Source organism: Plecotus auritus (assembly GCF_963455305.1).
Source record: "Plecotus auritus genome assembly, chromosome: 7".
Classification (NCBI taxonomy): Eukaryota; Metazoa; Chordata; class Mammalia; order Chiroptera; family Vespertilionidae; genus Plecotus; species Plecotus auritus.
Window position 1 is genome coordinate 2,505,774 of NC_137774.1, and position 139,920 is coordinate 2,645,693.

The 139,920-nt window shown below is 63.2% G+C and overlaps 1 protein-coding gene across 5 annotated transcripts; it reads right to left on the reverse strand.

Annotated features, from left to right (window-relative positions):
* Positions 1 to 42,222: 42,222 nt before the first annotated feature.
* Positions 42,223 to 121,581, reverse strand: SEPTIN9 (septin 9). 5 transcript variants are annotated; one of them, XM_080677727.1, is made up of 11 exons: positions 121,341 to 121,581; positions 102,213 to 102,848; positions 48,681 to 48,872; positions 47,567 to 47,698; positions 47,129 to 47,210; positions 46,733 to 46,870; positions 46,313 to 46,430; positions 46,030 to 46,125; positions 45,727 to 45,823; positions 44,224 to 44,275; positions 42,223 to 44,026 (listed from the first exon to the last, which is right to left on the reverse strand). In XM_080677727.1, the coding sequence occupies exons 1-11, from the start codon at positions 121,393 to 121,395 to the stop codon at positions 43,897 to 43,899; spliced, it is 1,728 nt and encodes a 575-aa protein (XP_080533853.1). In that variant the 5' UTR covers positions 121,396 to 121,581; the 3' UTR covers positions 42,223 to 43,896. The 5 variants fall into 5 exon arrangements, with proteins under 5 accessions (XP_080533853.1, XP_080533856.1, XP_080533855.1 ...); XM_080677730.1 differs by lacking the exons at positions 102,213 to 102,848; positions 121,341 to 121,581 and adding an exon at positions 67,446 to 67,585; XM_080677729.1 differs by lacking the exons at positions 102,213 to 102,848; positions 121,341 to 121,581 and adding an exon at positions 66,664 to 66,700.
* Positions 121,582 to 139,920: the final 18,339 nt, after the last annotated feature.

Here is a 139,920-nt window from a genome sequence, read left to right on the forward strand (position 1 = left end):
CCACCCCTGCAGCCTGCAGAGCCCCCCCCCTCACCCACCCCTGCAGCCTGCAGAGCCCCCCCCCACTCACCCTGCAGCCTGCAGAGCCCCCCCCCACTCACCCACCCTGCAGCCTGCAGAGCCCCCCCCTTCATCCACCCCTGCAGCCTGCAGAGCCCCCCCCCCTCACCCACCCTGCAGCCCCCCCACCCGTTCTCACGGCGACCCCGCAGGCGGTCCTGTCCTGGCCCCCTTCTGCAGAGGAGAAGCCGGAGGCCCAGGCCTCACCTGAGCAGACGGTGGCCCTCCCACAAGGCCAGGCTGCCGCCCCGGGAGCACCGGGGTCCTCGTGCCATGGAGGCCTCCCTCGGGTCACTCCACGCCCACGGCCTGTGCCCTGCCTCCTGCTCTCCTGGCACTGGGCCCCCACGGAGGCCTTCAGCCACCAGCGCCCGGCTGCAGTCCCGCCCATGGGAAGGCGGGTTCCCTGCACTGTGTCCACTGGCTCCCCTCCTGGCACCGACCTGGGCCCAGTCCCTGGTGAGTTGGGGCGGGGCAGCTGCCTCTTCCGGCCACTGGGCTCCCAGCCTCTCCCGTGGCCCGCACCCGAGCCCGCACCCTGCCCTGGAGCAGTGCCTGCCCCGTGCAGGCCTCCCCGGCTGGGTCCTTGGCCCGGTGCTGGGTGCTGGGTGCTGGGTGCTGGGTGCTGGGCGCTGGGCGAGGGGCTCGCCTCCTGGGCACCCGCTGAGGCACAGACCCGCCCCTGCAGGCTATTTCAGTTACAGGCCAGGCGGCCCCGCTGCTGCGGAGCTGAGAGCCCAGCCAGGGCTGGGAAGCTCGGCCTCCCCCCCCCCCCCCCCGCCCCTGCTCCCCAGGCCCCGGTGCAAGCTGCCACGGCCTCACCAGCTCATGTGAAGTGAGGCCATCTCTCCACGGAACATGCCCTGACCGGCGGCACCGGGCAGGAGCCGGGGTCCCGGTTGGCCCACCTGGCGGCCCGCTGCCCTCGAACCCACCCGCCTGGGCACCTGGCTCAGAAGCTCCCCCAGCCCCCTGCCTGGCTGCCGGCTCCTCCCACGGAGCCCCACGGTCACCCCGCCTCCGTGAGTCCTGACCACCACCCAGCTGACCCTGTCTCAGCCGCACCTGAACCTGGGCAGCTGGCGGGGGGGGGGGGGGCTTTAGGAAACAGACGCGAGGTTACATGCGGCGGGGGGACGAGCCTGCGGAGCGAGGCCGGTTCTGCGCAGCCCGGGGTGCCCACGCGGCTCCTGGCCCGGGCCCGGCACTCAGACGGCTGAGCCCAGAGTCTCTGCTCCTGGCCTTGGTGGGCAGTGAGGTGGCCCAGTCCCAGCCGGAGTCCCCGGGGCCACAGCTCAGGGCGGACACTTCCAGGGATTGGAAACTGTCCGAGGGGGCACAGTCCCAGCCGGAGTCCCCGGGGCCACAGCTCAGGGTGGACACTCCAGGGACTGGAAACTGTCCGAGGGGGCCCAGTCCCAGCCCGGAGTCCCCGGGGCCACAGCTCAGGGTGGACACTCCAGGGACTGGAAACTGTCCGAGGTGGCCCAGTCCCAGCCGGAGCCCCCGGGGCCACAGCTCAGGGCGGACACTCCAGGGACTGGAAACTGTCCGAGGGGGCACAGTCCCAGCCGGAGCCCCCGGGGCCACAGCTCAGGGCGGACACTCCAGGGACTGGAAACTGTCCGAGGGGGCCCAGTCCCAGCCGGAGCCCCCGGGGCCACAGCTCAGGGCGGACACTCCAGGGACTGGAAACTGTCCGAGGGGGCACAGTCCCAGCCGGAGCCCCCGGGGCCACAGCTCAGGGCGGACACTCCAGGGACTGGAAACTGTCCGAGGGGGCACAGTCCCAGCCCGGAGCCCCCGGGGCCACAGCTCAGGGCGGACACTCCAGGGACTGGAAACTGTCCGAGGGGGCACAGTCCCCTCTCGGGAACCTAATGGATGGACCACCCAGGCTTCTGCCCCCACTAGCCTGTTACCCAGACCCCAGTCCTCACTGACCCCAAAGCACTGTACACACACAGACACAGACACACACACACACAGACACACACACACACACACACACACAAACACAGACACACACAGACACACAGAGACACAGACACACACACAGACACACACAGACATACACACACAGACACACACAGAGAGACACACACACAGACACACAGACACACACACAGACACACACACACAGACACACACACACAGACACACACAGACACACAGAGACACAGACACACACACAGACATACACACACAGACACACACACAGAGACACACACACAGACACACAGAGACACAGACACACACACACAGACACACACAGACACACAGAGACACAGACACACACACACACAGACACACACAGACATACACACACAGACACACACACACAGAGACACACAGAGACACAGACACACACACACAGACACACACAGACACACACAGACACAGAGACACACACACACAGTCACACAGTCACACACACAGACACACAGACACACAGAGACACAGACACACACACACAGACACACACACACACACAGAGACACAGACACACACACAGACACACACACACACAGACACACACAGACACACACACGGCCCACCACTGGGCCCAGCTTCCTAGAATGGGGTGCCCAGGTTTGCTGGCGGCCCTGGACCCCACACTGGGGAAGCTGATGGCCTGGCCACACGCTGACTCCACAGGCTGGGACAGGTCATGCCCTCCCTGATCACTTCCCCCCAAGCCCCCGTCCCTCAGCCCAGCCCCTCCTGACACCCATGTGCTCCCCAAGACCAGGCTGAATGATGAATGGGCAGGGAGGAGAAGGAAGGGAGGGGAGGGAGGAGGGAGGGAGGGGGGGAAGGAGGGAGGCTCTCTCGTTCATCTCCTGCTCCTCTGCCCGCTCGCTCACTCTCTCCCCTTCATCTCAGGAATCTCCCAGCCCCCCCTCCCTCTGCGGGTTCCCCTCCATTACGTCTTCCTCACATCTCCGGGATGAAACACAGTCCTCTGGGCCACCCACTTCCTTCCCCGCCGTTTACGGCCATCGCATTAAACAACGGCAATTGCAGGGCCAGCATCCCTTCGCCGGTCTCCACAGTCACGGCTCATCTTAGCGCCTGGACGCCCAGCCCAAGGTCGCAGGCCCTCCCCACTCAGATCCATCTCTCCCGGGGCGTTCTGACAAATCCCGCCCGGGGCGCTTTGTTGTGAGTCTTCATTTGAAATATGGTGTGAGCAGTGGCCGCCCTCCCCAGCCTCTCACCTCTGCATATTAAATCCTGACCAGAGCCCCTGATTCCACCCGGGAGGGCAGGGGAGGGGAGGGGAGGGGAGGGGAGGGGGAAGGGGAGGAGAGGGGAGGGGAGGGAAGGGAAGGGAAGGGAAGGGAAGGGAAGGGAAGGGAAGGGAAGGGAAGGGAAGGGAAGGCTCGGGCTCCTCCTGCCTGGCTGTGTCAGGAGAACCCCAGCCCCTCCCCTCCCCTCCCCCTCGCACAGCCCACCCTGGCGGCTCCCCGTGGCAGCCCCCTGTCCTTTGTTCTCTGCCGCCCGCTGCTCCCCGGACCTGGCTGAGGAGCATTTGTCTCTGCTCCAGAATTATTTATTCTTTTTTAAAAATACATTTTTATTGACTTCAGAGAGGAAGGGAGAGGGGGAGGGGGAGGGGGAGGGAGAGAGAAACATCAATGATGAGAGAGAACCTAGGATCAGCTGCCTCCTGCTCGCCCCACACGGGGGATCGAGCCCACAACCCGGGCCTGTGCCCTGACCAGAAACAGAACCATGGCCTCCTGGTTCCTAGGTCGATGCTCACCCACTGAGTCACACCGGCTGGACCTGAATCATTGATTCTTACAACTTGATTCAATCAAAAGTATTGTCTGGTCCCCCAAGCAGGGCGAATGGGCGAATGGGGTGGCGGAAGGCTCTGGAAGGGGCACAGCCAGAAGGCAGAGAGGGGTTGGGGGGCTCACTCCCCTCCAGACCCTGCCACACCTTCGGGGAGGTGGCTACCCCTACACTTCATTCCTCCGCACGGCCCCCCGGCCCCCGAGGAGGTGGGCCTCTGGACCAGGGGCCTGGCAGCTGTAACTGGAAGGTGAGAATGCAGCTGAGCTCTGGCTTGGGGCGGGACCTCAATGCAATGTCGTTAGAACAGACAGAAGAGGACAGACACGGAGAAGGGGCCACAGGAAGGCCCAGGGGGACAGGGAGCGCCAGGGAACGCGGCCCCAGCAGAGACCAGCAGCCTGGCACGGACGCCCGCCCCCCCCCGCCCCCCGCTGGTGAGCAGGGCTCTGCTGGCTGCTGCCTCTCCCCAGGGGCCTCTGCACCCCGAGGCTGAGCCCGTCCTCGCTTTGAGCACACGGACGGGGTTCACGCCGTAACCGGGGAGGGGCCGGCAGAGGCTGGGGTCTCAGAGACTCCCGCTCAGACCTGGCGTCCCCGGAAGAGCCACGCGGGCGGGGCCCACTGTGTGCACCCCTCGTTACATCGGCTGCTGCCCCAGAAACGAACTCGGCCCGTGACATCCGTTCTTTCCGGGGGGGGGTGGGGGCGGTTTGGATTTCCTAAACGGCGATTTTAATGGAAGCGCTAAAGCAGCCACGGAGCAAGTGACCAGTGACAATCAGCCTGGACAGACGGGTCCGCGCTGCGGGGTTACACAGACCGCAAGCAGGAGCGGGCAGAGGCTGCAGCCTCAGGAGCCACAGTGCGGGGGGGGGGGGGGGGGGGGGGAGGAGCTGCGGGGGGGGAGGAGCTGCGGGGGCTGGAGAAGGAACTGGGAATGAACTCGGCCTGCACACGTGACTGCTGGGCCCCCGCACGGAACTGGCCTGTGCAAGTGACCACCCACTCCAGGCCACCTTCTGCCCAGGTGGCCGCCCGCGGCGCCCACCTCCGTCTGCCCAGGTGACCACCCGCGGCGCCCACCTCCGTCTGCCCAGGTGACCACCCGCGGCGCCCACCTCCGTCTGCCCAGGTGACCACCCGCGGCGCCCACCTCCGTCTGCCCAGGTGACCACCCCGCGGCGCCCACCTCCGTCTGCCCAGGTGGCCACCCACTGCGCCCACCTCCGTCTGCCCAGGTGACCACCCTCTGCGCCCACCTCCGTCTGCCCAGGTGACCACCCACGGCGCCCACCTCTGTCTGCCCAGGTGACCAGCCGCTGCACCCACCTCCGTCTGCCCAGGTGACCAGCCGCTGCACCCACCTCCGTCTGCCCAGGTGACCACCCGTGGCGCCCACCTCCGTCTGAGCAGGTGGCCACCCGCGGCGCCCACCTCCGTCTGCCCAGGTGACCACCCACGGCGCCCACCTCCGTCTGCCCAGGTGACCAGCCGCTGCACCCACCTCCGTCTGCCCAGGTGACCACCCGTGGCGCCCACCTCCGTCTGCCCAGGTGACCACCCGCGGCGCCCACCTCCGTCTGCCCAGGTGACCACCCTCTGCGCCCACCTCCGTCTGCCCAGGTGACCACCCGTGGCGCCCACCTCCGTCTGCCCAGGTGACCACCCGCGGCGCCCACCTCCGTCTGCCCAGGTGACCACCCGCGGCGCCCACCTCCGTCTGCCCAGGTGACCACCCGTGGCGCCCACCTCCGTCTGCCCAGGTGACCACCCGTGGCGCCCACCTCCGTCTGCCCAGGTGACCACCCGCGGCGCCCACCTCCGTCTGCCCAGGTGACCACCCACGGCGCCCACCTCCGTCTGCCCAGGTGACCAGCCGCTGCACCCACCTCCGTCTGCCCAGGTGACCACCCGTGGCGCCCACCTCCGTCTGCCCAGGTGACCACCCGCGGCGCCCACCTCCGTCTGCCCAGGTGACCACCCGCGGCGCCCACCTCCGTCTGCCCAGGTGACCACCCGCGGCGCCCACCTCCGTCTGCCCAGGTGACCACCCGCGGCGCCCACCTCCGTCTGCCCAGGTGACCACCCGCGGCGCCCACCTCGGTTCTGTCTGCCCAGGTGACCACCCGCGGCGCCCACCTCGGTTCTGTCTGCCCAGGTGACCACCCGCGGCGCCCACCTCGGTTCTGTCTGCCCAGGTGACCACCCGCGGCGCCCACCTCGGTTCTGTCTGCCCAGGTGACCACCCGCGGCGCCCACCTCGGTTCTGTCTGCCCAGGTGACCACCCGCGGCGCCCACCTCGGTTCTGTCTGCCCAGGTGACCACCCGCGGCACCCACCTCGGTTCTGTCTGCCCAGGTGACCACCCGCGGCGCCCACCTCGGTTCTGTCTGCCCAGGTGACCACCCGCGGCGCCCACCTCGGTTCTGTCGGCCCACGTGACTGCAGGAAGCGCTCCCACTCCCCACGGGACCCAGGGCTGGGTCGCAGCATCGCCTCCGTGGCCGCGTTTGAAAACATGGCGCAGAAGACAGGGTGCTGCCACAGAGACAGGGTCCCCTCTCATGAGCTCAGCCTCAGGTTCGCAGACCCCGTGTGGAGCTGGCGGCTTTGCTAAACCTGCTTCTCACGGAGTCGAAGGTGAAGGCGGCGGAGGGGCGGCGGGGCAAGTGCCTCGCCCCTGTGACCTCTGCCACCTCCTCGCCCTCTGTCGCTGCTTGAGGCTCAAGTTCCTTTTCTTTTTTCTCTTAATTCTAGAAGCTCCCGCAGAGCAGGGGGTGTGGGGAGGGTAAAAGGATCATAGTGACGTGTGTGAAGGGCGGGACCTGCTTTCTGCCCGGTCTCTGTCTCTGTCCTGGGACACCAGGTCCTCGGATTCGGTGTGGAGCTGGAGGAGGACACAGGAGGTCGGATGGGACAGGCCCCACCACGGGCGGGGCAGCTCTGCATCTGTCCTTCAAGGCCACACAGGCACCATGTCCAGGAAGCCCTCCAGATTTCCCCTTGGAGGCGACACTCCCACCTGACCACCCCAGCCTGCTGCACGCCCCTCAGACAATTCGGTCGCCTGGGGCACCCCCCCCGTTTTGGAAGGGACTGCCCTTGCCTGCCTGTGCGTCGTCCCTGCCACCAACGCCGTGCCCTTCACACACCAGGTGGCCAATCGACATCGCCAGGTGGGCTGCAAAGTGTCCCGGGACCGAGGTGAGCGAAGGCAGGGTCACGGGCATGTGACAGTCCTCACAGAGACGACCTTTGACCTCTCCGTTGTCTCTGCCTTCAACACCCGGGAAAGAGTCACAGCTTTCCCGGTAAAGGAGGGTCCCGGGAGAGCACAGAGGGGGCCAGGAGAGTGACAATTCCACGGACACATCTGTGCGGGCTCTCTGTGGACACTGTGTGGAGAAAGCCACCCACGTGCCCACATGATGGACCCAGCCCTCAGGCCTCCAAGCTGCAGGGCATCCCTCACCCCACCACACACACACACACACACACACACACACACACACACACACACACACACGGCTCTGCCCACCTGGACTTTTTAAGGACTAGGCCAGGGGTAGGCAAACTTTTTGACTCGAGGGCCACAATGGGTTCTTAAACTGGACCGGAGGGCCGGAACAAAAGCATGGATGGAGTGTTTGTGTGAACTCATATAAATTCAAAGTAAAGGAGCGGAGGGGAGAGCAAGAGAACCCTCCGCTCTTTTGGCTCCGCGGGCCGTAGTTTGCCCACGGCTGGACTAGGCACTTGATAGCTTTGCTGTTGAATGAGCAAACGCTATGAAGGCAGATTTGCTGGCTGTGTGTGATGGCCAGGACCATGCCAAGCATTTTACATGCCTTGTCCCGCTTGATCCTCCCGAGAAACGTGGTCATCACTGTTCTGCTGGTGAGGAAATGAAGCCGAAAGCGTTGACAAACCTGCCCGAGGTCACCAAGGTGGTAGACGGTAGAGCAAAGACCCTTATCTCAGTCACGATAGCGCCAGAGCCTTAGCCCAGGGCCCACCTTCTTGTCCACAACACTATCCTGACTCCCGCAAGGACAGATGGAGGAATGATGGGTGGATGGATGATGGATAGATGGATAGAGAAATGGATGGATCGATGGAGAAATGGTTGGACTAATGGGTGGATGGACAGATGCTAGATAGATAGATGATGGATGGGTGGAGAAATGGTTGGACTAATGAGTGGATGGACAGATGCTAGATAGATAGATGATGGATGGATGGAGAAATAGTTGGAGAAATGGTTGGATTACTGGATAGATGGGCAGATGATGGATGGATAGATGGGTGGATGGAGGGATGGTGGATGAATGGATAGAGAAATAGTTGGAGAAATGGTTGGACTAATGGGTGGATGGACAGATGATAAATAGATGATTGATGGATGATGGAAGGATGGATGGATAGAGAAATAGTTGGATGGAGAAATGGTTGGATTAATGGCTAGATGGGCAGATGATGGATGGATAGATGAGTGATGGATGATGGAAGGATGGATGGATGGATAGAGAAACAGTTGGATGGAGAAATGGTTGGATTAATGGCTAGATGGACAGATGATGGATGGATAGATGGGTGGATGGAGGGATGATGGATGGATGGATAGAGAAGTAGTTGGATGGAGAAATGGGTGGACTAATGGGTGGGTGGACAGATGATAGATAAATAGATGATTGATGGATGATGGAAGGATGGATGGATGGAGAAATAGTTGGAGAAATGGGTGGGTGGACAGATGATAGATGATTGATGGATGATGGAAGGATGGATGGATGGATGGAGAAATAGTTGGAGAAATGGGTGGACTAATGGGTGGGTGGACAGATGATTGATGGATGATGGAAGGATGGATGGATGGATGGAGAAATAGTTGGAGAAATGGGTGGACTAATGGGTGGGTGGACAGATGAGTGGTGAATAGCTGAGGCTTCATCTCCTTCCATGGCCGTGCTCATGGCCACCTGGGCTGACCTGGCGTCACACCCATCAATCCGAAGCAGCAAACGGGCTCCAGCTTCAAGCAGAGACGAACTTCCGTGAAAGGCCGTTTGTTGGTCCCGAACCATGGCCTCCTATGAGGCTGCGTTACAGCCGAGGCGTGACGAGGGCCCCGGTTCCCGGAAGATTCACGGCCCGTGCACGCTCCTCTCTCCACCACAGCACGTCTGCAGAGGACGCTTCCCTTCCTGTCGGACCTGAGAATGCACGAGCATTCCAGCAGCATTTCCCGGGGGGAGACGAGGGCCCGAAGCAAACCCAGCCGCGTCGCCTCCACTCTGTCTTTATTAACACCCGTGCCGGGACGCGGGGCTCAACTCGCCCGGCCGGAGAGGCACGAACAGCCTACGGCACGCAGGCGGCTCTCGGCTCCTCATCCATCTTCCGATCGCCCGCGTGTCAAGCGTCGTGTTAGACGCAGAATAAAGCTCGTGGCGGGGACCCTGGTGCAGCTGCCATCAACGTTCTGCCCCCCCCCGCCCCCCCGCCCCCCGTGCCACTTTGCCTGCTCGGGGAGGACGCTGTGGCTCGAGATTGCAGGCCTTCTCGGTTCCATTCTCTGCTCTGTCCACGGAAAAGAGGGTTCCGCGTTGGAAAATGCTCCCACGAGGGCACCGGATCCTGGCTCCTGGGCTCCGGCTGCAGGCAGGGACGGCCCTTCTCGCCACCGAGGGGCGGGCAGGTGAGAGCCAGGCGGACGCTGATGCTGATCCAGGCAAGAAAGGTCCCTCCCTGGTCTTGGGACCAGGAGGCTCGGAGGGAGGGAGGGAGGGAGGCTCAGAGGGAGGGAGGGAAGGAGGAAGGGAGGGAGGGAGGGAGGGAGGGAGGCTCAGAAGGAAGGAGGGAGGGAGGCTCAGAGGGAGGGAGGAGGGAGGCTCAGAGGGAGGGAGGGAGGGAGGGAGAGAGGCTCAGAGGGAGAGAGGGAGGGAGGGAGGGAGGCTTGGAGGGAGGAGGGAGGCTCAGAGGGAGGGAGGGAGGGAGGGAGAGAGGCTCAGAGGGAGGGAGGCTTGGAGGGAGGAGGGAGGCTCAGAGGGAGGGAGGGAGGGAGAGAGGCTCAGAGGGAGAGAGGGAGGGAGGGAGGGAGGGAGGCTTGGAGGGAGGAGGGAGGCTCAGAGGGAGGGAGGGAGGAGGGAGGGAGGGAGGCTCGGAGGGAGGGAGGGAGGGAGGGAGGGAGGCTTGGAGGGAGGAGGGAGGCTCAGAGGGAGGGAGGGAGGGAGGGAGAGAGGCTCAGAGGGAGAGAGGGAGGGAGGGAGGGAGGCTTGGAGGGAGGAGGGAGGCTCAGAGGGAGAGAGGGAGGGAGGGAGGGAGGGAGAGAGGCTCAGAGGGAGAGAGGGAGGGAGGGAGGGAGGGAGGGAGGGAGGCTCAGAGGGAGAGAGGGAGGGAGGGAGGGAGGGAGGGAGGAGGGAGGCTCAGAGGGAGGGAGGGAGGGAGGCTTGGAGGGAGGGAGGCTCGGAGGGAGGGAGGGAGAGAGGGAGGGAGGGAGGGAGGCTCGGAGGGAGGGAGGGAGAGAGGCTCAGAGGGAGAGAGGGAGGGAGGGAGGGAGGGAGGCTTGGAGGGAGGAGGGAGGCTCAGAGGGAGGGAGGCTCAGAGGGAGAGAGGGAGAGAGGGAGGGAGGGAGGGAGGTTCGGAGGGAGGGAGGGAGAGAGGCTCAGAGGGAGAGAGGGAGGGAGGGAGGGAGGGAGGCTTGGAGGGAGGAGGGAGGCTCAGAGGGAGGGAGGCTCAGAGGGAGAGAGGGAGGGAGGGAGGGAGGCTCGGAGGGAGGAGGGAGGCTCAGAGGGAGGGAGGGAGGCTCAGAGGGAGGGAGGGAGAGAGGGAGGGAGGCTCAGAGGGAGGGAGGCTCAGAGGGAGAGAGGGAGGGAGGGAGGGAGGGAGGCTCGGAGGGAGGGAGGGACTCAGGAGAGAATTCCAAGGGAGAATCAGCAGGCCTGGCGCCCGATGAGACGGAGAAGAAAGGCAGGTGTTGGGGTGTGCAGTGCACTCTAGGAAGGGGGAGCCCACAAGGGTAGAGAGAAAGTGGGGCGGGAGGCACTAACGGCTGGAAGGTGGGGGGCAGGGAGGGGGTCACAGCAGGAGCCACCCATTGGCACTGCTCCGGGCCTGGGCGCCGTTCACGGCGGGGCGGCCCAGGCAGGTCAGCAGGGCAGGGGGGCCCCGTGAGGCCTGGGGACTCAGCATTCACCTGGGAATCCTGGTAGGAACCCGCCCTCCCCCCCCACCCCTTCAAAGCAGGCCTCGGCAGAGGGGGCCAGCGCCAGGCACTCCACCGTTTGTTTGTTTGTTTTTATTGATGTCAGAGAGGAAGGGAGAGGGAGAGAGAGAGAAACATCCATGATGAGGGAGAATCACTGATTGAGCCTCCTGCACGCCCCACAGTGGGGACTGAGCCCGCAACCCGGACATGTGCCCCGACCGGAGAATTCAACTGCGACCTTCTGCTTCGTAGGTGGACGCTCAACCACGGAGCCACGCCGGCGGGGCAGCAGCGTTGATCTTACAGGTCTGCTAAGAGGATTCACGTGTAGCACATGCTGAGCCATCCACCCATGTTTGCGGCCCTGTCATCACCATCACCGCTGTCATCACCGGCACCATCGTCACCACCTCCTTGTCCCACCTGAGCCTGGCAGCTGCAGCCACAGCCCACACCTCCCCTCCCCGCGTGCGAAGGTCACATCTCCCCAAATTGCTTGTTTCTTTTGAAGGCGCCTTAACCAAAGCCTCGCGCCCCGGAGCCCGCCCAATGTCAGCCACCACAGTGACTCCCCCAGGGCTGAATCTTAAAGGGCGTTACCGACGGAGGGCGCACAGGTCAATGACCGGCACGCGCCGGGACTGGAGGGTAATTACGGGTAATTTTGTCTGTTTACTCGGCACTAGTTGTAAGTGTCCCTAATCCTGGGTCCCGGGGGGCTTGGCTCCGAAGGCAGAGCCGGGGGTGGGAGGGGAGGGGGCGCTGGGCACAGGCCCTGGGGCCTCTCCGGACTCCACCTGGCTGACTGGCTTCAGACCCACAGGCGTCCACCATCCCAGATCGCACCTGCCCGGCATGTACTGTGGGAGGCACCCACCTGCCTCTCCCCACTGGGCGCTGACAGTGGGGTGCAGATGCCGGTGCTGGGGGAACACCAAGCAGATGTCCTTCAAAGTCTGCAGCACCCCAGAGAGCCGTGTCCACTCCGTCAGGAGGGAGGGAGGGGCTGAGTCTACATTCGCCTGCGTCCTGGCTGTGTGACTCTGGACATGTGACTTAACTCTGCTGAGTTGAGAGAATTACTGAGTTCAAGTATCTAAGTCCACTCAGCAAAGGCCTGGAGCTCAGAGAGTGCTACCTGGTGCCATTACTAAGTCCTGTATCTGTCATCCATCCTTCCATCCATCCATGCATGCATCCATCCATCCTTCTATCCATCCATCCATCCATGCATCCATCCATCCATCCTTCTATCCATCCATCCATCCATCCAACCTTCCATCCATCCATCCATCCATCATCTATCCACCCATCCATCTATCCATCCATCATCCATCCATCCATCCATCCATCCATCCTTCCATCCATCCATCCATCCATCCTTCCATCCATCCTTCCATCCATCCATCCATCCATCCATCCATCCATCCTTCTATCCATCCATCCATGCATCCATCAATCCATCCATCATCTATCCATCCATCCTTCCATCCATCCTTCTAACCATCCATCCATCCATCCATCCATCCATCCATCCATCCATTCATCCATCCTTCCATCCATCCATCCATCCACCCACCTATCCATCCACACACCTATCCACCTATCTATCCATCCACCTATCCATCCATCCACCTATTCATCCATCCACCTATCCACCTATCCATCTATCCATCCACCCATCTATCTATCCATCCATCCATCTATCCATCCATCCATCCATCCATCCATCCATCCATCCATCCATCCATCCACCTATCCATCCATCCATCTATCTATCTATCTATCTATCTATCTATCTATCTATCTATCCATCCATCCATCCATCCATCCATCCATTCATCCATCTATCCACCTATCCATCCACCTATCCACCTATCCACCTATCCATCTATCTATCTATCTATCTATCTATCTATCTATCCATCTATCTATCTATCTATCGACTCCAGTGTGCCCACTGTTTTCTCATGGTGAATTCCTATGAGAATAAAAATTCCCTGGCGCTCTGGGCAGCCCTGGTGCTACCCTGGGCCCTGCCCTCCCTGTGGCTGGTCCCCCCTCCCCTAGGCCTCACCACCTTTGACCAAAGCCCAGCTCTCCCATGCAGCTGACACATGGATGATGCAAGTGTGGGTGGCTCACGTGTGCGTGTTTACAGGGCCTATCTGCCCATGGCATGGGCTGCCCACTAATCTATACTTATAAAAGGGTAATATGCTAATTAGACCGGACATCTTCCTGACATCCTTCCGGACAAAGCCATGTTGGTGGGGGCCAAGGCAGAGGTGGTTAGGGGCGACCAGGCTGGCAGGGGAGCAGTTAGGTGCATCAGGCAGGCAGGCAGGCAGAGTAGTTAGGAGTCAGCAGTCCTGGATTGCGAGAGGGATGTCTGACTGCCAGTTTAGGCCGGATCCCGCAGGGTTTCCAGAGGAGCCCTCAGCGAGCACCTTCGCTCTCCCACGACAGCGCCCTCCCACCCGGGGAGCGCGGCCTGGCTGGTGAAGGATGACTGACGACGGGCCCTTTGTTGTGCTATCAGCTGCGGTTATCTTAATTCTCGCGCACTCCCGTACGCCTGACACCGTAAATGCTGTTTCCCAGAGCCGGCGCTGTCAGCTGTCAAGCAGGGTGCTGGCTGTTCTACATCATGACGATATTCCATTTCAGCTCCTGGTCTTCCGCAGAACCTTCCAGACGGTTCCTCCATGGCTCTCTGAGAAAGCTGAGGCCGAGAGAGGAAGGAGGAGGTGCTGTTCTCTCAGATCAAAGTCACTAGTGACTCGGAAGCTGAAGAGAGAGAGAGAGAGAGAGAGAGAGAGAGAGAGAGAGAGAGAGAGAGAGAGAGGAAGAAGGAGGGGGAGGGGGAAGGGGAGGAGGAGGAGGAGGAAGAGGGGGAGGGGGAGGAGGAGGAAGAGGAGGAGGGGGAGGAGGAGGAAGAGGAAGAGGAAGAGGAGGGGGAGGAGGAAGAGGAGGAGGAGGGGGAAGAGGAGGGGGAGGAAGAAGAGGAGGGAGGAAGAGGGAGGGGGAGGGAGAGGGGGAGGGGGAGGGGGAGGAAGGGGAGGGGGAGGAAGGGGAGGGGAGGAAGGGAGGGAAGGAGGGAAAACGTGCTGATTCAGTGCCGGCGGGGACGGTTCTGGGCTGGCCAGATGGAATCACCTAGCAGCTGTCTCTCCGGCTACCCGAGTGCTCTCAGGGAGAAGGCACATGAGCAGAGCGGCCAGGGGCCTGGGTAATGGTGCGCTCCTTTGGAATAACATTTTTAAATATATATATATTTATTGATTGCAGAGAGGAAGGGAGAGGGAGAGGGAGAGAAACATCCATGATGAGAGAATCATGGATCAGCTGCCTCCTGCACGCCCCCCACTGGGGATCGAGCCCGCAACCCAGGCCTGTGCCCTCGACTGGAACTGAACTGTGACCTCCTGGTTCATGGGTGGACACTCAGCCCCTGAGCCCCAAGCAGGGCAGAGCTGTGCGTTTTGGGTGGGAATCCCACAGAAGGGAGGTGCGGATTTTGTTAGCTCGGCCCGGCCCCGGCGCTGAGACCCTAGAATCTAGAACTTGACTCCACTGGGGACTCGCTGGCTGAGATTCATGTGAATCTTACGTAAAACTCAGAACAATCGCTGGCGGTGGGCGCAGACCGGGTGATGGGCAGTCTCACTGTTCTCCCCTGCGCATCCCTCCCGGCCTTCGGGGGCACGGGCTCCGCGCGGAGGGACAGTCACAGGAACATTCCCGCCGCTGCCACCCTCTCCCTCCCGGCGCCTCTGCTCTGGGCGGGAGGTGCAGCCCCGCCCCCCCCCCCCCCCCCCCCGAGCCTGCGCTGATGTGCTTAAACCACACACTCTCCCGGCTCCGCGGCCTCAGCATCTGAGGAGCCACGTCTCACAGCAGAGCCGCAGCCGCAAATATTCTCTAGTGAGCACCCCGTCGGCACTACCCATGCCCCCCGTGCCCCCCACCTGCCCACGCCCTCCGTGCCCCCCACCTGCCCACGCCCTCCGTGCCCCCCACCTGCCCACGCCCTCTGTGCAGGCAGGGTTATTTACTGCGGGAAAGCCCGGCCTCGGCAGCCGCCACAGTCAGCGCGTCTCAGCATTGCTGCTGCCTGATCTCCCCCTGCACACCCACACCCACACCCACACCACACACACATTGGTGCGTATACCTATGCATACATACATGTGTGTGCGCACATGCATATAGCACATACACACATGCGCACACACATACCATGCTTATGAAGCTGGGATCAGGAAAGTCCTGAGAAAACCACTCTCAAACACACACCCAGCTGATCCATGGCCCTCTCCCTCTCCCTTCCTCTCTGACATCAATAAACATACCTGGTGCTCGCTTCGGCAGCACATATACTAACATGGGAACGACACAGAGAAGATTAGCATGGCCCCTGCACAAGGATGACACGCAAATTCATGAAGGGTTGCATTAAAAAAATAAAACATAGTTTTAAAAATAAATGTGGTGCTTTGGGGGACACAGAAGCCCCCACACCCCTGAGGACCAGCTTAGCGTGGCTGCCCGGGGAGGGGCCAGCGTACTTCTCAGCCGACAGGGCAGCGTGGGTCCCAGCCTCCCTTCTCGCTCAGTGCCCGCATGTCAATGTCAATGCCAATGCCAATTAACATTCAAATAAGAAGCGCAGCTACTCCCACAGCCCATCCCCCACCAGCCTCGTCCCCACCTGCCCTGCAGCGGCCGCAGGAGGCCCAGCGCCATGGACCCCACCGAAGGGTACTAGCCAGCCGGGCTGCGAAGCTGAATAGCAGCCCTGCCCGTGAGCCGCACCCCCACCCCCACCCCCCGCCCACTCCCCAGGGCCTCCCTGCTCTGCATGCCCCCCCGCCCCCCACCGGCAGGGACCCAGCACGCCACTGCGGGCTTTTCACCGAGAACAGGGCCCTGCTGGCTGGGGGAGTGACTCCTGTCTGTTTCATTAAAAAAAAAAAAAAGGCATTGAATTAAGAAAACCAAACAGTTTATATAGTGAAGCCCAAGTGAATAGATATTAAATTGTGTTCTGTATGAAATATTCATCATTCAGTAGGATTTTCAAATCAAACATCAAACCTCTAGCAAATTAAATTTGAATAATTAATTCTATTATCAGCGGAGAGAGGTTGCGGGTGGGGGCGGAGGGAAATGCATCAGAAATGCTGTTTTCGTCAAAGGGGCCCAGGCCTGATCACCTCCACGTCCCAGGTGGGGAGCGGGGGGGGGGGGGGGCAGATGCGGGGGGCAGGAGTGAAAGGATTTGACCTTGGCCCAGCCGGCGTGGCTCAGGGGTTGAGCGTCAACCTATGAACCAGGAGGTCACTGGTTCAATTCCGGGTCAGGGCACAGGCCCGGGTTGCGGGCTCGATCCCCAGTGGGGGGCAGCTGATCAATGATTCTCTCTCATCACTGATGTTTCTCTCTCTCTCTCTTCCTCTCTGAAATAAATAAAAAATATTAAAAGAAAAAGGAAAAGGAAGGCTTGGACCTTGACCGCCCGCTGACACATGTCTGAGCCGGGTCAACCCCAGTGGGAACGGAGCACCAGCCCAGGCAGCTTCCTGCCCGGTGAGCACCCTGTCACCCAGAGGGATGAGCCGGGAGGGGCCACGTCCTGAGGACACGGGGGCTTGGCAGCGGGGCCCTCCCAGACCACCCTGTCTCCTGCGGCTGCTCCCGATGGGCAGCCTTTAGGGCGGAACTAATCCTTCCTGAGCTCTGCAGGCCCTTCCAGCGGCCGATGGAGCCCGAGGGGACGAACCTCAAATTTGTAGCCGAAGGAGGGAGCCCAGGAGGCCTGCGGCCCGAGCCCAGGCAGGTGCCCACGTGGACAGTCCTGCGGGACCGGGCCCCGCCCGCGACCTCCGTGTCAGGACTGCACGGCGACGTCACCCCAGGACCTGGGGGGCGCCCTGGACTACGTCCTGGTCTCATCGCTGGGGGGACCGAGTTCGTGACAAACGCGGAGGCCTGTGAACTGGTGCCAGGCCATTCGGGGATCAGTCACAGACACTCTCTCCCCAGCGGGTAACCCAGGGGCTCGAACAAGCCGGGCTGCGCCGGCCTCTCCCGGCTGGGCCCAGGGGTGGGGCCACCTCCTGCAGGAAGACCACCGAGCCTGTGGGAGTGCTGAGGTGGGAGTCCGTGGTTCACAGGTGGCTGTGGAACGGGAGGGGCCCCAGAGGTGTCCGGGGCCGAGGCCAGGGGGCCCGGATGAGCGAGGATTGGGGGGAGTGAATGAGGTCAGACAGAAGGAGGAGCCGCTGACAGGCCCTTGAAGAAGGAGGGGGCACCTGGGAGGCTGCAGGCCTGCTGCCTGAGGTCGGGGAGCACGGGAATCGGGGTCCTTCACTGGCTCTCAGCATAACCCTGGGGTCAGGGGTTACTCCCATTTGGCAGATGGGGAACCCGAGGCCGGGGACGCTGGAGAGGGGCGGCCTCCTGGCCGGGCGTGCGCCTCCCAGCCCAGCCCAACAGGACCAGCCTTCCTCGGCCCCCGCGCTAAGGGCCGGCCGTGGGGGGACACTTTCTAGATCAGGGGTGGGCAAGCTTTTTGACTCGAGGGCCACAATGGGTTCTTAAACTGGACCGGAGGGCCGGAACAAAAGCATGGATGGAGTGTTTGTGTGAACTCATATAAATTCAAAGTAAACATCATTACATAAAAGGGTACGGTCTTTTTTTTATTTCAATAGTTTTATTCATTTCAAACATTTTAACAAGAAGAATGTAAACACTAATTATTATCATTTGAAACTTCAAAAAATGGAGGAATCATAGCACAATAACATACCTTATATTGAAGATGGCAAAGGCAAAATAAAATTGCCTAACAAAGGAACGGTACAAAAGCCTTTCAAATTAAACTTAAATATAAGAAAATAATTTAAAACTAAAACAAATAGAAAAGAACAAAATGTGTAAACAGTAAATTAAACATTTTCTTTAGTGCAACTTCCAAATTATGCCCGGGACGTAGATGTAGATGGCAATGTAGACTGGGTTGAAAGGTTTTTGGTCTTTAAAACATCAACTTCAGTGGGAACAGTGTTGTTGGTCTCCTTTGTAGCTAATGCTCTGATCCTGTGCTCTCCAGGGGCGTGTCTCCCTACATCACCACCATAACGTGTCTATGCATTCCCAGGGTGATGTCGGGGACGCGTCCGCGGGCATTCCAAGGAGCCTCTGGAAGATGGAGAGGTTGTTCCTTCTACTGAATGGGGGATATAAATCCGGATATAAATCCGCCCACTCAGAAGAAGGAGCTGCGGCCGTGTTTCCCGACGTTGCCATGTTAACACTGCTGCTGGTGAAGGAGCGGAGGGGAGAGCAAGAGAACCCTCCGCTCTTTCTGCTCCGCGGGCCGGATAGAACAGCCGAACGGGCCGGATCTGGCCCGCGGGCCGTAGTTTGCCCACAGCTGGTCTAGAGCAAACCCGGCCCCACCCCCCACCCCAACGGCACCTCGAGGTGAAGGCCACCCTCCCAAGCCTGAAGTCTCCTGCACTGCCATGTCACCCACCGAGAGGCCGCTGCGTTCTAGAAATCAGACCCAGGAAGGGAAATCTCAAATTGAACAGGAGGCCGCAGAAGGCCCTGCCCCCCCCCCCCCCCCCCCGCCGCGTCCAAAGCCCCCAAACCCGGCGGAGCCTGGAAGCTTCCTGTGCTGCTGGGCGGGCTGGGAAGCCCACCTGGTGCGGGGCGAGCTGAGTGCCCGGGGCTGCTATGAGCTTGTCAGCCCCGTCAGCGGTGAGCGCAGCGCGGGCCCAGCTCACTCAGACCCCCCCCCCACCCCGCCGTGGGGCTGTGCAAAGTGGGGAAGAAACCTGGACCTCAAGTTGCTCTTACAAAACAGCATCTCCAGCAGCTGAGCCATTAACCCGCACACACACACACACACACACACACACACACACGTGAGCACACACACATGCACACACACGTGAGCACACACACATGCACACACCACACAAGGCTTCCATTTCCTTGGACAGAAGAGAGAAATGCTCGGGTTAAGTCCCCGCGTGTGAGGCGCACATGGGGGGACCGAGAGAGGCTGAGCCCTCCCCCCTGCCCCCCCAGACCCAGAGCCCCCTCGAGGGCGGAGGCAGAGGGGCCGGTGTGCGCAGAGAAGAGGCACTCTCCAGTGGGGACAGCCGAGGACCGAGGCCCACTCTCCCGGGGACGATCTGTGGTGGCAAAGGTCACGAACAGGAAATAAAACAAGCCCCCTGCCCGTTTCTCCGCAGAATCGCTCTCCCCGCTTTCCCTGAGGCCGCGGGTGGGGGGGGGGGCTTCCAGGCCAACGCTCACTCCTCCGCCAGTTTCATAACCTGCCCCTCCCCCCCCACCAGGAGAGAGTTTTCCTAGAACCATGTTGAGACCTTTCATTGACACCCCCCCCCCGCCCCCACCAAGCAAAGGAAATTAATCCCAGGCCGTGTTTATATCCAACATCTAAGGCCGGTGGGAACCAGGCCTCCGCTCGAGGACAGAAGGATGGGGAACTGGGAGCCCCACCTCTGTGGTCTCCCACGGGGCACAGGAAGGGAGGGGGCGCGCGGGCCCGGGTTCTGGGCACAGGGGGCCCTGGGCTCCCATGGGGAGAGGAGGGGAGACAATGTCGCCTTTGGAAAGCCACCACTACCCGGAAGAGTTCTAGTTTGACATGATTACCGGCTCCTGTTGCACCTGCCCAGGGTGCGGCCCAGACGCTGGCGCCCCATGGGTGACGGTCCCCTGGTTTACGTGTCACCCTTGGACCTCTTCCTTCCCCGTCACCCTGAGACTCGTTCCCTCCTGTTGAGGAAACAGGCTCGGAGCAGCTCAACTGTGCATTCGCTCCGGGCCAGGCAGGCCTGGGTCCGAGACACAGCCCCCCCCCCACCCCCCTGAATTAAACCAACCAGGCGCCAGACCACGTGACCTCTGCCCCAAGTCCAGGCTCACAGATCCACCGTGTCCTCAACACTTCCACTCAGGTGCCTGAGGGCTGTTTCGTGTTATGTTTTTATTTTAAATATGTTTTTACTGATTTTAGAGCGAGTAGAAGGGAGGGAGGGGGAGAGAAAGAGAGAGAGAGAAACATTGATGTGAGAGAGCTGCATCGATTGATTGCCACCTGCCTGTGCTCCAACCGGGCCTGGGGATTGAACCTGCAACCCAGGTACATGCCCTTGACTGGGAATTGAACCCTCGACCCTTCAGTCCATGGGCCCACGCTCTAACCACTGAGCAACACCAGTCAGAGCCTAACAAACTCTTTTTGCGCAAACCCGCTCCCAGGGACCCAAGCTAAGACACCCCTTCCAATGTCATGAAAATTAAAATGAGACTGGGGGTCATACGTGTCAAGCACTATTCCATGTATCGTCACCCTCCAAGTATTCCAAGGAGGGACATCATCGCACACATTTACGAGAAAACTGAGGCCAGAGGTGCCATGGTAAGGGGCAGCACCACCGGCTGGATGCACGGTTGTCCCTCTGCATCCACGGGGGATCGGCTTGTGGGGCACCCCACGAACACCAAAATCCACAGGTGCTCAAGTCCCTTACATAAGCGGACATCGTATTTGCCTATGACGTACGCACATCCTCCCCTGTACTATATATACATCAGCTCCCGGCTCCATATAACCCCTGGCACCCTGTAACATGTACATGCTGGGTAAAGAGTCGTGACGCTGTGTTATTGAGGGACTTGGGACGAGAAAAACGTCTGGACCTAGTCATTACAGGCCCGATCCCCACCGCACATGCCAGCAACAATGTAACAGTTTTAAAGAATGTTTTTCACCTGCTGTTGGTTGGATTTGCAGGTGCGGAACCTGGGGTTTCCAAACGCCCCACACACCTTTATCAGTGTCTCTAAGACTCTAGCCACGCCCCCCCAAAAGTCTCTATCCTGTTCCCTACAGAGCAGGGCAGCTTCGAATGCCACCTGCTTATCAGACACACAGTTTCACATCCCACTTATCAGACACACTGTTTCACATCCCACTTATCAGACACACTGTTTCACGTCCCACTTATCAGACACATTGTTTCAGATGACAAACAGGTGCGCTTATTAGCTTCCAACCAACACGTTTCTCAAACCTGGAAGGGTTAGGGTTACCGCTTTTCACGATGAGACTTACAGTTGCCCTATCCGAGTGGTCGGCAAACTCATTAGTCAACAGAGCCAAATATCCACAGGACAACGATTGAAATTTCTTTTGAGAGCCAAACTTTTTAAACTTCTTCTAACGCCACTTCTTCAAAAATAGACTCGCCCAGGCCGTGATATTTTGTGGAAGAGCCACACTCAAGGGGCCAAAGAGCCGCATGTGGCTTTCATGCTGCAGTTTGCCGACCACTGCCCTATCCCATCCCCGGAGAATGTGCTCCATGAGAAGGAAAAAATAAAAAAATCACCCACCGTATTTTAACTGATCGCTTGCTTGTGACGATTGGGCGAGATTTATTCTCTCATTAATCACCACCCTCCCTTCATTCGTGTTAAACAGAAAATTGATTAGGAAAGATCCCCATCACGGTTAAAAGAAAATAATTAGCTGCTACTCGGCGCTGCCCCGCGACAGGAAGGCGTGACTGGACTGGGAACATTAAAAGCCCATTCGTCTGCGCCGGCTGGGGCTCCTGCCGGGGGGTGTCAGGGCACCATCAGTCAAAGGCAGGGGAGGGACCCCGAGTGAGGGCTGCCGGGTGCGAAAGAGCCCCTTCCCGTGGGTGTCCGAATGTCTCAGGTGTCATTCCGAAAAGCAGGCAACACCCCACCTGCATCCAGGGCGCAGGCGCACGCACATGCTCTCCACCAGTCTCCGCAGTGACCTCCGTGGCCCGAGGACCCCCTCCTGGCGCCCGCGCCCCAGCAGCGTGCTTGTGGCCAGGGCCCGGCCGGGGGCAGGACAGCGCACAGCTGCCACAGACAGAGAACCTGGAGGGGGCGGGCGGGCGGGGACAGCTGGGGGCTGGGCGGCCAGCCGTGGCTCCCCAGCCCCGGGCTGCTTTTGGTGCGCGGCCAGCGCGTGACTGGTTCTCTGGGACGAGCCGTGGTACCCACGTCCAGGGCATCTCCTCCCCGACATATCCGGGAGGCCTCCCAGCCGGACGGGGAAGGTGGCCAGCAGGAGCCAGGGCCGCTCGGTGTCCCGGCTGGAGACAGCGCTTCCGACCGCGGCCCAACTCCTCTGCTCCACCAGCCGCCAGCCGGCCCTGGGAGCAGGGTGGCCCGGGACCCACGGGTCTCCTTTCCTATCCGTGAAGCAGGGGTGCAGCCCAGGGGGCCCCCAGCCCCATCTGAACGTGATGCGGCAGCTTGACTGGGCAGCGGCGTGTGCTGGGCCCAACTCCCCACGGCACACGCCTGTGCGGTGCCAGGCTGCGCGGCCCCCGGCTCAGAACCGTCTGAACGCGCTGCTCTCAGCCCCATCGGCTGCAGCCGCCATGCGCGGGAGACCCGCCAGCCACCTCGCAGGAGTCCTCCAGCCACAAACCCAGCAGTCAAGGTCAGGGTGCGGGCGGGGAGGGGAGGAGCTATGAGAACATCCTGCAGCCCACATCAGAGAAGGTCAAGTGAAGGTGAGGGCGGGTTTTTTTTTGTGTTTTTTTGTTGTTGTTTAAAAAATGTTTTTATTGATTTCAGAGAGGAAGGGAGAGAGAGATAGAAACATCAATGCTGAGAGAGAATCATGGATCGGCTGCCTCCTGCACGCCCCCCACTGGGGATGGAGCCCACACCCCGGGCCTGTGCCCTTGACTGGAATCGAACCTGGGACCCTTCCGTCCCCAGGCCGACGCTCTATCCCCTGAGCCACACCAGCCAGGGCGAGGGCGGGGTTTTAACAGCCCGCAGGGACCACAGGGTTTCCTGGGAGCGGCTATGGGAATCCAGTCCATTTCCCGCTGCTCGCTGGGGGCTGCAGGACAGAACCTGTGCTTCTGAGACACAGTAGAGTGGTTCTGGGTCTTTCCCGTCCCATTCCCGTCGGGGCAGAGTCCTGAGGGCGTGTCAGCTGTTTGAGAACTCACGGACTTTGGGGCGATGCTTCGAATACAGGTTTGTCCTAGATCCTGGGGAGCCATCTGCGCAAACATCCCTGTGAGAACTCGGGGTGCATCGGATGGTGTCTGGGCCCCAGAGAGCGGCCGGAAAGAGCGATTTTCTTGGTCCCTACCTGGGGAGGAGGAATGCTCTGGAGGCCCAGAGATGGAGATGCTGAGCGGGAGAGATTAAGGACCGCTCAGGGGCACGCAGAGGGTGGCTGCTGCGGGGGAGGGCGACCCTGGGTCCCATCACCTGCCTCTGAGACGAAGGCCCGACCTCTCCCCGGGACCACGGGTCCCTTCCCCTCACGGACACGCTCCACGCCCCTGTGAGACGGCTGGATCCCACGGATGGAACTTTCTAGATTAGGTCCTTCAGGAAGCCTGGGAAGGGGGCGGGCGGGGGAGGGGCGGGGCCGGAGACAGGAGCCTCTCTGAGCATCTTCATTCCCTCTCCCCGCCCCCCCCCCCCCGTGGGTGGCATTTGCAGAGCGTTTCCTCAGGGCCCCCTAATCCCCTCGGAGTAGGAGGGCCGCGCTCCTCCATCTGTGGTTGCCTTAACCTCCCTCTTCCTTATGAGGTGGTATTGGCTACAGATTAACCCAGGGAGGTGCGAAGGGTCTTGTGATGGAAAGAAGACTAATTTCATCTCTGGCTGCCGCTCCGGAGCGCGGGCCACTGTAATTAACTCCCCACCGGCGGGCGGCCTCCCGCAGGGCGGGGATTAGGGTTATGAGTCTATAGATCCCCGTTATCTGCCGCGCGGCGCCGCCGAGGCCGGGACCAGCTGGACCGGAGCCCGCGCCGTTTACTTAAGGATTTAATTAAAAGCCCTAAATGGAGAGGTTCTCTGAATTAACATTTAACATGTGACTTATCGCGGGTTTAATGTTGTCTTAGTGCCGACCTGGGAGGGCCGCGCACGCTGCTGGCGCTCAGACCGCATTCCGTCGGGGGGCTCGGGGGCCGCTCATTAATCTAAGCAACGAGCCGCCGGTTCCGACTTCCGATGGAGATTATTTACGGAGGCGATTTGCGAGGAATAAAGAGGCACAGAGGCGAGTGCTTAATTGAATTGGAAAACGTCTCCTTGGGTCTCGTGCCCGGGATGCATCGCTGAGTCGGCGCTGAGACACCACGGGACGGGGCGAGCGCTTGGCCCGCGAATAACGGAGCGAGTGTCGGAAGGGACCACAGGCAGGTCCGGCTGGCCGATCGCTTCCCTGGAGAGAAATGACTAAAAGCACCCCTGTGCCTGCGTGGCACACGGCCCCTGTTGCCCAAGGCCAGGGGTCCTCAAACTTTTTAAACAGGGGGCCAGTTCACTGTCCCTCAGACCGTTAAAGGGCCGGACTATAGTTTAAAAAAAAACTATGAACAAATTCCTATGCGCACTGCGGGCCCGGGACGAGTCGGCTGCTAGCAGGACAGGCAGTGGCACCCAGCGGGCCGGATACATGTCCTCGGCGGGCCGCATGTGGCCCGTGGGCCATAGTTTGAGGACCCCTGCCAAGGCAAAGGCGTGGAGGGGTCTAGGCTGGCCGGAACTTGCCTGCTGACAAGCACCCCCCCAAGTCCCTGAGCAGCCCCCCCCCCCACATGCCACTGGCCGCACAGGTGTCCCTGATGGATCCGCTGGAATAAGCAAAGCTGAGCCCTGCCCTCCTGTCCCCACCTTGTGGCTCAGCGCAAGCCACACCTCTGCTCCGAGGACCGTGGGACTGGGACTCAGCATTAAAGGGAAGGGACCCTGCCCCGCGGCGTGGCTCAGGGGCTGAGCCTCCACCTAGGAACCAGGGGGTCACGGGTCGATTCCTGCTCAGGGCACACGCCAGGGTTGCGGGCTCGATCCCCAGTGGGGGGCGTGCAGGAGGCAGCCGGTCCGTGATTCTCTCTCACGATTGATGTCTCTCTCTCCCCCTCTCCCTTCCTCCCTGAAATCAATAAAAATGTATTTTTTAAAAAACAACAAACAGGGACTCTGTCCTAGCTGTGCCCTGTTTTAGAAATCTAAAATTTTTTTTTTTAAAAGTAGGGACCACAACACCAAAGCCACGATCCACGAAAGACACCATCGCTTCGCGTGGCTTCTGGAAACGCACCGCCGCCCTGCGCTGGGCCGGTGGGGAGAGCGAGGAGCCGGCCGGGCTGGGGAGGTGGTTGCAAAAGAGACGCCGGGTGCAGAACGGTTCACGCAACAGACACGTGACTTTTCAAGTCCAACCGTGGAAACGGCCCACCTGGCAGACGGACTGAGGACTTCACGGACGCCGCGTGGGAGGGGCCAGCGGAGGGCAGTGCGCACACGGCAGGGCCAGCATTGCCGTCCAGCATCGCGCCGTCAGGGAATGCCGTTAACACCCGGGAGAGGGCTCCGCGCGCCTACGAGAAGGGCCGAACCCAGAGGAGGACCCCAGCCATCCTGGGAGCGCAGGCGCCTGCTGGCTGGGGGGGAGGAGGGGGGGCGGGCGGGGGGGGCAGGAATGTACCTGCCCTTTGGGTCCCCGAGGGGCTCTGCGGAGGGCGCGCCCTGCAGGGCGGGTCCCCCAGTTCCTCCTGTGACAGCCCGGTCCAGGGCCTCAAAGGAGGCTTTGCACAAACTCCTGCTTTCCTGTGCTTATCTCATGGCCAACCTTCGAAGTGCCGGACACCGCCAGCCGCCCCGGGTAAGTCATCCTGCCTGGGACCCCGAGTGTCGCACAGCAGCTCAGCTCCAACCCCCTGGCGACCGGTTCTCCATCAGCACCGCCCGCACCAGGCCGGGCACAGAGACACAGGAACTCACCTCCGCTCTGCCCGCCCCGCGCTGCCTTCGCTGGGAACCGGGAATCCTGTGCTGCCACTGCACAGCCTGAAAGAGACGCGGGAAACCACTGACGCCCCAGGAAGCGCCGCCGTGGCGCCCACAACCCACACTACCGCCGCGTGCACCTCTGAAAGCCGCGTGCACCGCATCGATGTGCAGTGGGGAAAGCGCCCCATTAGGGTGCCGGCTGGAAGCAGAACACAATAGGGTCTCGGGTTATAAAACAAGGGGGGGGGGACACAAAGCAGAAACATTTACACTTTGTCTTCAGAAGAAAAGCACGGGTGACGTGCTCCCTTCTTTGCCTGCTCTGTCGTTGCCAGCGTTCTAACGAGCGTGCGCTGGCTGGTGCTGTGCCGTTAAAAGCTCACCGTTTAAAGGAAGCTAAATTCTCTCTCTTCCATGTCAGGGCAGTGGCGCTCTAACAGTGACACCCCTGCAGGAAGGGCCCACAGCACCGTCTCCCCTAATTTATCACCAAGAACTGCCCGAAAATCAGCCCGCAAAGGACACTCCGAGCTTCCTGGCGGGCGTGGGAGAGGGCAGGGGCCACTGGGAGACCCCAGCACAGCTCTTTGTCACCACGCCAGCGGCACAGAAGCAGCATGTTAAGGGCACAGACCCCTCTCTGACCACAGAACGACAGTTGAGCACCTTCCCCCCCAACCCTCCCCCCAAATTGACTATGGAATCTTCCAGAACCCAGCTGGCCCTTCAAGATGCTCCAGAACATATCTTAGATCTGACACCAGAGTTCAGCAGGCACAGGGAACATATCAGGGTGTCCCAGTTAATGTGCATCCATGGGGACCAGCCCCCTGCCCTGGGGTGGAGGGGGAGGCATGCCTGGCCATGAGGCGGGACTGGCGGGACCACCCAGGTCAGAAAGAGTCAGCCTTTGGCCAGCTCACCCCCTCCCAGATCCGGGCCTGCGAGTGTGGAAATCCACCTGCTGTGTGCCCACCACCCTCGCCGCCGGGCACACCCCCACCATGCACACCCTCACCGTGCACACCCTGACCGTGCACACCCCACCGTACACACCCCCACCGTGCACACCCCACCGTGCACACCCTCACCATACACAACCTCACCGTACACACCTCACCGTACACACCTCACCGTACACACCCCCACCGTGCACACCTCACCGTGCACACCCCCACCGTGCACACCTCACCGTGCACACCTCACCGTGCACACCTCACCGTACACACCCCCACCGTGCACACCTCACCGTGCACACCCCCACCGTGCACACCTCACCGTGCACACCTCACCGTGCACACCTCACCGTGCACACCCTCACCGTGCACACCCCACCGTGCACACCCCACCGTGCACACCCTCACCGTGCACACCCTCACCGTGCACACCTCACCGTGCACACCTCACCGTGCACACCCTCACCGTGCACACCCTCACCGTGCACACCTCACCGTGCACACCCTCAGCGTGCACACCTCACCGTGCACACCTCACCGTGCACACCCTCACCGTGCACACCCTCACCGTGCACACCCTCACCGTGCACACCTCACCGTGCACACCCTCAGCGTGCACACCTCACCGTGCACACCCCCACTGTGCACACCTCACCGTACACACCTCACCGTGCACACCTCACCGTGCACACCTCACCGTGCACACCCTCACTGGACAAACCTCACTGTACACACCCAGAGCATGGAGAGCAGGCAGGTGGGGGATGACAGCTGAGGCCCCAGCGGGAGGGCCAGGGTCCATCCCAAGACTGTTTCCCAGCTCCATTCATTCAACACCTCATCCTGGGCACCTACAAATAGTGGCGGGGTGCGGGCAGGGGCACCTCCTATATGTGGCGGGGTGCGGGCAGGGGCACCTACGGATAGTGGTGGGGTGCGGGCAGGGGCACCTCCTATATGTGGCGGGGTGCGGGCAGGGGCACCTCCTATATGTGGCGGGGTGCGGGCAGGGGCACCTCCTATATGTGGCGGGGTGCGGGCAGGGGCACCTCCTATATGTGGCGGGGTGCAGGCAGGGGCGGGGCAGGCCCTGGTGGCTGCCTTTCTGTGACGGTGGTTCTCACACTGGACAGGCCTCAGTGTCACCTGAGGGCGGAGCCCACCTCCAGGTCCTGACTCAGCAAGGCAGGGGTGGGGCCCCCAAACTCACATCGGCAACAAGTCCCCAGACAACGCGCTGCTTCGGCTGCTGTCGGGGCCCCACTTTGGGAACCACTAAGGCAGCGGCGGGAGGCAGCCAGATGAGCCCATGGGCGCCTGGTCCCTGAGAAAACGGGCACAGCGCGGGCACCGATGCCAGGGCACCACCTGGCGCCCTTGGGTCAGGGGCACAGCGCCCGCAGGGGACCGGCCCTCCTCAGGGAAGCTCTCAGCCAGAGGGGGGCTGGGTGAGCTGGAGTCCGCTCGGCCAGTCCTTGGCAGCCAGCTGCCCACTGGCCCGCAGGTTCTGCGGGTTCGCTGGGCTCCAGGGCTCGGGATTCGCGGGGAGTGGATCCGCCCTAAGTGGCTGTGGGTAGAGAGAGGCAGGTGTGTGCGGTGGGGGAGGGGCGGGACCCGCGAGGATTAGTAAATAATTCACACGTCTCCTTCCACCCCACAATGCGTATCACCACCCCGGCTTCTCCATCCGTTTTCACAGGAGGCGGAAGGTGAACTAGCACCATTTTTAATTAAGACATTAAGCCGCCCTTCCTAAACAGGAGGGCGGGAGGGGAGTCCAAGCACCGCCACAATGTTCCTCACCGCAGATCCCACGACCAAAATAGCCTCCTTGTTGCTCCGGCAACCAGCACCCCCGCCCCCCCTTGCACACGGCTGCACGCTTCTATCGCCTCCTTCCAGGCCCAGCTCATCAACAGGCCGCGCCACAACGCTCATCGCCAGCGACCCACCAGCTGCGCCCCGATAGCAAGCGGCCACCAAACACGATTTCACGCCCCGGGGCGGCGGATCGACGGTGCCCTCGCTCGCTCGCAGGCAATGCCCCATCCGGATCCAGAAGTACCGTTGGTCTTGTCTCTCCCCGGCCTCGGCCTCGGGCGGCCATAGGCCAGCCTGCTGCCCGGTCTGTTAGCACCGGCTCAGTCCTGCCCCAGGGGGGTCAGGTCAGCAGACCCGTCAGCTCCCGGCCTCGCCGCCCTCCCCTCTCGGCAAAGGGCTGAGGCTGGAGGCCCGGATGTGGGCCTTCGTGAATTAACTACCCTCCGAGCACGTGCAGGTGCAGATGGAGAGGGTCTTTATGCCCAAAGCTCCCCTCCAGTTGTGGGGGGGGGGGGGCAGGAAAGGGTGTCTCCCCGCCTGGCTAATCTGGGAGGGGAGCTGTTAGCTCAACCCCTGGGCCCCGAGAGCTACTTCCCTTCGAGAGGTTTCTTTTCTTCAAATGTGTTTTTCTTGATTTCAGAGGAAGGGAGAGGGAGAGAGAGAAACATCAATGATAAGAGACAATCACATACTGGCTGCCTCTGGCCCGCCCCCTACTGGGGATCGAGTCCACAACCCGGGCATGGGCCCCGAAGGGGAATCGAACCCTGACCTCCTGGTTCCTAGGTCGACGCTCAACCCCTGAGCCACGCGGGCCGGGCCCTGCTGGTTCTCCCGTTGGGGTTGGCCCAGGTGGGAGGGCCGGCGGTTGGGGCAGGGGGTGTGCGTATGGGGTGTGTGTGTGGCGGGGGGGTGGGGTCGTTGCAGCCGGGAGGTGAATAGGAGGTGGGGTGGCCCATCTGTGTCCCCCTCGGCTCTTGGCTCTGTTCAGGCCGGTTCCTAAGACCCTCCCGCTGCCTGGGGTCCCCCCCAAACCCTCGTTCCTGAGCTGGAGGAGGAAACGCAGGACAAAAACCTGCCCTGTTCGCCCGTTCACGGAGGCTCCCCTCCGTTTTCATGGCATGCTGTGCGGGACGGCTAGCCTTTAACGGGGACACACAGCCTTCAGTCTGCCCCTACCCAGTTCCAGCCCCTCCCGCCCGAGAGGGGTCCCCGCACCCCGGCCCGGCAACCGCCGTCCCTCCGGCTCCGGGGACTGCCCGGCTCTGGCTACTGGGAATAAATGGAACGAAAGAACACGCACCCTTTGCTCTGACTTCGCGTTTCTGAGCTGCGCCCGTGAGCAGCGAGCAGCGGGGCTCGGTCCTTGCTCACGGCTGCACAGTGCCCGCCGTGCGCAGGCCATGCTGGCCTCCCTCCCGCCGCGGGCAGACCGTGGGCTGCTGCGAACAAGCTGGGCCACGGTCCGTGTGAGCACACGTGTTCGATCCTTCGGCTGTTTCTCGGGGTGCAATTCCCCGTCGTTCTCTCCTCGGAGGAGTCTCCGTCCCTGAAGGCAGGGGGTCCCGGCTGGGCCTCCACTTCCTGGACCTTCATTCCGTGTCCACAGACAGGAGGGCAAAGGGCTGCGTGGCTGTTCCCAACCTCGGCCGTCAACGCAACACCTGGCCACCTGCTCCGAACGCAGGTGCCCGGCCCTGGCCCTGGCCCCGGCCCCAGCCCCAGCCCCGGCCCCGGCCCCGGCCCCGGCCTCGGCCTCGGCCTCGGCCCCAGGCCCAGGCCCGGCCCCGGCCCCAGCCTCAGCCTCAGCCTCAGCCTCAGCCTCAGCCTCAGCCTCAGCCCCAGCCCCGCTGGGAGGAGGCTGGGAACCGCCCCGGGTCTCAACCCCCCAGGCCCACGGGTCCTGCCCCTGCACTCAGGGGGTGAGGCCCGGACCAGCTGGCGAGACTTGCCACCTTCGGAGATGCCAACACTAACCGTGGCCACGCCCTCGGGATGCCACGGCCGCCCCGGGCCTGGGGAGGGCATGTGGGCTCCGAGCTGGTGAAACCTGGAAAGAACCACCAACTCCCACGCAAACAGCCAGAGGAGAGGCGATCACCACCGGCCGAGACGCCACGATCCTCCCGGATCTTTGAAGCTCCCTTCCACCCCAGGCCCACTCCTGCATCACACTCCCTCCTGCGCCCGCGCCCCCACAGGACCCCCTCCCACGCGGCTCCCATCCCCCTGACCTTTCGGAAGCCCCGCTGCTGCCCTGGGGCGGTAATTGGACAAGCCCCGAGATAAGGAGATTTATGGCCACGCGTGACCTACCTGAGCACAGCCATAAAGGGCGCCGGCGTCGGAAAGGGGGTGCGGACGGCCACGCCGCCGTCTATCAGCCGTTATCTCGCCAGCCAGGCCCCACGCAGCCCGGCCCCATGCAGCCCCTGCAACCCGGTGAGGCTCCACTGGGCTGGTCCCAGAGCCACTCAGGGTTCCGAAAGCAAAGGTCACCCTCCTGCCCCAGGTTCGCCCATCTCCACCTCAGTTACACTGTGCTTGCGGGGGGGGGGGGGGGGGAGGAGGGGTCACGGAGCTTCTTCCGGTCCCCCGGTCCCCTGAGATTTATACCAGGCCTACTATGCGCCACGAGCTGCTCCAGGAGGAGGCGCACAGGGAGGTGGCCAGGAGAACCCTGCCCATGTGGGCCCATAGCCCCCTGGGCCAGGCAGACCCCGAGGGGCCAGCCCACGGGAGCAGGGTGACCTCCTGCCCACCCCCCACCTGCTGGTGCCGCCTCCTGACTGGTCCCTCCCCTCACTCTCCTCTCAGGAGAGATCCCCCAAACACACACGGCCCCAACACACACATCCCCAACACACACATCCCAACACACATGGCCCCAACACACACATCCCCAACACACACGGCCCCAACACACACAGCCCAACACACACAGCCCAACACACACGGCCCCAACACACACATCCCCAACACACGCGGCCCCAACACACGCGGCCCCAACACACGCGGCCCCAACACACACATCCCCAACACACACAACCCCAACACACACAACCCCAACACACACATCCCCAACACACACGGCCCCAACACACGCGGCCCCAACACACACATCCCCAACACACACATACCCAACACACACATCCCCAACACACACGGCCCCAACACACACGGCCCCAACACACACATCCCCAACACACACATCCCCAACACACACGGCCCCAAGACACACATCCCCAACACACACAACCCCAACACACACAACCCCAACACACACATCCCCAACACACACGGCCCCAACACACGCGGCCCCAACACACACAACCCCAACACACACATACCCAACACACACATCCCCAACACACACGGCCCCAACACACACGGCCCCAACACACACATCCCCAACACACACATCCCCAACACACACATCCCCAACACACACATCCCCAACACACACATCCCCAACACACACAGCCTAACACACACAGCCCCAACACACACGGCCCCAACACACACAACCCCAACACACACAGCTCAAACACGGCCAGTCCCGCACGGAGCCCCTGTGCCACCCCCACGTTCACACAGCGTCCTTCACAGCAGCCACACGTGTTGCTGATGAACACAGTGGGCCCATCCACACCACGAGTTACTCAGCCTCGCAGGGACTCTGTGTGAGTGTGTGTGAATCTGTGTGTGTGTGTGTGTGTGCGTGAATGAGTATGTATATGTGTGTGGGGGTGTGAGTGTGCATGTGTGTATATGTGAGTATGCATGTGTATGTGTGCAAGTGTGAATGAGTATGTGAGTGGTGTATATATGAGTACGTGTGTATATGTTGAGTGTATGTGCGTGTACAAGTGTGCGTGTGCATGTACAAGTGTGCGTGTGGCACTGCGGAATGCTGCCAAGGCAATTTGGTTTCCAAGGAAACAGCGTGAGGTGCGTGGCAGTGCCCCCCAGCGAGTGAGAAGTGCCTGTGGTGGAGCCCAGCCCGGGAGCCCGGCCTCTCACTGCCCACCTGCCCGAGGCCAGCACCAGGGCAGCCCGCACCATGGCTGGGAGCGCTCCCTGAGGGACAGGCCTGGGGGGCCTGGGGGGCCTGGGCTGCAGGGACACCCCCCTCTCCCACTGCCCCCCACCCCCCACCCCGGCTCCCTGGAAAGCCTGCAGCTCACCCTCTGAGCCCACCCTCTCCCGCCCTCCCGGCAGGGAGCCGCCGCCCCGGGCCCACTCCACTGCTAATTACTTTCCACGCGAACATGTTATTACGTCTTCCACTCGAAATAATCAATTTGGAACCTCCGCTCTGATGAGTTAATGGGCACTTGGTGGAGCCATTGGAGGCTCTGTAAGGAGGGTTCTATTTTTAACAGCGGCGGCATCGGTACACAAAGGACACGCTCTGCTCTGCTCTGCTCTCCCCTCCCTCTTCCTCTCCCCCTTCCCCCCCTCCAGCTCTGCTCCTCGGTTGATGCTGTGGCCCATGGACTGTGCTAGCCAATTAACCGGTCAACGCCTTTCCAGAACCTTCCCTAGCGTCCTCAGCCTGGCTGCCGGTCAGAATCAATGGCAGATCTTGGAAAAGGCAGGGCCTAGACCCCACCCACAGAATAGCCGGGGGTGGGGGGGTGGGGGGGTGTGCAGGGTGCAGGGCAGATTCTCAGCGAGCGGAGCCCTGGTCAGCCGGGGCCTCTGGACGCACCGCTGGCCCAACCCCCTGCGCCTGACCCTGGCCGGCCGTCTCCATTCCTGCAGGGACTCCAGGCCCCACGCGGCCGAGGAGAGGGCAGGGAGGGACAGGCCACCGGAGGTGGCGCGGGGTGACAGGTCGGGGAAAGCTAGGGTGCGTTCCAGGTGGCGGTCAGCGGGGATGAGGATGCTGACGGGGACCAGAGGGCGGACAGGTGCTCAGCCTGGGGCTCCCAGGTGCAGGCGGCAGCCAGGAGGGAGGAGGAGAGGCTGCGGGGGGGTGGGGGTGGCGCTCATACGGACACGTGTGGAGGGTCAGGGCCAGAGCGCTGTCTCCTCGGGGCTCACTCCACCGCAGGTCTTTGAGAAAGGCAGGGCCTGGCCCCCACCCACAGAGCCACCCTGAGGGGGCGGGTGCAGGGCCGTCCTGAGCGCCTGATTGGCTGATGCAGTTGTCCATCAGCAATCCAAGGAGCCAATGGGACGTCGGTGGCCCGGTGTGGCTTCCTGGGCTGAGGTCTCCTCCCGCACAGACGGCACCCACACACCCAGACACCGTCCCGGTGACCTGACCGTGTTTTCTGGGGAGGAGCGAGCGCGGGAGTGCCCTGGCCCTGCTCCCATTCCCGAAGGGTTGAGCCCGCGGCTCCCAGAGGCCCTCCTAGCTGCTAGGGGTGTCGGCGACATCCCCACTTTCCGGGCTGAGGCCGGCGGAGGCAGGTGGGGACCTCACGCCGCCCTCGGGTGTGGCCACCACGGCTCCGCTGGCTCCGTTGGCTCCGGTGGCGGCAGCCCCGGGAAGCAGCAGGTCCCGCGCCCGGCCTCGCACACCTGTGTCCTCGGGGGTTTCCATTTCAGAACTCGGGGAGCCCGTCCTGGAAACTCCACTGACCGGACTTGGGGTCAGGCGGGACCCTGCCTCGGCCGGGAGGCCCGTGACCTTGGGCAGATCCCTGGGCCTGGGCTTGGGCGAGGCGGGTGGCGTGGTCTGTCTCAGCTCCGAGCTCCGTCCGTCACTCACTCTCACCTTCTCCCGGAGTCCCACCTGCAGTTCAAGCCCCTGCTCCTACACATGCCCTGCTTTCCGGAGGGCATCCATTACGCCGCTCCCTTCCATCTCAATCTCCTGGCTCTCCGGAAAGAACTTTTAGCCCAGCCAGTGGCTCAGGGCTTGAGCGTGGACCTACGAACCGGGAGGTCACGGTTCGATTCCCAGTCAGGGCACAGGCCCGGGTTGGGGGCTGGATCCCCAGCAGGGGGCGTGCAGGAGGCAGCCGATCCATGATTCTCATCATGGATGTTTCTGTCTCACTCTCCCTTCCTCTCTGAAACCAGTAAGAATACACTTAAATAAGAATCGTTTACCCTCATTGTACGGCAGGTGATTATTGGCTGCACTTGGTCAAGGAAGAAATCCCAGCCGTAAGTAATACGGTGGATTATAAAAACAATAACAGCCCTCGCCAGATTGGCTCAGTGAATAGAGCATCAGCCTGTGGACTCAAGGGTCCCGGGTTCGATTCCGGCCAAGGGCATGTACCTTGGTTGTGGGCACATCCCCAGTAGGGGGTGTGCAGGAGGCAGCGGATCGATGTTTTTCTCTCATGGATGTTTCTGGCTCTCTATCCCTCGCCCTTCCTCTCTGTAAAAAAATCAATAATATATATATATATATTTTTTTTTTTTTTTAAAAATAATAACAGGCACCAGCCCTCCCGTGGCACAGCACTGGTCGCGGCCTCTTCTTTTTTTTTTTTTTTTTTTAATGCCACTCTGTGCCAAAGGCCTTCGGAGAAGGAGTTAATTACTATCCCTTGCTGTGGACTAATTCTCATTTCAACATGTGGCTGTCACTTCCCTGTCCTCAGAGCTGATTTACAACAGGCTTTAATTAAATTCTCCGCGCATTATTCCGCACTCTCCGAAGACACCACCGGAGGGGCCCGGGGTATTTAAAATGTCACCTGCTGAGACGCATCACCACTTCTTAAATAAATATGACAGTGATCAAACTTGGACTAATTACAGTGACTTAGTCATTTGTTTGTATGTTTTAATATTTAATTGCTTCCATGTTCATCCAATTAGCGAGCAACAGCAACTAGAAATTAACTTTGTATCAGCCCAGCCGACAGGCGCCCCGAAGACTCCGTGCGCGCGCGGGGAGCTGCCCAGCCCGAGACCGACGCAGACACGTGCTCGGCTCGGTGCGCCGCCGCCGCCGGTGGATGCAATTAAGGGAGGACCCTCCTGGCTCCCGCCCCACTTCCCAGCCTGCACCGGGCTCCAGGAGCATATCACGTAGGGATGTGGGTCCACACTGCCCCCCCGTGGCCACTCGGCGCAACTGCCCCAGTTCCTTTGGGGCTTGGGATTCCCTGCGAGGAGATGAGGGTTTGGGGACAGGTAAGCTTGTGACTTCAAGTTCCCAGGCGGGCCAGCTGCATTTTCCTCCTCCCCGGAGGCTCTGTCTTCATGCTCCTTCAGCTTCGCGCGGGGAAAGGGGGGGGGGGGTCTGCTCCTCGTTCGACATTCTAGCGCCTTCTGTCAAGCTCCCTGGGACAAAGGTAGCACCTGAGACCCTGTCACCTGCTTGCCACTTACATCACGAATTCCCGCAGCTGGTTGCACCATCAGCTATGGAACGGGAGGCACACGTGCACACGGCCCATAAGGAACGGTATTCTGAGCAAACGCATTGCCCAGACCCAGAGACGGCCCCCTCGGGCCCCGAAAGCCAGCCCCTCCCTCCGGTGTTATCTCGAAAGTTCCTCCTTGCTTTTCTTTCCCGTCCCCTCGCTCCAACATGTCGACTGACAGTTCAGTACGTGCTTTTCTCCAAACCCTAACCTCGGCATCTCAGAACCTCTGCGGGGTATTAAATATACAAAAGGGGTGCAGAGTTCAGCTTTTTCTGGAACTCTTCCGCGGCTCCGCATGGAGTAGGCATGCTCCGCCCCCAGCCTAACCCCCGCAGCCTCACGGGATGCGGGCTTGCAACGTTCAACTTTCCAAAAATAAAATAATCTTTCCTGTGCTTACACCCTGTCTCCCCAGCTCAGCCGTAAGCTCCCCAAGGGGCGGGCCCAGACACTAGCAGAGAAACAGCCCTGGCCAGCCTGCTCCTGAAGGCCCGCGAGTGGCCCTCAGAGAAGGCCTGGCTCCCAGGAGTGGGGGGCGGGGGGCCAGCCTGGTGTTGGGTAAGGAAACGCCTTCGTCCCCTGAGCCAACAACGCCCTGTGCACCAGGCACTGGCTGGACAACCGGCACAACACAGCGCGGAGTCCCTGTCCTTGGTGCTGGAGCCCGGGAGGAAGCTGACCAGGGGGGAGGTGTGTGCGGGGAGGGCACCCCAGGAGGGCAGCACACGCGGGGCGGCTGGGCCCGGCAGCAGCTGGCCCGGCGCCGCATGAGCTGATCGCTGCGGCGAGAAGGGGCCGTTCCATCCAGCAAAGAACAGGAGGCCTTTGGGGAACGATTTCCTGGGGGCCCAGCGCTTATGCAATGAACCCCACCCGGCACGAGGGAGTCTAATTGGCCCCCGCAGGTGCTCCCCTGGCAGGGGGCAGGGGGCAGTTCAGCGCCCGCGCTCAGGGCTCCAGCGGGGTCTCCGAGGCACTCACGGGCTGTCACAGACACGCTCTCCAGATCTGAGGTTTTTACCTTAAATTCACACCGAGTCCTCTTCCCCGTCCTCGCAAGCACATTCCCCTTGACAGGTGCGGCCTTAGAGGGAGCGACAGCTTTACCTCCGGTGGCTGAAAGCTGCTGGGGACCAGGAGGGAGAGGCGACCCACCCACCCTCCAGGTGACCCGCACAGCTGTACTGCATTATGGGAAATTGCTGGTTTGAAGCTCAAGGTCACGGAAGGGCTCCAGGAGCATAGAGATTGGAAACTGGCCTTCGGAGGCTGCCCAGGGGCGCCCGGCTTTTTCTGGAAGGCAGTCGCGTGTGGCTCGATGGCCCGGGCACTTAAAAGGAAGCTCAGTTTCCCTGTCTGCAAAATGGGAACAATTCCGGACTCGACAGCGTTGCGGGAGGATTGGCTGGGATAACCAGGCGGTGCCTGCTTCTGCATGGAAGTCCCCCCTGAATCAGCTCCCTGAAGCCCCCCACAGCCAGTGTGGTCTCCATCGCTTTTCACACGCCAGCGGCTCTGACTCGGGGCCTGGCGTCTGCAGAAACCTCCCGACGGGCTTCCTCGGAGGAAGACAAATGTCCGTCCATAGAGGGCGGGGACACGGTGTCTTCCAGACAATTGCGGGGCGTCCCGGACCCGCCTCCTTCCGAAACAGGTGTCAGGGTCCTCGGCCCTCGGGGTTCTTTCCAGAGACCTGTCCCCGCGAGTGTCCGGCACTTAGGAAGAAAAAAGGAAAAGCAGTGAGCAAGATGGCCGCTCAGGAAGAGAGGAAGCGGCCTGGCCGACTGGCTCAGTGGTTAGAGCACCGGCCAGAGGAAGCAAGGGTCTGGGGTCCTCACACTTTCATGCGCTCCGCAGCTGACCGGAGGCGCTGGGGGTGGGGGGGAGGGTAAATACGCCTTCGGAGCACTCAGACAAAGCTAGCGAAGCTGCATCGTTTTTAAGAGAGAGAGAGAGAGAGAGAGAGAGAGAGAGAACAAAGAATGACGAGAAACTCCCTAAATTACAAGTGTGGGTTACAATAATTGCTAAATTACAGAGCTCCAACTTTATTAGACACACGCCCCCTCCGCTTCCCCGGGTTCTCGGAGGCTGTGCTGAGCTGACAAAAGCAACACGCTCTGTGGAAAGCCTGGCAGGGAGCTGAGTGGGCACGGAGCCCCCCTTGTGGGTGAGGCTGGGAGCCGAGAGCTGGCGGGTCCCCCTGGACAGCCAGAGCCGCGGGTGATTGGGTGGCAGGGATGGCAGCATTTTCCAAACGTGGGCTGTGCCGAGTAACTGACGTCCTGAGCGGGTTTGCGCTGGATTCGGTGGAGGCCCTTCACCAGGCTTCTGTTCTTCCTTATTTTCACCATTCGCAGCTGCAACACCTCCAGCTCCAAGAGCACGTGCCTCGCCCTTGAGAATTGCCTCTCACCTCTGCACACTGGGGGTCTCCTGTTCTGTAGTTCTCACCCTCCACACGCCGGTTCACACCCTCAGTGCCTCCTGACAGGCCAGCTGTGCTCAGGCGTGTACCACCTTCCTTTTGCATATACACACACATGACGTTTTTCATGCTGGCCTCTTCTCTCCGAGCACCTGACCCACCGGCGGTGGTGAAGTGAATCAAAGCCCAGACCCAACCCACCTGCATGTCTCAGCTACTCAGCCCCTCCCGTGCATGGCCCAATGGAGGAGGGAGCATGTTTTTCCAAGAGAAATGTATTTATATGACACACCACTGTTTTCCTACACACAATATTTGAAGTGAATAAAATCATTGTAAGACATGCAAAGCAGGAAAATGGGACCCATAGTCAAGAGAAAAATCATCACTAGAAGCAGACCCACAGATGGCTGAGACATCGGAATTATGAGACAAGGACTGTAAGTCTAATAAAGGCATTAAAGGATCTAGTGGGGAAGGCAGGCAGCACGTGTGAACGGGCCTGGACAGCAGAATGCGGCAGAAGGGGCCGCACAGCGCTCAGCTGCTTCGATGTCAGCTCTGCCCTCAACCTTCTGGTTAGTTTTTGTTCCTTTTGGTTCCAGGGCAGAGGAGCAGGATGAGGCTAAAGCAGAATCTTTTTCTTCCTTTTAGCTTTAGGATGTTGGTGATGATGCTGGTGGTGATGATGGTGGTGGTGATGGGGATGATGATGGTGGTGGTGGTGGGGATGGTGATGATGATGGGGATGGGGGATGGTGATGATGCTGGTGGTGATGATGGTAGTGGTGATGGGGATGATGATGGTGGTGGTGGTGGGGATGACAGTGGTGATGGGGATGATGATGGTGATGGGGATGGTGATGATGATGGGGATGGGGGATGGTGGTGGTGGTGGTGGTGGTGATGGTGATGATGATGGTGGTAATGATAGTGGTAATGACAGTGATGGTGGTGGTGGTGGGGATGATGATGGTGATGGGGATGATGATGGTGGTGATGGTGATGGTGATGATGATGGTGGTAATGATAGTGGTAATGACGGTGGTGATGGTGGTGGGGATGGTGATGATGATGGTGGTGGTGGGGATGGTGATGATGATGGTGATGGTGATGATGGTGGTGATGGGGATGATGGTGATGGGGATGATGATGATGATGGTGGTAGTGATGGTGATGATGATAGTGGTGGTGGTGATGGGGATGATGGTGGTGGTGGGGATGGTGATGATGATGGTGATGGTGATGATGGTGGTGATGGGGATGATGGTGATGGGGATGATGATGATGATGGTGGTAGTGATGGTGATGATGATAGTGGTGGTGGTGATGGGGATGATGGTGGTGGTGGGGATGGTGATGATGATGGTGATGGTGATGATGGTGGTGATGGGGATGATGGTGATGGGGATGATGATGATGATGGTGGTAGTGATGGTGATGATGATAGTGGTGGTGGTGATGGGGATGATGGTGGTGGTGGGGATGGTGATGATGATGGTGATGGTGATGATGGTGGTGATGGGGATGATGGTGATGATGGTGGTAGTGATGGTGATGATGATAGTGGTGGTGGTGATGGGGATGATGGTGGTGGTGGGGATGGTGATGATGATGGTGATGGTGATGATGGTGGTGATGGGGATGATGGTGATGATGGTGGAACTGTCATTACTCACCAGATGTGACTGTAAGTGCTTCACGGGAGCCCAGTCATTTACTCACAACAGCCCCGTGCGTTAGGTAGTTTACCATCACTTTACATGTGGAGAAACTGAGGCAGGGAACTACGTAAGTCACCCAGCTGATAAGTGGAAGGCCCGGATTCACTGCCCTTTGATGAACTGACTCACTATGAGCAAATGAAACTGGATTCACTGCCCTTTGATGATCTTGGCAAATGAACCTGGTCAACGGGGGAGGGGGGGCCGCGAGCAGGGAGGGCATGCACTCCCTAGAGAGCATCGGCCTTTAGGAAAATCAAGGCCAGGTGAGAAGACTCAGGGGCCTGGAGCCGAGGTGCCCTGCCCTCCTCGCGCCTCCTCCGTGAGCGTAAGTGCCGAGGTTTGCGCATGCTCCGGGCGCTGGTCTCCAGCCACGCCGACGCGGAAGGCCGCTCTGCTTTTCATTACCGGCTTTCGCAACGTTGGGCGGCACAACCCTGGCTGTGATCCCTGCCAGCGTGGCAGCAGAGGGCACATCGCATGGCTTGTCTGGGGACAGTTGCAATGTTGGCATCCTCTGCCCTCATCCCCCAGGGCCCGTCCCCAAACTCAGGGCCGGGCTGTGAGGGCCCCGTGCATCCCCCATACTGTGTGCCTTGGGGTCATGCACGTGTATCGGAGTCTCACGTGTGCACACCCCACTCTGACACCCAACACAGCCCTTCCTGGGACAGACTCTGATGAAGTTACTCATGGGGAGATGGAGAGGCTCGGGGGGGGGGGGGGGGGATGGGGAGAGGCAACGTGCAGCGGCTCCCTCGCATGACAACTCTCCAGTAATTTAGTTTTTGAGTCAAGATGGTTCCCGGCCCGCGTGTGGGCAGCCTTACTTACTTACACTCTTTTTTTTTAAAATATATTTTATTGATTTTTTACAGAGAGGAAGGGAGAGGGATAGAGAGTTAGAAACATCGATGAAAGAGAAACATCGACCAGCTGCCTCCTGCACACCTCCTACTGGGGATGTGCCCGCAACCAAGGTACATGCCCTTGACGGGAATCGAACCTGGGACCCTTCAGTCTGCAGGCTGACACTCTATCCACTGAGCCAAACTGGTTTTGGCTACTTACTTATACTCTTGATTCGCATTCATCACAGCACCTTCTCCAGCCAGGAGGGAAGACGCCTTTCCCGAGGGGCTCGGTTCCCCAGCAACTTCTCTGAGGCCCTAGAGAAGTCGCTGTTGGGCAGCTGGACAAGGCTCCCAACCCCAGGAGGGCTGCCCGGGGGCCAGAGGCCTGGTGTCCCCTGAAGCCAGCCTGACTGCCAGCAAACAAGGCCTGGCAGCGGGCAGGGGAGTCGGGCTTGGGCCAGCCGAGGGACCAGGGGCAGGAATGGGGCAGAGCCCGTGGCTCTATTTCCTCTGGCTGTTTGGACCCTGCGGCCCAGCCGGGAGCCCCAGGCCCAGGGACCAGTCTGCCCAGCGCAGGTGCAGAGAAAGGCAGTGGGGCAGCCCCTGGATGCCATCTCCCGGGAGCCCAGTTCTCCCGGAACACGACATTGGCACAAAGTCATTGCCGAACGCCGGCCAGTTCCCGGGCTTCACGTTGGAAGAACAACTTCTTTCTGAGGACGCACGAGCAAACACCTCCCGCTCCTCCCTGTGAGGCCTTTCAAAGGCTCCTTAACCTTAAATAGGGTTGCTGGGCGCTCTTTTTTTTTTTTTTTTAATGTATTTTTAGTGATTTCAGAGAGGGAGAGGGAGAGGGAGAGAGACACGTCAATAGTGAGAGAATCACTGATCAGCTGCCCCACACTGGGCATGGAGCCTGCAACCTGGGCATGTGCCCTGACCTCGGGTTCCTAGGTGGACCCTGAACCAATGGGTCCACCCCGCCGGCTGGCCGGGCTGCTGCTCGCTCTTCCGTCACCCCCACAAACGAGCGCTTCTAAGTCCCCGAAGGAGCCAAGAGCTCCCGGCACCGCGCACGCGCACTGCTCCCCGCACCGCACCCTGAGCCCGCGCCCCGCCGGTCGGGGAAGGACCGCACCCCGGAGCCTCCCAGGTTTGCATTTGGAACATTTATTTCAGGAAATACATTTCCAACACTTTATTTATACAAAAAGACACGGATTCTCAGGAGGCACCTAGCAAAGGCCACTGTGGAGCACATCCCAGTGAAGGAAGGGCTGGACTCTGGGCCGGAGGAGGGAAGCGGAGGCGTCCGGGCGGGGCTGCGGCGCCCCCAGCGGCTGGAGGCCGGCGGGGCGCGCCCGGGGAGGCGCCCCACGTCCAGCTCTGACACTGGAAACGGACACGTCCTTCAACATCGTGGTTTTGGCAAAAACATGGCAAGTCGGCAAGTAAACTGTTTCACCGAGGGGGTCCTTCCTCTGGTGGGTGGGGAGCAAACGCGCGCAGGCGCACACACCAGGGCACGCGGGCAGCCGGGGTCTGTCTGCACCCCACTTCCCCCGCTGCACCCCTGGGGTCTGCAGGCGGCCCCGCACCCATCCAGAGGCAGGAAGCAGCCCGCTGCGCATGTATGGGCAGTCCCTGCTGGTCCCCTTGTGGAGAGAGGTTGGGGGAGCCTGGGGGTCACTGGGCCGTGATGATGGGAAATCCTGGCCTTTCCCCTTGGGGGGGGGGGGTCTTTACAATGGGCCCTGGAGTCCCGGCCCCAGGCACACTCAGGGCAACAGAAAGTCAAGGTCTCCCACCTCCCAGCCAGCAAGGGCTTGGCCAGGAGGGCTGAGCCGGCATCTGGGGTGGCCTAGGCCTTCACGTAACCAGAGCATCTGGGCCACATAGCTGTCCAGACAGACAGACAGACAGGCCTAAGCACACTTGCTCAGTCACACAGGCCGGGGGGGGGGGGGGGCGGGGGGGGGGACCAAGGCCACTCGGGCCACTGAACAGCCAGCCACGGCCCAGAGGCCCCTTCCTCGGGCACCGGCCAGCACTTCCTCACTCAACTCCCCACCAGACTCACTTGCTTGACCTTCCTAAAATTGGGGGGAGGGGTGTGTGTGCATCTTTTCTTCCTTTGAATCCTCAATCAAACCCCAGCCAGAGGGGGACGACAGGGGCACCACAGGGCGACGAGGACACACCTCCCTCTCCAACCGGTCTCCGTTCCCGTCCGAGGGGACGGCGGGCGCGCGGGCTCGAGTGGGCGCGGAGTAAAGGCACTTCCTGCTCCAGAACGGGCTCGCAGGTGGGCGGGCGGGCGGCAGCCAACAGGCTCGCCACGTCTAAGCAATTGGCAACTTGCATCTCATGGAATTAACTAGTCTCCCCGTAGGGGCACAGGGGTTAGGGGGGCTCTCTGAGTTATGTGGTCTGAGTTATGGCCCACGCCATGTAAGAGGGGGGAGGCAGGAAGGGGCTCCAGGTCCCCCAGCGGGCTCCATCCCTCCTGGGCCCACCCCCGGCATGCTCCAGGGGCTGAGACAGTGGGGGGCATGGGGGTGGGGGGGGACCAAGAGCAAGAGCAGGAGGCCTGGGGTCCAGCCTCCCTGGACCTCAGGGACAGCCAGGGCGCCGGCCTCCACTCGCGGCCCCCACGGGTGGGCCAGGAACAAGCATACTCGGGGCACCGGCTGTCTGTCCTGGCGTTGTGGGGAGAGGCGGAGAGTGATGCCGAATGGAGGGAGGGATATAAAATGAACGGGGCGAGGGGTGGGCTGGGGCTGGAGACGGGGGGTCGGGGAGGGGCTGGGGGGCTGGGTCGGCGGCGTCTACATCTCCTGGGCCCCCGGCTCCTGGTCCTCCACGCCGTTGGCCATGTTGCTCTCGTGCAGGCGCTTCACGCGGTAGGCCTCGAAGTGGATGCTGCTGGTGATGTCCTTGATGTTCTGCATGTGCGTCCTGGCGCAGGGAGAGGCCAGGTGGCAGGGGCAGGGGCAGGTGCTGAGCCTGGCCGCCCCCCCCCCTCACGCCCCGGCCTGGACTCCCGTCGCCGCCCTCCCCACCCCCAACCCCAATGCTCGGCTGCCCCAGCGGGTGATGAGCCCCCTCGCCCACCGCCCACACCCCGATTTGGGTTCCCCCACCCCAGGTCTCACCTGATGAGGAGGTCCCGCAGGTAAGCAAACTCACAGTGCATGATGTTCTCAACTGAGGAGGGAAGACGGAGGGGCTTTAACGCTGCTCGAAGCCCCTCCCCCAGCCCTGCCCCGTCCCTCCCCCAGCAGCTCGGGTGCCCAGAGGAACCCCGGGCGGGTGGGCAGGGGAGAGAGGGAGTCACTGCTCCACAGGTGAGCCCTGGCACCTCACAGGCACCTGGCGCTGCGGATACCGGGGTGACAGGACTGGCCAGGCTCCTGCTCCCCAGAAGGTTCTGGAAGAGCAAGAAGATGGCATAGGAACCAGGCTAAGAAACAGCAAGACGGAGACTCTCTGACCCTCCGTTTCCTCCTCCGGAAAACGGGGAGCAAAACACCGCCCACCTCTCAGGGACGTGAGAGGATGAAGTGAGCTGTCTGGGTGCCTCACGCCCGCCTTCCTCCTGAAAACACTCTGGGCGCTTTTCAAGGGAGGACGGGTAAATGCCCCGATGGCGGGGTGGGGGGGGGGGCGGGGAACAGGCTCAGTAGGGGGGCGCACAAGAATGAGGCACAGCACTTCACCCGCTGGCCCAGGGCGAGCACAGCGCGGGTGTTCCCAGGGGGCTCCGGAAGCTGCTGGGTCGCAGGCACCGCCACCCCAACACCCCCCAGTCCCGGAGCTGCTTCCCGAGGACCCTCCGTGTGAGCTGGCACCACAGGGGCACAGCGACAGGAAACCAGCCTTGCTCTGCAAGCCTCCCCTCCAGCTGCCTGCGGGGCCGAGCTGACCACCAGGGGGCAGCAGAGGCTGTCAATCACCGCGCTGCCTCCCGGCCCCTCCCATGTCCCCACTGCCCTGGTCTTATCTCAAAGGTCCCCCCACCCCCCCAACAAACATGCCTCCATAAAAAGGTCCCTAAACAGCAAGATCTCAGGAAGAGAGGAGGTGAAAGAGGAGGGGCCAGGGCAGGGCAGAGGCTGCCTGAGAGGGACAGGGAGGTGAGCGGCCCTCGGGTCACCTCCAGGGTCAAGACCCCTGGACAAGGGAGGAGCTGAAGGCGATCCAGGCCGCAGGGCAGACGTGGAAAACACCCAGCCTGCACCCCACCGCCAGCACCTCCGTGGGCACCCCAGAAAGGCCACGCGCCTCTGCACCCTTCTGCCAGCCTCTCTCCGGCAGCTGCCAGGGCGGGAGGCCACGTGCATCCCAGAGACGGGCAGGGTGTCGGCCTCTGCGAGGGGCAGACACGGCCACAGGGCGGGCGCCGCAGGGCTGAGTGACGACCCCTGTGCAGGGACCCCTCAATGCCCAGCCTTTCCTCGCTGGTGCTTCCCGTCCGGGGGAGGTCCCGGGAGGCCCGGCTCTAGCAGCTCACGGCTGCTTGCCCCCCTTGTCTCCCCAGGGAGCCCCTCTGGTGGCCGGCCTGGGGGCAACGCAAGGGCTGAGGTTCCGAGAGCCCAGCTCCGGCCCGGTTGGCCGCTCTGTTTTGCTGCTTGTCCAGGGGCCCCAGTGGCAGTTACCTTCGATGGTGCCCCATTTGGTTTTCCTGCCGAGGATCCTCTTCCCGTTCACTTGGTACTCGTGGTCACTGCCCACCACGGCGAACGGGATCATCTCCTGGGGGAGCGGCAGGGCACGGTCACACGTGGGCCCCGAAAGAGCCGCCCTGAGCCGGGGCCACCAGCCCAGAGAGGGCGTTCTCAGGGCTCAAGGCCATCCCCCCCTCCCCCCCCCCCCGTTTTCCTTAGACCTGGATGGGCAGGGGCCCGCCCACACCACCCCCCCCCCCCCCCGCAGGCGCAGCGTCCAGGGCCGTCACTCACTCGGAACTTCTCGTTCACCAGCCGGTCCTCCGCATCCTCGTCAAACTCCTTCTGGGGGTACACGTCGATGCCATTGGACAGCAGGTCGGCGGTGATCTGGGGGTTCAGGGGGGAGAGGTGTGGGCACAATCCATGGGGCAAGCTGGCCCTGCCCCACAGTATCTGCCTTTGCCATGACCTCGGAGTGGAGGAGGAGCAGCTGTAGGCCTGCCTGCCAGGAGACCTGTGGCTGCCCGAGGGGGAGGACGGGGGGGTGGGGGGAGGACGGGGAGTGGAGCCCTACCCGCTGTTTGAAGTAGACTCTCTCCTCCAGGGTCAGCGTGTCGGCCTTGGCGATGACCGGCACGATGTTGACCACTTTGCTCAGGCGCTTCATGAACTCGATGTCCAGGGGCCTGAGGCTGCAAGGGAACAAGGTGGATGGGAGTGTGGTCAATGGACCTGGGACAGGAGTGAGGGAGGGCCACCCGCCTCCGGCCTGGATGGAGCTCGGGGAGCGTCCCAGCCCCAGGCCCAGCCCCAGGCCCAGCCCCAGCCTCAGGCCCAGCCCCAGGCCCAGCCCCAGCCCCAGCCTCAGGCCCAGGCCCAGCCCCAGCCCCAGCCCCAGGCCCAGCCCCAGCCCCAGCCCCAGGCCCAGCCCCAGCCCCAGGCCCAGCCCCAGCCCCAGGCCCAGCCCCAGGCCCAGCCCCAGCCCCACACGTACGAGTGGCCGGTGGCCGGGATGAAGTACAGGCAGCAGTGCACGCGTGTGTCAGGGATGCGCTTCTTGCGGTTGATGTTCACCTCCTCCTGCAGGTACTTCTCGTACTGGTCGTTGATGAACTTCATGATGGGCTGCCAGCTGCGGGGGGGCAAAGGGGTGTCAGCCTCAGGCTCCTCTCGCCCCAGCTCGGGGCAGCTCCCACGGCAGGTCACCCACTCCCAGGGCCCAGCCTGGTCCCCGGTACACGTGACTTTCTGAGCAGGGACCACAGCCTCACCTTAGACTTGACCTCAGGGCGGGTGGGGGAAGGGCAGAACCTGGGACCCCCCCCCCCCCCGGGGTTTAGCAGCAGCCTGGAGGAGCCCCACCCCCGCAGGCCCTGCCCGCCCCCCTCACCAGTTCTCATTGTTGATGTGGTCCCCGAAGCCCGGCGTGTCGATGACCGTCAGCTTCATGCGGACGCCCTTCTCCTCGATGTCTGTGAGGATACAGCACCGAGCTCAGCGGCTGCTGGGCTGGCCAGCCCCCCCCCCAAAACGAGGCCTACGTGGGGCACCCCAGGGTGACCCGTGATGACACCCCAGGCTATACCGGCGACACGAGAGCCTGCAGATGTCCAGCAGGCCCTGGGCATTCATCCACCTGGAGGCCCCGCCCACGGTCTCTGGTGGAAACCGTACCTCTGAGTCGGGCCTGACTGGGACCACGGGGTCCCGAGAGCCCGCCCTCACCCCGACCCAGAGTTAACGAGACGGAGGAACTGCGCAGGTGCCAGTGCAGGGGCCGGGGCCTGGCTTCAGGGGGGAGGGAGACGTGACCGGCCCCGCCGCTAACCGTGCGTGATGGACTTGATCTCGATGGTCTTGGGGATGCGCTCCTCTGAGCTGGGCGGCTGCACTGACTTCCGGCTGATTTTGGATTTGAAGAGGGTGTTGATCAAGGTGGACTTCCCCAAGCCGCTCTGCCCTGCGGGGAGAATGGGCCGCCGGCCGGCATCCGGTCAGGGGGTTCGCAGGCACCCCGCGACTCCGCAATGTCTAGGCATCACCCCAGCACCCCTCCGTGGGGGCTCTGGTCAGGGAGAGCCAGGCGGCAGTCAAGCGCCCCCAGCGCGTGGTTGGACCCCCGCCTCTGACCACCCACCCCTGCGGGTCCCGCGCTCCCTCCCGAGAAGGGCGGAGACGCAGAGCACGTGAGGCTCAGGGGAAAAGCTCCCCGAGCCCCCAGCCCAGGACCCAGAGGGCCGCCTCCCGGAGGAGGGAGGTCTGTGAACCGGCCACGGCCAGCCGCCCACGCTGCCGGGCTCCGGGTCATCTAGGGCCGTGGTCAGCAAACTGCGGCTCGTGAGCCACATGTGGCTCTTTGACCCCTTGGGTGTGGCTCTTCCACAAAATACCACGGCCTGGGCGAGTCTATTTTGAAGAAGTGGCGTTAGAAGAAGTTTAAGTTTAAAAAATTTGGCTCTCCAAAGAAATTTCAATCGTTGTACTGTTGACATTTGGCTCTGTTGACGAATGAGTTTGCCGACAACTGATCTAGGGTAAAGGGCTGGCGGGCTCAGCATGCAGCCATGACCGCCAGCCCCGGCGAAAGGTCACCGGGTCACTTCCTCCTGGTGCCCAAGGCCTGGGCCTGCTGGGTGTGGGGTCAGCCCTGTGGGACCGAAGGCCAGGGCTCGAGTGGGAGTCAGGGGACACGGCGGCAGAAGCTGAACAGGGGAGGCCGCTGGTCAGAGCCAGCCAGCTCTCCCGGGGCTCCAAATGGGGGGCCGTGGCCGCTCCGAGGAGCTGGAACCCTCAGACTGGCACACGGGTGCACGTTACAGGGCCCCCTGCACCCCGTCCCGCAGGCCAGGGCAGTGGCCCCACGTTCCAGAGAGAGGGCCGGGCCGGGGCTGGCGTGAGTGCTGGCCCACGGAGCCGAGCCGGCCGCCCGGGGTGGGACTCACCGACCACCATGATGTTGAACTCGAAGCCCTGCTTCATGGCCTTCCTGCGCATCTGCTCCAGGATGGAGTCGATGCCCACGTAGCCGAAGTCCACGGGGGCCTTCTCATTCCGCGGCGCGGGTGCCGGCTTGAGCGCGGCGTCTCTGGGGGTGTCAGCCATGTCGCCAGCGCAGCCGGGAGCTGCCTCGGTGGCTGCGGAAAGAAGGGCAGAGGCGTTAGGGGTGACCGGTCACCCGCAGGTGCCCCCAAGCCCCTACATCCTCGGGCAGCTCCAACCATCGGCTCCATTTCTCAGATGGAGAAACTGAGGCTCAGCTGCCCCCGAGACCCCCAAGGAAAACCTGGCCCTGAAGCCCTCGTCACGGTGCCACAGGAGAGGCACCCACTGTTGGCAGCCACGCAGGTGGCCTGGCCCGCAGGGCGCCACCCGGACCCTCAGACCTGTCTCCACGTCCATCTCCTCTCTGCCCGCCGCCCCGCCTACCTGCTCATCACCTGAGCTCACCCCGGAGACCCGAGAGCAGGGGTCCTCAAACTATGGCCCGCGGGCCACATGCGGCCCGCCCAGGACATGTATCCGGCCCGCCGGGTGCCACTGCCTGTCCTGCTCAGCAGCCGACGCGTCCCGGGCCCGCAGTGCGCATAGGAATTTGTTCATAGTTTTTTTTTTAACTATAGTCCGGCCCTCCAACGGTCTGAGGGACAGGGAACTGGCCCCCTGTTTAAAAAGTTTGAGGACCCCTGCCCGAGAGGGCAGCGAGAGCCCAGGGGGGGCTCCATCCCCTCCCCCTGCCCGGACGAGGCCTCGGGCCCTCAGGTCCAGCCGCTGGGCCAGGAGCGGGCAGCCTCGTGGAAATGGAGGGAGGGACCACTGGTCTGCCTGCCACTCCCGGTGCCCCGACAGCCTGGGGCCGGCAGGAGTGCCCTTTGGAGGTAGAGCCACGCTCCCCCTCCTCCTGCCACGTCCAGCCATTCTGGGGCAGGCAGCTCCCCCCACAGCCCCTGCCGCCCCTGGACTGGACCCCAGTGGCCACCCTCTCTCTGAGCCCAGCACCGAGTGCCCCCGCCCGCGGCCAGGAGGAGGAGGAGGAGGAGGAGGAGGTTCTGCTTCTGGGGCAGCGGCCAGGCAGGCAGGTGGGGCTGAGCTTCTCAAAATAACTCCCGCTCTGCGGTCTGCCAGTCAGATCCTCTTCCTTCCCACAGCCCCTCCCCTCTGCCCCACCCACATGCCCGGGTCAGAGGCTGGGGCTGGGTGCCCACTGGGGATGTGAGGTACGTGTCCAGTTCGGGTTCCCCACCAGGGTCTGTGTCTCGGGGCGCCACCCCCCCACTTCCCTCAGCCAGCCCCCCGCTGCCCTTGTGGCCTCTGCCAGGGTGGGCCAGCAGCCCGCAGCCATGCCCTCCGGCCACCCACTCCTCGCCAGCCCCAGGAGCCCAGGATGGGTGCCAGGCCGGTGCCCAGTTTTCCGTAAACTGCGTTTCCACTTCCTGATGCGATAACCCACCCTCCCCCCACGCTGTGCATCCTCAGCGACCCCCTCCCCTCGCAGCGGATGCCAACGGCCCCACACGCTGTGACGGGGCCCTGGGGAGCTGAGGTCAGGGCCGGGCCCTCCCCCGCACCCGGGCTGCACGGGGCCGCAGAGGCAGGAGGGTGACAAGGGCCGCGGGTGGACCGGTTCCAGAAACCTGGCCGTGGGCGGTTTATCTAGGAGTGAGGCTCACACGTCCCTGCTTCACCAGAATTCCCACTTCCGGGGACTGAGGGATGAGAAATGAACTCGATGCACATGAAAGGCCAGGACCCCCAGGGTCCACGCTGCCCACCCAGCCCAGGGCAGGGCCCCCCAGGCCCCGGGGGAGGGGAGGCCGAACCCTCGCCAGGGGCCTCCTCCTGCCACCGGGCCAGCTCTCCCAGCCCCGCACCTTTACGCAAACAAAGACCAGAGCTGCCCCTGGCCGCGTGCGGCTTTGGGGTTGCAGCCTGGAGACAGAGCGGGGGGGCCCTGTCTTATGGGGCGGCTGCTCCGCCCCGCCCACGTGACTGGAAATTGCTTCCATCTGTCTGTGGGCCTGGGAGCCATTCTCCACCCCACCCCCACATGTCCCTCCCCCCCTCCTCCTCCCTGCAGTACTGGGGGCGGGGGAGGGGGGCCTGAACCCTCCCTTCCCTGCATGTCCCCCGGAGCAGGGCTCCGCCATCCACGCCAGAAACCTGGACCAAGCACACCCCCTGGCCCCCAGGCCCTGATGGAGAAATAGGATCTCAGCCAGCCACTGCACAGGTCGGGTGGGGGGGGGGGTCCGCTCCTGCCTCCACGGGGAGCCCCTGGTGAGCCCCTCGGTTCTGCCCACCCCGATGGCCAGCAGGCACAGTGACCCGAGTGCTCCTCCCCCTGCCTGCCTCGGGGCAAACCGTGGGGTCTGGCCCCGGGGCCCCCACGGGAATAAGCGGAGCCCAGAAGGCAGACTCGCCCAGACCGGCTGTGAGGCCTTCTCCCCAACACCAGCGGTGCAGGGGGCAGGGCCCCAGGCGCCCCAGCTGGAAGGGACAGAGAGACCAGCCTTCCCTTCAGCGATGAAAAGCCCTCGGCCTCACTGTCCAATGTGGTGGCCACATGGGAGTTTTTTAAAAAATTGTGGTAAACTACCCATAACGGTAAAGCTTACCTCTTAACCATGATTGGCCTTGGGCACGTTCACATTGTGGTGTAGCCGGCTCCACCAACATCTCCTGAACTTCTTCATCTTCCCAAACCAGACTGTGTCCCCATTAAACACACCCTCCCCGCCCTCCTCCTGCCCCCGACCACCTCCCTCCTCCTTTCGGTCCCTGTGAATCTGCCATCTAGGTGCCGCACAGCAGCAGAACCTGCGTCCTTCCTGGTGAGGTCTGAGCGACCGGGCCGGCATGGCTCAGCGCTGTCTGTCCGTCACGCCGCCGCTGCCTCCTGGAAACCCCGCTCCCCGCGGGCAGCAAGCCCAGAAGTGGACGGGCGGGGTCACACGGCCGTAGCACCTTGAACTTTTTGAGACACTGACCACTATCATCACACGTGACTTCCGAGTACCGGAAAGGCAGCGCGCCCCACCGAAGCACGGAAATCTTCACTCCATTCTCACGAATCCAGTTAAATCGCTGCAGGTGGGACGCGGGCACACAGCCCAGAATTCCAGGCCAATCCGCAACTCCTTTTGCAAACCGGGAAACTGAGGCCCCCAGAGCGATTTCGTTTCTGAAAGGCCATTGGAATGGGTCGGGCCACCATGAGGCCTTCTCTGAATGGAACCCGGTAATTGCACACTCACTCCCGTGATATTTGATTAGTGTCTGGCTGTGTCCCTGCTACAGACTGTGAGCTCGGGGGGAGGGGCACGCAGCGGCCTCTGGAGCCCTAGGGTGAGGGGACACTCGATCAAGACTCGTGGAATGAATGGGGCCCTAAGAGTCTCCCCCGGGGGGTGGTGATGGGAAGGGGCGAGGGCTCGGCCACCCCAGCTGGCCTGCAGCCCCCTTCAGACCTGTGTCCCCACCTCCCCCAGGGACCCCTGCCTGGAACCGGGGCCTCGCTCTTTCCCAAGACCCTGCCGCCTGACGGTTCTTGGTTTACACCCAGATTTCATCAAACGTTATTAATAGGAAAGGGAAGTTCTTCGCGGAGAAATGAGAGGTTTCACATTCACGTCCAAGATCGCCACACCCTCGTCAACAAACAGAGCAAGCAGCAGCCCCGTTTTTTCTCCGTGGACAACTCGAGCTCAGGGAAGTTAAGTCACGTATCCGAGGTCACACAGCACCTCCTGCCTCTTCTCACTGCTCCTGGCTGCTATGAACCCAGCGTGGGAAAGCCCTTGGGAAGGGGATCTGGAGAGGGCATAAACTGCGCACCCCTGCTTCCCCGTCCTCTCAGGAGAGGGGGCCAGGTCCGCCTCGGGGCTGGGCCCCCGGGGCCGCCTCACGCCTGCTCCCCGGGTCAGCCACCCCCTCCCGGCTCCAGGCCCAAGTGGCCATCCAGGCTGGGGGAGCTTACACACCGGCTCACGCCTTCCTTCCGCCTCCCTCTTTTCCTTCCTGTGGCTACACGTACGCAAGATCCCATTTTGACTATTTTAACCAGGGGTCCTCAAACTACGGCCCGCGGGCCACATGGGGCCCGCCGAGGACATCGATCCTGCCCGCCGGGTGCCGCTGCCTGTCCTGCTTAGCAGCTGACGCGTCCCGGGCCTGCAGTGCGCATAGGAATTTGTTCATAGTTTTTTTTTAAAAACTATAGTCCGGCCCTCCAACGGTCTGAGGGACAGGGAACTGGCCCCCTGTTTAAAAAGTTGAGGACCGCCAAAACCGGTTTGGCTCAGTGGACAGAGCGTCAGCCTGCAGACTGAAAGGTTCCAGGTTCGATTCCAGTCAAGGGCATGTACCTTGGTTGCAGGCACATCCCCAGTAGGAGGTGTGCAAGAGGCAGCTGATCGATGTTTCTCTCTCATCGAAGTTTCTGACTATCACTCTTCCTTCCTCTCTGTAAAAAATCAATAAAATATATTAAAAAAAAAAAAAAGAGATCACACTCTTTGTTTAAAAATAAATAAATAAAAAAAAATAATAATAAAAAAAAGTTGAGGACCCCTGAACCATCGTCCAGTTCGATGCGGGGTCCTGAAGTAAATTCACAGCAGCGCGGCACCATCCCCAGGACCTATTTCCAGGTTGTTTCATTACCCAGGACAGCAACTCTGGGCCCATTAAATACCAAACTCTATGCTCCTTTCTGTCTCTGAATTTGGCCACGGTGTGAACCTCAGGCAGGGAGAATCACACGTATTTGCCCTTTAATGGCTCACGGACTTCACTTCGCTGGGTTTTCCAGGCCTCCTCGTGGTGGAGGGTGCGCCAGCATCCCCTTCCTCTTTCCGGCTGCGTGCTGTGCTGTCCCCCGGCGCGGCCAGGCCACATCTTACCCTCGGTCGCTGTCAGGACACCTGAGCGGGTCCCACCTTCGGGCGGTTCTGAGTAATGCTGCTACGGGCGTGGGTGCACATTGGAGTCCCTGCTTTCAATTCTTTGGGGATCCCCGACGACACAGAACCACCCCTGAAAGTCCATCCTTGCAAACATCAGCCGCGTCCGCAGAACGCACAGGTGGCTCTGCCGGACTCGGCTCTAAGCCAGGGAGGGGCAGCCAGGCAGGCCCTGCAGCACCAGAGAGGCCGAAGGCAGCGCAGGGCCCCACAGCCAAGACCAGAAGGTACTGGACGCTGGTGCAGGGCCGGCTCCAGCCCCTCCGCCCCTCAGGAGATGCGGCCCAGCCAGCAGGAAAGGAATTGCGGGCCAGTGCGTCCCAGGCCTGTGAAGGGACATTCACATTTTACTCTCCATAACCTCTGAGAAAAGGCAGCTGGGACCCAGCCTGGCTGCAGCTCTTCCTCATCAGCTACCAGGCTCAGCGCGGGGTCCCCGATTCCAGGCCCCCGCCACCCCCCCCGCCTCAGGGCCGGCTGCAGCTCTCCCAGGACACCGGTGCTGCTATGGGCAGAGCCCGTCACACCTGCTGCCCCGGCCAAAGCTCCCGGGCAGACCCAAGCGGAACAGATTATGCACATGCCCCATCCTCTTCCTAACACCACCTCCAGGAGGCTGCCCGGTTGAGCTAACATCCCCCAGCTCTCAAAGATGACTCCCCACTTCTGGTGTTTAAGTGGCTGGTGGAGGGAGAAGCTGTTGCTAACCACCGCTGGCTGCATATGCAGGTGCAGGAATGAGAATGAAAGGCACTGGTGCTGGAAACCAGAGAGGGAACCGCCCTGGAAAAAAGATGTTCAAGAAATGGCTATAGCCGAAACCGGTTTGGCTCAGTGGATAGAGCGTCGGCCTGCAGACTAAAGGGTCCCGGGTTTGATTCCGGTCAAGGGCATGTACCTTGGTTGCGGGCACATCCCCATTGGGAGGTGTGCAGGAGGCAGCTGATCGATGCTTCTCTCTCATCAATGTTTCTAACTCTCTATCCCTCTCCCTTCCTCTCTGTAAAAAATCAATAAAATATATTAAAAAAAAAAAAAAAAGAAATGGCTATACACAATAGTGATAGAAAAAGATCCTGGGGTCCTAGTAGACCAGGACCACAAGACCGATTCATTCAACAAATACTCCTTGAGGGCCTACAACAAAGTAAGAAGAGAGAAGACGCTACAGGCTCGCCGTGAGTCTGAATGGAAACAGTGGTAGCACGGAGGAACGCGAAGCCCCACGGACTCAAACACTTATTACCCAGAACTTCCAGACAGGTAGTCCCCTTTCTGCCAGAAACTTCGTCTGGGACACAGTCCAAGACTGTTGTGTGTATGTGTCACGAACCTTTTTTAAAAGCTGTTGCCGAAACCGGTTTGGCTCAGTGGATAGAGCGTCGGCCTGCGGACTGAAGGGTCCCGGGTTCGATTCCGGTCAAGGGCATGTACCTTGGCTGCGGGCACATCCCCAGTGGGGGGTGTGCAGGAGGCAGCTGATCGATGTTTCTCTCTCATCGATGTTTCTAGCTTTCTATCCCTCTCGCTTCCTCTCTGTAAAAATATCAATAAAATATCTTTAAAAAAAAAAAAAAAGCTGTCAAAGGACTCCCTCCCGCAAAACAATATACATCACGGCAGACACCCACCAATCCATTTGGGCAATGTGGGGGGTGGGGTGGTCATCAAAGAACCCCTAAGTCCGTGGAATCTCAATTGGAAAAAAAAAAATAACTTAAGTCTAATGGGAACTTAGAACTTACTTGCGTTGTCTCTTCACTGAACTTTTATCAACAACACACACGAAGGTCAGGGCTCTGTGGCCAGAGAAGGGTGAGGAGAAGTTTAAAATGATCAGATGTGGACAATTCATCGGAGAAGCCGCAGGGGAAGAGGAGGAAAGGCCAGAGGCTGGGCCTGGCTGCTGGGGGTGGGCGTGGCCGCTGGGGTGGGCGGAGCTGCGGCGGTGGGCGGGGCCGCTGAAGGAGGGCAGCACTGGTGGGGTGGGCGGAGCTGTGGCGGTGGGCGGGGCCGCTGAAGGAGGGCAGCACTGGTGGGGGTGGGCGGAGCTGTGGCAGTGGGCGGGGCCGCTGAAGGAGGGCAGCACTGGTGGGGTGGGCGGAGCTGTGGCGGTGGGCGGGGCCGCTGAAGGTGGGCAGCACTGGTGGGGTGGGCGGAGCTGCGGCGGCGGGCGGGGCCACGGGTGGGCGGGGCTGCCGGGGTGAGTGGGCAGCAGAGACCCGGGCAGCAGGGCTTTGAACAGAGGACCTTTTCCGGTGTCCCCATTAACCCGCCCCGGCCTCTACAAACTCCTCGTAAATGTCACCGGGGAACTTCCTGTTCCTTCTCAAGACGCAAACACTGAATATAAGCGGCCAAATTTTGCAAATTGTGCAGTGGGATCAAGAGCTGGATTTTAAAGGCGCACAGGGCTCGTTTAATTCGATAAGTCATTCCAAATCGAATTACACTTCACACTTTGTCTGGGGCAGGAAACATCTCATCACAGCCTGGTCAGGAACGGGGGTGCCAGAAATCTGAGCCCGGGGCCTCGGCCTGCAGCTCTCTGCTCAGAGACCAGCACAAAGCGCTCCCGGGACAGGCGGGATCTGGCCCCTCCAAGGCTGCGCCTCTCTGCCCCTCCTCCCCGCCCTTTCCAAGAGGAAACCCGACCCCAAACCGCAGTCGCATGGTCTCCCGTGCGGGTAGAACGGCGCATGAGTCAATCTCCCACGACCCATGCCCTCTGCAGGACCTGGGAGGGGACACGCAGTACCAGCTCCATCCCCACCCCACGCCTTCATTCATTCAGGGAGCGAGGCGCCCCCAAGTCGGGAGGCCCCGCTTTTACTGCCCGCCCCGCTCTCCCTCAGCCTTTCTCTCACCAAACCCTTAAAGCAAGCCTCTCCGCCATTGTCTGGGCAGGAATCTCAAGAAGGTCTTCATTGCTGCCAACACGGTCTCAATGGCCCCGGCGGGAGAGTCGGGTTTGGAGCCCGGCCAGCCCTCCCCGCCCCCTTCTCTGTTCCTTCATTCGCAGCTGAGATCCTGGGCTCCGGGCCCACGGAGACATCCATCTCTGGGCAGAGCAGGCTCCAACCTGCCAGGTCCTCACTCGCTGCTGAACGAGCTGCGGAGTTTCCGTGCGGAGAAGGCCAGGGAGGAGCCACGTCCCACTCCCCTCACAGGATCAGGGACCGTGAGCCCCAGGCTTCTCCCAGCCCAGGGAACCTTCCAGCAAGATAGGCCCCTAACCCAGAGCCAAGCCAGAACCCAGCCCCGGCCCAGCCAGGCCGCCCACGGAGTCCGAGTGGCCCGCCAACCACTGAGATTCCGTTAGTTCTTGGCAAATGCGCGCAAAGTTAAAAAGAGCGAGAAAAGACCCTCCCCCGCGATGGGTGGACGCTGGCCATTTGTCACCGGGTGGAATTTCCTCTTATCGGGGATGTCCCCCCGAGGGGGGCCAGCTCCGGCCAGGGCCGGCCCCTCTCCTATCAGCAGGGCTGTCAGCAGATGCTCACCAGAGCTGACCGAGGCTGGGCACCGGGGCTCTGCCTCCTCCAACTGATGAAATCATCTGGAATGACCAAGGAGACGGGTCCCTGGGGTGCAACAGGGCACCCCTCCAGGGGCTGAGCAGAAAGGAGCTTTAACCCAAGAAGAGAGAGCGATTTCCTTCTCTGTGCAGATCTCAGTCCGGATGCTAAGGCTCCCCGCGCCCAGGAAAGCGAGGGGGTGGGTGCGGGGAGGGGGCAGAAGGCAGGGCAGAAAGGGGCAGGGGGCAGGAGCAGAGGGAACCTCCTATCTCAGTTGAGGGATGGGGAGCGGTCAGCACCACATGCAGCCAATGGGTGTCATCACCCACTGGCCGCTCCACCTCTGGCCTGGGGGGGCTGGGCCGGCTGGGTCATCTCCTCTCCCCACCCGCGGTACTCCCACCTCAGGAGGGCAGGGGGTCTGGACCTGCCAGGCCCCTCACCCCGGGTGGACTGCCCACCGGCCTGCAGACCTGCTCAGACCCTGCACGCCCAGAAGGCCCCACTGCTCACACCCCAGTCACCGCCACCCCGACTCCCACAGGGGCCACTCACCAAGGATAAGGCAGAGAAAGGCCCCTGAAACCTAGGGCACACCCCGAGGCTTTGCACGTTCAAGGCCCACAGCTTCAAGCTCGCTCCGAAGGGAGGGCAGGCGGCCGGCCTAGCCAAGGAGTCTCAGCACCCGCCGTTCCCAGCCCCCCTCCCCCCAGGAAGCAGCAGTGTGTGTGGACAGCTGCCCGGCCACCGCTCGGGACAGACATGTCATCGCCCCTGAACACTGCCTGGGGGGTGCGGGCAGGGGGCAGCCACGCCTGAGCTTCTGCAGGGCCCGGCCCCGGAGGCAAGCTGGCGTGGTCGCTCTTCCCACCTGCACCAGCATGGAGCTTGAAAGCACCTCGGGAGACAGAGAGCCAGAGTCCGAGGAGCAAAGCACACAGGGGTCACCGCACCCCGAGTCTGGAGCGTGAGCTCCTGCCCACCAGCCTTCCTCGCCCGGAACGCCGTCATCTCTCCGCCTCTGCCCCGCTCCCTGGCTGCAGGCTCCCTGACTGCGCCCGTCCCCTGGGCCGAAATGCCAAGCTCTGTCCAGGACTGGACACCAGTGCCAGGCGGACAGTCCCGAGGCCACGCTGGCTCAGCCAAGACGCCCCGCTGTGCCAGGCCCTCTGCCCAGTCCTGGGTATCGGGGGCCCCTGCCTAGTGAGGTCTGGATGTCTCAATCGTAACACGCCCCAAACTGAGCTCTGGACCCCCGCTGGCCCTCCCACCACATCTATGACCCAGTTCTGCCGGCTACAAACCCAGGGCCCAGCCTTGCCCACTCCCTCTCCAGCACCCCAAGTCCAATCAGGGGTCCTGGGGACCTGCCAGGCCCCTCACACCGGGTGGACTGTGCCCACTGGCCCCCAAGCCCTATCCACGCTAACCCAGCAATCTGCAGGCGTCACCCTGCCTCCCGCCTCCGCGGCCACACAGCCAAGCCACCACCAGGACCTGCCCACCCCTCACTCCATCCTCCTCCAGGCACCAGGATGGGCTGACAAAACGGACATTACCCTCCTCATTCCCCCGCCTGAGACTTCGAGCGGCTCCCACTGCGGCTGGGATAACGGAGTCCGGGGGCCCCAGAATCCGGGAGTGGGTCCCGTCCCATTGCCCTCGCTGTGTGACCCCAAGCAACTGCCTTCACCTCTCTGTGCCTCCACTTCCTTATGTGTACAAGGGGGTGACAGCAGGGGTTCCTCCGGAGTGCTGAGGACCAAGCGAGCCAGGCAGAGCTCACGGAACAGCGCCGGCCAGTCCTGCCCAGCGTCCGTTCATACAGTGAAGGCCACCCAGGCTCCAGGCCAGTTCCTGTACGTCTGTCTCCCGCCTCCTAAAAGCTTCCAACGAGGCTCCTCACAGGTCTCCGGGCCCGGAAGCTCTCTCCCTGCTGTCCCGGGAGCTGCCCAGTCTTCCCAGGTGCTAACCTGCAGCCGCCCCTCGACTCTTGTCCCCAACGGCCCCATTACAGCTCGTACCTGCAGGGACCGTCCCCAAGCCAAAGTCCGCCTCCCCCAAGTGGGAGCTGGGTCCCTCATTCCCGCTCCCAAACCCTGACACGGCGAAGCACCAGTAAGGTGCTGTTGGCTGAATGAACGGGGCGCTCCCTGCCTTCCCTCCACCCTCCTCTCTTCGCAGAGCACCCTGGGGACCGGCCATGGTGGCCCACTCCCCGCTAACCCAGGTGGCGCCCGGCCCCCACCGGCTCCGGCGGTGCAGCGCTGGCTGCATCCTTTCCCACGGGCCTCCCGGTTCAGCGTGGCAGCCTGTGAATGAGATACGAACCATTTCCGGTTTCCATCCTCCTGGTGCCTCAAAGCAGGGAGGAGGAAGGATGGCGGGACTTCCTGGGACAGCTCCCGCCCATTCAGAAAACTTAGCTCAGGAAATGGCCAGTGGGGGCTTGGGGGCACCCACCAGGGAGGGGATGTGGGCGGAGACTGGCCAGCCTACGACAGCGCCCTAATCCCACGCCCATCTCCACCTGCCCTGGCTGGGGCTCCGGGTGCTGGGGGCTCTCCCAGGGGCACAGCAGAGGTAAAGGCGGGGTAGGCAGGGCTGGGGGACAGGAGGCTCCGATGAGAAGGCCTCCACTCATCCGGACTCTGCCCCTCAGCCAGGCTGCCCCTGCCCCCCGACCCACAGCAAGGAGTGGTCCCCTACATGGAGGGACCAGGTGTCCCCGGAAGAAATGCCCCTGAGAGCTAGCATCTGGGAGTCAGACTCTTCCTGGCGCCCATTCATTTGCTGCTGGACATAACTAGTTATGTGTCCGAGGTTAAACAAGACACACCACCAGCCCAAACTCAGTGACTCAGGCAAGCGGCAAAGAGGACTTATTAACTAAGACACAACCAGAGGCTTCAACACGTACAAGGCCTCGTCCTGGCTCTCAGGGGCTCGGCTCAGCCCCAAAGACACAGGGACCGGCTAGGCCCATGGTCGGCAAACTGCGGCTCGCGAGCCACAGGCGGCTCTTTGTCCCTTGAGTGTGGCTCTTCCACAAAATACCACGGCCTGGGCGAGTCTATTTGGAAGAAATGGCGTTAGAAGAAGTTTAAGTTTAAAAAATGTGGCTCTCCAAAGAAATGTCCATCGTTGTGCTGTTGATATTGGGCTCTGTGGACGAATGAGTTTGCCGACCACTGACCTGGGCCACCAGAGGGCTGGCCAGTGCACAGCCCTTTACCGGTCACAAAGGGCTCACGTTTGCTCTATCTCATGGTGCTGTCTCCACGCTTTCACATCCTTCCTGACATGTCCACACTTCCTGCCCCTACGCCTGGCCGGGTAGCCAGTTGGTTAGAGCATCATCTCCCTGTGCCAAGGCTGGGCTTTCGATCCCGGGTCAGGGCACACACAAGCATCAACCAAGGACTCCATCTATAAGCGGAATGACACATCCTCGTCCGTCTCTTTCCTTCCCTCTATCTACAATCTTTTTTTTTTTTTTTTAAGAGAGCCTACATTTCCTGCCTAATGAGCTGCAACTTTTGAAACCAGACCAAAATGGCTACAGTAACAACGTGGCCTTACACAAGGGAAGTTACACTTGGGAGTCACGCCACAAGGTCCCCCCTCCATGTGCTGGGACCCGGAGCGCCCTCCCCTCCCCACAGAAACACCCCAACCCACCCTGGCACCCTCCGCTCCCTGGGCGACCTACTGTGGGTGGAAAATGCCCCGGTGTCTTCGGGCGGCTCTCGGAGGTCAGCCCAGACCCTGCAGCCCGGGAGTGAGAGTGGGAGCGGGTCCCCTCCAGGTCCCTCCAGCCCCGCGCTCTGGGAAAGAGGCGCATTCATATGGTAATCTCCGCCTGAGAAGCGGGCAGGCCCTGCCGTAGCCCTGCCCGGAGGGGGAGGGAGGGGGCCTGGCCTGGCCGGACCGCTGGCCGCCTTCCCAAGACAAGACTGCGCCAAGTGGGCCCTTCCCAGGGTGCTCGGGGCTGCCACGCCGCGGTGTGGACTCCGAGGGACAGCCCGGGAGGCCCAACCCGGCGGCCGGGGCAGCAGGCACCCAGATGTGGTGAGGGCTTCGCTTTCGGTGGTTAAGATGACAACGGACAGGCCTTTGTTTTACAGCTGAAGCTGTGTGTGTGTGATGCACAGAATGGTCTAGAACAGGCAGAGCTGGGAGACCGTGGGCCGTCCCTGCCCCCTCCCTCCCTGGGTCCCTGAGGCAGAACCCCCCACAGCCACTGTCCCAGGAAGGAAACAGTATCATCCTCCCCCCAAGGCTGCTGGGGGAGGGGACGGGTCCTCGCAGGAAAACCCAGTGCTCTCCCTGACTTTCCTCCTGGGGGTGGGGTAGCCAGCCCCTCCCACACCCACTTCCTCTCCTGCAGCCCACTCCCCACCTCCCTCCACTTCCCCTCCTGCCTAGTTCTGGGCCTGGTGCAGGCGAAGGGAACCGCAAGTCAGGCCAAGGCCCAGCTGCAGACCGAATGGCTACGGCGCCCCACCCCACCTGCCCCGCCCCGCCCCGCCCCGCCCCGCCCAGGCAGGGCTTCATCCCAGTCCGCTGAGCTGGCTCTGGGGTCACAGTGAGAAAAAAGGACCCTGGCAAACCGCATGGACGCAGACCCGAGACCCGCTGTGGAGGGGGGTGCGAGGCGCTCCCAGCCATGGGGTCCACAGAGGTGACCGTGGCCAGGGGACAGCGGGGGGTGTGGGGGGGGCTTCCCTGTCAGCTCCTCCAGGCAGAGGGGGCGCTCACTGGACAGCTTTCTGCCTTCCCACTTTTCAGAAGTGATTGAGAGGAGAGGAGAGGAATACAAACATTAATGATGAGAAGCGTGGATCAGCTGCCCCCCACTGGGGATGGAGCCCGCACCCCGGGCATGTGCCCTTGACTGGGAATCAACCCGTGACCTCTTGGTGCCTGGGACTAGATCGACCACAGGGCCGCCCCCCACGGGGACGGAGGGGAGAGGGGGGGAGCCCGTTAAAACGTGTTCTTTTTCCCATGGAAACCTTCCGACCCATCATTCCCTTCTCTGCCTCAGTTTCCACCCCTATCCTGTGAGGAGGGAGCGGGCCCCACCACCAGCTGGTGACAGAGTCTGATTAAATGAAATGCCCCGAGATGCAGACGGAGGGGCCCTGGGCATCGGGCCCAGAGTCAATGGTGGTCAGGCCGGCGCCGGCGTGGGGTCCCAGCCTGGCACAGGGACAGCCAAGCCCTGAGCGAGGAGAGCAAGCACTTACCCGCGGGGCAGGCGTGCGGGCTGAGGACGGGCCAGCGCGGGGCCCGCACCGCTGGCCGCGCAGGTGAGAGGCCAAGAGGCAGAGAAGTTGGGCAGGACCCTCCCTGCGCCTCTGGGTGGGTGAGCCCCCTCACCGCCTCTGAGCCGAGATCCGCTGGTCCCTGGCCCCGCGTCCCCCCCCCCACCCGGTGCCCCAGCTACAATGGGGCCGCTGTCCAACCTGTCATTAGTCTTCGGGGCCCACGACTGTCACCAGGCAATGAGCAGCTTTTCTTCTGGCCTCGGCAGACAAGGGACAAAGACACAGATCCCGGCCTTGCTCCCCTAGCACCAGGGTATGTGGCGGGGGGGGGGCGGGGAGGGGGTTGTCATCTGGTCGGTCCCGTCCCCCAACCCCCAGGGAGAATGTATTCAAGTCTCTGAAGAAATGCTGCCCCCGGCCTTTCTCTTAAAAAGGGCTCCGAGGACGCGGGCCGTTCTTACGAGGTTCTGGGCGCGGTTGCCGTTGGCACCGGGAACTCGTTCAAACATTAACCGGGCAACCGCCTGGGACGCCCAGGGCCCGGGACAGCGATCCATAACACACAGTCCCTGCGGGGTAGCCAAGGCCAGACAGACGGACACCAACACCCCCACCCCGCGCTCCCGGTGACAGACACCTGGACCGGGGCCTGGGCGATAAGAGATAAGGACCTGGGAGTCACATTCCACCGGGGACACAAGGACATTCTCCCGATGCCCGTGCGGGTGACCGCTGGATGACCACTCCACGGGGCCCTCTGGGCCTGGGTCTCAGGGCAGCGCAGGGCTGGCCGGCCCTGGGGGCACGGACCCCGCGAGGCGGGTGCGATGAGACCGAGCAGGGGCGCCCCCGAGGCCGGGGAACCTGACAGCCATGTGGGGGGGCCCTGCTGGCAACTCAACCCCAACCGGGAGCTGGGGTTCCAAGTGCAGCTCGGGGTGCTCAGGGGCCCACGTATCCCAGAGGGTGCCCCCCACGCCCCACTTCAGGAGAGTGACGAGAAACCTGGGGGCACCTGTGGTTCAGTGACTGAACTGGGGTTCTAAAGCGTCTAGAACAGCCTTGGGCAAACGACGGCCGGCGGGCCGGATCCGGCTGTTCTATCCGGTTCTCTTGCTCTCCCCTCCACTCCTTTACTTTGAATTTATATTAGTTCACACAAATACTCCATCCACGCTTTTGTTCCGGCCCTCTGGTCCAGTTTAAGAACACATTGTGGCCCTCGAGTCAAAAAGTTTGCCCACCCCTGGTCTAGAACCGTGTTTAGGCAGAAACAGCAAGGAAGGGGCATGAGCGATGGGCCACCGCCTCTTCCAGGGCCTCCGTGCGGGGCTGCCCCCACCCCCAGGCCAAGGCCAGCCCCTCCCCCAGGAAACTGCTCTGTGGCAGGGCAGGTGAGCCGAGCCGAGGGCACGTGGCAGCCGGGGACCCTGCAGAGCGAGGGAATCAAACCTCGCCACTCCCTACCTGGAAGGCCCAAGCCCCCTCCTGCTGCCCCTCCCAGCCGGGCGAGTGTGGTTCCCAGTGGTGAGAAAAGAGGAAAGAAAGCAGAGAACCCCACCCACCCACCCACACCCCAGGGAGGAGCCAAGGCGGGGAGCAGCTCCACCCCCACCCTGCAGCCCCAGAACCAGGCTCAGCACGGCCCCCTCCAGGGGAGCAGGCAGAGGGCTCCCAGCTGGGGCAGACACCCTCCGGCCTGCCCTTGACCTGCGCCTTCCCGGGGCTCCCAGCCTGCGCCGGACAGGCCGGGCTCACCGCAGCGCCGGTTCCTGGTTCCTGGGCCCGCCACCCTCGCGGCTCCCCGGGAGGCCTCCCAGGCTGGATCCACCGCTCGGGAGCAGGCCCCTGCCTGTCCCAGGACCCGCCTGGCACCCAGTGAGCAAGTCAAAGCGGGGCGCTGGGAGGCAGGCGTCTGGGAGTGGAGACCCGCCCAGCCGAGGGCTATGATTTTTGCTGGAAGCATCTTCCCAGGACCCCGCTGGAGGGAGCTGGGCCTCCGGGGTCACCAGCCCGGCCATACCCGAGTCCCCATCCTTACGAAGCCCAGTTGGCCGCGATGGCCTAAGCCAAGGCTGGGGGAGGCGAGGAGAGGGGTGGATGGGGCCACAGGGCGTGGAAGGCTGATGGCCACACTGCAGATGACCCCGGCCAGGAAGCAGGGCACGGGGTGGACAGAAGCCTGCGTCCTCTCCCTCACGCACCATCGTCATTCCTCCCACGGCACGGCACGCAGCCAATGAGAGGGAGGGAGCCGGGAACGCTCAGTGGCGTGAAGGAGCCAGCCGGAGATTTAAATTGGGGGGCGCGTCAGAGAACAGCGGCTCAGCCGCGGGGGCCTCAGCCCCGGTGCCCGGCTTCCTAAAAAAGCCGGAGACCTTTGACCCAGCAGGAAGCTTGGCCGATCCAGGCGGGTGGGGGGCTGCCCAGGCCAGGGTCTCCCTCCGGCTGCCGAAAGCCTTGGGCCCTGCAGAACGTCCTATATGACGGAGCAGCTCGGCCTGCGGTGACAACAGGAAGTGGGGAGGGCATGGTGGCAGGGGAAGCAGGGAGGGGGCGGGGAGGAAGTCGATCCAGAGACTGGGGCTGCCCAACGGGTCCAGGCTTCTGCGGTGCAAGCCCTGTGAACCCTGACCTCGGGCCGGGCGGTGGGTCTGGCACTTGGGGCAGGAGCCTGGGCTTGCCCCCTGCCATCAGAACAGGCCTCTGTCTCAGAAGGCGCCCGCCTGGGCGCACAGTAGGCCCTCCCCATGTGCCAGCTGAACCGGCCACTGTCCCGGGGCGTCACGGTGCCAGCCCCAAGGAGCCGCGGCGGACGGAAACACAGACACAACCGTTCTGCCACAACACGGGCATGACTGGGAGGGAGGCCATGGGGGCCCCCAGGAGGGAGGGCGAGGGGTCAGCGACAGAGCAGGTCCCTATGGCGGCTTGAGAAAGGTCAGCCACAGCAGAGGCCCCCCTTCCCCAGCCACGTCCTCAACCAGGAGAACCCCACCCTGGCACAGGCCTCCCATGGATGCTGCCCCCCAAACGGTTAAACAAACGAGTTCCGCCCATTTCCTGCCAGGGAGCCCCCTAAGTTCCGAGGCAAAGCAACAATGAATGAAGCGGGGGAACCACGGGCCGTCGGAAGGGAGCGGGGGGGGGGGGGGGGGAGCGGTTTCTCCTGCCTCCTCCCCAGCAGCTCTCCCCGCAGGAGCCACACTGGATTCCAACCAGGGTGCCGTCCCCACGGCCAGGGCGCCGCTGCCGGGCGGCACATTTTTCTCCAGCGAAGGAATTCCAAACTTCTCTCTGGTGAGCGGAGACAATCCCCCAAACCTCCGACAAAAATGCCGGCACCATTTGGGGCCGCGAGGGAGGGAGGGAGGGAGGGAGGGTGAGGCCCGGAGCGGCACGCCGAGCCCATCCCGGGGCTGCAGGCACACAGCACTGCCGCGGGCCACCTGGCTTGGGCGCACCGGCTTGCACTGGCTGTGGGACTGGACGCTGGGGGTTCCCCCAACACCTCAGCTCGGCTGGCATGTCCTTCCCCTGCTCCAGACATGGAGGGGGACCCCTCCCACCAGATCCTGCAGCGAAGACATGCATTCCAGCCCCCACCCCGCCCGCCCCCAGCAACATCGCACATCCCAACCCCCTGGGGACCCAGATAAGCGGCAGCAGAAGCCGCCCCAGCACCATGCCGGCCGCAGGCATCCGAGTCCCGCATCGCGGGTGCCTGTGGAAGCTGATCCCAGCCGGTCCTCAAGCCCAAAGGGCTGCCTGTAGGAGGCGGCGGTGGCCAGCCCGGTTCCTGCCGCCCCCCCTGGAGGCCAGGGAAGCCCCTTGCAAAAGGGAAATGGGCTCCTGCAAGGAAGTCCCGCCGGGGAGGACCTCGGCCCTCGGCTCTGCTGGCCAAATATTTACAAAGAGATAGCTGCGCGGCACAAAGCCCCTTTCTTCTACCCGGAGACCGAGAATCTGGGCCCCGCGTGGAGACTGAGCTCCTGCCGCCGCTGCTCCGGGCCGGAGCGGTCCCGCCGGGCTGGCCAGGGGTGCGAGGGGGGCAGGCCGCCGCTGCTCCGGGCCCCACCCCCCGGCCACCGGGGCTGCCCGACGGCCGGGACACCTGAGGGGCCCCGGCGCCCGGTGCGAGGCTGGGGGGAACAAAGGGAGCGGAGGACGACTCACCCAGCGGCCGAGTCGGGCTGCGCCGGCTGCTGCCTGCGAGTGCGGCCCGCCCACCGGGTCACATGGCTCGGAGCCGAGCAGAGGATCAAAGGGGCTTTGTGGCCTCGGAACAAGGAGCCTCCCAGAGCGCGCGGGCAGAGGTAGGAGGGACTGCCTTCGAGGGAGAACCGGCTCCGAGGGGCAGGGCGAGGGGAGCGGGGGAGGAGGGGGCAGGCAGGGAGAGGGGGCTCCGGCGGCCCCCGGGGATCGCGGGGTGTGTTATCCCTGCATAAGAAGCGCCAAGGAGCAGGGTTCCCAGTCACCCCAGGAGGATGGTGCCACGGCCGCAGGGAGAGCCCCCGGGAGGAGCGAGGGGAAGTGGCTCCAGGTGCCTGCAGCCCTGGGCCCCTCCTCCCGGCCCGGCCCCTGCTGGGTGCAGGGTGGTGCCAAGAATCTGACGTGCCCTCGGGCACCCTCCCCTCCCTCCCTGCTGCCCCGCCCCGTGCTTCCCCTTGGCCAGGTGCACCCCAGATGTGCCCGCACCTGGCCCTGACCCCCCCTCAGTCCCTATGACACACCTCAGCTCTCAGGGGCTCCCCAGGGCTGCAGGGCTCCCCGGGAATGAAGTCCAGACCCGCGGCCCGAGCTGCTCCAGGCTTCCAGAGGTCAGAGCACAGCCAGCTGGCTGCCCCCCCCCACCCCGCCCCCCGACTGCTGAGGGGTGCCGTGGGGGAGGAGATCCTGCCAGGGAGAGGAACGGGAACGGGGAGGCAGGGCGGGGGGGGGGGGGGGAGCCAGCTCACCCTGAACTTTCTTCTTCCTGGAGCCTCAGAACCCGGATCCCAGTCCCGCTCGGCTCCTCCAACCCCTCAGGGCGGGCGGTGAGTCAGCCTCCTCCTTCCTCCCTCCCTGCAGGCCCTGCGCGGAGCAGGACCCCTGGGAGGAAGGGCTAGGGGGTCCCAGAGGAGGGAGCTAGGGAGCAGCCCTGCTGGGGCAGGGCCTGCATGCTGGGAAGGGCCAGGCCCACCCCCTGCCACGACCTTTGACCCGGGTGAGTGAGTCACTCCCAGGCCTGGGCGTGGCCAAGCGGCCTCAGGCTGACTCTCCCACGAGGAGTTCCTGGGGGCTGGTTCAGCAGCCTCGCCTGGGGCCGGAGCCCAGAGTGGCACCTGGGAGGCTGTTTCCGGGCCAGCGGCTGGTCCTCCCGCCTCCTGGAGGATTAACGGCGGCCCAGCCCCCACGGCCACAGCCACGCTCAGGTTCCCCACGCCCAGCTCCCCCATGTGGCTGGTGGGTGAGGCCCCAGAGCACCCACACAGGCAGGCTGACTGCGTCCAGTGGGTCTGCCCTCCGGGTCTTCAGAAGCTGGCTGCTCCCCACAGAGGCCACTGGCCCACCCAACCGAGGCGCTGCCCACCCTGCTGGCCACCAGCCCCCCCTCCCCCAGGCCTCCCGGAGGATCTGCAGGTTTCCCATGCACGCCTTAGGGGCCCTGCAGTCCCACGTCCCTCCCCCCACACAGGGTGGCTGCTGCAGTCCGTCTCGGGGCACCCTGAGCCAGGGCAGTAGCCGCATTAAAACGGCCAGAAAAAGCAGGTGAATTCCCCTCCCCACAGGTCACTTAGCCTCAGGGAGCCAACATACTGTCACCTCACGTGTCATCAGCGTCAACACTGAGAGACGTGCCACTCTCGCCTCCTTCTGTGCTAAGAAGCGTGTTATACGGACGGCACCTCTCAACTGGGACCAAGAGCCACGTGCGGCCTGAGGCCATGGTGCTGGACAGCACAGCTCCCGACAGTCAAGGTGACCCCGGTTCATGCTGGGTCCTTGGAGAGCCCTCTATGCGGGCCACAGACCCCATGTAGCAGCAGGGCAGCCACACGGAGGCCGGTGCGGGACACGGCGCCGCGAAACAGCTGCCGGAGCCGGAGCCGCTGATCCCCACTCCCCACGGCACAGCGCCCTTGCAGGGGGCGTCCTGGGGGCGTTGATCTCAGGTTCCACCACCAGGAAGAAGGGAGCTTCTCCTACAGAATGCACTTCCTGTTGCAGGAACCAGAGGGTTCCCCGGATGTCAGCTCCTGCCGCTGCCGACCCAGCCTCCCCGGGGGTCCCCGGCCCACCTGGCCCGGGGTGCTCGGGCCGGGAGGAACCCCCACTCCAAGGCAGTGGCCTCGACTCGTGAGGCCTGGGCGAGAGGGATGGCGGGGCGGCTGGAATTTCCCCCGCAGCCTGGACACAGGCACTTTCTCGGTCGAGGACCCGGAGACTTGGAGGTCATGGGGGTTAGGACACGGAGAGGGGCCGTTTGCAGAGAGAGAGAGAGAGAGAGAGAGAGAGAGAGAGAAGGGAACTGAGGAAACGCAGGCGGAGACCCCAAGAAAAGGGGGGAGAGGGAGTGTGGCCGGCATCCGGGCCACTGCAATCAGCCCTTACGGAGCTGAGGGGTCCTGGGCACCGGCTTCCCCGCACGCACGTCCTTCCAACAACCAGCTCACACATGCTGGCCCCGTGACTTCCCCTCACACAGAACCGCGCCCACTGAAATAGAATCTCCGGAGACAGCAGGCAGGTAGGCGACTGCCAGGGGGCAGATGGAAGGGGGTGACGGCGAAGGGTCACAGAGGGTCCTTTTGGGGGACGAACATGTTCTGGACCAGATGGCAGTGACGGCTACACACCAGGATGCACGCGCTAGGGCTGCTCACGGAAACTCCACGCCCCGTGCACTCACCCCGCGTGTGTGCGCACAGAACTCGAGGACCCGATGCGTCCTCCCACCCCCCAACCCCCAACCCCTTGAGCCAGTTCGTCTTGTTTTATGGTTTAAAGCAGGGGTCCTCAAACTTTTTAAACAGGGGGCCAGTTCCCTGTCCCTCAGACCGTTGGAGGGCCGGACTATAGTTTAAAAAAAAAAAAACTATGAACAAATTCCTATGCGCACTGCGGGCCCGGGACGCGTCGGCTGCTAAGCAGGACAGGCAGCGGCACCCGGCGGGCCGGATCCATGTCCTCGGCGGGCCGCATGTGGCCCACGGCCGTAGTTTGAGGACGTCTGGTTTAAAACGTGCCCGGCCGGCGTGGCTCAGGGGTTGAGCGTCGACCTATGAACCAGGAGGTCACGGTTCGATTCCTGATCAGGGCATAGGCCCGGGTTATAGGCTCGATCCCCAGTGGGGGGCGTGCAGGGGGCAGCCAGTGTTTGACTCTCTCTCATCATTGATGTTTCTCTCTCTCTCTCTCTCTCTCTCTCTCTGCCTTCCTCTCTGAAATCAATAAAAATATAAACAAGCAAAAAACCAGAGGGCCCTCAGACGCAACCTCAGTCCCGTGCCCGTCCTGGGACGCGTTACCTTCCACGGCAGGTGCTGCCTCGCGCTGCGGCTGGGACCAGGCCTGGGGACACGGACAGCCCCCCGGCTCACCGAGGAAGTCCTAGCGTGTCCTGAGAGGGTCGGAGGGAAGTGTGAAGAGGCAGCGGAGAAGCGATGGTGGAGGGATGTGGCCGCGCGCCCGGGACTGCCAGCAGCCGCCAGACGCTGGGCGAGGCAAGAAGGGGCCAGCCTGCGACACCTTGCCTGAGCCCAGGGACCCTGATCTCAGACATGGAGCCCCCAGAACTGGAAGAACATAAGCTTGTTTTAGGCCGGCAGCCACAGGAAACTGCAGCCGCGTAAGCTGGGGCTCTGCTGTCCAGATGGGGAAACCCGCGCTCAGAGCGGGAGGGCCAGGTCTCCAGGCCAGGCGTCACCCCCAGCCCCGACCGGTCTATGTGGGGTTTCTCAAGGCTGTCAGTCTGAGCTGGACCCTCACCCCCAAACAGAGGAAGCCCCCTCACGGGTCAGAGGCTGACATGAGGTGGGAAGGGGGTCCCATGGCGTCCTTAATAAGGGTGCTGTGAGGCCACTGACCTGCCCGTGAGCAACCCCACTGGTCAGCGGTCCAGCAGCAGGTCCTGCCCTGGAAGCCACGGGGGGGAGGGGGCAGGGTTCGAGTTCCCCCTCCCTGGGACCCACTGGGAGAGGAGCACAGACTGAGGTGTCACCACCCACGCGATGGCCGAGGAACCCCGCCCCGTCCCAGCGGCAGAGCAGGAGGGGAAGTGCTCACACTGCGTGCTCCCTCCCTCCCCTCACACGTGCCCTCGCACTCACATGGCACACACCTGCCCGCCTCCCGCTCCTGCAGAGCCCGAAGCCCAGCTCCCCCTCCAGTCTTCCCTCCCACCGGGCACACCTCACGCTTCCCACCAAACACCACAACAAACACCCCTCCCGCACGGTGGGCCTGTGGCTGGTGGGCCTGTGGCTGGTGGGCCTGTGGCTGCTCGCACAGGGCGCGGGGAAGGCCCGGGGGAAGGCCCGGGCGGGTCCATGGCCTGAACCTGCAGGCTCCGGGCAGAGGGGGGCAGCCACACCCCCACAGGGGAGGAGCCCCAGACTCCAGGCTGGCAGCCTCGGGTGCTGGCGTCGCCCAAGCCCTGCAGTGTGTGTGTATGGGGGGAGGGGTGCCACATTCGGCGGAAATCTTCCTCTTTCCGGTTCCTTTTCAACTTGATGCAGGAGAGCGGGCTCCCCCTCATCTCCACAATAAGCAACGCCCCTGGCCCCGTCCCCCCGCCCCCCCCGCCCCGGCCACTCAGCTCACTCACTCTCTCCATCGCTCACTCTCTCCATCTCGGAACAGCCCAGCCTCCCGACAGATGGTCTGCATCTCCTTCGGCTCCCACCGCCCACTCACTGCGTTCGGAACCTCTGCTGTCTGGCTTCTGCCCATCGCCCCGTTGAACCCCAGCTCCTGAAAAAACCCTCGTCGCCAACACCCAGTTCCACCCCACCCGACCTCGGGGCAGCGCATTAACCACCCTCCTTCCTCCCCTCTTCCCTCAAGGCAGGGGTGCGGACAGCCTCCTCTCCCCTCATCTCAGCGTCTGCACCTCCATCGCCAGCTTCAGCCATCACCCGCCTTCCCCCCCGCCCGCCCCCTTCCCGCTGACATCTCTGGTCCTGACCCCCTTCCCAGCTCAGTCACATCTCCTCAGCATGCTCTTTTCTGAGGACCCTACAGCCTTCATTCAGGGCCTGCTGTCTCCCAAACCCCATCTACAATCCCCTCTGTTAAGTCACCGCCTCCAGGAAGCCCTCCGGATGTCCTCCATCAGATAGGACCCCCTTTCCTGTTTAACCTGGAGCCCCAGCCAGGCTGACTTACTCACCGCCTCCCGAGTCTCCAAGGCAGCGGCCTCAAGATCAAGATCGATCATTTGTGAAACTCGGTGGCTAGGAGGCCCCATTTCCTCCTTTCTGAGAAGGCCCCGCCCACCGCCTCTTCCCCTCCCAGGCACCTTTAATACACATTTCAACAATGTTTCTTAGAAATTAACTGATGGTATCTCAACTTCGAACAGTGTGGCATTGCTCTCCCCTGTAGCCAATTCTACTGTTCAGGGGTGAGGGCCACTGCGCAACTCACAGCAGCCCCAGGCACACCTCTCCCCCGCCCCCCGCCCCCCACCAGTGCATCCTGGGGCTGCAAACTCGCAGCCAGAATCCTGCTCACCAGGTGATAAAGCCATCAGCCCCTGCACTGATTTCAATGACAAGTATTAACCCAGTGAGTCTGGCCTGGGAGCTCGCTCGGGGGTGTGAGGAGGGGAGATGGCCAGGTGGGGGCGCTCCAGGCTGGCGTTAGGTGCCATCCTCCGAGCCTCCTCGCCCTTCCCTGAAACCAGGACCAGAACCAAAAGCCCAGCCAGCAGCTACAATGGTAGGATTTCGAGTCAAACAAGAAATGGTTGGGGACCGAGAGGAGGACTGAGGGCCTGAGATTGGGGGGGGGGGGGGGGGGCGGGCAGAAAGAGCAGGGTCGGTGCTCAATCCTGGGGCACGTCCTCAGGGTGCCTGGTCTGCCTAAGAAATGCAGGGGCCTGGGCCCCCCTCAGCGCTTCTGATGTAACTCATCTAGGGGCTGGTGTTTTTAAAAAATCCCTCTTAGGACCGACAGACAGACCGACCCACACTCTGAGACTTAGCAGGATCGTGATAAAACGAGCTGAATGCGTCCAAGACACACAGGCGGGGTGTGGGGTGCGGGGCGAGCGGGGCTGAGGGCCAGCAGTCCTTCCACTGCCCACAGAAGCTGCTGCCCCAGGGGTGCGCCCTGCCTCAGCCAGCGTGAACCTCACAGTCAGTCTTCACTCGGACGGGCTTCGATGCAGATGATGGGGGCAGTTTTTGCTACTGAGCAGCGACGGGGGGGCGGGGAGGGGGGCCCTCCGGCTTTTGGCTCCGGGTCTGCACGCCGCCCGCGGCCCGGCTGGGACTGGGAAGAGAACAGGGCGACACCGAGGGGGGGGGGTCCAGCGCACTCTGCCGTGGCATAAAAATGATCTTGAGCACCAGGCATTCGAGTCCCTGCCATCTCTGTCTGCTGAAAGGCAGAGCCACCCAGAACTCAACTGTCACCAACCCCCTCCTCCCGGCGACCAGGGAAGACTGACCCTCATCATCGCAGGTGAGTGTCCACACCACCCCCAAAGGGCTCTGTCCCAAAGCTACCGACCCCACCCTTCTCCAAAGGGCCTGCTTATCTCTCCAGAGTCCTATGTCTCCCAGCAAGCGGTCCCCTCCTCCCCCTCCCCTTCCCCGACCAGGGTGGACTACAACCCCAAATCCTAACTGTCCCTTTTTCTCCTTTTTAAAAAATATATTTGGGGGGGCAGGTAAAGGCATGTACTGGGGGGTAGGGGAGGCCGGGGGGAGGTCAATGGGGAAAAAAAAAAAGGAGACATATGTACTACTATTTGTAATACTTTAAACAATAAAAAAAATTAAAAAATAAAAATAAACACAAACCAGGACTTCCATCTCAATATATATATTGATGTTTCTCTCTCTCTCTCTCTCCCTTTCTCTCTGAAATCAATACAAATATATACATACATATATATATATATATATATATGTATATATTTGTATTGATTTCAGAGAGAAAGGGAGAGAGAGAGAGAGAGAAACATCAATATGAGAGAGAGAATCATCGGTTGGCTGCCTCCTGCACACACCCCAATGGGGATCGAGCCTGCAACCCAGGCCCGTGCCCTTGACGGGAATCGAACCTGGGCCCCTTCAGTCCGCAGGCCGACGCTCCATCCCCTGAGCCACACCGGCCAGGGCCTAACTGCTCCTCTGAGCCACCCTTTTCTGTGGACGCCACACACACACACACACACACACACACACACACACACACGATTAAACTGTCTATTCTCTTGCTCAAGTAGCTCGTGTCGGATGAATTTGCAGACCCCCACCTACTGAGCCTCCGAGCATGGAGGAGCCTGAGATTCTCCTCCCAGACACCGTCCCGGCAGCCCTGCAGCCTCCCGCCGCGGCCCGCAGTCCAGACTCCCGGCTCTTAGTCCGTGAAAGCAGCTCACCCGCCGGCAGGCGCCATCCCCAAAGGTCTCCGTGGCGAAGAGACCTGGCGGCGGCTGCCCTGGCGGCCCCTCCGAGAGGTTTACAAGCAGCTGCCCGTGGGCTGTGTGTCTTCACCCCGGCAGTCTGCATGTGTTAACGTTTAAGTGTACACTGCTTCTCAGACTCCCCGGACCGTGGAACCCCTCTGCCTCTATAATGCTTACTAATGGTCCCACGGAGACCAGTTTGGGGAACACCGGTTTACACTTAAAAGCCCATCAGCTCTGCTCCTGCTCTAGGCCAGACATCAGACCACTCCAGCCTCGCGGGACATGGGTCCGAGGGGCGTGGGGGTGGACAGCCCAGGCCCACCCACAGGTCGGATGCTAACCTGAGACAGCCCTGGGGGGCGGGGGGGGGGGCCTGTATTTAATCCAAATCCCTAGGTTACCAGGGGGGTCGCAGGAACGATCAGGGCAGCGCTGTTTAACACGGCAAAGACCTGCCAACAACCCAAATGTCCACCGAGGAGAGAGGCTATGGTCCCACCGCCCCCAGACCAGCACCGCAGGCGTCAGACCCTGACCTCAGCGCAGCGCAAGGTCACCACAACGCGCTCCTCGTTCTACAGACCAGGCGTCCTCAAACGACGGCCCGCGGGCCACAGGCGGCCCGCCGAGGACATGGATCCGGCCCGCCGGGTGCCGCTGCCTGTCCTGCTTAGCAGCCGACGTGTCCCGGGCCCGCAGTGCGCATAGGAATCTGTTCATAGTTTTTTTTTTTAAACTATAGTCCGGCCCTCCCACGGTCTGAGGGACAGGGAACTGGCCCCCTGTTTAAAACGTTTGAGGACCCCTGTTCTACAGCTTGGCTACATGCGAGACGGCGCGCATGCGGCCGGGAGAAGCAGGGCCACGCAGCGGGCGTTCTCAGGTGCGTGGCCACCCCACACAGGAAGGACGTGGACGGCCCGGCGTCTGCTGCTCGGGCTCGCCAGGCCCCGGGGCCCACTGTCTGAGATGGCACACGCTTTTGTTGTTGTTTGCTTTGTTTTTAAACCTATTTCTATTGATATCAGAGAGGAAGGGAGAGGGAGAGGGAGAGAGAGAAATGTCCATGATGAGAGAATCACAGATCGGCTGCCTCCCGCACGCCCCCCACTGGGGATCGAGCCCGCAACCCTGCGTGTGACCTGACGGGGAATCGAACTGTGACCTCCCGGCTCATAGGTCGACACTCAATCACGGAGCCAGGCGAGCCGGACTGGCACACATTTTTTTTAAAAGCAAAGAACTCTTCAGCCCTAGCCGGTTTGGCTCAGTGGATAGAGCGTCCCCCTGAGGACTGAAAGGTCCCGGGTTCGATTCCGGTCCAGGGCACGTGCTGCAGGAGGCAGCCGATCCATGATTCTCCCTCATCGTTGACATTTCTATCTTCCTCTCCCTCTCCCTTCCTCTCTGAAATCAATAAAAATAAAAAAAATTTAAAAAAAAAGGAATCTTCAGAGGCACTGGGAGCAACAAGCCGGGAGCTTTTTGCGTGTAACCTGCGGGGTGACCCAGGAGACGGGCCGTACCCTCCCTGAGCCTCAGATTACTCACCTGTGAACCGAGGGCCACCACCCAGCGGCGGAGAGGAGGCTGCGCACACTCCCGCTCTCCCCGTCCGGCGTGGGGGAGGGCGATAGGAGCTGACAAGTCCAAGGCTTCGGAAGCACCTGCCATGGGGAGGACTCCAGGCCGTTCCCAGGCCCCAGGCCCGCAGAGCTGAGCCCGCCTCAGGCGGCGTGGGCTGGGTGGGCTGGGTTTCGTCCTGCAGGGCAGAGGCCTTGTCCCAAGCCCGAGGGCTTTCAGGCGGCTCAGGATACGGGGCAGCCCGCCTGTGTGAGCCCCGCACCTGCTCTTGGGGGGGGAGGGGTGCCTGGAACCCCCACATCCCTTTAGCAAAGACACTGGTGCAGGTAACACCCCATCCCTGGAAACAAGGAAGCTCGTTTGAATTGGCCCCAAACCCGCCCCGACCAGCTCTCTCCTCCTTTCTCTCCTCCCAGCGCCAGGAGCTCAGGAAATGCCAGGTTGTGGGGCGGCTGGAACAGCAGCCCAGTCTGTTTATAGAGAGGGGATACTGGCCCCCTTCCCTTCACCAGCCTGGCGTCCCGTGCCAGCACCTTGGGGTGCCGGTGACCCTGTCTGTGAGCCACCAGGGCCTCGGGGTCTCAGGCGCGCCACCAAACTCCCCGTTTCATGTCGGGACCGTGGGCTTTGGGTCAGAGGGAAGGGAGTTCAAACCCACCTCCACGTATGAGCTGAGGGCTTTGGGCAAATTTTTTTCTTTTTAAATACAGATATTTATATATTTTTTATTTCAGAGAGGAAGGGCGAGAGAGATAGAAGCATCACCCATGAGAGAGAATCATGGGCCGGCTGCCTCCTGCACGCCCCCCCCCCCCCCACTGGGGATGGAGCCCACGACCCAGCATGAGCTTTGACCAGGAATCGAACCGTGACCTCCTGGTTCCTAGGTCGATGCTCGGTCCCGGAGCCACGTGGGCCGGGCCGGGCCAATGTCTGAATCTCTGGGCAGCGGCTTTGTCATCTGTCAGAGGGGAGCCTTCTGTCACCGGAATTCGAGAACGGAGAGGTGGCATGTGCGCGGGCTGGCGTGGTGCCCGGCGCCCGAGCGGCCGCTCCCTCCGTATGGCGGCTTCCTCCCCTCCCCGCACTCCGGGGGCCCAGGGGAAGCGAGCACCTGCCAGCTTCCCGTTCCCGGGCCCGAGCTGGAAGTGAAAAGGGGAATAAGCAGAAGCTGCTGACTGACAGGAAGTGCTTTGATTCACTTCCCCGCATCTGCGTTGTGGCCGGCTGGGGACCGTCTCTGTTAAAAGTGCATCTTAAAAAGCAGGAAGGAGACCCCGCGAACTTGGCATCCAGGGAGGGAAGCGGACGGAAAGGCACACGGGAGGGCGCTGCTGAGATCAAGTCCAGACCAGGCCAGACCCTCGGGGACGGGCATGTGCGCCCACACCGCGGGGAACCGGAGCCTTCGCCCAGGTGGCATATGTCACGGTATCACACGCAGAAGAAGTGGGTGCCTGTAACCCGGGACAGCCGCTCCGCCTGCCGCGGCTCCTGCACCTGCGGGCTCTGACCTGAGCCAGGTGTGCGGCGGCCCCGGGAAGCGGGTGAAGAGCACGCAGGCCCCCCACGGGCAGCTCTGCACCATCCAGTGAGCCTAACATTCACTTCGAAATAAGAAGTTTTCTTAGAGTTCATCAAACACTAAGACCGCTCATCACGGCGTGCGCGTTAGCGAGGGAACTGGCGATTCACAGGCGTCTGTTCCTCCTTCCCTCGGGGCCTCTGTACCGCCCCCCTCTCCCCTCCTCCACCCCGGCAGCCACGGAGGCAGGGACGGCACCCAGGGGTGGGTCGCACAGATGTGGGCGCCCCGTGTCAGGCCTTAGAGTCAGGGACGAAGTTCAAAGAGGTGCAGTGGCAGGTGGAACCCACTTGATTGGGCAACGCTTGGCAAGGGCCTGGGCATCTCACAACAGTCCCCTGAGGTCATCCTTAATGCGCCCTAGGCGGCCCCCCTGGAAAAGCAGGCCCTGGGGGCAGAGCCCTGGAGGCAGCGCCCGGGAGGGGAGTCCGGAAGCGGAACCCGGAGGCAGCCACGATGAGGCTGCAGGTGGGTTTCAGGCCCCGGGAAAGGTCCGTCAGCAGTGACAGGGCGGGAACCTGCCCTCACGTTCACCTTCATTTGTGAAAAGGGGAACGTCTCCCCTGGTTTCTCACCTGCCGGCTTGGGGGGCCTCCCTGTGCACTGGGGGGAGGGGGGAAAGCCCAGGCACCCCCGCCCCCCCCCCCCCCCCCCCCCGCACAGGCTCAGGACACGCGGAGATTCCGCCCGAACTCGTCCAGAGGGCGCACCACTTCCTCCTGCACTCACTTCCCGCTGCAGCCACAACGGATCCCCGCAGACGGAGGGACTTAGAGGTCAGAAGTCCCACACGGTGCACTGAGCTAAAGTCGGGGTGTCGGTCGGCAGGGCTGGTTCCCCGGAGGCTCTAGGGACAAGCCTTTCGCAGCCCAGAGGCTGCCACGCTCCCCGCACCTTCCAAGTCAGCGGAGCCGAGGGGACCTCCCGCCACCTGGCCGGGTTCTGAGGACCTTGCCACTCCACGGGCCCGTGTGGATTTTCCGGGGCGATCGCCCCTAAGGCCAGCTGATCAGCCACCTTATTTCCATTCGCCACTGGACTCAACGACCCAACACAAACGCCCAGGTTCTGGGGACAAGGGTGTGGACATCCCGAGTCATCACCCCGACGACCCCTAACCCGGGTCCTGAGGGGGTGAAGGGGGGGTCACAAGCCCAGGAGGCGGCCTGCCTGGGTTCACATCCCAGCCCTCAGTGGGGGCACCCGGTTATCCCATCTGTGAAATGGGACAACGTAACTGAAGGGGCTGGGGGAGCCGAAGGTCCTGCTCAGAAACGCCATCCTCGGCTCATTGGCCAGCGATTCCCCGGGACAATCCTGGGCTCACGGGGTTCTCCTGCCGCCGTGCCAAGGCCACTGAGGGGGGCAGGAGGCCGCCTGTGCCTCCCCCCTCGCCAGAACCACGGGCGGCCAACAACCCCTCACCTGCCCCTTACTGTCCAGGGGAGCCCAGGTCATTCCAGCTCCCCTGGGGTCACAGGGGTCGTGGGGTGCAGGGGTCAGGGATGTGCTCCCAGATTCAGACTAAAGCTCAGGCCTCGCTTCTCCCCCAGGCGTCCTGCCTGCCTCGTGGCGGCCCTGCAGGCGCTGAGCCCCCTGGAGAGGCCCCTGCCCCCATCACAGGGCCCCGCAGCGGCCGGGCTGTGGGCTGGGGACCCCACTCAGCCTCGCGGGCCTCTCTCTTCCTCTCCTTAAACCGCAAGCGGGCCAGGGGATCCACGCGTCAACGCCGGGTCGCGCCTCCTGCCGCACCGAACACCAGTGGGGAGCTCCGACTCCACGTGGCCCGCAGAGCCGGCAGCACCCTAACCTTCTCCCTGGTGTCCCCCCAAAACCAGCACAGCCAGCCCACCCCGCAGGGCGGTGGGAGCTTTCAGTGACTGGCAGGAGGGGCCGGCTGCTGGGGAGTGGCCTTAGCCCACGCCCACCCCGTCTCCATGGAGGAGGCCGGAGGGGGCAGGGCCGAGGGCAGAGGAGGAGAGAGGAAGGCCCTGTGATTCCAGCTCAGAGAGGAGGAAGCAGGGGCCCCGGATCTGCGGTGGGGGAGGGGAGGGGCGAGGCCTGCACCCCCACCCACGGCTCCCGCCCTGGGCCTCCAGGAGGACCCACCCCCATCCCATCTCAGGGGAGCAAGTGAGGCCCTCTGGTTGCCAGACTCCAGTAATGAATCCCACATTCACCGCGGCTTACTGCCGGCCCGCCCCGCCCCCGCTGCTCTGCACAGCTGGCCCCCAGAAGTGAGGGCTCCACGGGCTGCAGAGCCGGGCTGCACCCCCACCCCTTCCTCTGAGGGCAGGCCTCTCACCCCCCTTTTCCCCGGGAAGGCGGCCTGGACGAGGCGCCATCCCCACTTCCTGCCCAGCAGCCTGCGGCGCCCTGCGGGTGGGGTGGCCAGGTGCCCCTTGCATCCTGCCCCCCGGGCTGCAGAGAAGCAAGGGTGGACGGGTGGACAGACACAGGGTCAGGCCGCGGGAACACGGGCGCTGGGGACCGCTCTCCTGCAGCCACGGTGCCGAGCTCGGGCCGGGTGAGCACACGGAGCCCAGATGTGGCAGCACGAAGGCCCCGCGGGGTCCCGTCTCACCGACACACGGCAGGGCCCAGGGCACACGTGTTCCGAACCCACGCTGCCGCCCTGACATGCGTGTGTTGCTCAGTCACACACGCAGCACACCTGCAGTGAAGGCGACACGCTGCCTCCGACGCATGCTGACCACATGCAAGACGGGGGCGGGGACGGAGATGCCAAGGCTCCGTGAGCAGTGTCGCCGGTCAGGCGCGTGGCGCCTCCGCCCCCCAAGGACCAGCCCTCGGCCTGCAGCCTCAGGCCTCACCAGGAGCCACCCAGCCCTCGGAATGCCACAGACCCCGGCCTGGGGGCCACGCTGCCACGCTGCCCCTGACCAGCTGTGTGGCCCTGGCCAAGGAACTGCCCTCTCTGGGCTGCAGAGACCAGAGCGCTACATGGGGGCCCAAGGGGTGTCGGGACGGGGCGCTGGAGTCCGCTTCCCGAATTCAAACCCTCCCTCTGCCGGGAACATGAGCTGAGTGGCCGGGGCAGGTTCCTGAGCCTCCTGTCACCCTCACCCTGCTGTCACCGCCACCCTGCTGTCACCGCCACCGGGGCCCACCGGCCTGGCCGCCAGGCCCAGCCAGCAGAGGGTGCTGTCTCCTTGCCTGTCCCTCCCGTGGCCCCGGCCGCAGCGGGAGCCCAGCCTCCGCCTCCAGGAACCCACCGCCCTGTGAGTGAGCACAGAGGCCCAGGCCACCCCCAGTCCACAGGCGGGAGGGGCGCGTCTCCCCTGGGCGTCATCAAACCCACGCCCTGCGCTCCCCCCGCCCCCCGCCCCCGCTGCTCCGTGTGCGAGGGCACATACCTCTTCCCAGCCTGTGGGAAGGGGCGGTGCGTCGGGGAACCTCAGACTCCAGGGTGGACGGGACAAGGGAGTCATGTTTCAGGGGCCGCGGGGGCACCTGCACTGGGTGTCCCTTTACCCCCCCTTGCCCCTCCCTCCAGCAGCCGGGAGGTCAGGGTGCACGTGGCCTGGGTGGGTGAAGTGCGGGGCGGCCAGACGGGGGCCAGGGGCTGGAGTGGGGCCTCGCACTGCGTGGCCCCGCTCAGGGGGACCTCCTGTGGGAAGCAGGCCGAGGGCAGCTGCCTGGGTGGGTGCAGGGGCCCTGCCTCCCCACCCCCGCAACCGCCGGGGGCACGGCCTGCAGACGCCAAGCCAAGGGACCCCCAGCAAGTGGGAAGGCGAGACACTTACACACGCAGACGGCCGCAGCCACGTCTCCCGCACACACCCCAGCACACACCACGTCTGCTTTGGGGAGGCCAGAGGCGAGGGCTCTGTGCAGGGAGCCCCCACCCCTGGTTGGGGAGGCCCCACACGAGCTCCCCTCTGGGCCGAGCGCTGAGCGGCGGGCGGAAGGCCTTAATGAGGACCAGACGGTGCCGAAGGGAGGGAGGGACGGGAAAGGAAACGGCACGGAACGCCAGGGCCCGGGTGGGGGTGGGAGCCCGGGAGGGGGTGGGAGCCGAGGAAGAGGGGGGAGCGCGGGGCCCAGGCCTGCAGGGGAGGGGTGCAGAGCCGCAGCGGGCCTTGCCCCTCCTCTGCAGCTTCACCCCGGCTTCCTTACCCACAGGTCAGAGGTCAGGCTCCAGCTCCCACCAACCCTCTCTGCGCCCCCAGAAAGCCAGGGACACAACTGCTGTCTCCGGCGTGGAGGGTCCTGTCACAGCCTCGCAGTGGCCGGCTGGCACGCCGCCAGGAAGGACTGGCCCTCCTCCACCCGGACGCCAGCCTGCCACCCACCTGGGGGGCCCCACCCGTCCCTGCCCCTCTGAGGAAGGAGGTGGCCGTAGCAGACGGGGGTGGCCTGCCTCACGCAGTCCCCTCTGCCCAGCCACCTGAGTCGGGTCAGGTGTCACCCTGCGCCCTGCTCTGCAAGGGGCCACCTCGTGCTTCGGCCAGTGACCAGGGCCCGGGAGGCCAAGCTTCCGGGTGACGGTACACAGGGGGCTTCTGGGAGAGGGGACCCCGGGGTGCCCGCCTCCCCTCTGAGAACTGTGACTGCTCTGGGCAGCAGCTCACGAGCCAGCTGTCCCCACAGCCGCTGCGGCCCCCTTGACGGCTTCCAAAAGAAGCATTCGTTCCATCTGTGGTCCCCCGTGTCCCGAGACCCAGGAGATCCCCAGAACCCCAACGGCAAGCTACGACGGAGAAAGAGCTGCATGCGGGCGCTGCTCCTGGAGCTCCACGCACACCCTCCCAGGTCCTCACACCGCCCGTGGGAGCCTGCCCGTCGGCACTCTCCTCTTGTAACAGGTTAGGACAGTGGTCGGCAAACTGCGGCTCGCGAGCCACATGCGGCTCTTTGGCCCCTTGAGTGTGGCTCTTCCACAAAATACCACGGCCTGGGCGAGTCTATGTTGAAGAAGTGGTGTTAGAAGTTCAAGTTTAAAAAATGTGGCTCTCAAAAGAAATTTCAATCGTTGTCCTGTTGATATTTGGCTCTGTTGACTAATGAGTTTGCCGACTGGGTTAGGAAACGGACACAGAGACGTTAAGCAACTTGCCCCAGGCCACACAGCAAGAAGGGGTAGGAGCTGGCCCCCTTTCCCGCTCACCTTCCTGCGCCCCCCTCTGTGGAGGGGCAGGCCAGGGGTTCCGTGTCCAAGAATCTCATGTTCTCACCAGGCACCCGGGGCCGAGAACCAGCGGCGTCCCCTCTGTCCTCGGTGCCCCGCTCCGCGGTGAGTGAGGGGGTGAGCAGACCAACGAGAGCGACAGGGACCAGGACGAAACACAATGGAAGTCTCACCTCCCACTCACACGGCCTCGCAGATAGCCCCCCCAAACAAAGAGCAGGCCCGGGGCCTCCGCCTGCCCGCCCCTGCCCAGGCCACCCTCTGCTGCGCCCAGCCCAGCCTGTCCCCCAGCCCCTCGGCCACCAGGGCGCACCTCTCATCAGCGTGGCCCCCTGTGGCCCGGCCCTTCCCCAAGGCGGGACTCAGACAAGGAGCGAGGGGAGAACATCCCAGCGAGGGGCGCGGCGTGCGGGCGGGAGAAGGGCCACGTGTGTGTGTGTGTGTGTGTGTGTGTGTGTGTGTGTTTGTGTGTGTTTGTGTTTGTTTGTGTTTGTTTGTGTCTGTTTGTGTGTGTGTTTGTGTGTGTTTGTGTGTTTGTGTGTGTGTTTGTGTGTGTGTTTGTGTCTGTTTGTGTCTGTTTGTGTGTGTGTGTCTGTGTGTGTCTGTGTGTGTTTGTGTGTTTCTGTGTGTTTGTGTGTGTGTATGTGCGTGTGTCTCTGTGTGTGTTTGTGTGTGTGTTTGTGTGTTTGTGTGTGTGTGTGTTTGTGTTTGTTTGTGTTTGTTTGTGTCTGTTTGTGTGTGTGTTTGTGTGTGTGTTTGTGTTTGTGTGTGTGTTTGTGTGTGTGTCTCTGTGTGTGTTTGCATGTGTGTTTGCGTGTGTGTTTGTGTGTGTGTTGTGTGTGTGTTTGTGTGTGTTTGTGTGTGTGTGTTTGTGTGTGTGTGTTTGTGTGTGTGTGTTTGTGTGTGTGTCTGTGTGTGTGTTTGTGTGTGTTTGTCTGTGTGTCTCTGTGTGTGTTTGTGTGTGTATTTCTGTGTGTGTTTGTGTGTGTTTGTGTGTGTGTTTGTGTGTGTGTGTTTGTGTGTGTGTTTGTGTGTGTGTTTGCATGTGTGTGTTTGTGTGTGTGTTTGTGTTTGTGTGTGTGTGTGTCTGTGTGTGTGTGTTTGTGTGTGTGTGTCTGTGTGTTTGTGTCTGTGTGTTTGTGTGTGTTTGTGTGTGTGTGTCTCTGTGTGTGTGTGTGTGTGTGTTTGTGTGTTTCTTGTCATTTGTACCAAGCGCACGTCTGGGAAAAGCACCCGGGAAGGGAACACCACCACGCTCGCGGGGCCCTGGCCGGTGTGGCTCAGTGGATAGAGCGTCAGCCTGCAGCCTGGGGGGTCCCAGGTTCGATTCCGGTCAAGGGCATGTACCTTGGTTGCAGGCACATCCCCAGTGGGAGGTGTGCAGGAGGCGGCTGATCGATGTTTCTCTCTCATCGATGTTTCTAACTCTCTATCCCTCTCCCCTCCTCTCTGTAAAAAATCAATAAAATATATTTTTAAAAAAAAACATGCTCGCGGGCTCGTTTCTATAGGATTCAAGGGCGACGGCGATGGATCCTCTTCCTTCTCGTTTTCTCGTTGAGAACACTTTTTGTCACGAGTCGGCGTGCTTTTTAAATCACCAAGGCTGTCTTTTCATTCAGGAAGGCATACGCTGCCTCGCCTCCGCAGGCCTCGCACGGCGGCCGGCATCGCCCGCCAGGCAGATGGAAGGTTCCCGGGCGCTGTCAGCGGGCACTGGGCTGGGTCTTCCCCTGGCAGGGGCGGGGGAGGGGGCCTCGGGGCCCAGGGCCCTTCTCCGAGTGCAGAGCCGGGTCCCGGACCCACCAAGGCGACTGCCATTGAGCCACTTCCCGTTGGGCTGCGGGGAGGATGTGGGGTCAGCCTGAGTTTGTGTCAACACAGCCCTGCTCCGTCCCAGCCTGGTGGGGGCCCTGCACCCCTGCTCCGCCCCCCACCCCCACCCCCGGCCCAGCATGACAACTCCAGGAAAGATGTTAGCAGGGAGGGAAGCCGCTGGAGGGGGGCAGGGGAGCGGGGGGGACAGGAGACACTTTCCAGGGACTTGAGACCTCCACTGCCCCCTGCTGACCGGCGGGCTCGGCGAGGCCGAGGCAGGAGGGCGGCGGGCATACCCAGGGGCGAGTGGAGTTGGGGGCCACGTAACCGGGAGGGCATCCCCGTACCCAGGCCGGCTCCCGTCTCCAAAACATCACTGTGCCCCACCTCTGGCCACAAAATGAGGCTGCCCGGGCCCACACACCTGCTTCCCAGGTGAGCAATCCGGGCTGTGCCAGGCAGGGCGCCCCACGGCCACGCCCACCAGAGCCAGCTCCCAGGGTCTGCCGTGGCCATGGGACGAGAATGTGGGCGCCGATGCGTTCACGTTCCAGGGCCGGGCCCTGCCGCCAAGTATGTGGTCCCCATGCCCCCAGCGCCTGGCACTGCGCCAGGACCGCCAACAGCTCCTGGGCGAACCCCGACCCGGCAGCGCGGAGTGGGTGCCAGGAGCCCAGCACACCCTCCCTCTCTGGACCCGAGTCCCCTCGGCGCTCTAGGTCTCTGCGATCGATCGCTGCACCCGGCGGCCGAGGCTGCCAACTCGCCAACCAGAGCCTGCCCGCACCTCCCTCAGCCGCTCCGTCCACCAGCTCCCGTCGCCAGCACACGTCCGTCCTTTATCCCGGCCTCCTCGAACCCTCCTCCTCCAGAAGGACACGGTCCCTAAACACGTCCCCGGAGCGGCCACCTCTTTTAGATCACCCAAAACTAAGACACAGCTTCCGGCCCCTCCCCTCACTGGCCTCTCCTTGAAGACAGACACCACTGGGTGCCTTCACCCAGGCCGGCCCATCTGCACCCAGATGGCCCCTGTGATTCTCTGTCACACCCCCACGAGGCAGCAGAGCCCAGCCCCTCCATCCGTCGCAGCCCAGGCGACCGGGAACTCCCACGTCACGGCTGCTGGTGGCCAGCACGGGAGGCCTGTGAGAGCTGATGGCATCACCAGGCAGCCGCCGCCCCTCCTGCACACGCGCCGACTCGCCCTGCCCGGCTGGCCTGGGGGCTCCCGGCCACACGCAAGCTGAAGGACACAGGTGACGCCACGGCCCGCATGCCTGTCCTCGGTACCAGTGGAACCAGGGTGGGCCTGCCGAAATGCCAGCACGCCCTCCTGAGTCTGTGCATTACACACTCCCTATGCCCAGGGCTGTGCCACGTCCATCTCTCACATCATCCCATCGAAACCCCACATTTGTCCCAACGTACCAACGAGACAGACTCAGAGTGGTTGAGTAAGTGCCAGGGTCAGAACTGGCACCCAGGTCCAGTTCCAACCTCCTCCCTCCATCTTCCTGGAGCTCCCCAGGTGCCAGCAGCCACAATTCATCTATCAGCAGTATCTTCACTGCCCATGGCTGCCTGCGGAGGTGTGGCGATGCCACTTTGCCCTCTATCCTAATCACCAGACAAACTTCCTGCTCTTTCTATGGTCCACCAGACGCCACTTCCTCCAGGAAGCCTTCCCTGATTGCTCCAGTTAGATGGCGCTTCCCCTCCTGCTGCCCTGGTATTCAGCCAATGCTCCTGAGGAAGGTGTGGGAGCCTTGCAGGCCACAGGAGGGTCAGACTGCGGGGATTAGCACAGAACAGGCCGTTGGTTCTGGAGGGAGATGGCCTGGGGACAGAGCAGGGCTCGGAGAGTGCTCAGACTCAGGAATCTGCTGGAAGCAGCTGCATGCCACGGGTGCTTCTCACATTTCTTAGGGCCTGGCCACTCTGTGGGTGGATGGGGTGCTGGTTCCTAAGCAGGAGGCCGGGGCGTGGACACAGGAAGAAATAGCTGGGCCCATGAAGCCCCCGCCCCCGCCCCCCGCCCCCACCCTACCAGACCCCTCGGCTCATCCCGATCCCCTGCTCTGGGTCACACCCACCTGTGTGACTAGACGACCTTCTCCCAGGTGAACACGCCCCCAGCAGGTCACACGGGCCTCACGTGGCTCTCACGTCACACCACCTCCCACATGTCAGGACCCGCAGGCGGTGGGCCTGCGTCTGTACAGGATCACATGGCTGGTGGGGCATAGTGGGCTGACCCTGCGATGTCCGGTTCCAAGCCCCCCGCCTCCACACACACACCCTGCGCACATGTGTACATGCCGGGTGGGTGGTGGGTGGATGAGAGGATTCCTCTTTCCAGCCTCCAACATGTGCACTGGGTCCCTGGGGTCCCTCAGTCACTGAACGCAGACTCGGCCCCAGGCCCCAGGCGGCCTCAGGAGCGAACGGCCATATGCGCGGCCCCACGTCTCCACCGCTAAGGCAGCGCCAGGAGAGGCAGGGATTGCAGCCAGAGCTGCATCCGGGTGGGCAGCCACCGTGGGGACAAGGCCACGGCCCCCCTCCTGAGCCCCTGGAGCGGGTGGGTGGGGGTCAAGGGCTCTGGGCCGCAGGCAGGGGAGGGCCCCACAGCGCTCGCTGGGAGTCCAGCCACCGAGCCCAGAGGCCTCCAGGGCCACCAGCCTGGCTTCCTGTGCAGCTGGGCCCTGCACACTCAGTCCCCGTCAGCAGGACCTCCCACTGCTGGTCCATCTTCCCAGGCCCAGCACATGGTGGAGGTCAGAGCTGTGCTGGGGGGGGGGAGGGGCAGGGACCAGGAACAGCCTGGAGGAGGGGAGGGGGAGGGGGAGGGGCTCACACTCCAGGAGGAAGAGAGCTCATTGGGACCAAGCCCTTCGCCCAGGCCCTGCCTGCGGCTCCCCCACTCCCCCAACAGGAACCTGTGCTGGGGTCCGAGCCTCTCCCCCAGCTCCCCCCTCCCGACACCCAGGCTGCGACTGATGGGTGTGCCAAGTCTCACATGCATTCAGGGATCCGGCCACGTGCTGGGTTATCGCAATCCGAAGGGCTTCCCTGCCACGCTTCTCCATGATTCTCCCAAAAACCCTTTGAGGGAGGAGGAGGCCCTTTAGCCCATTTTACAGACACAGACACTGAGTCCGAAAGTGACCTTCCAGAGGCAGGGAGGCGAGGCCTTCCCTTCGTTAGCATTACCAAGTCAGCAACAGGCACCCAGCAGCCTCATGTGGCCCAGCAGCTGAGTGAGCACCGCACGGCGCCCTGGAGGGGCATCTTGACGGCCAGGCAGGCTGGACTCTGCTTGCTGGGCCTTCCACTCCTGATGCCCCCTCCCCCCGACCCAGAGGGGCCACGGAGGGGCCACTACCCAGGTGGGTCAGGAGGTGGAAGGCCTCACCTGATGGAACCCCAAGCAGCCCGACCAGAGGCTGGCACAGTGGCACAGAGACCCTGTGCCCAGGGACCCACCAGCTGGGACTCTGGAGTCCAAGAGCCGTGTGTTCAAACACCACGCCGGGTCGGCCACTTCTAGCTGTGTAACCTGGGGCGGGTTACTCAGCCTCTCTGTGCCCGTCCCCGCTTCCCTGCCACAGGAACCAACGCTTTCCTAAGTGGGTTGTGCGAATGCATCCGAGCAAGCCAGGAAGCCGGGGCCCAGCGCTCGGAGCGTGGAGTCCGCGGCAAGCGGCCGCTGTGATTAATGAAATATTAATGAAGTCGGGGCGGGGATGACAGCCTCCCCGCGGTGTCCCCAAAATGGAAACAAATCGCTCTCAGCTCTCCCAGCAGCCAGCGAGCCAAGGGCAGGCTCCCGGCCGGCTCCCAGCACACACACACCAGCCCGAGAGAGCATGCCGGCGGCCACAGGCAGGGCGCGGCCAGGCCACCACCCTCGGACCAGCTCGGGGCTGGCACCTGCCTCGAAAGCACATGCTGGACGTTTCCAGATCTTTCCTCCCCTCTCCCTGACCTTCTCCCACTCAGTCACCGCCCCCCCCCCCCGCCCTTCTTACTCACTCTCTCCTTTCATTCCTGCCCCAAAACAAACAGCCCAGGCCAAATGTGTCAGCGGGCTCCCGGGACCTGACCTGCGGAGGCTGCCCTTCGGGGAGGGGGCAGCCCTGGGGAGCATTGCTCACCGAGAGCAGAAGCGGGGGAGCGGGGTTGAGACGGGGTCACGGGGCAATGCCGGGCCAGCCTGGCGTGGCCTGGCGCTACTCCCCAATCAGGACCTAGCCTGGGGCCCCATCTCCAAAGTCTCCTGGAACAGAGCCTTTCCCCCTCCCCCCGGGCACATGGTCACAGGGCTGCATCGAGTCTGTGGTGCTCGGAGGTGGGGAGGGTCACCTGGTGGGTCCTGGGAGTCTGGGGCATTCAGGGGCGGAGGTGTCTCCCCTCACCCACAGTCCGAGGTGCAGGTGCAACCTCAGCGCCCGCAGTTCTCACCGAGTGACACAGCGCTGAGTCCCGGCCAAGCTCCCAGACGAGGGGGAGTCGGAAGGTGCAGGGAGGGCATCTGAGCGTGTGTCGTAAGCTCCCTTTTGCAGCGCTGGCCCCTGAAGAGACCCTGGTTCCGAAGGGCAGTTCCGGCCCAGGAAGCTGCATTTCAGGGTCAGAACCTTCTAGAGCTGTGCCCTGGAAACGGGAGCCTGGCAGGCAAAGGCAGGGTCCCAGAGGGTCTGCCCTGAGCGCCCTCTGCCACGGGGTCCCGCCCCCGGGGGTCGGGGACTCGAGGAAGCTCCTCTCCCCGTCCCCCAGGCCACGCTGACGGGCTGGCCTCCCAGAAAGCCACGTGGTGGCCGCTACTGTCCTGGCCGCCCCGCCTGGCCTGAGGGGGAGCGCTGACAAGAGGGGAGACGCCACTTTCCCCCCCGGCCTCGCCATCTGCCCTCTCCGACGTCCCGAGGGCCCCAACCACGGACGGCGTCCAGGCCACGCGGACAGGCCCCTGTGCTGGTCAAGGTACCCCCAGCAAGAGCTGAGCCCGGTGCCCCAGGGGGTGGGGCGGGACCTCTGGACAGGGCCTCCCGGTGGGGAATAGCGAAGAAGCTGCCAGCCTGGAGGGCAAGGCTTGTCCACTTCCGACCTCACCCTGGTGGGCTCCGCACCCAAGCCGGACGGTGGGGGAGCTGCCCGAGCTCCAGGCAGAAAGCCCAAAAACCTCCGTCCCTGCACCCCAGGACAGAGTGTGGGGGGACCTGCTCCGGGGCCAGGGAGCAGACCTGCGAGGCAGGAATGCTGGTGTGACAGCCCCGGGTCTCCCGCTCTGCCCAGGGCCAGCCTGGAGGCCACAGGGCAGTTCTAATCCAGCCCCCTCCCCAGTGAAGAAGGCACGCCCCACCCCCACCCCCCCACCACCAGCCCAAGTATCTCCTGCTAATTCTTCCAGCAGAATTCAGGCTGGTCTGTGAGGAGAAGCAGGAGAAAGACGGCTGGGCGGGGCGGGGCCGGCTGGGGGTGACAGTAAGCAGTCCCAGCGGGCTCGCTGCCGTGGTGATCCGGGGAGAGAAACGGGGCTTCCGCTCTGTTCCCACTCACCCCCCGACACGCCGTATCTTATTTCAAAATCCAGGGCAGCGGGGAGCCTGGGGGGAGTAGGGGAATACCAGTGTCCCCGCTCTAACTGGGGTTTTCTTTCGTTGCATCACTCAGGGCGCCTTGAGAAAACGGGAGGGCGCTGGCCGCGGCTCTCAGCATCCCAGCCAGAGCTCCGCGGGGACCGGCCTCCTGCACTGGCCAGTCCCCAGCCCCGGGCGGCCGTGGAGAGCTCCACCCGCTGCTGCTGCTGCGGCTGCCCAGGTCAGCGGCGGCCAGGCCTCCCCAGGGTTCAAATCCAGGCTGTCAACAGCTGTGGGGCTGCAGGCAAGTGGCTGGAGCTCTCTGTGCCTTGATTTCCTTATCTGGAAAATGGGACCATGTGAGTAGCTATGCCTGGAAGCTAGCCTTACCCTGCCAGAGCGGCCGGTGGCTCAGCCCTGGCCACCCAGCCGAGGTAAGGATCTCACTCAGCATCTCACTCGTTGTGGCCGCAGGCATTTGGAACTGGAAGAACCAGTAAGCCCTCCCAATAGAGGGGGAGGTGCTCGTGCCCGCTGTGGGCCGCAGGGGAGAGGGACAAAGGCAGGGACAGCAGGAACGTGCAGGAGGAAGAAGGAACCCTGGTCCCAAGGGCCATTCAACAGGACTCGGCTCCCAGCGCTCCCAGCCCCAGGCGCCCGGGCCTTCCAGGCCCAGACAGAACCACATGCCCCCTTCCCCCACCTTCCCCACTGCAGCCTGGGTCTCTCCGGCCTGAAGGCCCAGGTGGGGCTGTGCAGGGGATCAAGGGAGCCAGGGTGGCCAGGGCCCCACCCCACCCAGAGACCAGGGCGCAAATGCCCGCCAAGAACAAGCACGCACGGTGAACAAGCAAGGACCTGGGCACAGCAAGCCTCCGGCTGAATGAAGTGCCGGGGACCTGGGTTCGCATGTGTCCGACCTGGCTCTGCCGTCTGAACAGAAGCGCTGGCAAAGCTGGGGTTTGGACTCGAGGTCCGACCCTGTTTGTGCACCTGCCAGTCCCCGTGCAGCTGGACCGGCTGCCCATCACCCTCCCTAGAGACGCAGGCGTGGCCAAGGCTCCACCAGGAAGAAGTGAGGCCCCAACGGACCAGGTCCGGGTACTGGGGTGGGCACGGAGGATGCGCCCTCCTCCTGACCCAGGGGCTGGCCTCCCAGCCACGCCCACACCAGAAGCCCACCGCCTGGCCTGAACTCACCTGCTTGGGGGCGGGGGCCGGGCGCCTAAAAGGCAGGCGGGCAGAGGACGTGGCTTCAGGGCCCTGCTCTGGGAGGTGCCTCAGCCCTCTGTAACCTGAGCCCTGAGTGACATGCCCGGCTTCCCATCGGCACAGATGATGCCTTAGTCAGCGGGCAGGCAGGGAGCCACCACCTCGGGGAGGCCTGGCCTTAGCCCAGAGCCTGGGGGGAGATCCTGAGCATGAAACAGGGCCCCCTGTCCCACCCTCACGCTACCCCACCCCCGCTGGACTGCTGGGTGTGCAGGGAGGTGGACACCGCCCGGGAGTGGGCAGGGCTCAGGCCACAATTCAGGCCTGCTCTGGGCTCACCACCCCTCTAGCTCGGTTCCCCCTCAGTAACGTGTTCCCCATCCCAGGGCACAGGGAGGGAGACGACACCCCAAGTTCTGCCAGAGGAGGAGGCTGTGTCTGTCAGTGTGATTGGCCTGGGGGGGGGCGGAGTGGGGGGCGGGGCGGGGAGAGGGAAAGACCACACAGCCCAGGTGCCCTGTCCCACGGCACCCCTCCTCGGGGGTCCCCCCATTTCTGCTGCAAGAGGTGAGTCGTGAAGTGTTGCTATGGACGTGGGGATGGGTGAGGGGAAGGGGCCTGGGACAGTGACTACGGAGAGCAGGCTTCGGGCTGGAACAGGCAACTAGGGGTTGGGGGGCAGGGAGGGGCCGCCACCCACATGACAGCAGCCCTCCCGCGTCCTGGCTGTCTCCCCTGCACCACAGGGGCCTCATCTCAGAGCTGCCGCCCCAGGAGCTAGGTCCCAGGGTCCAGCATGGGAAGCAGGGCCACGGCCTCCAAGGCCACCCCGGGGAGGCCTGGCTGAGCGAGGCCGCCGGGAAGGCACAGACGTGCCATCCTGCCAGCTCAGGGTGCCCCCAGGGAGGATGCCGCTGGAGCCGGGCTGGGTCAGTGAGGAAAGAAGAGGCCCCCTCGGGCCGGGCTGGAGGGCGGCCTGCAGAGCAAGCGGCTCAGGAGGCACGGGCAGGGCCGTCCGCTGTCCACAGGAGGGGCGGCCAGACCGAGCTCTGGACCCAGGAGACAATGACCGACAGCAGGACTCCCAGGGGCCAAGGCTACTCGGTCACCGCCCAGGGCCACACCCGGCCAGGCCACTCTCTCCAGGAACTCTCAGGGACTGGTCTGTCCGGCCAACGGAGAGGCCACTGAGGCGCCACGGGCACCCCAACCTGTGAGTCGGGGGGGCTCCAAGATGTGTGACCTCAGGGCACCTCTCCACCCCCAGGAAACAGGAGGGAAGAACAGCAGCGGCCGCCCCACCTGCCAGTCCCCCACCTGCCAGTCCGATGGACAGGAGGTCCCGGCTGGAATGTGTGCCCCGGGCGCCCCAGCCCGAGCACCCTTCTCGGGGTTCTTGACACAGGACAAGCCCATCGGCTAACCCAGTGGTCAGCAAACCGCGGCTCGTGAGCCACAGGCGGCTCTTTGGCCCCTTGAGTGTGGCTCTTCCACAAAATACCACGGCCTGGGCGAGTCTATTTGGAAGAAGTGGCGTTAGAAGAAGTTTAAAAAATTTGGCTCTCCAAAGAAATTTCAATCGTTGTCCTGTTGCTATTTGGCTCTGCGGACTCATGAGTTTGCCGACCACTGGGCTCACCCACAGCGCCAGGCTCCGTGACCTGAACTCGCTGACGTTCCCCGCTTCACCTCTGAGGCCAACCCCTGAACACCTGCGCCCCAGATGTGCTCGGGGGGCCAGCCCCACCGGAAGGCTGGGCTCCCGGGGCCCAGGAAGGGGGTTTGGGACCGAGGCACTTCCAGACAGTTGGAGGCAGGAAGCAGTTTGGGGGCATCGCCACAAAAGCCCCAGCGACCGAGAACAAGAACACCCCTATCTGTGTTTTCCGACAGTAAACATCTGCGGACAAAAAGAATGGCTCTGTATCACGCATTTCCATCAACCTCCCCGTCTGGTCAGAAGTCCTCAGGCCCCGAAGCTCTGATTAGAAACATGCACGTTTGTGGAAAATTCCACGCACGCCGAGCTGCATTGCCGTTTCTGGTCGCCACACCCGCGGCCGATGCCTTCCCACATGAGGACCTGGACTCCACAGGTCCCTGCCTCCGCTGGCCCAGAGGAACCGGGAGGAGACGGACTGTCGGGGGCCCGCTGCCCCCCATTCCAGGGACAGGCTCTGAGGACCGACCTAGGCTTCCTGCCTCTCGCCGTCCCGAAGCAGCGTCCACTGTCCCCCACACTTTCCCGTCCCCTCGAACCCCCCTGCCCTGCGATCATCGAGGGCGGAGCCTGGCTGCTGGGCTGCCCCAGGCGCCCGGGCGTCAGTCCCCCTAAGCCCAGCACTGAGCCAGGGCCTGCTGCTCGGGGCTCAGTAATGCTCCAGGCGCCACTCCGGGCGCCTCCTCGCAGCCAGCCTCCCAACGCCTCGAAGGGACGGCTCTATAAACGGGGAACGGAGCCCCGGAGCGGGGAGGCAGGGCCAGAGCTGGAACCCAGGCGGCCTGCCCCCAAATGCGGCCCTTCACCCGACGGTCATCCGGCAACACCTGGAGAAGGGGAGCTGGTGTCACCCTCCTTTCACAGATGGGCAAACGGAGGCACCAGTGGCCCATCAGCCGCGGGGCCAGGAGGCAAACCCAGTGGATCTTGGGGCTCATGGACCGTAGCACCTGGGGGCTCCACGCCGGGGTCCCCCAGCTCCTCCTGGCCTCACGGATGATGCGACGGGCGGTGTCAGAGGGACCGAGCGACTTCTGGACTCAGACCTGAAACCTGAGATTCCTGAAACCCAACCCGTCTGGACCACTCTGTCCCCTGCAAGACCCGCCATCACCGCCCCCAAGGGGGTGCCACCTGCGGGGCTGGGGCTCCGGACTCAACCCCCCCAGAACATTCATCACAAGTGTCGCAGAGGGACAGCGTCCCGCGGACATCGCCTCGCCCAGCCCACCTCTGCGGACAGTGCTGGGCGCGGGGCAGAGACTGCGGAGGCTGGCCCCTCCCCACCCCCTCCCCACGCCACCGCCTCTGAACCATCGGAGGGATTTTAAGTAGCTCTCCGGATGCTTCTCTAGAAAAAGGATATAAAATATGAGGAAAAAAACCTCACATGGAACATTTTTTCCGTTTTTAACGTATGAGAAGGCTCCCACGAAGGCATCGGGCTCAGATGGTTTCCCTGGTGAAACGTTTTAACCCAGAGATGACCGTGCGGCTGCGAACCGCGTTCCAGAACAGAGGGGGACGAGAAACGCACCGAGGGATTCCCGCACAGCCCGCGCCGCACTGACACCGACCTGAGGGAAACGGTGCCCGCGCCCCGCCGGCCGCAGACCCGGCCCGCCTGCGCCCATTCGTGCCCCAGACCTCGGACCCCCGTCTCGCTGCGCAAGCCCAAGTGCATCCCAGCAGGTTGGCTCCAGGGCACAGAAACGAAACCGTGACCGCACCCGGTGAAAACCGGGGCGGAATTCCTTCTCTGCGACTTCGGAACGCAGAGGCCTCTGCGCAGAACGGGATCCCGAAAGCCAAGAGGAAAGAACCCGCTGGACGGCCCGGGGGTTTCAAAACCCTGTGTGGGCCCTGGCCGGTGTGGCTCAGTGGATAGAGCGTCAGCCTGTGGACCGAAGGGTCCCAGGTTCGATTCTGGAAAAGGGCACGGGCCCGGGTTGCGGGCTCGATCCCTGGTGGGGGGTGTGCCGGAGGCAGCCGATCCGTGATTCTCTCTCATCACGGATGTTTCTCTCTCAGATTTTAAAACAACAACGATAAGGAAAGGATTAACAACCCAACTGGGGACGAGATAAGCGGTTACAGGGAGGTTAAAGGCACCTCCCTCCCTGAACGGCACAGAGTCGGCACAGCCGAGACCTCCCTGCGTCTCAGCCTCGGCTGTTTGGGCTAAAAACTGGTGTATCGCTTTAGAGGCCCAACACGGCTCAACATAGTTTTTTAAACGTGTACTTCCTGATTTTAGAGAGAGAAGTAGGGACAGAGAGAGAGAGAAACTTCCGTTTGTGGTTCCACTTATTTCCACACTCACTGACTGCTTCTTGAACGGCGTCCCTGACCGGGGATCGAACCCACAACCTTGGATGATCGGGACGACGCTCTAACCCACTGAGCCACCCGGCCAGGGCCAGGGCTCCGCATTTTGAGGTGCACACACCCTCGGTGCAGGAAGTCCACTCTGCAGGTCGATCCGACACTCACCCGTGCACAGACAGACAAGGAGAGGCCTCGTGGGAGCCCCGTGTACCAACTGCGGAAAGCAGGGGATCGGTGGGGCCGCGGGGCGGCCGGGGACGCGGCTGTCGGAGGAACGGGGGGCGAGCAGACGCCGCAGTGATGGGAAATGGAAAAACACAGCCAGTGCAGAGGTCTGAGTCCATCTGTGCTCGCCAAAAGCCTCTGTATTTACACAGACCTCCGTGCACATGACTCAGGGGCTGGCCACGCCTGCACAACCAGGACACAGCGCCGGGCCGTGAGCGCGGCCGCCCCGGGAACAGGGGCGCAGGAGAGACGGGTTTCCTGCCAGATCCCCTGGGCCTTTGCCTTTTCTCCCTGACGATGGCCATGCGCTGCTTTTGCGAATTGAAGGCCGCGGGGAAGCGGAGCTGGGGACACAGAGCGGGGAGCCCTTCGGCGCGGGCCAGGCTGCTGGGCCGGAGGGATGACGCCCGCACGGCGACGAGAAAGTGGCCCCGGCATCAGGGACCGGGCCTGTGCAGGGCAGGGGAGGGGTCTGGGACCATTTCCCCCAACAAGTGGGCAAGGCGTCCCAGCTGGGGCCGGCTCCCACACTGTCCACTTCGCAGTCGGAACCTCCGTGGGTCATTTCGGAAGGAGGCAGAGAACGAGGTGACCTCCAGGGCCACTTGCGGAAGTCCTGAGTCCTCCTGGCCTCACGGAACTACATTGGACTCCCAGGCCAGGGATTCCCAAAGCGGGTTCCCTAGAACCCCGGGTGCCACAGAAGTTGCCCCATAACAGCAGTGGGAGAGGGGAGGGGAGGGCCCCCTTCCTCAGAGCATGTCCACTTTTCTCCCCTCGTCCGCTCAGAGAATGGACGCTCGGACCTACAACCCAGAGCTCCAGGTGCTCCTGGGACACCAGGGGGGGCAACCATGACCGCCCCCCAAGACAGCCCAGGTCAGGGAAAGCCCAATCGGAGACAGCACGGGAGAGGGAGGGGCGCCACACACAGCCACGCGCAGCCACGCCAGCATCCCCCAGGCCGACGGTTGGATCCCAGGGTCTGAGCGGGGCTGCCCACAACTCAGGGCGCAGGGTGGGTCTGGGCGCAACCCCCTGGTGCTGAATGTGCCCTCTGTCCACAGGGCACAGAGCGGGGCTGTCTGGCCCGGCGCACCCCCGGACAGCGGCCCCATTGTGCCGACCCGCTTCCCAGCAGCTGCCCTGGGCCTGGCCGGCTGTGGGCGCAGACACAGCAGCTCTTGTAGCAGCTGCTCCGGCTTCCGGGGATGAGCCTCGCGGGCGGCCTCGCCCAGTGCCATGTGTCGGGGCCGGGCAGGGTGGTCAGAGCCGCAGAGCCGAGACCCGCCTCCGGGCCCGCCCTCCTGCCCAGCCCTCTGCCGCAGCTGTGCCCGCTCTATGTCAGGCATGCGGCAGCTGCTGGGGCTGCGTTCCCCGATTGCCCCACCGTCCTCACCCCGGGGCTGGGCGTGGCCGGCGACGGGAGGTGGGTCTTGCTGTCCCTACTTGCTGTCCCTACTCTGCCCCATCTGGAAGGCCGCACCTGGGCCTGGCCACTCCTCCAGCAGGTCCTCCTGTCTCCTGTCTCCTGTCCCCTGTCCCTCCACAGGTGGGGGCGTTCTGCTTCCAACTCAGGTGTGAGGGCCTCAGGGGCAGCTCAGAGAAGGGTCTGCCTTTCCCACAACAAAGAATGTTTCTAGGTGGGTTTATTATTATTTTTTAAACATATTTTTATTGATGTCAGACAGGAAGGGAGGGGGGGAGAGAGAGAGAGAGACATCAATGATGACAGAGAATCATCCATCGGCTGCCTCCTGCACGCCCCACACTGGGGATGGTGCCCGCAACCTGGGCATGGGCCCTCAAACTGTGACCTCCTGGTTCATAGGTCGAGGCTAAGCCCCTGAGCCACGCCAGCCGGACATTTCCGGTAGTTTTAGTCGGAGAGAAACCCTATGGAGACACTCGCTCGGTTTGCCGCACCCCAATCTCATGCTCTGTCACGCGTGACCCCTGGCACACCATGGAATGGACACCTGGAAAGCTCAGGCCACCTGGGGCCAGCAGACTCAACCCCTCCCCCACTTGATGGGTAGAGAAACTGAGCCGGGGGCGGGTGGGGAAATCGAAGTCCCTTAAGATAAAGCCAGGACACGCCCAGGAACTCAGCTGGGTTCCAGATGGGATGCCCACTCACCACCGGGCCCTGTCACCAGGCCTCCCCCAGGGCCGCCTGTGAGCACCCAGCAGCAGCAAAGAGCCAGACGGTGAGTGAGTGGCAGTGCCCGCCTTATAAGGCAGCCTCGGGAAACTTGGCTGATGTCAGCGCGGAGCCCGGGGGGGGGGGGGGGCGGGGGGGATGGACTCCCAGGCGAGGCAGAGTCAGCAGCCGCCCCACAGACAGGATTCCGGGTTCCGCAGCCCAGCCCCACCCAGAGCCACCCCGGCAGAGGCAGGGGGAGAGCAGGACCTGGAGGGGAGGCGAGGCCACTCCTACCCGGAGGCCGAGAGCGGAGATGACCGAGGGATGACGAGGAAGGTGCCAGGTGCAGGGACGGACAGCAGCCTCAGAAAGCAAGAACCCAGGTGCCGGAGGGGAGCGGGTCAGGTCTGTGGGTTCTCATTTGACCAGAAAGCATCTGCTGGCGAGGGTGACAACGGCCTTCTCCTCTCGCTCCTCCAACATTCCTCTGCTGAGCACCTGCCCCGTCCAAGTCACTTACCCAGCACCTCACAGGGTTCTTAAACACAACAAACCAACAAACAAGGACAAAATCCCCACCCTCAGGGAACCTGCAACCCTCTGGGGGCACGGAGGGAATTCTGAAGAATATAGAGCAAACATTAAGAGTTGAGCCCTGGCCGGTGTGGCTCAGTGGATAGAGCGTCGGCCTGCGGACTGAAGGGTCCCGGGTTCGATTCCGGTCAAGGGCATACACCTTGGTTGCGGGCACATCCCCAGTGGGAGGTGTGCGGGAGGCAGCTCATCGATTTTCCTCTCCCACCGATGTTTCTAACTCTCTATCCCTCTCCCTTCCTCTCTGTAAAAAAATCAATAAGACCTATTTTTTTAAAAAAATAATTTAGTTATTGGTAAATTTTCGTTTCTTTCTAATTTCTGTACTTTCTGAATTTTAAAGAAAAGGTACTATGCTAAACCACTTTCTACGTTAAAAATTCTGGCAGAGGAAAGAGGGCTCCCATACAAATAATTTACATCCCAAGCCAAACGTGAGATATTCCACACGAGAAAGATGCAAAAAGGCCTGGGAGTCAGAGCAAGTGAGGCTACTTCCAGCTCACGGGAGGGCTTCCTGGAAGAGGTGGCCTTGAGCGGGGCTTTGAAGGATGCATAGGAGTTCAAAGAGCAGTGATGTGAAGGAGCCAGGCTGGAGGTCCGAAGGTCAGAGCAGATCAGCTGTGAGGAAAGGAGGCCTGTGGGAGGCCAGGGAAGGACCGGGCGGGAGGAGCTGTGGAGCGGGGAGGCGGCAGCTGGACAAGAGGAAGACTGGGGCCTCCTGGTGCTTACCACAGGCTGTGTGCGTACACTGACTGTACAGAAATAGGAGGCAGAGTAAACCTACCCCATATACACCTCAGCTCAGGCTCTTTGCCTGGTCTGTATTGTGAAAGGGGAGACATTGAGGAAAAAAAAAAAAAAAAAGGGCGGGGAGACTGGGCTGCAGAGGCCCCGGGGTGAGTGGGCCGCAGAAGGCTCCGAGGGGGCAAAGATTTCATCGGCGCCGTGTTTAGGGAGGTCAATCTGGGAGCGACTCAGCTGGGGTCCCAGGAGACTGTCCAGCACCAAAGCCAGCTGGAAGGCTTCCTGGAGGCGGAGGCAGAGGGCCGAGCGTCTGATCAGAGGGTGCAGAGCTCCCTCCCGCCCTCCCTGATCCTTGGCCCCTGCGGTGCCAGCTGGGCCTCAGGTGTAAGGGGCAGTGTGCCACGAAGGGCGGTCAGAGCAGGACCGGGGGTGGGAGGCCTCCTGCAGCTCTCCGCCCAGCCCCCAACGGAAGGGCGGAAGGGACGGGAGTGCCCGGCCGCAGGAGAGATGGACAGGACGTGGGGCCGATGCACCGGGCAGGATGTGCATGTGGGAGAACAGGGAGGACCAGGACCAGAGGAGGGGAGAGGAAGAGGCGGTCGGAGCAGGGGCTGGGTGGGAACGCAGACCTGGGCCCCCAGAAGCTACGGCAACGGATTCCGGGAATGCCCTCCCCCAGGGAAGCCCTGCCCTCCGAGCAGACGCCCAGGACCTCTGGCCTCACGTCCAGGGCCGCGCAGGGCCCACATTCCCGGCCCTCGGTGGGCCTCGCCCCGTCCTGGCCCTGGCTCCTTCCAGGCCCGAGGGCGGCTCACTCAGAACCTACTGGAAGAGGATCGATCCTCCTAAAGTGAGTCAGCCCAGCCCCTCCCCCACAGAGCATCTTCCCCTCCCAGCGGCCATCCAGCCCTCCCCCACCCCCAGTCCAGTGCGCATGTCCAGCCCAAAGGGTCTCTGCAGGTGAGCACTGGCTCAGAGAGGCCCCCGCCCCCACCCCCCCGCAGCCGGGAAGACGTGGGGTCGGGGCACGGGCACACCTGTGAGTTCACACGCGTGTACGCACACAACCGGCACAGGCACGCCAGGTGATGGCTCCTGCAAGGGGAGCTGGACACCCCCTCCGGGGGCCGCTCCGGGGCAGCGGGTCTGGGAGGCTGCCCAACGCGTTCACTCCCACTCGGAAATCCACATTGGTTTCCACGGAGAAATGCCACGGTTCTCTCGCTTCAGGCTAATGCTTTTCTCTCCCCTCCTTTGCCTGGCGAATCCCAGGGGGTCCAAACCTTAGGGGGCGGGGCCATGCTCCTGGGACGCCGCCCCCACACTGCTCCTGGTCCCACTACCCCCCACCCCGCCCCGTTCTCTCCTGGGGTCCCACTGCTCAGCCACAGCCGGCCTGACCGTCCCTGCACACCCTGAGGCTGTGCCCCGCCCGCCCGCTGACCTAGGGCCCGGCCACCCGAGCAGACACCCCCTGGCCTGTCCCCCCAGAGCCGGGACATCTCCTTGCACATCCAGCGCCAGCTGTCACCACGACCTGGCCGGCCTGGGACGGCCGCCTCCCGGCCACATCCTGTCTGACCGGGCTGAGTGTGAACACCGCACCCCCCTGGAGGGGGACGTATCCGGCACCAGAGGCCCTGGACCAACCGAAGCTCACCGCGGATACGAGGAAATGGCCTCCCGGACACGCCCCAAACACTGGCCGGGGCTCTGTCCTCACAGCACACCAGGGTCAAGTTTAGGGAGATGGACATGGGAGCAGAGCAGACCCACACAGTCAGCGGCTCAGAGTGGCCGGCGCCGCAGGCAGGTCCCTCAGCCCCTCAGCCCCTGCCCCACCTGCTCAAACGTTCGCTTGCAGGGAACACAGCGGCTCACCCCACACCCCACTCGGTCGCCAGCCAAGGGCCCTCCGGTCCCCGAGTCCACTGGCCACTGGCAAAGTCTCACTCAACCAGGAAAAGCCAGAGGAAGCGAAGGCAGGGCCTGGGAGAGAGGCGTGCGCCCATGGTCACCGCACACCGCCAAGCCCCGCGGAGCAGCAGCAGCCGCTGTCCATCAAAGACGAGGGACACCCCCCCCCCCCCCGGAACACCTTCCTTAAACAGGAAGGAACCGCGACACCTGCTCCGGCACAGGCAGACCGTGAGGACACGATGCTCAGGGACAGCCAGACACCCATGGACAAGCGCTGTGTGACCCACTCCTATTCGGGACCTAAAGCAGCCAAACGCACAGCCGGGGAGTGGAGTGGGGGCCTGGGGGTGGGCGTGACTGTGCGACTGGGGGGTGGGGGGGTGGAGGGGTGGAGAAAGTTCTGGAGATGGTGGTGGAGTGGGGGGCCTGGGGGGTGGGTGTGACTGTGCGACTGGGGGGTGGGGGGGTGGAGGAAGTTCTGGAGATGGTGGTGGGGACGGCTGCACAACGATGTGAATGTGCCTAAGGCCACTGAGCTGTGCACTGAACGCGGTTAAAAGGGTAAATGTTACGTTATGTGTATTACAACCACAATTAAAAATAGTCATTTCAAAAAGGTAAATCAAAAACCCAGAACGTCCTGTCTGTCCAACGCACAGAATACCTACTGAACATTCACGGGTCCAGAGTCGGGCAATCAGACCTGACCCAGCAGTCATGCAGCTCACAGCGGGGATCCCCTGGGACAGCCCCCCCGGAAGCTCCCCGAGCGAGCCCGAGTCTGGGGTTGGGTCCTCTGAGGACAGTATCCAAGCCCCTTGCTTCCCTCCCCGTCCCTCCTTCAGAACATCACCCCCAAACGCAGCTGCGGGCAGGTATCATGGAGACCCCTGGCCCGGGGGCCCCTCCCCAGCAGCCCAGAGGGGCTGAGGGTGCAGAGATGAGGTTTCTTGTGTTCTCCTGGGCGAGGAGGGCGAAAACCTCCAATGCAAAACCTCAGGGCGGGCAGGACCCCCCCCCCCCGTACCCCCCAGCTCCTACCCCGGGACCTTGGCCTCTGTCAGGCACCCCCAGGGCCGCCTGCTGTTCCTGCCCTGGGCCCCGTGACCTCGGAACGGGAGAGCCGTCCTCGAGGCACAAACGCCCCTGCCTCTCATTTCCAGGCTCCGGGCTCCAGCCCCGCGTCCCGGCTCACACAGCAGCAGGTGGACGGCACGGTCCATGCTGGCCGTCAAGGGGTTCTTTCCGAAGCCCAGCTCAGTGCAACCTGCTGCATCTGGCCCATCCGCCCTGGACAGGCTGCTCCCTGAGCCCGCGGCCGCTGGCCCCTGTGTGTTCTAGGTCCCCACGGAAGCACCCCCCCCCCCCCCCCGCCCTCGCATTCATCTTCTTTCTCCAAGACTCTGTCCGTCGCAAAGCCAGCTCCCGCCCCCAACGATCACCACCCCTGGCAACACCTGGCGACACCAGGCCCCTGGCTACTCACCTTCCTGGCTCCTGGGTGGGGCCTCGGCCGAGGGAGGCAGGGGCTTGGGCTCCAGCCTGCTCTGCAGCTGAGACAGCGGCGTGGGCTCTGAATTCTCCAGGGACGGGACGGGGGCGGCGGGCACCTCGGCCGACTTGGGCACCTGGATCTCCACCCTCCTGGGGGCGGGGTCGGCCGTGGGGGCGGTGGACACCTCAGAGACCTTGGAGGCGGGGGTCTCCCCTCTGCGGTGGGCTGGCTCCTGGGGTTTCACGATGGTGATCTCCGTCCTCCGGGGCGTGGGCTCCGGCGTCTTGTGGCCCAGCGCCTCGGCCCGCTTCAGCCCGAACCGCGAGGGCCCGGGGGCGCCGGCGTTCTCCACCTGCTTGGACGAGATGTCAATGGAGATCTCGGTGCGCCGGGACATGGGCTCGGACTTGGGCCCCGACAGCTCGACCCTTCGCAGGGCGGCCTTGGGGGAGCGCTGGCTTAGGGCGTCGACATGGCGGGCTGGCGGCTCGGCGTTCTTCGCCCCCAGGTCCTGGAACTTCTGGGTGGAGCTGGCCACAGTGGCCCGGAGCAGGGGGGTCTGGACCCTCCGGGGTGGGGTGGAGTTGGGCGTGTCGACCTCCTCGACCTCGAAAGATCTTTTCAAGGCTGAAAGACAGAGAGCAGGGCAGGATGAGTGGAGGCTCGGGAACCCCGGAACATCCTGCGTGCGGTGAGCGGGCACCTCTCAGAAGGGGGAGGGGACAGCCCCCCCCTACCAGGAGACTCAGAGAGGGAGGGGACAGCCCCCCCCTACCAGGAGACTCAGAGAGGGAGGGGACAGCCCCCCTCTACCAGGAGACTCAGAGGCACAGCGATCATGGTGGAGAGAGAAAAGGCTGGAGCCTGGACGGTGCCGGCCTCGCTGTCCCGCCACGACCACGTGTGGACCAGCCACGTCTCCTACGGGGATGCCTGGCTCCGGGGAGCCTTTGACTTCTTCCTCCCCGCGGCCTTCCTTTCTCCTTGCATGCTCCCAACACAACACCATCAGCAAACACGCCATCACCACCCCCACCCCCCCGCAGCAGCCAGGGACACATCCCCAGGAACGGCAGCACCGTGACCCTCAGAACCACGTGAAAACGACCCCGTCACACAAACAGCGGCGCGAGGAGCCGACACTGAGCATCGCACGGAGGCGAGACTGGCTCGCCGTGCACCTCGCCCTGAGCCCTGGAGACAACCCTCCGCGGCAAACAGAGCCGTTGTCCCCGGTACAGATGGGGAAACCGAGGCCGGGTTAGGCCACGTTCCTGCTAAAGAGTCAGCAGCTCGCCTCGGCCGGTGTGGCTCAGCAGATAGAGCGTCAGCCTGCGGACTGACGAGTCCCGGGTTCAATTCCCAATCAGGGCACATGCCTGGGTTGTGGGCTCGATCCCCCGTGGGGGGGCGTGCAGGAGGCAGCCGATCCATGATTCTCTCTCATCATGGATGTTTCTCTCTCTCTATCTCTCCCTTCCTCTCTGAAATCAATAAAAATACATATTTTTTAAAAAAAGAGTGGACAGCTAGAAAGATATGAGCTGGGTGAGGCCGTGAGGGCTTGGAGGAAATACGTGTGAGAGGTGACACCCCAAATTAGGTACTGAAGACAACAGACCCCTACGGGACAGGGAAGACCGGGCGCAGTAACCCTGGGTGAAGGAGCCTTAGGGCCTGAAGACAAACATCCTTTTGAGAGGTAAGGGAGGGAGAGGCCTACTTAGGGCCACGCCAGCCGAGAGGTGTAAGTCCCCCCTCACAGCCCCCCACTGAGCGGGGCACTTGGTTTGGTTTGGGGGCCAGTCGCCCGCTCAGACCACATCTGAGGGGGTCCTTTTCTGCAAATACAATCTCGCCTGCCTTTGCCCCTTGTCTCGTTTGACTTCGTTCCCAAAGGAAGACTAGAGCCAAGGACGCAGGGTCCTGTCTCCGGCCAGAGGCCACCCCCCCCCCCCCCCGCCGCCGGCCACCGCTGACCTCCCCTGCAGCAGGGACGGGGGTGGAGGGGGCGCTGACCCAGAGGCGTGTCTGCCTGGCTCCAAGGCCCACGGTTCTAAGCACGTGGTCGTTCAGTTTCTGGTGGAATCATGCAGAACCCCGGCGTGGTCTGGCCCCCTCTGCCCCGACTCTCTGTCCTCACCCTCCCCTGCACCTGCCTCCTCCTGCCCTGCGTGCCCCAGCCAGACCTGGGCCCCGGGGGGTGGGGTGGGGGTGGGGGGGGGACTGACTCCCACACGCCCCCACCTCTCTGCTCCCGCCCTCCCCCCAGGCGGTGGGGGGGGGGCCTAAGAAGCCGCCACGCCCGCAGTCAGAGGAGACCAGCTGCTCCTGGTTATGAAGACCAGGCGGGCCCACGTCCAGGACACTCACCACCTCCTTCCCGCCGGCCAGGTCCCCCCAGCCCTCTCCTCGCTCGCCTCGCCGCTCCCACCCCAGCCCAGGATTTCAGGGGCTCCACCACTCCCTACCTCCCACCTGTGCTGGCCCCAGGCCCCGCCCGCTCTCCAGGGCCACTCTTAGCAACCCTCCCTCCCTTCCCTCCACATTCCAGCCAGGAGACCCGGGCCCGGCTGGGGGGCAGGCAGGCAGGTGGCCGGGGAGGGTGTGATCCCAACGCCGGAGTGGGGGGCCACGCAGGACCCCGTCCCCGATACCTGCCCCCCGAATCCCCGTCCCCCGGCCACAGCGCTCCCGGGAGGCCCTCTCCGAGCCCTGGGCACACCTCCTTCTTGGCAGACACAGGGCACAGAACCCTGGGTGGCAAAGCTCAGCCACCCGAGGCCCGGCAGGGACTGCAAAGTTCTCGGAGGGGGAGCTGTGCGGATCAGGGGGTGATGTTATAGGAGCCCCAGGAAACTAAGGCAAGGGCCATGAGAAGGATGAACCCCCTGGGCTACAACTTCAGTGGGGGGGGAGGGGCTCAGGCAGGGCCCTAGGGTGGCAGAGGGTGGGCTGAGGGGCAGGGGGCAGCGGAGGCTGCCTCGGAGGCAGCAGGGCAGACAGGAGAGGCGCCGGTGGTGACCATCCAACAACTTTCACAGCGGTCGGTGTGAGTGCCATCGGCACGTGAGCACCGTGTGTGCGTGCGTGCGTGTGCGCGTGTGTGTGCGTGTCACCCCCCCCCCACAGTGGCCAAGACGGCACGGCGCTTCCCCACGTCCATCACCCCACGGCCAGTACGTGCCCCTCCGCCCAGAGCTTCTCCTGGTGGCACCTGGTGCCCCAGGCGGGAAGGCGGGAAGGGGGAACCCTGCTCCCCACACCAGCAGCTCTCGGGCTACAGCTGGAGCCAACACCCCAACCCCACCTGGTGGGCCAGCTCCGGGGTGTGGGGTGCAGAGTGGGGGTGCCCACGGCTGCCGCCCTCCCCGTCTCGCTCCCACTCAGGGACCACCTGGCACTGGATCCCCGTCTCGGGGCCCCTGGGGGCTCCGCGGAGGAGGGGATGGCTGAGACGGCGGGTTGGGGTGGAAGGCTGGGAACGGGGGACGATGCGGGTGGGAAAGTGGGGGCGGGGCCCTCAGAAAGCAACACACAGCCCCGAGGGGAGGCTGCGGCTGAGCCTGGCAGGGAAGTGGGAACGCTGAGCCGCCGGCCAGGGGGGCGGGCGCTTGTGTAACGACAGGCACGTCCATATAAAGGAAGGGAGGCTGGAGGGCGAGGAGCAGCACCCACAGCTCAACCCCCCCTCCCCCCGCCCCTCTCTCCGCGCCCCACGGCCACACAGCCTCAAGACCACGCCGGGGCCAGGCCCTCCGCCCGGCTCCAGTCCAGGGCCCGGGGTGGCCGTGGCCGGCTGAGGGGGCGTGGGCATGGGCAGTGTCACACAGCCCGTCCCGGCCCTCCGACCCGATGTAGGCCAGCGGCGCACCCCCCGGCACGGTCTCCCGGAGGGTCCCTGGCAGAGGAGGACCCAGCTGACCCGTTTCCACGCGGTCCCGGGGGATGAGCCACGGGAGCCAGCGATGTCCCCGAGGGTCCCCAGGAGGTCTCTCCACCCAGGGGACCCCCCACACACTGATTCTGGTGACGGCCTTTGGCGTTGGGTGTTGGGAGGAGCGGCTTTCTCTCCGTCTCTGGTGTCCTGGCTGGAAGAAAGGGGTCTCCCAGGGGCCGTTCTGCTCCCCACACTCCCACGGGGAGGCCGGCCCGGTCCCTGGCCCTGGCCGCCGGGCTCTGGAGAGCAGCAGATCTGACAAGCCTGCCCGGGCCAAGAACACACACGGGCCCGCCTCCCTCCCAGGCCGCAGGCAGCCTTCCCCGCCAGCAACGCGTTCAGTCATTAAAGAGCACGCACTTGGGGCGCGGGTGCCGGTGATCCGTGGTCTCCCCACGCGGACAGGACCTCGGCACTGGGCGGGGAGCCCCGAGCAGCTGCGGGCAACAGCTGGCCTCGGGATCCCAGACCTCGTCTTACTCCCCAGATTCCTTACGTGACTTTCTCCCTGGAAAAGCTCTCCAGCAGCCTGGCAAGTGAGGACACAGGCGGACCCCACCCCAGCCCCCCCACCCCCAGCCCTCCCGGCCCAGCCGCACGGTCAGGTCCTTCCGGAACCTGCAGTGCTGCCTGAGGACAGTGGCCCCCAACACGGTCTGTCCGAGTCCAAGTTCTGGAACCGGGGAAGCGGCCTTGTCTGGGAACAGGGGCTCTGCAGGGGTCATTAAGAAGGGGTCTGGAGATGAGACTGCCCTGGGTGGGCCCGACACCCAAAGGCAGGTGTCCTCGGAGAGACAGCAAAGGAGAGACACACCCGGGGGAGGCCACGTGGAGACGGAGCAGAGACCCCAGTGATGCGCCCACCACCCAAGGAAGCAGAGAGGCCTCGCTCGGAGCCTCCAGCAGGAGCCAGCCCTGCCACACCTTGATTTATTATTATTATTTTTTTAAAATATATTTTATTGATATTTCACAGAGAGGAAGGGAGAGGGAGAGAGAGTTAGAAACATCGATGAGAGAGAAACATCCATCAGCTGCCTCCTGCACGCCTCCCACTGGGGATGTGCCCGCAACCAAGGTACATGCCCTTGACCGGAATCGAACCCGGGACCCTTCAGTCCGCAGGCCGACGCTCTATCCACTGAGCCAAACCAGTTTTGGCTATTATTATTTTTTAATATATGTTTTTATTGATTTCAAAGAAAGGAAGGGAGAGGGAGGGAGAGAGAGAGAGAGAAACATCAACGATGAGAATCATGGATCGGCTACCTGCGGCACGCCCCACACCAGGGATCGAGCCCGCTACCCAGGCCCGTGCCCTGACCGGGAATCGAACCCTGACCTCCTGGTTCCTAGGTCAACGCTCAAGCACGGAGCCCGCCGGCCGGGCCACACCCCTTGAATGCGACGCCTGGCTGCTGGGCCTGAGACACTGCATCTCTCCGGTGGGAAGCCCCGGTGGTGGCACTTCGCGACGCCAGCCCCGGAGAGTCACTGCGCCGACAGGACACAGAAGGGGGGCCGGTCTGCACTCCACCGCTTGGCCTTCTGTGGATGTGGCGCCACGGCTGCCCCCCTCCCCCGCTGGGACAGGGGCCCACGCACGCAGCCCCATGGGACGGGACGGCTCAGCCCACTCCTGCTGTCGCCTGTCATTGGTCAGGGCGCCCATTTCCATTCCCAGGAGTGTCCCAACTGGGGCAGTAAGTTATGGGCCACCTACCAGCAGCGGGTTAACCCCTGGAGTTGCCCGACCTCCCCCCCCCCCCCGCCGCCACCCCAAGAGAAGCCGCCTCAGTGAGACCCGTGGGCGTGGCGACTTCGCTTCAAGAAGTCTCTCTGTGCAAGGCCGCGTCCCTGGGTGGGGCCTCTTCTGGGAAAGCCCCCACAGAGGGTACCCCCTGGGCACGGCCTTCCGGGTGCTTGTCCCTGCCCCTGCCCCTGCCCGGGTTCTGGCAGCGCCGGGGTCATTCCAGGCACCCTGTAAACGTCGCCCCAAGATGCTGCCCTTCCTTGTGTTTTGACTGAATGGAAGTGACGGGGCATGAGCGCATCTGGAAGCACGTGTCTGCTCCAGTCTTGTCGCAGAAGGTGCAGCATAGAGAGGTGGGGGGGGGGGGCGGCAGAGAGAGAGAGAGAGAGGCACAGAGAGAGAGGCAGAGAGAGAGAGAGGAAGAGAGAGAGAGGGGCAGAGAGGCAGAGAGAGAGAGAGGCAGAGAGAGAGGGGGGCAGAGAGAGAGGGGGGCAGAGAGAGAGAAGCAGAGAGAGAGGGGGACAGAGAGAGAGAAGCAGAGAGAGAGGGGCAGAGAGAGAGAGAGGCAGAGAGAGGGGCAGAGAGGCAGAGAGAGAGAGAGAGAGAGGCAGAGAGAGGTAGAGAGAGAGGGGCAGAGAGAGAGAGAGGCAGAGAGAGAGTGGGGCAGAGAGAGAGAAGCAGAGAGAGAGGGGCAGAGAGAGAGGGGGGCAGAGAAAGAGGGGGGCAGAGAGAGAGAAGCAGAGAGAGAGGGGGGCAGAGAGAGAGATGCGGGTTAGATAAGAGGAGGGCTTCCTGAGCCGGGCAGGGTGGCAGGCAGGCGGCGGGGAGGAGGCCTGGCTGCAGCCAGGCTGCAGGAGAGTGGGCGGGGGGGGGGGTGAACTTTCAGGCCTCCGTGGGTCAAAGGTCCCCTGATATATGGCAGCCCCTGGGAGGTGACTGACCACAAATTGCAGACCCAGCTCCCAGAGTCTCAAAAGTTAGGGAGCTTCTCCCCCCACCAGAGGGTCCCCACTGACCCCCCCGAGCCTCCTTCCACCTCTTCCCTCCCCTGTCCCCTGCTCCCTGAAACACGCCTCTTCCCGGATGGCCAGGCCCTGCAAGAGCTGCTCCCTGAGAGTCCCGCCCCCAGACCATGGAGAGGGGTCATCGGACCCTGCAGACAAGCCTCTGCGCATGGCTGTCGGCCCGAGCTGCCTGCGGCCCAAGACCGAGCTGCCTGCGGCCCAAGACCGAGCTGCGTGCAGACCAGGACTGACCAGTGCGGGCCAGGAGCAACCGGTGCGGGCCAGGACCGACCAGTGCAGACCAGGACTGACCAGTGCGGGCCAGGACCGACCAGTGCGGGTCAGGACCGACCAGTGCGGGCCAGGACAACCAGAGACCCTCAGGGATGGACGGCCAGGCCCCCGTGTGGCTGGCAGCTGTTCCCAGCCCCGCAGCCGCGCACATGGGTCATGGCCACTCCCAACGGCCCGAGATGCAGAACCACCCCCTCCCCCCCCCCCCGCCCCCCGCCCCAGTGAGAATGGCTAAAGCACAGGAAAATGTAAAAGAAACCAACGCCAGGGGCCATTGGGCCCAGGTGGGGCCCTCCATCCCTCACAGCCTGCCAAGGGACCGCGGGCTCTGTGTTGTGGCCCGGGGGTGGCAGCAGGTGGGCGCTGCCCAGGCCAATATGAGCAGCGGCCTAATTACAGGGGACAGTGACCCCGGGAGCAGAGGTCAGGCCCCGGCCAGGCCCCACTCAGAGCAGCACCCAGGAGTCCAGCTGCGCCGAGGCCTCCAGAGGAATGGAGGGGCGGGGGGGAGGGAGGGGGGAGCAGGGGCGGGTTCCCCACAGTGGGGCCCAAGGCGGCCACGCTGGGCTGGACGAGGGAGGAGCCTCGGTGACCCCACGCCCTGCAGAACCCTGGTGCCTTCCGGGTTCGCCTGCTGGCCCTGAGGGTCTGGGCCTGCTGTGTCCTCAAGGCAGGAGGGGTTTGGCAAAGAAGCGGGCGAGCAGACTGATGGGGGGCGGGGCGGGGGGGGGAGGCCTCCAGGGCAGGTCGCGGGTGGCCCTTCGGGCTGGGGTGCACCGACACCCATCTCCAGGACCACGTCCCCACAGGCAACCCCCAACTCTGCTCCTGGCCGTGGGAGGAGGCAAAAGTGCAAGCTGTGGCCAGGGAGCTCCTGCCAGAGCCCCTGGGAGACCCCACACCCCCCTGCCCAGCGCCTCCACGCAGCCCGGAACCTCGGACCCGCCTGCCAGCCACACCGGCCGGCCCTGGCTGCCACCTCCACCTCCCACCCTGAGAAGCCCCGCGGCAGCCAGGCCCTTCCCGCCACCAGCTGCAGGGGACACGGGGCAGGGAGGCCCCAGGCCTCACCCACCCGGAAACTGTCCACGGTCCCCACCCCCACCCACCCAGCCGGCAGGGCCCTCCGTGGGACGTGCTGGGGCAGGAGAGAGCCCGCAGGAAACGAAACTGCAGGCGGGAGTCATCCTTTCCTTCACTGAAAATGGGCCTTTCCCCGCTGTCCCCAGCACCGTGCGGGAGTGGGCGGGTAGGAAGCGCTGCAGACAGCCAGGGCAGCTGGGGTGGGGCACCGAGTTGTCACAAGCGCCATCCGCGCCCCGCCCAGGCCAGGCACATGACCCTGCGGCCTCAGTTTCCTGGAAAAGTCCAGGAAGGGCTGAACTGCAAGGCCCCTCCCAGCTCGGACACAGCATGACCCCGAGAAGGCCCTTCTGCGGTCGGCCACCGGCTCCGAGGTGCCCTCATGGGGCCTGAACAGCCAGGCCCGGCAATTCCAACGCCCCGCAAGGCCGCAGGGGCCTGGCCAGGGTGGACGGGGCGGCCGCCCCCCCCTCCTCTCCCCGCCCCTCCCGGCAGAGGTCAGGGCCCTCAGCTCTGGCCACATTCCTCTGCGGCCAAAAATGCAGCCGCCAGCAGTGCCTGCTCTCCACTCAGCACCCCAGGCCGGAGCTGGGGAAGCCACAGGGGCCCGGAGTCTCAAACCGGGGTGGGGGGCTGGGCTGGGCTGAGCTCTTTCATTTTGACGACAATGAACTTTTTCTATTTTTATTTTTACTTTTGTTAATCCTCACCCCAGGAAATCTTCCCATTGGTTTTTGAGAGAGAGTGGAAGGGAGGGGGAGAGGCAGAGAGAGAGGAAACATCGATGTGAGAGAGACACGTGGATTGGCTGCCTCCTGCAAACGCCCAGACCAGGGCCCGGGTATCGAGCCTGCAACCGAGGTTCATACCCTTGCCCGGAATCGAACCCGGGACCCTTCGTTCCGCAAGCCAAAGCTCCTTCCACCGAGCCCAACCGGCCAGGGCTCGACGATGAACTTTTAAAAATAATTACACCTGCTCTTTCCCCGACTATAAAAACAACCTGTGTGCGATGGAGAAAAGCTGCGAAACGCAGAGAAAGCTACGGGAGGGACGTGAGCCCAGGACCGGACCCCACCGGCTGGCTGTACCTGGCAAACGCCCTCCAGCCCCTCCAGCCCCTGCCCTGTATGTTTACATCCGGCTCCGGTTCTGGCAGCCGTAGCACCAGCAGCTCACACCTCCCCACACCAGCACTCGCCCCTAAATTCCCTGGGGCTCGAACCTGCAGCTTCCAGACCTTTCTCAGCTCTGCCATCAGAACCACTGCTGCAGCTCAGACCAAAGTAGATGCTGGTCCCCACCCCCCGGAGATTCTGGGTGGGCCGGGCACCCCAGGGCGTGTCTGAGGAGCAGTGTGTGAAGCCCTGCCCCCCACCTGGGGGCTCACAAGCCTTGTCCCCACCCCACCCCTGAGAATCCTGTAAGAAAGAAACCCTAGCGCTGCCCTTGCCACCAGGAGCCCCAGCGCAGCCCCCACCGCTCCGGGGGCAGCTCCCCGGGCAGGCACACACGGAGGGCACACTGGGCAATGCTAGGGGCGGAGGCCCAGGTGACGAGGGGGCGTGTCGGTCACAAGGCCCCCAAACCTGCCCAGGGCCCACCCTGGGTTTACCTTGGGCAGAGAAAAGCCCATGTACCTTCGAGGGCCTCCATGGGAAATAAGGTTGACCTCACCTGCCACAGGAAATGGGGCAGGACAGAGGTGGGCCCTGGGCATCCAGGAGCCGGCCAGGCCTCCCCCCCCCTCCCCCGCCAGCCACAGATGGACTGTCTGGGTCCCACAAACTCCTATGCTGAATCCTAACCACCCCATGTGATGGTGTCCGGAGGTGGGGCCTTGGGGAGGTGGTTAGGGGAGGGTGGGGCCCTCAGGAATGGATTAGTGCCCTTCTACCCTGTGAGGACAGCGAGGAGACACCGTGTATGAGCCAGGAAATGCCTCACCAAGTGCCCATCTACCGGCACCTGGATCCTGGACTTGCAGCCTCCAGACCCGAGAAACGCATGTCCAGTCTGCGGTACCTTTCACAGCAGCCCGGGCGGACGAGGGCGGGCCCTCTGCTATCCACCGAACAGTGCCTGCTTCACTGACTCCCTAGTCGACGCAGTGAGCGCTCACCACACGCCGGCCTGCTCTGAGGGCGTCTGTGGCATTAGCTCCTCGGTTGCCATGACCACCTGAAGATTTACCTTCATCCCCATTTTACGGGTGGGAACCAGAGGCAGAGAGGCTACAGCAGCCGTGGGCAAACTACGGCCCGAGGAGCCGAAAGAGCGGAGGGTTCTCTTGCTCTCCCCTCCGCTCCTTCACCAGCAGCAGTGTTAACATGGCAACGTCGGGAAACACGGCCGAAGCTCCTTCTTCTGAGTGGGTGGATTTATATCCGGATTTATATCCCCCATTCAGTAGAAGGAACAACCTCTCCATCTTCCAGAGGCTCCTTGGAATGCCCGCGGACGCGTCCCCCGACATCACCCTGGGAATGCGCAGACACGTTATCGTGGTGATGTAGGGAGACACGCCCCTGGAGAGCACAGTATCAGAGCATTAGCTAAAAAGGAGACCAACAACACTGTTCCCACTGAAGTGGATGTTTTAAAGACCAAAAACCTTTCAACCCAGTCTACATTGCCATCTACATCTACGTCCCGGGCATAATTTGGAAGTTGCACTAAAGAAAATGTTTAATTTACTGTTTACACATTTTGTTCTTTTCTATTTGTTTTAGTTTTAAATTATTTTATTATATTTAAGTTTAATTTGAAAGGCTTTTGTACCTTTCCTTTGTTAGGCAATTTTATTTTGCCTTTGCCATCTTCAATATAAGGTATGTTATTGTGCTATGATTCCTCCATTTTTTGAAGTTTCAAATTATAATAATTAGTGTTTACATTCTTCTTGTTAAAATGTTTGAAATGAATAAAACCATTGAAATAAAAAAAAAAAGACCGTACCCTTTTATGTAATGATGTTTACTTAGAATTTATATTAGTTCACACAAACACTCCATCCATGCTTTTGTTCCGGCCCTCCGGTCCAGTTTAAGAACCCATTGTGGCCCTCGAGTCAAAAAGTTTGCCCACCCCTGGGCTACGGGTTCACCCAGCGTGACAACATGGGCAAGGGCGAAGCCGCTGGGAGCCAGCACACTGGACCATTGCCCCCGTCTGCTTCCAACTCCCCCACCCCACCCCACCCCACCCCAGGGCCCCTAAAAGCTAAGCTCTGAAGGCAGAGAGCACCAGCTGAGCCCTGTGCACGCCCCCCTCCAAGCCCACGCCCCCCTGAAAGCTGGGCTCTGTCATCGAGCTGGAGAGCATCGAGGCTGGGACGGGAGCAGAGGCAGCCCCCACAGACCCAGGCTCTGGACCACCAGCTGTCCCCCCCCCCCCCCCAACTCACTCAGGACAAGTTAGACCGAGTCTGGCATCGTGGCCGGCAGGGTGAACCCGCGTTCGTTGGCAGCAGAGGGCCAGGGGGAGGTCTGGGCAGTAGGGAGTGACGGAAGATGCGGGCATGGGGGCAGGAGGACCCGAGTCGGCCTTCCAGTGTGGCCCGGAGGACCCGGTGCCCAGCCCAGGGCCTGGCAGGTCACAGATAGTAGGTGCTCAATAAAGGCCATGGTTATGAAAGGTAATGGGGACCAGCTGGGTCAGAGGAAGTGCCTGTGAGCAAAGGGGGAACAGCTGGAAGGGCCTGGACCGGGGTCAGAGAAAAAGAATGCGGGGGGAGGCGGGGAGGCCAGAGCCTGACAGCTGGCTCAGGGCAGCTGTGTGCTGAGCCTGGCTTCATCATTTAAATATTAGGAGAGATGTAAATATCGGAGCCCCCCCACCGCCCCCCTGCCACCGGCCTCACTGGGGCTGCAGCCAGAGCAGACGCAGGATCCCCTCCCTCGCCGGAGTCCCCATCCCTCCATCTGCCCCAGCGCGGGTGCTTCCCAAGCCAGGACTTGGGTGGGGGCGGCAACCAGGGACCCAGCTCCGCCTCCCTCCTCTTCCCTGCGCGGGGCCTGCGAAGGTACAAGCAATGACCACCTTCCCCATCGCACCCCTGGGCCCAGGCCTGCCACGGATTTCCTCAGCAGTTTAGCACAAAGGCACAGCTGCTGCCGAAACCGGTTTGGCTCAGTGGATAGAGCGTCGGCCTGCGGACTGAAGGGTCCCGGGTTCGATTCCGGTCAAGGGCATGTACCTGGGTTGCGGGCACATCCCCAGTGGGGGGTGTGCAGGAGGCAGCTGATCGATGTTTCTCTCTCATCGATGTTTCTAGCTCTCTATCCCTCTCCTTTCCTCTCTGTAAAATATCAATAAAATATATTTAAAAGAAAAAAAAAAAAAAGGCACAGCTGCTCTCTCTGACGCTTGCTGACGGAGGCCAGAGCGAAGGCGAGACTCGCCGAGCCTGCAACACCCTGGCTAAGGTAACACGCCGGGCGCCCACCTGCGCAATCCATCACCCCAGTCCCTCCCAGGAGGCCAGGTGGAGGCTGGAGTCTCCTCAGGCCCCTCACGGATGCACAATGCAGCCCTCTCCCCACCTCCGTCTCAGTGCCCCAGGCCCTGTCAGCAGCATCACCTGCCTGAAGACCCTGCCGGCTAAACTCCTGCCCAGGCCTCTGCTGAGGTGCCCCTTCCTCCAGGAAGCCCTCCTGAACTGACCCGCTCCTGGGCTCACGCCTGGCCCTCAGAACCCAGCACAGAGCCGGCCGTCGGCTGGCGCCCGCAGACAGCTGGTGAGTCAACAAATGAGCGAGCGCGCGACACTGCTCTCGCACCCAGGACAGCGGGGCCAGCAGGGACACCCACACCCGCTACTTCACAGCGCGCCTGCCCGACCTCAGTGGGGGCAGGAGGCCGGGACAGCGCAGAGGCCGGCGTGGTCTGGAGCCCGGACGTGCTGCTCTCCATGGAGATGACAGGGATCTGCAGGGGACCCGGGCAGGGCCTGGCCTCTCAGGGAAAGGCCACCCACGTGGCAGGAGGGCCAGCGAGCCTGCTCAGGCGGCTTCCTGTACCCCTCCACCCAGGGAGGGGCCAGCAGGCACCGGGAGAGCCGCGGAACCAGGCGCTGCCCTGGACGGTCCCACCACAAACACCTCCATCTCCCGCCCGGGCCTGGGAGAGGGGTGGCGGCAAAGGCCCGGATCCCAGTCAGACCCGCTGGGCCGACCGGCCGGGGACTTATCTCTCGTCCCGCCAAAAAGCAAGATGAACCGAGTCCATCCGTTCCCCTCCGGCAGGCAGAGAGGGGGCTGTCGGGGGTTGCTCCCTCCCCCACTCCTCAGGCAGCCTCCCCCCAGGAGGCGCGGACCCCAGGCCTTGCCCCAGGGGACAGTGGCAAGCCCAGCAGCAAAGAGGGTCATGCCAGCTCCTCGAAGGACAGGAGGCTGTGGGTGCGGGGAAGCAGACACAGCGGCCCAGAGCCCCTTCCAGCGCCTCCTGCAGAGCGAGGACACCGGGGAGAGAGGGAGACAGCCCCCGGGAGCCCTCACTCAGTCTAAGCAAGACCCAGGCTGTCAGACAGACCCCCCCCACCACCCACCCCATCCCTGCAGGACCTGGCCTGAGGCCCTGGGGTACCCCTGCCCCCTTTGTACCCAGGGAACAACTGTCGTCCAACCCCCATCGGATGGTCCCTCGATGCTACAGCCCGAGGTGTGGATGGAGGGGGCTGGGGACACCTGGCCTGCCTCCCTCCCCCACCTCACCTGGCACTTGAAGGCAGGGGACGGGGACACGGGAGGCACAGAGCTGTGGGCGGGAAGGGCTGAGTTTAAGGCCGGGCCCCCCAGTTTTCTGGATTTTGCTACTGGGGTTGACGTGGGCTTCCCCAGCGAGCCCAGAGACATTGGGGGGAGAGGGGGCTGGGACTACAGGGGACTCAGCTCCCGGGAGAGGCCGTTAGACTGGGGGACACGGGAAAGACAGGGGGCAGGGAGGCGCAAGGCAGGTCAGAGCCTGGCCCAGGTTCCCGCCTCCCGGGGTCCTGCTCCGAATAGAGCGCGGGCGGGTGGGGGGCTGGGGTGGGTGGGTACCCTCCTCTAAGCCAGGGCCCTGCTCTGGTCCCTCCCCCTCAGCTCTGGACACTGGCCACACTTGAAACACGACAACAAACTTGATGTCTCCAGAGCGTCTCCTGTCCGGCTGCGCGGCCTCCGGGCTCTGTCCAGACCAAATTCAACAGCCTGAGCCCCAAGGCCCGGCCGCAGGGGTGCCTGGGGGCCTGCGTGGCCAGAGGGATGACAAATCCTCAGGCTCCGGGACTGTTCCAGAGAGTTCCTGCCTCATAAGCAACTCAGAGAGCCTCCAAATTTGGGAAAAAACCGAGGGATTTGGAAAGAAAGCCGCCGTGTGGCCGTGTTCCCTCGGTGGCTTTGTCACGACAAAGCGTAGGAACGCGTCTCCGGGCTGGGCTTCTGGGATGAATCCAAAAAATGAGGTCTGCCTCCCCCCCCCCGCCCCCCGATGCCCAGAGGCCCCCACCCACCCCACCATTCTACACACACAGCCCTTGGGGGTCGCTACGCAGCAAGGGGGCTCCTTCCAGGGTTTGGAGGCCAACATGGATTCCTTGAGCCTGCCCCCCACTCCCCAGTGGGGCCCTGTGCTCCCATCTATACCCCAGGAGTCTGTACCCCAGGAGTCTGTACCCCAGGAGTCTGTACCCAGGTGTCTGTACCCCAGGCTTCTGTACCCGAGGCGTCTATACCCAGGTGTCTGTACCCCAGGAATCTGTACCCAGGAGTCTGAACCCCAGGAGTCTGTACCCCAGGAGTCTGTACCCCAGGCTTCTGTACCCGAGGCATCTGTACCCAGGAGTCTGTACCCAGGAGTCTGTACCCAGGAGTCTGTACCCAGGAGTCTGTACCCAGGTGTCTGTACCCCAGGACACTTGGAGCAGCAGGCCAGCCCACCCCCAGGCATGTAGCTGGGGAACCAAGGGGGCACCCGACCTCTGAGTGTGGCTCCCCCTGACCTGTGGGCGTGCCAGGAGGAAGAGGGACCCTGCTCGGCTCGGCCAGCACCAGGTGTGAGGGCCACGGCGCTCCCGGGTGAGCTGGGCCACAGAGGAGGCCCCGGCTCCCACCGGGCAGCACACAGCCCGCACGTCGGTGTGTCCCTGAGGACGCCCCGTCAGAGGCCACAGGCCACTGCTCCTGCCCAGCAGGACAGCCCCTCCCCCGATGTGGCCTAAGCATGTGCCCCACCTGTGCCCAGGGATCCCCACGCCCTGGCGGGGAGCGGTACAGAGCTAACCAGCCCCGGGAGCAGGCGGGAGAACACGGCTCTCCCCGCCAGCCCGAGATGGACCTGCTCTCCCCGCTGGGACCAGGCTCAGCACCACACAACCAGGACGGGCAGAGGCTGCTGGCAAGGACACCCCTCCCAGACACCGGCTCCGGACCCCGCTCCGCCCTGACCGCCCTTCAGGAAGGCTGGGGCGGCAGAGCCCCAGGCAGGTGGCCCACCACACCCAGCTCCACAGTCCAGTTGTCCAGCACGTGCCCGGTCGGTCCCCACGCGGACTACAGGCAGGCGGGTGGCCCACCAGCTGCAAGGCCCTGGGGCAGGGCTGGGAGAGGAGGCTGGGGCCAGCTCCTGGAGAAGGAACAGCTCCTGTGACAGGGAGACCCGGCTTGGCCAGGAGCCCGGGTATCTGCCGGCCCCCCAGGGGTTGAGAGGGACAGGATCCTGCAGGCCAGGGCTCTGGGGCCAGCGCGCTGGTCTGCTTTCCACAGACGCCGAGGACTTCCCGGATTCTTTCTCCTCATGCAAATCCGGTCACGGCAAACTCTTCGGGGACAGGGGCCCGCGGCCTGCAGCAGCCGGGCGGTAAGGACTGGGCCCGCGCTCTTAAGGACACACCGTCCACAGAGCGAGATAGGGGCCGGGGTCATGCCTCCCGCCACCCCCTCACACGGGTCGTGCCGGGAGCCAAGGCCACCCGTAGGCCCGTTTGCGCCGGGAAAAGTGGGAAATGAAACTAAAAATCACATCAGGAAAATACAAAGTACTCCTCTCGCCCTGTGTGGGGGGGTCCCGCAGAGCCCCGAGGTCACTGACGGGGAGGCCACGGCTGGGGCAGAGGTTCATGATCCCGGGGGGTGCCGCCACCCTCCCAGTCCCCGGGGACCTGCTCCCGACAGACACGTGCAACACAGCCAACAGGCTACATCCCTGCTGCCTGGAGACGGGGCTGATGTCACCCCGTCACGCCTGGGTCCTCGAGGGCGGGGACAGGCGAGGAATCAGGTGATAAAAAAAAGGTGGGAGCTCCGCAGGGCAGGGGGCAGATGTGCCCAGAACGTGGGGCACCAGCCAAATTTTAACTCGGGGCACCCACTCCACACACACATACCCACCAGGACAGCTTCCTGTCCGCCCCCAGCACCCACTGCACCCCTCTGCCAGGGAGCTGCCCTGCCCGGCATGTTACCGGGCCTGGAAACACCACTCCTGCCCGCATCCCTGGAACACCCTTTGGCCCGTGGCAGGCCGCCAGGCCGCCCGGATTGAAACTTGCCCCCGGGGCCACGGTGGCTCAGAACTCGCCCTGCTTAGGTGGTGGCGCCTGACGTCACGCAGCCGAGGCAGAGCTGGCAGCTCCCTCCTGCCCCTTTTCTCCGTCCTGCAGAAAGCGACTCCACGTGGGTGACCACGGCCAAGGCCCCCAGAACAGACCCTCGCTCTTCTGGGTGGACCTCAGTCAGTCCAGCTGCCTCCCCGGATGGCCCAGGCTCCAGTCGCAAATGCCTGGCCCTCCACAGCCACAGCCACAGCCACAGCCACAGCCACAGCCACAGCCACAGCCGGCCCCTCCTTATGTCCCGGCCCCGGCAGACCAGCTCACTCTGGCCTCCCCTGCCTGCACGGCTGCCCTGACCGGAGGCTGTCCTGCCTCCACAGTCAAGGTCTGACTTTCACTCAAGGTCGGCCTCCTCCATGAGCACTCCAGTGGTCAGCCAGAGCGGCCTTCCCCTGCCCTGTGCCACCCACTTTGCACTGGGCTGTGCCCTCTTCTCCATCCAAGGCTGCGAGCCCCCACCCCCAGCTCCACACGCAGCTCCTGGGACGTGCAGGGAGGCCGGGTGCCTGGTCTCACACACATGCAGGAAGCCGGGGCTCGAACGCCTGAACCCCCACCCCTCAGAGCACGTTGGACTTTTCAGGGCACACCTGGAGAGATTGATGCACACGGGGCACTGGAGGGTACGAGGCCCCGCGCCCCAACCCTCCGGAGATCTCCATCTGGAGTCACAAGGCTGCCAACCGCTGCCCTAGGATGGTCTCAATGAGGCCATTGTCTCCGACTAAATTAAAGGGTCAAGAAGCCGCGGGGAGGCCGCCGCAGAGGCTGCCAGCATCTTCAGATGGGACAGCCGGCGGGTGCGGGTGGGGAGGGACCCCGAGGCAGAGGCGCTCGCGACCTACAACCTACATGGCATGAACTGCGACAGCTGTTGGACCCCACGACCCCCAAAGCTCCACCTCCCCATCCTGCCTCAGGGCGCATCGAACCATCCCTCCCCGAAATCCCAGCACCCAGCACCGTGCTTTGGGGCAGGGACCGCCAGCTGAGTCCAGGCCCCAGCCACAAGGAGAGCGCGCCCACTATGCGACCTGAAGGGGGCGCCCTCGGGCATCTGGGACGTGAAAAGGCCCTGAGGGGTGGCGGTAGAGCAGCAGCTGCGCAGGGCAGGGAGCAGGCAGGTCAGTCCGGGAGCCCCCAGGATGAGCATGCGCCAAGGTGTCCACCGCCAGGCACAAGCCATCCCGCTCCACAGCCCCTGACCTCCCCGGTTGTTTCGCTGCTCGTGCTGGCGCCTGAGTGTTCCCACCGCCAGGCCAGCCCCTGGCACCCTCACCGTCCGCCGAGGGCGGGCCACAGGACAGCGAACACCCCCGAGCCGGCCAGTGCAGGCCCCACCCAGAATCACCACGCCTGGGCCCCGCGCGGGTCCAGCCAGGCTCTGGTTCCCGGACGTACCCCCCCGCAAATGGGCCAGACCCAGGTGGGCCATGTGAGCCGCTGGGCTCCGGCCGGCCAGGTCCCAGCCCTGGTTCTGCCCATGACGGGTGGAGGACCTCCGGGCTTGGCCTCCAGCCCAGCCTCCCCCAGCCCACCAGAGGGCTCTGCCCAGGGCTGCCGGGGAGGGGCGGGGGCTCCAGTCCCCACAGAGGCAGACCCGCCCTCAGAAAGCCGCCGAGTGCGGGGACTATTGTGTGAGCTTCCCTTCCAGCACTTTATTTACTCCCCAGGACGCAGGGCCACGGGCGTCACGAGGACGCACGAAAGCGCGCGCACGCAGACACACACACACACACACACACACACACACACACACACACACTCAGGCCCAAAGCCAGGAGGCCGGACGCACTCGCAGGGAGAAGCCCCCCTGCCCCCCAAGTCTCTCCACACTTCGTAAACCCCGGAGGGAAGTGGGGGCCAAAATGCACTCCCTACCCGCACGCAGGCCCCCCCCCTCCCCACACAGCCCTACTCCGGGAGGCGGCCGAGGATGTCCCAGGCGCGGATGCGGGACGATGGGGAGCCCCCCAAGACCTCTCGGGGCCCACTGGGCGGCCTTCCCCCGCCCGGACTCTGCTCAGCCCAGGCCAACACTGGTGTGGGGGAGGGGGCTGTCCTCCCCGGAGAGCGCGGGGGCGGGTAACCAACTGCCCCGACCCGCCTGCGGGGCGCAGGGCCGAGTGGACGTCGAGGGCCCACCGGGAGCGCCGGGAGCGGGAGCCTGAAGGCGGGGCTGAGCGGCCGCGGAGAGGGCACTGCGCGCCGGTGTCCCGAGGAAGCCCGCGCCCTCAAGGCGGCCGGCGCGCGGCACCCACACAAACAACAATAAAAGGAAGGAAACCGGAGGCAGCGGTCCCCGCACCGGGTCCTCCACGTAAGCGACGCGGGGCGGGGCAGGGGGCGCGCGGCGGGAGGGCGCCCCATCGGGGTCCCGCCTCCCCCTCCACGCAACCCTCCCGTCCGAGGGGCCCCCGAGCGCTCCCACCGCCGGCCGGCACCCACCCACCTTCGAAGTCCGAAATGATCCCGTCCAGCTGCGCGTTGACCGCGGGGTCGGACATGGTGGCTGGCGGGCGGCGCGGAGGGCGGCGAGGAGGAAGCGCCCGGCCGGCGAGCTGCTGGGGCGCCCGCCCGCCTCCCGCTCCCGCCGTGCAGAGCTGGCCGCGGAGCCCCTCGGCCCGCGGGCTCTGCTGAATGAATGGGGGAGGCGGGCGGGCGCCGGCCTCCCGCTCCTGGCGCCCCCGCCCCGCTCCGCCCCCGCCTCCCGGGCGGATCAGGTTCCCGCACCCTGGCCCGGCCTCCCGGGCTCGCACTGGCTGCTCCGCCCGCCTGTCAGCGCTGAGACCTGGGGGGGCTGGGGCGCGCGCTGCCACCGCGGGACGGGCTGAGTCCTGGGCGCTCGACCCGAGGGCCCCCCTTCTCCCCGCCTGGCCCACGCCCAGGGGACGGCGATGGACGAGGCCGGCCCCCTCCTCCCCCACCCCACGCCCGCTGCAGCCAGATGTGGGCGGATGTGGAGGCGGGCAGCGGACGCGGGGGCGGTGCCGAGGGGGAGCTGACTCCCCTTCCCCGGGGCGCAGGGCTCCTGCTGCGGGAGCTGTATTTACGCGAGCAAACAAAGTTGGCTGCGAGCAAACAAAGTTGGCCGCCGCCTTCCCTCGCTCCGGCGTGGACAAGGTTAATGCGCGGGCTGCCTGCCCGCAGGATCCTGGCCGGCTGGCGGAGAGCCAGCGGGCAAGCGCAAGAAGGACTCACGTGGCCCGGAGGGGGACCCCCCCTCCAGCGACTCCCCACCCCCACCCTTCCACCCAGGGTCGCTCCTGCACTCTCTGAGAGGGGGCGCTGGCCCAGCAGGGGCCTGGGGCAGGGATGGAGCCCCTGTCAGAACAGCCAGAGAGGTGCTTCCGCCATCCCCACCAAAAGGGGCATCTCTCATGGGGCGCCTAGACCGGGTCCTGCCCTCGTTATTAGATGCGGAGTGAAGGACGGGGAGACAGGAGGCTGCCACGGGGCAGGAACTTCTACGCTTCTCCATCCTTTCAGTCCCTTCAGCGAACACCCATGAACCCTGTTACCTACCGGGCAGGCAGGTCCTAGGGGCGGGGACGACAGGATGAGTTGGGACGAGAAGCACCAGGATCAAGCCTCCAAGAAGGGCCATCCGGGTCTGGCACTGACAGCTGGGGGGGCAGGGGGGGCTTGGGGGGCTGGCTCCCCCCCCCCCATTGGCTGAGCCTGTTAGACGCTCCTGTCCCCTCACTAGCTTAGACCCACTGCCTCTGGTCCCCTCACTAGCTTAGACCCACTGCCTCTGCCTAAAGTGGGGGCAGCGGGAGAATGCGCAGCATGGAGGGAGACCTCGGTGCCGGTGGGCCACTCCGCCACAGCTCCTCTAGGTGGGCACCCGAGTGCCCCCACAGCGCCTCCTAGCGCTCAGGTTGGTCACTGCCACTCCCCGCCCTCCACCCCCAGGTCTGATGTGCAGGGGACGCTGAGGCCTGACCCGCCCAGGTGAGCGGGCCTCTTGCTGAGCATGCGCTGGCTCCACGGGGCTTTCCTCAGCAGATAAAACCGAGTCCTTCCTTTTTAAGGAAGGCAGCCGCTCCCTGCCTCATGCTTGGGATATTTTGAACTATTTTCAACCCAGCGAGTTTGCGGACACGGAGCAGCAAAACCACAGACATTTCAGATGCGCACACACCCTCGTCTGCCCTGGAGCCCAGGTTTCAGAAATGGAGTCGCCTTTGTCATTAAACGGCCCCCGGAGGCATCCCCACCAGCCGGGGACCGCCGGTCGGAACCCCAGCACCTGGGCCTGCTCCACTGCTCCAACCGGCCGGGGAAACCTGTCCCCCTGTATTTGGGAGCTGGGTGGTCCCCTGCCCCTAACCAAGAACAGCCGCCACACAGCCGCCTGGGAAGACGTGGGTGCCCTGGGTGGCATCCAGCCTGGACCACAACACTGTTCTCCAGTGTTTTCATAAAAAGCACCTGCAGAGGGTAGGCACGCCCATGCGATTGTCCTCGCAGAGAGCTGGCGGGGCTCCCCGAGACTAGCCTCGGGTCAGCGTATTGTGCGCGACTCCCTGCCATTCTCGGCAGAGCTAAATATACGTGGGCTTATCTCCGCGGGGACCGGCCAGGGTGTCCGCCTCACCAAAACGCTCCCCTGTGGGAGCCCAAGGGACAATGGCAGGAAGGAGTCGCCCTTCAAGGCCAGAAGGCGCCCCCTGTGGGCCTGACTGCCCCAGAGCCCATCCAGTCCATCCCCTGCCTGCAGCCCTTTGCACTGGATCCACTGGGCCACCCCGAGGGGAGGGGTTTCCGACCTCCCCAGGAAACCCAACCCAGCCCTTAGCCACACTCCTCCGGGCCAGGAAGTCCCCCCTGGTGTCTAACCAACTGCTCTAATTGTACATCACTTACTTCCTCTTCCCCCCCCCCCCCCCCCCCCCCCCCCCCCCCGTCCTCGGAGGAGATGGGAAACAGCTGGCGCCACCCTTCAAGGAATAATTACTCCTCCAACTGGGGCCGGTCCAGTCGCTGCTCCCTCTGGGGCCTTCCCTCTGGGCTGCAGCCACCCGGCCGGCCCTGTAATCATCCCCTGCCTTTGATCACTTCCATGGCCCCGTCCATTCTGGGGTTCCAGGACCTTAAAAAGGCCCCGCCCCCTTTCCTGGGGCCTGAGCAGCCAGGGCCAGCGGGGGCTGGCTGACTGAAGGGGCCTGGCAGGGCCCCGGGCAGATAAAATCAGCCGCAGCAGCAAGAGAGGAAAAAGAGCTTCCATTTGGCAAGAAAGCGACCATGGCGAGGCCTTTGCCTTCTGGGATGGCGCGCACATACACACAGCAGCACCCCGCCCCCCCCAGGCCACGGGAGCAGGGAGGCCATGCACAGGCCTGGCCCCGGGGAAGGTGTGATTAGAGGGGCCGCCTACCTCCCAGGTCCACCATGACTTGTCGTGGGGTGAAGGGTGGCCCCCAAAAGATAGAGCCACCCAAACCTCAGAATGCGACCTTTGCAGATGTGATTAAGACAAGGACCTGCAGCGAGGCTCAGTCCCCTGGAGAAGGGTGGGCCCTAAACCCCAGGACGAGGTCCCGCAGGACTGAAGGCACACCGATGCAGAGAGGCTGCGGGAGGCGGGGCAGAGACTGGAGTGATGCGGCCACAAGCCAGGGACCCCCTGGGACCCAGAAGCTGGAAGAGACAGGAAGGATCCTCCCCTGAGCCTTCGAGGGAGAGTGGGGGCTCGGGCCTCCAGAATAGCGAGAGTCCGTGTCTGCTTTGTTCAGCCCCCCGGTTCGTCATAGCAGTGCCCCCCCCCCACACACACACACACTAATACAGAGGTCAGACGCCCACCTGAGTCATTTCTTTTTGTTGTTGTTGTTGCTAATCCTCGCCCAGGATATTTCCCATTGGTTTTAGAGAGTGGAAGAGAGAGGGAAAGAGAGAAACATCGATGTGTTTGAGAGAAACACATCAGTTGGCTGCCTCCCGCACATGCCTTGACCGGGGCCCAAGCTGGGGAGAAGCCTGCAACCAAGGTACGTGCCCTTGACTGGAATCGAACTCGGGACCCTTCAGTCCGCAGGCCGATGCTCTGTCCACTGAGCCAAACCAGCTAGGGCCTGTCTGAGTCATTTCTTTAGGTCAAAGCTGCATCTCCCAACGATGTCTAAGCAGCCACAGAACCGGTCCCAGGACGCAGGCTGTCCCACGCGGCAGTCCTGAGGGCAGTGGGGGGAAAGCAGGCGGCGGGGCGGGGCGGGGGGGGGGCGTTAAAGGTATGGCCTGAGTTCCACGGCAGCCTTCCTGGGAAGGGAAGGCGCAGGCCAGGTGGAGTGAAGCTCGCAGCCTGGGAAAGAGAGGGCGGCGGGAGGAAGCGGTGGGTGGAAGCAGCCCTTTGGCACGCACACCAGCATCCATGACCCCAGCTCCCGGGCACTTGGGGCGGCTTGGGCAGCAGAGGGAGGACGGTGGCTGCTTACCCAGCCACTCGGGGCTTTTGGACAGGACACCCCAGTAAATGGTTCATCTGTTTTGTCACAGACCAGGGCTCCCCCCCGGGACAGGGGTCCTGCGGTCGCAGCTCTGCCTGGGCCTGGCGCACAGCAGGGCCTCCCTGAGCTCCAGAGCCTTGGAGCCATCGGCCACTGGACCTTCCCCATCCCCCCGGGCGCCCTCAGCCCTTCACCTCCAGAGACCGCACCGCCGAACGTCTAGGTATCCCCTCAGTCCTGGCCCCTCACCCCCCATCTAAGCCACCTGCGAGTTCCTACCTCCAGCGCATATTTGAAGCAGTCTGCTCTGACCCCGAGGTGCCGCCCCCAGTCCAAGCCCCCCCTCCAGGGGTCAGCTGACCGGCACTCCGGGGGTCATACACCAACACCACCGGATTGGCAGCATCTGCCTTTTCTGTGGTGCAAATGCCCTTGGCCGCCGTCCAGCTAGCAGCGCGCCCCCTTGAGGCTGGCGCTGGGAGAGCTGTGCAGGCCCCACGCATGGCGGCCAGAGGCACCAGGGCAGGGCTCGAGGGCACAGGTGATGGCTGGATGCAGCAAATGCTGAGGGAGTGGGAGGTGGCGGCCTTGTCACCTTTGTTCTGATGTAAGTACTTGTACATTATTGAGTTACGTTATATAAGCCTCATATGTAATTTCTTTTTTTTAATATATTTTGATTTTTTTACAGACAGGAAGGTAGAGGGATGGAGAGTTAGAAACATCAGCTGCCTCCTGCACACATACCCCACCCCCCCGGGGATGTGCCCGCAACCAAGGTACATGCCCTTGAACGGAATCGAACCCGGGACCCTTGAGTCCGCAGGCCGATGTTCTATCCACTGAGCCACACCAGTTAGGGCCTCATATGTCATTTCATTTTCTCTAGAAGAGCAATGCATTGCTTTATGGTGGTAAAAACAGAAAAGTTGCCATTTTAATTGTTGTTTTTTTTTGGGGGGGGGGTTGTTTTTTGTTTTTTTTTCTCCCATTCTGTGTTTCTTAGCTTTCTTTTATTTTTACCATTTTTTTCCTAAATATGTTTTTATTGATCTCAGAAAGGAAGGGAAAGGGAGAAAGAGATAGAAACATCAATGATGAGAGAATCATTGACTGGCTGCCTCCAGCACGCCCTCTACTGGGGATCCAGCCCACAACCCAGGCCTGTGCCCTGACCGGGAATCGAACCGTGACCTCCTGGTTCATAGGTCAACCTCAACCACGGAGCCAGCCGTCCAGGCATTTTAACCATTTTTACTGCACAGCCAAGTGGCACTAAGTCCATTTACGTTGTTGTGCAGCCGTCACCACCCTCATCTCCAGAACGTTCCTCATCTTCCCAAACTGAGACTCTGTCCCCATCGAACACTCACTCCCCACCCCCTCCCCCGCTTAGGCCCCGGCACCCTCCCTTCCACTTTCTCTCTGTGGCTGGGACGCCTCGGGGACCTCCCGTAAGGGCACCCGTGCAATGTGTCCTCTGCGGCCGGCCGCTTGCACGGAGGGTGGTGCCCTCAAGGGTCCGCTACGTCCCGGCAGGCGCCGGGCTCCGCTCCCCCCGGGCAGCTGTGAAGACGGGCATGCCGCCTCTTTGAATCTCTACTTCTCATTCTTCTGAGTATTCACCCAGAAGTGGGATCATGCAGCAAGCCTATGATTCATTTGAAATAACATATATAATTTTTAAGTGTTGTCTATTTTTAAAATGTAAGTTATGCAGTTTACATGACATGCCATCCCAATCTTCATCATGGCTGCGCTTTCACAACCCGCTCACAGCACGCCTCCTCACTGAAGCGGGGCCTCGCCCCAGGGCCGCCCTCCCACGTCCTCGGGAGCCTCCTCGCCGGCCTCTGCCCGGAGCTCAGGAGGCCGGGAAAGGCCGGGTCCCGGCTCCACGGCGTCACCTGCCTGCTGGCATGTCCGACGGGCTGTGACCAGCAGATTCAGAAGTCTGGGCCCCACATGCCGAAACCGGTTTGGCTCAGTGGATAGAGCGTCGGCCTGCGGACTGAAGGGTCCCGGGTTCGATTCCGGTCAAGGGCATGTACCTTGGTTGCGGGCACGTCCCCAGTGGGAGGTGTGCGGGAGGCAGCTGATCGATGTTTCTAGCTCTCTATCCCTCTCCCTTCCTCTCTGTGAAATATCAATAAAATATATTTTTTTAAAAAAAAAAGAAGAAGTCTGGGCCCCACGGGCTCGGGGAGTGAGCCCATGACTCTTCTCATGACTTATTTGACTCCCGATCATTCCCGCTTCACGAGTCCCACCACCCTGTGTTCCTCCCCCAGCCCCCCAAAACAGGGCTTTGGAACCGGCTAAAGTCCCCCAACTTCCCAGCGGCCACCTGAGGCTGGATGCACAGAGATGGGTAGGAGATGCCCAGCACCCCCCTCCCGCCCCCTCACACACCGTGGCTGACACCCCCCGGTCCTCGCAGCGGCTCCACAAAGCCACACCCGGGCCTCTGAGGAGCGGCCAGCCTGGAACCAACCGTTCTCGGAGCAGCAGGCGGCTGTGCCAGCCCGCAGCGCCCTGCCCGGGTGCCAGGAGGCTTGGCTGCGCCGCTACCCGGAGGACAGGCTGTCCCTGTGTCCCGCCTCCCTGCCACTGTGCCCTGCAGGCACCCTGCTCCCCGCGGGGGGCTGCAGGCTGCTCACACTGCGCTGTGGGCCAGCGCTGAGTCACCAGCTGCCCCAGTTCCACGTCAGCCAGCGGGAGAGAGGGAAGGCCGGCGGCCCGCGGAGGCCACACTCATTTCACAGTCACCGCAGTGACCAAGGTGACGTCGTCTCTGGGCAGCTGCTGGCCCCGCCAGCTCCCTTGGACCTCGGCCACGTGACCTAACGATGCCCCTGCCCACTGCCCTGGCGACGCCCAGCAAGTGGGAGAAAAGGGGGCCGACGGCCAGTCACCACGGGAGGGCAAGGAGACAGGAACCCACACCCCCCCCACACCGCTTCCTCACCTTTCAGAAGGGTCACCCCGCACCCACAGCCCCGTGGGAATCCACCTCCATGCCAGGCCCCTAAACGCCCTCCCGCCCTGGCCTTGGGTTCCTCCGTGTCAGGGAGCTCAGTGCCCATCGCTGCTGCTTCCTCTACCTGCGGCCAGTGTGGGCCACTGGACATAGAGGTAGAGATAGAGAGAGGGGGGGGGACAGAGAGAGAGGGAGAGAGAGAAAGAGAAGGGGGGAGGAGAGAGGGAGAGGAAGAGGGGGAGGAGGAGATGGGGGAGGGGGAGAGGGAGAGGGGGAGGAGGAGAAAGGGAGTTGGGGGAGGGGAGAGGGAGAGGCAGAGGGGGAGGAGGAGAAGGGGAGTTGGGGGGAGGGGAGAGGGAGAGGAAGAGGGGGAGGAGGAGAAGGGGGGAGGGAGAGGCAGAGGGGGAGGAGGAGATGGAGGGGAGAGGGAGAGGCAGAGGGGGAGGAGGAGAAGGGGAGTTGGGGGAGGGGAGAGGGAGAGGCAGAGGGGGAGGAGGAGAAGGGGAGTTGGGGGGAGGGGAGAGGGAGAGGCAGAGGGGGAGGAGGAGAAGGGGAGAGGGGGAGGGAAAATGACTGAAGGTCAGTCTGAGGTCAGCCTGACGGTAACCTTGCCCACGGAAGGGCAGCCACCTGGCTCTTCTCCAGGCTGGGAAGGAGGGAGACACGGCGGTGTGTGCGGGTTCCTGCAGCTGGTTCTCGGGGCCAGGGCTGAAACACCTGCCCCTCCATGTGAGGAGAGGACTGGGACACCGGCCCAGGAGTGTTGGGGGACACCGGCCCGGGAGTGTTGGGGACAGCATCGCCCACGCGTCCCCAGCAAAGACAGAAATCTGCCTCTGGAGCCGCCGCGGGCCCTGGAAGAGACCTGGTCTTCCATGGAAGGTCACCATGGGGAACAGTCCCGGAAACCAGCCCACGGGCCGGGGACCGCTCTGGAAGCATGAGCTCGAGGAGGTGGCAGGTGTCTAGGCTACCTGGGCTCTGTCCCCTCTGCAGCCAGTGGCCTGGGACCCCGGGTGCTCCGGGACTTCCCCCAGAGGGCCGTCCAGGGTCCGAGGGGGAGGGGAGAGGGCTGGGCCAGCCGCCATCCTCCCAGCCAGGCTGCCGTGGCCCCGCAGGGCAGCCCCAGGTGTTTGGAGACAGAAGTGAGCGGCGGGTCCCCTGCCCCCTGGAAGGATGGAGAAGGAGGAAGGGGCCCAGGCCAGCAGCCAGTGCGCGGGGCCTCCCGGGGCTGGGTCTTCCCCCCGCCCCCAGCCCACCGGGAGCTGAGAGCAGGCTCTGGGCCTGGACGCGCCCTTGCCCGCTGCCACCCGGGGAGAGTGACGGGAACCTGCAACGACGCGGACTCTGGGCCTTGGCTGGAGCCTTGGGAACAGAGCGCTCCGCGTGGGAGGAGGCAGGAAGCGGGGTGCCCTCCCCCCCCCCCGACAATCTGGTATTGCTTTGCTGCATAATGAACTCCCCCCACCCTGAGCCGTGGGAGCCTCAGCCTCAATGCGCTGTTTGTCCTGCGTGTGAAGTGGCCTGGGACGCGAGGGCTTTGCTATTAAGGCACTCCCCCCGCCTGTCCCCGTCCCGTCCCTTCCCCCTGCATGAGTCACTGGCCGTGACTCGGCCCAGCCTTTGCCAGAAGTCCGCCGGCTCCGGCTGCTCCGGCTGGGCCCTGTGAGGAGAGGCCAGGACAAAGGACAAAGGCTGCCCAGCCCTGGGGCCTGGGGGCCCACACAGCTTCCCATGGACTGTCTGTATCGGGGTGCCCCCTCAGCCAGAGGAAGGCCCCTCAGGTTCCCGGGGACCCGGGCAGCCAAGGCCTCCCGGTTTGGGGACAGGCAAGCTCCCGGGAGACTCCGGAAGCAACATGGAAACTGGCCAGCGAGCCGGACAGGACAACCCACAGCCCCGGGGCAAGGACCACCTTCCCTCCTCTGGGGCTGCACCTGCACAGGCGGGGCCCCGAGTCAGACACGGCTTGGGGCGCCCATCCAGAGGAGGAAGGAATGATGAGCATCACCTCTCGGGTCCCCCTGCAGCCCTGCCGGCCAGGTGGCCACCTCCTCACAAAGCTGTTCTCGAGAGAGAGAGCCATCTCTCCCCTCAGGACAGGGCCCAGCGCCTGGGCTCAGGGACCAGGGAGTCCAGGTCTCCGTGGCTTGTCCCATCCACCCGACCACAGACCGGGCCCTGGGCCGGCAGCTCCGCCCAGGTGAGCGCACCTCTGGAGCCACAGGGCCGGCCGGGAGGGCAGGGCGGGCAGGGGATCCGCCCGGTGAGCTGCAGCCGCCGCACAGGAGGGAGACAGACCTGCACACAAGCCCACGTGCAGCCCGTGGCGCCACGGCATCATCTTTAAATAGGTCCCGTGGACGCTCTAGCCAGGGGTCCTCACACTTTCTAAACAGGGGCCAGTTCCCTGTCCCTCAGACCGATGGAGGGCCGGACTATAGTTTAAAAAAAACTATGAACAAATTCCTATGCGCACTGCGGGCCCGGGACGCGTCGGCTGCTAAGCAGGACAGGCAGCGGCACCCGGCGGGCTGCATACATGTCCTCGGCGGGCCGCATGTGGCCCACGGGCCGTAGTTTGAGGACACCTGCCTAGGCCGTGAGTCACCACGGGGGGCATCTGCGGAGGCCCGTGGCCATGCCTGCCGCTGGAGAGGAGCCCGCCTGGTGCATATGCTCAGCTGGGCCAGCCGGGTGTGCAAGGGCTGGCTGGGTGTGCAAGGGCCAGCCGGGTGTGCAAGGGCCAGCCGGTGTGCAAGGGGCAGCCGGGTGTGCAAGGGCCAGCCGGTGTGCAAGGGCCAGCTGGGTGTGCAAGGGCCATCCGGGTGTGCAAGGACCAGCCGGGTGTGCAAGGGCCATCCAGGTGTGCAAGGGCCAGCCAGGTGTGCAAGGACCATCCAGGTGTGCAAGGGCCGATTGAGAGGTTTCTACTTGATTGTGAATAATCCAGAGCATTTAAATAGGAAACAGTGCAGGGTTGTCCCACTCGGGACCTAAAACCTCAGACATATGTCCCCTTCCTGCAGCAGCGGGTCACTCTCCTAGCACCCACCCTCTCACGACACAACCGCGGCCGCTGCCCAGCCCGCAGGCCTCCGAATGTCCCCGTCCGTCCCTACATCCTCAGGTCTGAGCCGGAGGAAGTGACGTTCCGATGGTGACTGGGGACAAAGCCAGGCCTTCCCACGGGGGGAGCTCCGTCCCATGGGAACCGCCCGGTAAAACAGAGGTGGGCCCGCAACCCCTCAGGCCGGTTTCGCTGAGACGGGGTGAGGGCCAGGCCAGGCGGCGACAGCGGCGCCCCGTGAGCCGTGAGCGACCTGCGCTGGTGCAGGGTGAGCCCGCTGTGTGCCCGCTGCCGTGGTGGGAACACGCTCAGCTCGGCCGGCCACCCACACGCCGCCGGCACGGCCGCCGTGAGCACAGACCGGAGCCGGCAGACGCTCTCAGGAAAGCGGAACGGGTTCTTCCAGAACACCCTCTGCCGCGGCACAGCTCGGCTGTCGGAGGAGTGGGAGTGTGGAGAGTGAGGCAGGAATACATCCTGTGGTAACGACTCCACGGCATTTTTTTTTTTTTTTAAGAAAGATCACGGCGGCTTTGAAGTCAGAGAATAAAAATAGGGTGGCCACCTGGCCGATGGAAGGATGCGGGGCGGGCGGGCGAGCCAGCATGACGCGGTGTGAACGGGGAAATCTAAGGGACACGCACAGATCAGAAAACGCAGGGAGCAGAGAGGCAAGAGGCAGCCACCCCCACTGCTGGAGCGAGGGCAGACCCCAGACACGGCCGTGGGGTGCCTCCCCCTCCCCCTCCCCCTCCAGGCTGCCAGGAGGACGCGGACTGAGCATGCGTCCCTTACAGGTTCCAAGTCCCCGCTTCTCCGTCCCGCCCGCCTCTCCCTGCGGGGACCGGGAGATGCCACAGGGGCTGGGCCAGCCCGACGCCGGCGCTCCTCCCTGCCCTGGGCGCAGCGCCTGGCATAGGACAGATGCCAAGGAACGACAGCCCCTCCGCCCAGCAGCCCGGCCGGCCACCCCAGCTGACACTTCTGGACGAACGGCCATGCCCTGGTGACCCCTCAGTGACCGCTGGTGACCGCCAACATCCTAAGTCATAAATACAGCCACTAGCGAACGTCTCGATGGCTTCCTCTCCCCGCGCCGTCCCCTCTCCCACCCTGGTCCCTCCTGCCGCCGCCGCCCCGGGGTCCTCGAGCCTCTTCCCGGAGTTGTGCCTCCTGAGGCTGCCCCGGCCCCCCAGGCAGGGAGCCCCCACTCTGTGCCCCCGCGAAGGAGTCCCCACTTAGAGAACCAGAGCGAGGAGAGGCCTGGAGGGACCACTGAGGGCGCCAGTGGAGGTGCAGCGGGGAGGGGAGGAGGAGGAGGAGGAGGAGGAGGAGGAAGGAGGAGGAAGGCTGCTTTCCTGAGGCTGTGAGCCGGCCCCCCCTCCATGCAGCACCTACATTACTACCTCCTTTAATCCTCCCCTCCCCACGGGGAGCACGGGTGCACCAGGCCTGCCAGGCCCCCAGGTGGCAGTGGGGTCGCTGTGACGGGAGCTCAACCTGCCCGCGTCCATCCACCTGGACCTGGACGGCTCCAGGGCAGCCCGGGCCGGGGCTGGGAGCCCAGGGAGGCCCAGAGGCAGGGAGACCAGGCTGGAGGCAGATGCCCGCTCCTGAGTGGGCGCCCACTGGTGTCTGCGCACGAATGAGCCACAGTGCAGACCAGCCTCCCCACGCGGACCGGGTGGGCAGCCTGGGCTTGGTCCCCCAAGACGGGGTCCTTGCTGGGTGGCACTGGGCATCCCGGGTCCAGGACTGCCTCCCCGCAGGGGGGACACCGCCCGAGTTACTCGAAGGTTCTTCCCACTCTGAGGATGGAAACTCAGAAGCTGCAGCGGGAGGAAGACGCCGGAGTGCTTCCGACCCCCGTGGCGGTTATGCATGCGTCCCACTGAGGTCCTTCCCCGGGAGGCGCTTCAGGTGTGGCGGCCACTGCACGTGGGACGTGGGTCTCCCCCACCAGGCAGGAGCATCGGGTGCCCACACGTCCCTCACTTCACGTCTAGGCTCTCTGCACGCAGCCGGGGGACACACACCAACAGCCACAGCAGCTGACAAGCCCCCAGGGACCCATGGTCCAGAGCTGAGCCTGGGACGCCACGCTCGGGGCCGGCGGTGGAGGCCGGGGAGGGGGCGCGGGTGCACAGGCCCCCCCGGGGAAGCTCTCCTCACACATGCGGCTGACAATCACCCACACATCCGTGCCGGGACCTGGCGCGCGGCCCGCCAGCCACAGGGCGCTGGTAATCCCCAGCTGTTCTCCTGACGCCGCACAGAGACGCTGTCCAATGCAGGACAGAGAGGTCACTGTTTTCAAGGTCACACACCCCAAAGCGGGACGCTGGGCCAGGGGATGGAGACAGGCGTTTGGGCCAAAGCCATCAGCTTTCAGTCATTCATGCCAACGGGGACGCAGGCACCCATTCATTCAGCATTTTTTAAAAGTATTTTTTTATTGATTTCAGAGAGGAAGGGAGAGGGAGAGATAGAAGCATCAATGATGAGCCCTGACCGGTGTGGCTCAGTGGATAGAGCATCAGCCTGCGGACTGAGGGGTCCCAGGTTCGATTCCGGTCAAGGGCATGTACCTTGGTTGTGGGCACATCCCCAGTGGGGGGCGTGCAGGAGGCAGCTGATGGATGTTTCTCTCTCATCGATGTTTCTAGCTCTCTCTCCCTCTCCCTTCCTCTCTGTAAAAAAAAAGAAACATCCATGATGAGAGAGAATCATGGATCGGCTGCCTCCTGCATGCCCCCCACTGGGGATCGAGCCCACAACCCAGGCGTGTGCCCTTGACCGGGAACTGAACTGTGACCTCCTGGTTCATGGGTCAACACTCAACCCCTGAGCCAGCCGGCCGGGCCACTCGGCATTTTTACTGAGCAGCTACGTGAGCCGAGCAGCGCACGTGCGGATAACGCGGCTCACGGGAAGCCGTCTTGGTCCCTTCCTGGGCCTGATGGGACGTGGAGAACCGGGCGGCTGGAGACACACAGCCTGGACACGCCTCCTGGTTTGGCTGAATTATTGGCTGGTGGGGTCCAGGCAAGTCACGCGCCGTCTCTGAGCCTCCATTTCCCTGCAAAGTGCAGCCTTGTGCCCCCCACGCCGGGCCTCGGCGAGGTCCTGTCCGCAGGCACTGCCGGCCTGGTCGTCCCCCCTCCGCGCTCCCCGCAGGCAACCCGTTCTGTGGGGCCGGGGCCGGGCAGCGGGGCGCCACGGGTCCCTCAGCTGCTCCTCCCGAAGCTTCGCCGGGAGGAACCCTCAGCTCACGTGTCATTTCCTCGCCTGACAGCTGCCCGGAGCCTCGGTCCACAAGCCACATGGCAGGAGGGGCTTGTGGGAGCGGGTTTGAACCTGACCGTGACCTCCAGGGATTAAGGGGTCACTCAGTCGTCCCTCCAGCTGTGACAGAGGCTCCGGGCTGGCAGGGGCCCTTGGGGAATCGGGTTCCCGGGAGCGGGGCCAGACGGGAGGACAGGCTGCGGAAGGTCCCTGGGTGCCCCCCCCCCCCCCCCAGCAGAATAGGGCCGAGGCAGGACCCAGCCCCGGGCGCTGGACAGAGGAGACCTGCTTCCACGTCGCGGGAGAAACAGCCCCATCGAGTGAGCCCTGCAGCTCAGCCCCGGCAGCCAGAGAGGAAGAGCGGGGAGAAAGGGCGGAGGGATCAAGCCCAGCCTGTCCCGCCCACAGACGGCGGAGGCGCAGGGCCAGGGTGGAGGGTCCCTGTCCATAGGCCCAGCAACACTCCACGTGGAAGCTCAAGCTCTCACCGGACAGCAGGGGCCTGGTATCAGCAGGAGCCCCCGCCTGTGGCGTTCCTGAACAGCCTCCGCAGCCCCTGCTTGAATGCTCCGAGGCCTGGGGAACTCACTACTTGGCGAAGCAGCCCGCGCCACGGTCAGAAAGTGCAACTTGTGAGGAAAGTACCGCCTTGTGTCATAGGTCAAACTCCACTTTCTAGTACCTTCCACGTCCCTGCTTACTGGTTTTGTATGTGGAGGGACTCGAAGTGAGTCCTCTTCTACGGGACACGCCTCCAGCCACATGACACAGTGCCTAGCGCTTCTTCCTGCCCCTGCGTCTGGGGTACCAGCCGCCCCCTTCCCTGACTCCGCTCAAACCCTCTCACCATGCAGGCCCCTGCCCTGGGGCCCTCGCTCATCCATCCTCCTCCTCCTTCAGGGCCGAGTCTTGGGGACCCCTCTGCAGCCAGGCCTGCTGTAGGTTGAACTATACTCCCCCAAAAACATACGTAGCCCGAATGCCCAGCACCTGTGACCGTGGCCCTATTTGGAAACCAGGTCTCTGCAGATGTCACCGGGTGGCTGTTCGGGCATCCTGGAGGGGGTGGGCCCTGATCCAGTGGCCAGCGTCTGGGTGAGAGAGAGGAGGGGGCAGAGCCGGAGGCGAGGCAGCCACGGGCACTGGGACGCGGCTGGAGAAGCTTCTCTCTCCGGCCTCCGAAGGAACCGACCCGGTCCCAGACCTCTGGCCTCCAGAGCTGAAGGACCGATGTCCATTGTCTGAGGCCCCGGTTTGTGGTCATTTGTCACGGCAGCCACAGGCCGGGCCGGGCCTGAGCAAGCCTGGCCCCTGGCCCGGCGTCCCTGCTCTACTGCAGCCAAAGGCCACGTGTGTTACTGTGTCTCATCGGGAAGTCCCGGCTGTCCACCCGAGCTCCGAGGCCGGTCAGCACGCGCCCAGGTTTCCCACGCCCCCTCCGGCAGCCCCGCTGCTCGCCCCGCACCTGCCGGGGCCTCTGCCATTCCCGTGCCCCCAGTGCCCTCAGCTGGCAGCTTGGTGCCCTCAGCTGACCCCAAGGTGCCCTCAGCTGACCCCGAGATGCCCTCAGCTGACCCCAAGGTGCCCTCAGCTGACCCCGAGGTGCCCTCAGCTGACCCCGAGGTGCCCTCAGCTGGCAGCTTGGTGCCCTCAGCTGACCCCGAGGTGCCCTCAGCTGACCCCGAGGTGCCCTCAGCTGAACCCGAGATGCCCTCAGCTGACCACAAGGTGCCCTCAGCTGAACCCGAGATGCCCTCAGCTGACCACAAGGTGCCCTCAACTGACCCCGAGGTGCCCTCAGCTGACCCGGAGGTGCCCTCAAGCTGACCCTGAGGTGCCTTCAGCTGACCCCGAGGTGCCCTCAGCTGAACCCGAGATGCCCTCAGCTGACCACAAGGTGCCCTCAGCTGACCCCAAGGTGCCCTCAGCTGACCCCGAGGTGCCCTCAGCTGAACCCGAGGTGCCCTCAGCTGACCCCGAGGTGCCCTCAAGCTGACCACGAGGTGCCCTCAGCTGACCCCGAGGTGCCCTCAGCTGACCCCGAGGTGCTGGGGTTGGCCCGGAACCTGCATTTTAACAGGTTTCCCAGGCAACCTCATCAGCCACCCGCACCCCGCCAGCTTGGCAGGTGACGGCCGCTGCTCCCTCACGGACCACGTCCGGATCTCGCCAGGACGCCAGGAGAAAGGCCAGCGTGGGGCGTGGCTGCCCGGCCTCGAGGACACTCTGGGTCACAGATGTCCGTCCTGAGCCCGTCAGAGCTTGGACATGAGCCACCGGGACGGGCCCTTAAAGGCACTGGACGCTTTGGGCAAAATCTGTTCCCACCCCACCCCCTCTCTGTTCTATTGAATGACATGGTTTTGTGCCAAAGGTGGGGCCTGCCGTTTCCCAGAGTCCCGTTTCCTGCCAGGCCTACGTACTATCACAGGCGCTCGTCCTGACTGTACGTGCACGTGTGTGTGAGTGTGTGTGTGCGCGCACGCCTGCGTGCGTGTCCCTCCAAGAGCAGCTTGGGGAGGGTGGAGAGGCTCATGGAAATTCTCTCTGGTGGTCAGGAAGATAGGAAAATGAGAGTTGTGTACATTTGTGTACATATAACACGTGCACACATGCATGCATGCACACACATGTGCACACACACATGCACACCCCAGAGGAAAGTCTCGCTTGTCTTTCAGCTCGAGGGTCCTGGGCTTCATGAAGCAAGATGGGGCCTCAGGAACTCGACTGCAGGTCTGCTGGGGGCGTTCGGGCCACCTCCGCAGCCTCCAGGGTGTGGCAGGCCCGCTCCCCGCTCCCCCCACCTCCTTTCCCAAGACCCCACCCGCTTCCTCCTCTCAGCTCCTTTAACCCTGGGGCTGCCTGCTCGGACCCCGCCTCCGCACTTGGGTGTGGCTCATTTCCGCTGCACACACTCTGAGACAGCACACACACACGGACACACACACACACACAGACACGCGCACAGACACACACACACTCACACACTCACAGTCCGGCCCGCCTTCCTGGCTCCCTGCGCCCCGTCCCTCCTCGGGCACAGCTGCCACGCCCGGGCCCCAGGCACCGCTCAGACCCCTGGCGGCAGTTCCTGTGACCGAGTCCACCTGCCACCTCCCTCCAGCCCAGGGGTCCTCAAACTTTTTAACCAGGGGGCCAGTTCCCTGTCCCTCAGACCGTTGGAGGGCCGGACTATAGTTTAAAAAAAAACTATGAACAAATTCCTATGCGCACTGCGGGCCCGGGACGCGTCGGCTGCTGAGCAGGACAGGCAGCGGCACCCGGCGGGCCGGATCCATGTCCTCGGCGGGCCGCATGTGGCCCGCGGGCCGTCGTTTGAGGACCCCTGCTCCAGCCCAGCCGCCCACGCCCCGGCGGGGCTCACCCCCAGCTGGGGCAGGTGTCCTGGCCGCCAGGCTCCCCGACAAGGCCTGACCCCAAGACGCAGCCAGGCAGGCGGGAGCGCCCGGCCCCGTTCCCCCTCAGGCACCTTCCCTCTGCCCGCAGGTGCTGCTGCTGCTTCTGCGTGTGCGGTCAAACAGCCACGACGTAAATTCACCGTTTTAACTCCTTTAGGCGCATGTTTCAATGCCATGAACACGCGCATTGGACACGCAGCTCCCCCGCTTTCCCGCCCCGGCCCTGGTACACGCCTGCGCTCACGTAGCTGCACACACATCTGGATGCGCACACATCTGCTTCCAATTCTCTGGGGCACGGCCCTCGAGGCGGAACTGCTGAATCACATGGCGATTCTCTGTTTGATTTCTAAGGAACCGCCAAACTATCTCCATGGAGGCGGTCCGATCCCCACGCCCTGGCCCACAGGCGCTCCCTGGCGTTGGGTGGTGGTGGCGATGGCCCTCCCGGTGCGCGCGGGCACCTCGCGGTGGCTTGGGCGGGCGTCCCTCACAGTGAGCGGTGCGGAGCGTCTCTCCTCGGCGGCTGGCCTCTCTGTGTCTCTTTGAGAACCGTCCTTGGCCAGTTTTTCAATCGGGCTGCTTGGTTTTTTGTTACTAAGTTGCAGGAGTCCTTTTTTTCATTGTCAAAGCATCTTTATTGGTGAGAGTATTACCTGTGTCCCCTCCTTGCCCCACGCGGAGCTCTCTCCATATTCCAGACACGGAGCAGATGCGTGCCTCTCCCCGTTACGTGGATTCCTTCTTCACTCCGTGGATGCACAGGCGTCTGTCATGTGGGTGGAGCCCAGGTGCTCTCTCTCCTCTCCGGTGGCCTGGGCTCCGGCGTCACGGCCGAGAAATCACAGCCACTGCAAATCCCAGCGCCTCCCGGCGTCTCCCCAACGCGGCTGCTGCTTGTCCTTGTGGTTCCTGTTCCTCTGGGTCTGCTTCTGCCCTTTCAGGAGCTAACCCCCTTCCAGCAGATCATAATTCTTTTTTTTTTTTTAATATATTTTATTGATTTTTTACAGAGAGGAAGGGAGAAGGATAGAGAGTCAGAAACATCGATGAGAGAGAAACATCGATCAGCTGCCTTCTGCACACTCCCCACTGGGGATGTGCCCGCAACCAAGGTACATGCCCTTGGCCGGAATCGAACCTGGGACCCTTCAGTCCGCAGGCCGACGCTCTATCCACTGAGCCAAACCGGTTAGGGCGATCATAATTCTTTTAAAAACACATATACGTACATGTTTTTATTCCAGAGAGGAAGGGAGAGGGAGAAAGAGAAGCATCAAGGATGAGAGAGAATCATGGGTCGGCTGCCTCCTGCGCGCCCCCTACTGGGGATCGAGCCCCAACTCAGGCCTGTGCCCCGACAGGACCTCCTGGTTCACAGTCAACGCTCAACCACTGAGCCATGCTGGCTGGGCCTATCAGATAACAATTCTTTTTTCTTTTTTTTTAATTTTAATTATTTTTTAAAATATATTTTATTGATTTTTTTTTTTTTTTTTTTTACAGAGAGGAAGGAAGAGGGATAGAGAGTTAGAAACATGGATGAGAGAGAAACATTGATCAGCTGCCTCCTGCACACCTCCCACTGGGGATGTGCCCGCAACCAAGGTACATGCCCTTGACCAGAATCGAACCTGGGACCCTTCAGTCCACAGGCCGACACTCTATCCACTGAGCCAAACCGGTCAGGGCCAGATAATAATTCTTTATGTTATACTTCGCTGTGAAACTACTGGGCGGGCTCTGTTTCCTGCCTGGGCCGATGGACACACCAAAGTAAGTAGGAGGGAGGGAGGGAGGAGGAGGAGGAGGAGGAAGGAAGG

What these genes read in the sequence shown, in the direction of transcription:
- SEPTIN9 (XM_080677727.1), bottom strand. Translation starts at nt 121,395, where the DNA reads ATGTCCGACCCCGCGGTCAACGCGCAGCTGGACGGGATCATTTCGGAC. An exon ending in GATCAAGTCCATCACGCACG is followed by an intron (nt 47,211 to 47,566) that starts GTTAGCGGCGGG and finishes GTATCCTCACAG; the next exon opens with ACATCGAGGAGAAGGGCGTC. An exon ending in TGGTGAACGAGAAGTTCCGA is followed by an intron (nt 45,824 to 46,029) that starts GTGAGTGACGGC and finishes CCGCTCCCCCAG; the next exon opens with GAGATGATCCCGTTCGCCGT.